The 133268-nt window shown below is 38.6% G+C and overlaps 3 protein-coding genes across 4 annotated transcripts; 1 reads left to right on the top strand and 2 right to left on the bottom strand.

The window, feature by feature from the left end:
• Positions 1–11741: 11741 nt before the first annotated feature.
• Positions 11742–74263, bottom strand: jph2 (junctophilin 2). 2 transcript variants are annotated; one of them, XR_007934227.1, is made up of 7 exons: positions 73462–74263; positions 62522–63329; positions 39661–39779; positions 23343–24340; positions 18228–18323; positions 14147–15383; positions 11742–14058 (listed from the first exon to the last, which is right to left on the bottom strand). XR_007934227.1 is itself a non-coding variant. In XM_028794767.2 (6 exons), exons 1-5 carry the CDS (start codon positions 73853–73855, stop codon positions 18243–18245), a joined length of 2400 nt encoding a protein of 799 aa, XP_028650600.1. In that variant the 5' UTR covers positions 73856–74263; the 3' UTR covers positions 14101–15383; positions 18228–18242. The 2 variants fall into 2 exon arrangements, 1 of the variants encoding a protein (XP_028650600.1); XM_028794767.2 differs by lacking the exon at positions 11742–14058 and having other exon boundaries at positions 14101–15383.
• Positions 74264–82210: 7947 nt separating this feature from the next.
• Positions 82211–103879, top strand: gdap1l1 (ganglioside induced differentiation associated protein 1-like 1). Its single transcript, XM_028794765.2, has 6 exons — positions 82211–82443; positions 86400–86592; positions 87259–87432; positions 87877–87971; positions 88837–88951; positions 100960–103879. Exons 1-6 carry the CDS (start codon positions 82264–82266, stop codon positions 101301–101303), a joined length of 1101 nt encoding a protein of 366 aa, XP_028650598.1. The 5' UTR covers positions 82211–82263; the 3' UTR covers positions 101304–103879.
• A 4534-nt stretch (positions 103880–108413) lies between these two features.
• fitm2 (fat storage inducing transmembrane protein 2) lies at positions 108414–117688 on the bottom strand. Its single transcript, XM_028794764.2, has 2 exons — positions 117483–117688; positions 108414–109631 (listed from the first exon to the last, which is right to left on the bottom strand). Exons 1-2 carry the CDS (start codon positions 117686–117688, stop codon positions 109025–109027), a joined length of 813 nt encoding a protein of 270 aa, XP_028650597.2. The 3' UTR covers positions 108414–109024.
• Between the last annotated feature and the right edge of the window lie 15580 nt (positions 117689–133268).

Genomic DNA, 133268 nt, shown 5'->3' with positions numbered 1-133268 from the left:
CCGTCTATTGAAATATTTTACAGGTCTCTGATCTTTGCACGCAAGGGTACTGATAAAAACAAGAGTCCCGGCGAAGGAAGCCAGGAACGAACAAATTTAGAGCCATAGAGTCATTTACCTGTTCACGTCCTCCGAATACTTTTTTTATTACAGAGGTGTACGGGAGACCTTTTCCTCTCTGATGCAGATAGAAGAGGCAGTGTTGACCGCATTTGTCCGAGAACCAACTTTGAAGCTGTCGGTTATTGTAAATGATTTGTTTACAGTTTTGCTTAAGAAACGGTAAATGTCGTTCGGGAAGTAGATAAAGTCCGGAGGATTTTCCATAGAATCAAAAACTCCCCATTTCCGTCTTCTGTGAGGTAAATCCCCAGCCAGTGTTCTCCGGGTTGGGTTTGACGGTGAGTATTCACTACAAACATGGCCGGTAAAGACGTTATTTTTTCCGGTAGTTGATCACACGCCAGCACACCGCGGAATATCTTTTGGTGTAGGGTCTGGGACAGTAGTTGTGTTAATTGTTTTGTATTCATGGTGCTTATTAGTAGTCATACAGAACATTACGTCTCTGGTTGATTTCGATGATGTTGTCAAAGACCGCATATACTATTAGATTGACGGTCCTAGGGAGAGGGACGCGGAAGCGTAATTCAAATCTCATGTTCCAGTTTTAACTAATGAAAAATGATCACCGCATTCTTGATTGGGGTTAGATCAAAAGCGAAAAGAGTATATCCTTGCGAGAACTCTGAAAGCTGATAGACGAGCTTGATCCTTCAATGTTACCATGGCCAATACCAGATTATAATATTCTCTGGCACTGTTGCCGTTACAAAGTCTGGTTGAAAAGGTTTGGCGGGAATCTGTTCACCGTCCATGTACGAGCCAGGAACTCTACATCGTTGTGTTTGAAATTGAACGGGTTACGTGTATAAGACCCCGAAAAAGGCCTCATTATCCACCATGCCAATCACCACATACTTTGGTAGTTGCCCCAGAAACAGGTTTTCTTGATTGCATACTCGATTCCCGCGTGCATACTGAATACTTTCATATTCACCCCTTTCCACAGGGTATTTAGCATTGGCTGATGTAAGGGCATGAGCGTGTCCTAATTCACGGCCGGTGAAACTTTTACTTTTTTACAAACAGGGAGGCTGATGTTATGATTACTTTGTAACGTTCGGCATCACCGGACCATTAAGCAGAATTCATCTTTGTTCCGAACCATTTTAATCTTCACGTCTAGGCCGTTCAATAGTAGTTTTTCCTGGAAAAAGAGATCTGTATGTATGTGCCCCAGAAGTTTCGACAGTCCTGCTACCGGCTGTTAAGGCACTTCTGTTATTAAAACCGCTGTTTTTCTCCGGCGGGGTCTGTCTCTTCCAATTTGTTAAGTGTATCTTTGTAAAAAAAGTCCTGTAGCAAACTGAGAATGAAGAGTCTCTTGGCTGTAATTTAGCAGACCTTCTAAGACCGCTCCGGTAAGGATAACAATTTGAACTCTGCGATATTAGGCGGTCCCCCAGGGTGACATCAACTTGAGAAAACAAAACTGGCTATAGGTAGTTGACAAATCCGACCTTGCCCCGGCAGGTATGTTAGTCCCGTCAGCGTTCACTATCTTTTCCCCTTAGGTGTAGAAGAGTGTTATTCAAGTCCAGGTAATCTTCCCCATTTCCAGCTATGAGAAATTCTAGCGGAGCTACTTCAGAGAGGGCTGAGAGTGGTGGTACTTCAACGTATATACTTTTATCTACACTCGTTTGAGTGAAAGGCACCGTAAACAGATCCAGTTCAGATTGACACACTCTTCGACATTCTGTGTACGAAAGCCTATCTTCTCTTAAAAAATGTCTCTCCTCTTCTTTTTGCTTGCTTTAGTCTTGTTCCTCTTCTGACGACGTTTAGATAATGCTGTAAAAATAGTGCGCCCGCCTTTTTAGCTGGCGGGGCCTGACGCGACCCCGGTGGTCTCTTGCGTTTTGTCTTCTCATGACCAACAAGCCCGCTCCCTCCTGCTTTTCTAGGACTCCACCCGCAGCACTGGATATAGCACCTGTGATCAATCTTTTACAATATTTTTAGCGCGGGATTTGATATGTGGTTTTGCGATGTCAAAGCCTTTTTAAGGAGAGGTAAAGCTCTTCTAAACAATCCTCGAAATATACCTCCAATCCCCCCACCATACAGTTACAGGGGGATCCAGAGAATCCCGGTAAGCCATTACCCGCTTGGGTCTGATAATATTGATGTAAGGTGTTGGGTCCTGGTAAGTCCTCATTGTTTCAGTCGTGCATACAATGCCTGACGGGTCTGAAATGCAACTTCACTATCACCTTACCAAACATGAAATGGCACGTTTTTGTTCTGGTCCGTCTTTATTTCAATAGTCACTGTGTCAAAATGATTCTTGCGGACTAGGGCATAATGCGGTTTGTCATATGTGATGGTTGTAAATTTTATATAGCCTGATCCTCTATATGAACACACCTCAAAAGGGGGTACGTAGCTGTCTCCGACTCTCTGATGAGATACCATATCCCGTACACGTACAAAGTGTAAAAGCCGGCCCTGATGTCGGCGGGGAAAGGTGCCTTATAAGTTAAACCCCGAGTCTGATCAGGATGCGCTTCCTAATATTCGACCCAGCTGTCCTTTCAAGTGTATAGGTTTCATCCTTTCACCCGGTACCACGTAGACTCTTCTTTCCACAGCATTATAACTGAATTTCGCAGAGCTCTCGGAAGGACAAATCCAGCTGCAACATACTGTCACAAGTGGGCAGGTTTAAGGTTGTCGAATTCATAAAAGACAGTAGGTCGTGAATACCTTCGTAATATCCGCATGGAATGTAGTAATGTTTTTTTACCCCCGAGCTGAAACGTAGAATTCGTTATCCGGTTTGTCTATGTAGTTCCACGTATGTGGGTACTGAATTTCGGATTAGACCGACTTCCCAAGAACCTTCTAATTCTATGGGTTTAGCAAGCTTCGTCGTGAAATTGGATATGTGTTGTTAGGGAAAATGTCTGAGGGACGCGTTGCTTGGTAGAGGTCACAAAAAAAACTTTTGCGCTCCATGGTAATAGTCGCTAGAGAATGAAGAGTCGATTAGGAGCGTTCTGGATTTTATTGAACATCTTGGGCTTGGCTCTCGGTATCCAGCTGTTTAATTTTCTGGCCAGCCGAGCCATTTGACTAAAATGAGTCGTTTTTTATTCTTAACTTTCCTAGCCAGTATTTTTTCAATCCTGTAAACGTCTGTGGATCCGAATTTAATTTTCTGTATTCAGGGTCGTAAAAGGATCCTACAATCTCTTCACCATCGTAGTCTTTCAGGTTTGTACACTGCCGGTTTCCCTAGGTACAAGTTCAGATACGGTAAAGATTTCATCTGAAAATGATTGCTCATAACCTTTCTCAAAAGGATGTCTGGTTTTAGACACCCTAACTGTGTCTCCTACTTTGAACTTAAACAGCGGCGGGACCCGGGGGGCTGGCTACGCCGTATAAGTTTTGAAAACTTTCCAGAATTTAACGCTGTTAACATCGGAAGGAGCCATTTTTATGCTTCGATGATAACTTTTGTTGTAAGAGTATACTAGATCCGGCAATTTATCGATGTAGGCTCTCGTGTTATAGCGCTGAAATATTTCCACATTTTAGATTTTAGTGTGCGGTTAAATCTCTCCACCACAAGGCCTTAATTCGTTTCCTGTGGTGAAATGTTTTATTCCTATCTTCTTTAACAGTTTTTGAAAAATCTCGGTTGAAAAACTCTTTACCCTTATCGGTCTGGAGCTTCTTTGGAGTTCGACCGGCACTCAGAATGTCTTGGAAGGCTCTTGTCACTTCCTTACCCGTTTTGTTCTTCAGGGGGCGTACCCACGCGTACTTAGAAAGTACATCGATACATGTTAACAAATATTTATACCCCAGATTATGCTCGGACACATTTGTCATGTCCGCTAAATCCAGCTGCCATTGCGAGTCTATATCGGATACATAAACCTTATTTCTCCTAAAATGCCTTCTAGCGGGTTTGTGAATTGTATAAGCATATTGACCGGATAACCAATCCGACACCTGTTGGTCATTACTTTTCTGACCCGAAACCTCAAGAGCTCTTTTCAAAGAGTCTTTTTCCCCCAAAGCTACCAGAATTTGCCGGGTTATAATAAACTTTTTTCAAGTAACCCTCCATCGTCGACGGTGAAAGGAAAAATGTCAATGGTTTAAAAATCAAATGAGTCTTTATTGTTAATTTTCAAAACAACATTGTTTAAATTTCATAACAGCATGATTAAAAACATTATTAAAATTTGAAAACAGCATGATTAAAAACATTATTAAAATTTCAAAACGGCAGTATTAAAAAACATGATTAAAACATTTCATAGAACAGGAACATTGAGTGCAGACACTTCGTCTGATTTTTCTAAGTCATACTCCCCGTAAAACCCCAAAGGTGCATCGGTCGGTTCAGAAAAATGTCTTTTAGAAAAGGCATCGGCTATTTCACGTATTTTCGAGTAAGAGGGATCGTCCATGTTGTGAAAGGCTTGTACAATGGCTTCGCTAATAGAATGTTCTTTTTCCAGTTCATCGACGGCATTTTGCACAAATGAATGAACCTTGTGAAAAGGCGGAAAGATGTTGAAGCAACCCAGAGTCTTTATGACCAGGCTCCTGAGCCATGGTTTGCGGAAAACAGTCAGAACCTCTTGAAAGCGGCCAACCCGATAAACAGAGTCAGGCTCAAACAGACACGTATGCTGCGTCTGGCTGGGGTGATCTATGAAACAGCCATGACAGGTGCTTTTTAGGTCCCGATCGACTATTATGTCCAGCAGAGCCGCAATCAAACTCTTCACCAGTTTCAGAGTCTTTCGAAGTGTTTGACCCAGGGGCCCGTCAGTTTGCTCAATGTCCATACTCTCACAATCAGCATGCCGGGACGATGGCTTCCATGCGGACAGAGCATCTACCAGGTTGTCCATGGCCTCTTCTTGCCGCATGGCCTGCACGGCTATCTCCTCAGCTCCCGTTAGGCTCCTCCGAGCATCCTCAGCAGGGACAAAATGGTCAGGTACTGTACGGTTCTCCAGGAGACAGTCCAGCCAATACATATCATCAGGGGCGGGTAACTGAGGTTCAGGCCAATAGATCTGGTCGTTTGAGGCATCAGAAGATCCGGCCAAGACGGTGGGTCTGAAGGAGAGTTGTTAGGGACAGAGTACCCGGAGTTAGGTACGATGTCGTCGGGCCAAAACAGGCCGTCGCAGAGCGCCGTCTGTTCCATAGACCAACAGGTCTGATCAGGAGCGTAGCCGCGGGGGTGTTGGTTGTCACCCGACCAAAACACATCGTCGTCTGTCAGCATCTGGTCAGCAGCCGAGTAGCAGGGCTGCAGGTTAGTGTCGATCATCTCGTCGGGAGTAGAGTAGGCAGTGTTGGCTTGAAGGTTGGCCGGCCAAAAAAGGTAGTCAGCGGCGGACGTATGTTCCATACCTCCGGAGCTTGGTTTCTTCGGAGCGCATCAGAATGTCGAGGACTTCTGCCACCTCAGAGGCCGAGAGAACAGGGAGACGACCGGACCAGCTAGCATCAGCTTCAGTAGGGTAAGTATTTGAAGACATCTCGATAGGTTTTTAGGTTAATGTAGACTGGGGGGAAAAGATCTCTGTATTTATCCCCACTCACTTAGGGGTGGTTGCCTCCCAGTTTTCCTCCTCCTCCGAGCATGAATTATTCAACATGCTAAACTCCTCCTCCAATTTCTTTAATTCTTTTCATCTGGTCAGACAGTTTCCCTTGGTAAATAGCTTCATCAATATTTGGCATAAGAGCTTTAAAAAAAGTCCAGTCTTTTATAGAAAATTAATTTCAGTCACTCGCTCCTTTAGCACATTTTCTTTATCTTCCTCCTCTTCGTGACTGGCCTCGTTATATTCGGGAAGGATAGGCTCCTTCTTGGAAACAGCGATCGTGAGCTGTCCATCAGCATTTCTTTTTCAAACTCATACCCGGCACAAAGCACAGTTAGAGTCGTACCAGACTGAGCTGAAGCGTGGTTCCCGTAACTCCCGTAACGTTCTTCTGGACACCCTGTTTGCTTTCTTAGGAGCGTTCACAAGACCGTCCATTCTGTTTGCTTTTGTGGTGTCGTGGCGTTTTCACTGAATGTCTAGAATTTTATACAACAACTCTTTCGGCTCCTCCCACAGTCGGTGGTGAGAGACACGCCTCACCCCTAACCCTATAGGCGGATTGCGAGATAAAGGCGTACCTCAGGGGCGTGAGTATTGTTAATGGGGCGTGATAGGTGTCCGATTTACGAAAGACCCACCCTAAAAGGTGTGGTTTAGAGATGATCAATTATGACGGTGGTCCAACCCCCGCATGGGCGGGGTATAGTTCATATTTTATAGTTTCATAAATTTTCATATTTTTATATTTTCATAAATTATATTTTTATATTTCATATTTTCATATTTTATATTTTCATATTTTCATATTTGGGGGCGGGGCTTAAAGGTCATAAATCAATCTAACACCTCCTTTGACAGTTGCTTTCTGTATGTACTACTACTGCGGGGCCCCCTTAGGTGCAGTCGCCCCACTTGCCACCACCAAATGTCACTCTTGGGTTGAGGCTCTGCACTTCAAACTCAGAGGCTGTGGGTTCAAGTCCTGCTACTGACACTGTGTGACCATGAGATAGTCACATCACCTGCCTGTGCTCCAATTGGAAAAGCAGAATAATTTAACCAATTGCATCTCAGATTTTGTAAGCCACCTTGTATAAAGGCATTGGCCAAATAAATTAATGATAATAATGTGAAAATTAAAATGGCGTCTGCCAAATAAGTTAATAATGTCACAGTAATGACCCTGTAAGCCTATATGAAAGTGTAATGCCTTACAGGAGATAAGTTTAACTAAGAGTACTAAAAAAGGGCCTTATAGCCTCAACAAACATGGGTCCAACTTTATTGAGGACAAACAACATGTACTGTCCCAAATGAACTTGCAAACAAAGAAGGTGCAATTACTTTTCAGCATGGCATCACAGGGAGATGACCAATAACAACAGGTTATGAACGCCATCTCTGTTTTCATATCCAACAAAGACTTGCTTCCTTGATTGGCTGAAACACTCATAGCTATTTCAGTTTATGTATTTGTCAAAATCATTGCCCGCAATCCCAACTACAATGAAGGACATTTTAATCTCATAGATGGCTATGTGCCACCCTTTTTTCTCATATGGGCTTGTCCACAGCCCTCTGCCCCTCTTTCTATCATTTCTTCTTACTTAACACCTAATGAAACTTCAGCAGCAAAAATGTTCTTCCCTTTTAGCACTGGATTTATTCTTTACACTGCTTTACACTTCACAGAGAAGTGTGTCCCTAAGCACTTAGCAGGACAAACAGGTAACTGAGCACCTTTCAGGACTTCTACAAAACACTCCCCTTGCTGAGTCTCTGATATGCTCACCAGATACTTCACTGAGAGATCCATGTTCGTTTGAAAGGTCTTCTCTGAATCGTCGCTCTTTATTTTATCCATAACATTCTAGTTGTGTTATCCTTTATTAACAGTTTTCATATTATAATACAACCAGTAATGGCGCACTGCACAGAATACACTTGACTTGAGCATTCCTAGTTTCCATCCTCTTTCTCTGTACGTTTAGCATTCGTTTGCTCAGAGGTTGATACGCTTGTTGCTTCTTGCGCAGCTCTTCTTTCCTCCACCCTAGCGGCCCGCTTCTTCTCTACTTTCGTCGGCAACGTTTCACATTAAAACTGGTTAAGTCATTGTTTGTGTTGCAGTTACTTGGTACGTTTTCTTTAATTTTTCACTTAAGCTGGAACTTAAGTCTTCAATCTGCCTCAAGAATGATTTAAGATATGAAGAGGAAGGGGAAGTGATGGTGAAGGTGGTAGGGAATGAGAACGGTGCCCATACACATGTGCCGCACGCCCGACCTGCTGGCTGCTGCCGAGAGTTGATTCTACAATAAAATAAAAGTAAAAAGAGGAATAATCTTGGAGGTCAATCATCACCCTGAAAGCGGACAGTAGAGGTCACGTAGTATATGTGTACCAAATTTCAGGTCAATAGGTCAAATGGTTTGCGAGCTTCAGGTGATTTAAAATCCTGAACAGACAAACGAACAGCCACGGTAGCGGATTATATATAAAGATACAGTATTATTTACCTTTTAACAAGATATAGAACAATGAGCTGTAACTGCATCCACCTTAACAACATGATGAGTGTCTTTGTGTCTGTGTGTTTGTCCTGCTGAGGAATGGACAGGTGATTTTGTTTAACTGAGCTAACTGAGAGAAGCGCATAAAAAATGAAACCAAAACAAATAAAAATAAAGCTAACAAATCCTAACAAAAGACAAGCATTGAATTAAAAGAAAATAAAACAGGTAAAGAGGTCAAAACTGAATGAAAATTGCAAGAAACAAAAAAAGCAAAGAGTTATTTATTTTTTGTTTTAATAGGTTTTATCCACAGATCAGACAATGAAAGGAGTCCCCAGCTGATCTTTTATCCTGTCACAACGATTTACTTGCGTGTCATGATCCATGAAGCCATGCACCTAGAAACGCAGAATGCATCAGTAATAATGGCTCTGAAATTGGTGGTGATGGACCTGAAAAAGTCATTAAGACGTTAGAATTTAAAAAATAAAACCATTGTCACACACGTGCGAGTAGGAGGCAGCTAAAGGGCTTGAGTAATTGTAATTCTACACCAGATCAGGGGGCGGCGAGGTGCACTGACTGTCTCTCTCAGTTCCTTGCAGACCATTCTCAGAAAATCCCACCGGCTTCCGGCGCCTGTGAAGCCGTCACTTCCAGCTCTGGCATCAATAACATCACTTCCTCCACCTGCCTTTAAAGCCGCTATCTTACCTCCTCATAATCAATTCTGTCTTGGTTTAAAACCAGTGAATGTTTCTGTTCAATTTACAACCTATTTTGTAGCCGTGGAATAATATAGGGGTGGCTGCCCCAAATCTTTAAATGTCTGTGTCTCATCATTACCACACCACACAAACTAAATCATGACAGTATCTGTGTGTCTGTCTGGTTGCTGTGTCTCTGTCATTCCAACAGATGGCTCATCACAATCATTTGTCATTATAAAGTGTATTGCATTTGCCATTACAAAAGATGGCGTGTCAAAAATATTAACACTGCGTTAACAAATCCTATACCAAATGGCAAATAGCAAAATCATATATATTGCATTTATCATTCCAACAGATTCAGACATGCTGTTTTTATTACTACAAATGTCTGTGATTCACACGTTTGCAACGTGCAATCTGTTGGAATGACAAATGCAATGCAATTTATTACTAAATGTATTACAAAATACATTCCAATAGACGGTACACTGCAAACGTTAACACTGAGGTCTACATTGATTACTTAGAATTTAACCCATCTTAGTTGGGTAGCACAGCTAGTAGTTAATAAAATGTTTATAATGGACACGGAAATTAAAGCGTGACTATTTCATATAGCACCTTTATAATATCGCTAAACCTTCTGTTTTTAGCACTTGAAATGGATTGGCTTGCCAGCCAAGGCTGCTTCCTGTCTTGGCCTGATGCTGCCAGAATAGAAATGGATGGATGAATGCACTCCATCTTTATTTCATATAGCTTTTCTAAGTGACTGGTTCATTTTTATTTTTTTAAGCTGCCTCATTACAGTATGTGGCTAGTTTCATACCTGACCATAATAGTTAATAAAAAAGCACCCAATGTTAACTTAACACTTTAAACAAGCAGTCCTTTTTTGTTGGATTCTTTAAACAGAGGATAAGATGTTGCTACCCATTGTACGAGTGCTTACAAGAGGTGATCTTGGTGTTAGTGATAGTGAAGACTTGTTGGCACTGAGGGGCTTTCAAGTGGGTATCTTTCTTCCTTGATATTTTGTCAATTAGCCCATTATGTTTCTGGATGGTTCAACAATGACTTCTGGTGTCCCAAAATCCCTCCTTCTGTGTCTATCTAATCTTCAGCACCAATACTTTGCAGGCCACCTGAGGTTGTGCCTCTTCAACCAAAGCCACTGGCTATTTTTATTTCTGCCACATCTGAGGCAGACTTGATTGTTTGCTTCAAAGCCTGGTCTTGGATTTCCAGATCTTTGAGTAACCAGGTGGGAGAGCTTGACATGAAGTCCGTGCATTCCACTTCTACTGGGCAAACTTACCTTTCAAAGTGAGCTTTATCGCGAATGGATTTAGGAAATAGTGTGACTTATGTTTTTGAGAGCACCCATAAACATTGTTGCAAAGCTCAATTCAAAAGTGAGCAACACATCATTTACTATAGTGCCTTTCATAATGAGCACTATCTGAAATAATTTTGCAAAACACCCATCCAATTGCTGCAAATCACTCTATGCTTAATTTATTTTCTGCCATTCACAGTGAAAATGATCATAAAACCTATTTCTAAATGTAGCATAACTTTATCAACCTCCTTGATTCAATTCCCAGTCAGAGAGGCCTATTCTGACAGCACTGGAGCCTTGGATATGTTGTCAGGTCATCATTGGGCCCACTTATGTGGGGACACTTTGGAATTGTGAACTAAAGTAACATTTGTGTAAATTTGAATATACTGTATGAGGGGAAAACCCACAGAGACATGGGGACAACAGTCAGACTCCACACAGACAATAGGAGGTAGCCACACTGACCACTGTGCCACCAGGCTTCCCCTTTTTTCATTATTGACTATGACAATAATTTGTTTCACAAGGCAGCCCATCTTGATTTTTAAAAGCACGTCTTAACTGTTTGTCTTATTTTGGTAGTGGCCACTGTTACCAAATAAAAAGTTTTTATATCAAGCTATTAAATCTTGTGGGCGGAGTGGTGGCTCTGAGGCTAGGGATCTGCACTGTCAATCAGAAGATTGCCGGTTTGAATCCCGTAAACACCACAAGTGACTCTAGTTTGTTGGACCCTTGAGCAAGGCCCTTAACCTGCAATTGCTCCGTCCTGGGTATGACGTTAAACTTGCATCCAGCTCTGCATGTAGGCCCTCCAACCTGCAGGGAAAAATTTGGGGCTTGGTGACAGAATTGGCACTCCAGCCATCATAAAAACCTCACACTGTTCCACTCCATCTGAACTAATGTGGTGCTGAGGTGTCACCCGTCGCATGGCTGCACTTGGGTCCTAATCTGGGATCCTGAGTTGGTTTGTCATGTGGTGGGTGCGGCAATTTGCTGTATCAGCCTCATGCTCCTAAACTCTCTCTCTCTATTAAATCTTATTTCTCTTATTATAAGATTTATTGACTTATCAATAGATTTCCACTTAAGATTAAGGAATCTTGCAAATAAATTTTGCTTACATCATTAATGGATTTTCTTTGCTAAATAAAAGCAAAACAACTTCCATTTCAAGTTTTTTCTAGTTCTTATATCTGCCTTTTGTGCCACCCATAAAAATTAGAATTTGTATGCAATTCTAGCTTTAAATGACCCTAGCAGTGAATGTACTGTAGCAGGGTGGCTTAATTTAATCTTTCCTCTGTCATCCGGGACTACAGTCACCAAACTACACCCAGCGCCTCCACTCTGTGAGCACTCTTTGAGTGACTTATGTGCATATCATTTAGGAATGTATAGCTTGTTAAAAAGATAGGAAAGTTCAGTAAAGCACAACAGAAACTGAAGGAGGGCTTCACAACAGTTTTATTTCAGTGTAATTCTACATTTTGTTTCTTCTTTATTTCCTGTAGTCACACGTTGAACAAGCTGGGTCTTTAAAAAAATATCACAGCAGCAGCACTTTGACTTAACAACACAAAACAAAAGGAAAACTGACCTGTGAGCCAGTAAAAGATCATCCTGCCTCGTCTGTTCCACAAGACTTGACACCCAGCAGCTGATGACACCCCACATACACATAGAGGACAATTTGAATGCTTTACTTAAGCCGTTTGCCTGACTGACTTGCACAGTGAAGGGCAGCAAGCAGCACCTTCATGGCCTTCGCAGCCAAACAAAGACCTTATTTCCTAATATGTGCCTTCTGATGATTTGTTCCTAATTGAGGGAGGTTTGGCTCCTTCCTCGCACTTAATGTTGCCAGATATTCTGAATCAATAAAGTAGGTTTCTAAACCGATGGGAAGGTGGGAAAAAAAACACAGAGTTCAAATATTGAGTTGTTAAAACACAGCAAATTATCCAATCACTCATTTCTGAACTTCCGCTAACAATAATCATGGTGAAATCTCTTCAGGTATAAATTGACTTGAGGGTTTATTTTACATTCCGTTACCTTAAAATTTTACAAGAAATCAGAGGGGTTCATTCCAGAGTATCCAAACTGAAATCATTTTTGATTTTATGAGACTCTTCTTTTTGCTAGGCAGTGTTTCATCTTGTCATTCCAGCTGTTGAATGTAAAATGTATTCCATAAAACCCATCTAGTGAGTCTTGAACTTTCATAGTAAAGCCCCATTGATTGCTAGTACCCGCTTTTACTGATCAAAACTGTTAAAAGCCAGCAGCCATTTTGGGTGCAAGATAGGAATCAGACCTGGACAGGATGCCAATCTAGTATCACTTGTGAAAAAAATAATTGGTGTAAAATTACTAAGCTTGTTATTTTTCCCCATTTTTGGCGAAAAACTGTGGAATGTCATTGACTCTATGAAAGCTACAATGAACCTCAGTGAAGTTATGTTTATTTGTAAAGAAGGGAGATGTGGAGACAAAGTTAGGGAGTGATCTGCTACTGCTGGACATCGAAATTTGGATGAGCAGTATAATGGGAATATACTGAAAAATGTGTTCAGTCCACAGGATGGCACTCATGAGTGTAAGTGCGAAGAGGTGTATGAACCATAACAAAGCCGTGTAAGACAATGACACACACACATATTGATGGAGGTGTTTATATAGTACCATGAGATGTCAGATGTATGAAATTCATGCAAGATTGTTCAAGTGAGCATTTAAAACCAACAGGCGGAATTGTAAAATGTATGCAAAATATTCAAGGCCATGTTTAGATCATAAGATGGCTAATTTATTTAATTTATGTATATATATCTGAGGGAGTGTTTGAGTCATAATGAGGCAGTTTTGTAATCATTATTTATACAAATCATTGAAGGGAGTGTTCAGACCATACGTGGACAGTGTTATGGAATTTAGGCAGATATATATGGAGGTGGGTTTGGAACATAATGAGACATTATGTATACATAACACAGTACAAATTATATAAAAGGTAGAATGCTCCATGAAATCGTAGGCATTCTGTGGGGTCATCAACATGAATACTGAAATCCCAGTTTTTGCTCTATAGTGACTTTTTTTTTAAAGTCTAATGATTTGTTTTTACTAAAACTGATTACATCTGAGAGCGACACACATCTTCTTTTTGTCTGAAAATAGGCATTGGACACAATACATCCCCAAGTTCACATTATTGTTTGTCAGTTATCACCATTCATTTACAAACACTCGTGTGCATAGCAGAACAAAAATTCATAAAAATATACAAAAAATAAATCACACACATGCAGGAAAAAAAATGGGGGGGGGGGGGTGATTGTTGCAGAGAAAAGGGTATAGTGGGTGACCCAATGTGGCAGATCCAGAAGACAGATCAGAACGAAGGCCTCGTCTGGTTTATTTGCCTAATCTTGTGTGATACTTAGGATCATGTCAAAATGTTCACTTCACTAGTGTTCATTAAATGCCATCTTGTGTTTTAGGCTTGAAACTTGGAATCTTTGGCCTCTTCATTCTTAGACCCAGATGCTTAACATGTTAGTGACTGCTAAGCACCAAGGCCTGAGGTCCTGTGATGTTAGTTTTTGAAAGCTGATTCAGTTTCTTAGGGAGCTGGAATGCAGTTTGCATCAGTCCAACTACTACAGTATGTGGGAGGAAAACAAAATGCAGTTTGTTTGGACAATCTCTCCAAGCTTTTCAGTGTATACCTTTTCTTTCTTTCTTTCTTTCTTTCTTTCTTTCTTTCTTTCTTTCTTTCTTTCTTTCTTTCTTTCTTTCTTTCTTTCTTTCTTTCTTTCTGTCTGTTTGTCTGTCTGTCTTCATTTGCACCCAAAGATGAAATTCACTTTTTGCGTAGAGAGATGCCACCCATTTCTCTATCAGAACCATCTTCTCTGCTCTTGCTGCCAACTTCTTGAGGTTTGTCTGTCCCTGCTGCTCAGGAGGTCTTCCATTTACTGTTCTTTGGCAGCTTCAAAGCAAGTGGCCTACCAAAGGCCCAAGACACAAGCTTTGCACAAAACCCTGCTGACCTGTAGTAACATCCCATAGACATACTGGCCCTGCAGGTAATGCATCAGTGTTCATTTTTATGTCACAGATGGTCACTTTGGAATATGCATCGGTGCCCATGTCACATTTCTCTTAGTTTCAGATTCATGTTCTGTATGAGAAATTTCTCCATGGTAAAGTCTAATAAAGGTGAAGTGAAGATACTATTAAATCTAGTTTGAAAGGCAGATTTATAGTCATTTCAACTTTGGATTGTATTTTTGTCAATCAACCAATAACTGTTTTTGACAAAATGTGTTTCAAGCTCTGAAATTAGACAATATAAATGACCTCTAAAAAGTCAAAATGCACACAATCAAAGGGAGATTGTAGGTCTTGTCATGAACATTCCATCCATTCATCCATCCATTTGCAGAACCCGCCTGTCAAGGACAACATTCCAGGCCGATTAAGCCAATCTCTGCACCAATCCTGACTGGCATGCTAGTCCAAGTTAGGTTATGCTTTACATCGTCTCTACCAATAATTTCTTCTGCAAGTGTAGAACGCTGTGCTGGATACTTTGGAACTGAAAATTTCTTTATTAATGTACTCCCACTTGTTTTAATCTCACCCGCTCCACTTAAGAAATAATCAAATGAAACCGGTGATTGTTTGTTCAATTAACCAATATTTCATCAAATCATTTTCACAATTCTATTGAAGGCAATTTTATGTAACTCTATGTAGCTCTTCTGGTAGGAAGTTATTCCTGTTTCAGGATAAAAGAACAGTTGGGTGGTTTCGTCGATAACTGTGCATGTGGTGCAGCGGTGGGCCATATTGCCATTTTAGATTAAAGACATACATATATATACACATAACTGCAGATTCCAAACTTGTCCAAATGTCTACTTTTTGCCTATGCTTGAAAGGCGTAGTGCAAACCGTCACTTCCAAGAAGCTTCTTGTGAGTTCACTTGTTGTGCTTTGGATGCCATCAGATAAAAGGGCAGCTTTGGGAACCATTGACAACCTTTTATTACTTCATCAGCCTTCTTGCAAGTAACAGAACCTCAAAAAAGAAACCAAAAAACAATTTAAAAACACATACAGTAAACAGAATATAACAAAGATTTCAAAGTTTACGCTAATTCCTGGCACATACAGGTAGTCTAATTCCCGGATGCCCTTCAAAAAGTGGGTGAGATAACTGTTGTAATCTTGGCAATCCGTGTTTTTGTGCTTTACGTTTTCTCAACTGATTGATGTGCCTGTACAGGTTTGGCTGTCATTATACCTATTACCAAATCCTAGGTGCAAATTGGCATCAGTCAAGCTCAGTGCCTGGATGTCTGCTAAATCCTTTCCACCCCTGAACCCTTAAAAAATTGAACTACTGTACTTCTAGTGGAATTGAAGATAAAACAAATTTGGATAATTCAGCCTTTTTTGTTGGATCATGGAAGCTTATTTCATGATCCTCTATCAAAATATCTTTTAATCACCATTGTAGCTGTGCAAATTATCTTTTATGCCTACACCATGTCTTGGTTGGTTCTCCTTAACAAAAATGTGAACAGTTTGCCAGAGTGCTGCTTTACACTTGGCACAACAGGCACAACACCAATCAATGGGTTCAGATACCCTGGTATTTGGTGTTATGTACAACTAAACTAACTTACAAAGCTATAAATTACAAATCCCCCAGGATCCCCATTGCCTACTCTTCATTTAGTAAATACATGGTCTTCTCCCTGTTCTAAAGTCATACTGCAGAACTCTTGGCAAACACATTTTTGTGGCTCATTCTCTGTGGAACTCCCATCTCTAGTCTGTCCAGGCGGTTCCAATCCCATCCCCACCACCACTGTTTTATTGACCATTTTAAACGGGCTATTTCTTTCTTTATTTTCTTGCTTCTGCACCTGCAGTCCTGACACTATCAGTCCTTTCTATAATTACTTCTTTTTTGTTTAATCTTTTATCAAATTTTCTAAAACCATGTAACATTCCATATAATCAAGTCAAACTTAACAAAACTAAATTCAATTTAATCCCCACCCATGATACTATAACAACTTCTATGACTATTTTTATTCTCCTTGCAATAGCAAGAAATTGTCACTGAATTTCCTTGTTGTCTTTTATTTTACCAAGTCCCACATTTACATGACCTTTTTTCACACCTTGCTTTTTTGAGTTATTCAAATACAAGATGACTTGTACATTGCACAGTGGTCCCACATCCAGTCACCACCTATGTGGAGTCTTCATGTTCTTCCTGTGTCTGCTTGGGTTTTTCTGTGGTTACTCAGGTTCTCCTCTCAGATCCCAAACTTATGCATGCACAGTGTAAAATCTGGGGGGCCAAAGAAAGCTGAATCCCTCTCAAGACCATTCTTTACAGTAATATATATAGTAATTCTCTTTCTCTTTTACAATTTTTAACTCAACCTGCCATACTTCATCAATTAATTAATAAACAGATATTGTAGGTTTCTATTTATATTTAATCAGTTTCTACCTTGTTCCCTGTGTGTTTTAACAAATCTCCATTTATATGTGCACCCTGCCATGACCCTGAATTGCAATAAGTGGGTTTGAGAATACTATGCCACTGAATGTTATTTTGGTATTTGATGACCACAGCCTAAATCAGATCCTGAATTTGCATATGTATATGTTGGTTGTTTGAATATTTTCTAGTATGCCTCAAAGAAGCCAAATCATCACTTTAGGCAATGCTCATAATCACGTGAATGTGGTAGAAATTCCTTAAAGGCTCACTTAATTTCCTTTGTGGTGACTCAAAATACTTTTACAGTGGATAGTAGATTAAAATTGTAAAGTACATCCTGTAACTAAAACAGAGCTATGGAGTTGCACATTATGAGCTGCCATTTTTTCTCTGCTGAAACATGTTTATACGTCAAACCTACACTCACATCAAATCCTGAATGATCTGAAAGCATAACAAACGCTTCATTCAGCACACAATCCAGTTTGTTTCTGGAAGACTGGAAGCAGAAATGCACATTGCTGGCGAAGAGAAAATTAATTTGCCCTTTCTTTATGTTGCTTTGGGATTTATATAAAAGATGCTAAACTGCTGAATTTATATTTAGCATTTTTTAATTTAATTTGTGAAAGTGAGAAATATCTGCCCAGTAAATATGCAAACAGTGGCCATCAGTGGGCATAACATGGGCACAGTGGGCTTGGGAAAACCCAATTAAACATCACATTGACCCAATGTGGCGGCTGCTACAAGGGGGCCCGTAGCAAAGTTTCTCTAGTGGCCCAAAACGGGTTAATGGCTGGATGTACTCACTCAGTAAGCCCCTCACCAGCCCAGTTGTGGTTTGCACACCATAGTTTCCCACTTTTAATGTTGTCTCAGAGTAAGAACACAGTGAACTAAGATTTTCAGTGGGTTTTAAATTTTCATTGTAGAAGTATAAATAACAATCTGAACAACTTCAAAAAGGTTTGTTTTTTAACATTGGCTAAAATTGCATTATTTTTATGTTTTTATCGGTAACGATTTTGTTTTCCGGGTTGTAATACCAGCTAAAAAAAGACAACACAAGTAGTTAGAGAAGTACCAATAAATGCAAAGGCTTTTTGTGTTTTGTAAGAATAAATAGTTTAAAGTGACATTAGTATTGTGTGTTTTATTCCTTTTCTTATTAATTAACAAATTGTAAATTTTTATAACTACACATAATTTAATTAATAAAAAAAACAATTAAACACTAAAAAACATTCAAAGAAAAGTACCAGTAAGTGGTGGTGCAGCCCTCTTTTGTACGCTTACATTTATGTGATTAGCAGATCCAAAGCAATTTATAGAAGAGATCAGCATAACAGACACAATTTCTAGCCTGAAGCACTGGAGACTTTCACCTGCACTTACCCAAAGCGGGGTGTTTCATGTCAGAATGTGTACAAACAGAATTGCCAAACCAATATTCAGAAGTATAACCATACATATCAGTATAGTGTTAGGTCCCTAAAAAGAAAAACACAAAGGTAAATTATTAAAAAAAAAAAAAAAATAATTTATATTATATATATATATATATATATATATATATATATATATATATATATATATATATATATATATATATATATATATGCAAAAATTATTCAAATTCACCATTTGCAAAATTGCACAAACATTCACTTCATATGATTCTTGACACCTCACAGTTACTATTGCACTGCTTTCTGTGTGGCTTTAATCTCTGTAGCAAGTTGTTCTGATAAGCATTATTTCCGATCCTTGCATTGTTCCCAGTTATTGGTGAAACTGTGTGATGCAAACTATTTCAACAAAATCACTGCTGATTTAACTGAAATAAAAGCATATTGCTTTAAATAACAGCTGTGCTACATGGTTAAAAAATAAATTTGGAGCTAAAGTCTGGAATGTTGTGGCTTCATTGAGGGCAGGAAGAAGGTCACCAGCTGTCCTCAGAGCAACTGGGTAAAAAAGTGGCAACAGAACATCCAGTACCTCAGGATAAGCTTCAGTGACTAGGGGATGATCATTCAAAAATGGTCTAACTGATGAAAAGAGTCAAGTAATTCAGTGAAAGTGAATAGTTGATTTAGGGGAGGGTTTTTAAAATGATACTGAGCTTGTAAGTGGGCCATAATAAGCCATGAGAGATGAAAATGTATAAGTCATTACCAAAATAATGTGTTAAACACAGATAAAAAGGTTTAAGAAATTAAAGACTGTTTAAATGATTTATATTAATCGTGAAACCAGATTCAAACACATTGCTACTCAAAATGTGAAGCAAAGGACCATAACTTAAAAGATATGGCTTTTACACGCTGTGTGCTAAAACGTGAACTGTTTGCATAACAGTTATGGAAATTGTGAGATGTTGCTCAGCTAGAAAAAACACTGGATAGTGCACCACACAATAAATCTTGGTGAGAAAGCAATACTTTTTGTATTACCTGTTAAAGATTTACAGTATAAACACCATATATACTCATATATAAGATTAGATATACAGTGTATACGTATATATATCTTTCTATTTTAAAAGAAAATCTTGAGATGAGACGAGACTATTCCCAAGAGATTTTTTCAAGTCCCGCGAGACAAGACTATTGCCAAGAGCGAATGTACAATTTAAACAGTTATTTTATATATTATATATATTACATATCACACGTATGTGTATGGAAGACGGCTTAGTTTAAGGGGTTTGGTGACAGCAGTTACCCACCAGACCAAAAGTTGGCGCTATGCTATAATGTCTTCCCTTCCCCTCCATCTCCTACTTCACTTCTAACACAATTTCCATTGTTTACCTTGACCCACCCCTTCCTGCTGCATGACCATTTACCCCAGGAACTGGCCATCTTGTTCGAGTTCAATACCAAACTTGCCTTTGAAAAGATGTCTCCACAATTTGTTGCATGCCTTTTGTTATTTTTATTGATTCAATTATACAAGGTAACCAAGATGGTTCTCCAACTCTTTATCTTTGTTGGCCTCACCTATTACTATATATATATATATATATATATATATATATATATATATATATATATATATATATATATATATATATATATATATACTAAAAACTACACATCTTAATTAGGTCTAGACTAAAGTAGAGACAAATAATGTCAGATTTTCTTTCACCTTTAATAACATCATGCAACCAATAATATTTAATGAAAAAAATTGATAATTTAAAGTAGGACCTCTTAAAAACTATTAAAAATCACAAACCTATTCAAATTTTTTTTGTCTAAGTCTCTAATCTTGCAATCTACAAAACAATATTCATAATGCCAAATCAAAATAAACAAACTGAAAACCTTTTGCTGATTGCTAAAAAGAAAATATTAGAGTTGTCATTTTTAAAGGTAGTGACATCCTTTTAAAATACAAGGCCAACTTTGCTCAGATGAAGTGTATTAAGTCAACAACTCACACAGCCTTTTTGATGGTTTCCACCTAAGTATGAAATGGGTGGACTACATATTTTTAATTCATTTATGAGGGTAAATGCCACCCTACCTTGCTGGAGTCTGACAGAATGGCAGAGATTTTCCACAAAACAAACCAAATTGAACACAAAAAACATTCAGAACAACTCAGGGCATTGATTATTGAGAAGCACAGATTTGGGATGGATACAACACCCTTTGAAAGGCACTGAGCATACTTTGGAGTTCAGTGCAGTGCATCATACGGAAGTTGAAAAAAATGAATCTACAGCTTCACTGCCTAGGTCTGGCTGTTCCACTAAACTTAACTTGTCAGAGAGGCTACTGTGATGTCAACTGTCACTTTGACCACGTTCTGGATGTCAGTGACTTTGAATGAAGGGAATATTTACAGTTCAGTGTTATCGCACAAAAAGGGTTTTATAGAAGAGTGGAAAGGAAGAAGCACCGACTGAAAAAATAAAAAAAAGTCCCGGCTTATAGATATAATATATAATTTGCAAACCCTACTCTTAAATGTGTTGGTGGCAGCATCGTGTGGAAAATGAATGAAAAATGTAATGGTTTGTCTTTCAGCGGAACAATAACCCAAAGCACACTGTCAGAGCAGCAATGGAGTGGCTTAAAACTGATGGCCGAGAGTGGCCCATTCAGAGTCTTGACCTTCTCTCCATTGAGCATGGGTGGCTAGGCCTTAACATTGTTGTCCACTGCTCCCCAACTAACATGCCACATTCTGAACAATTTTGTGAGGAGAAACAGGCATAAAAACTACTTCCTGTAATAGCTGTGAGAAGTGGTTCAACCAAGTACTGAAAAATGTTTGGGGGTTATTGGGGTGGATGAATACTTTCAAATTGTTAAAATTTGAACTTCCAGAATTTCATTTTTTTATGGTTTATGATTTTCTTTCTCTTTTAGGCAGCACTGTGAAAAAGAGTACTTGATTTACTGTACAAATTCGAATTTCCAGTCAAATTGTTCAAAATTCCATGTTGTAACAATCATGTATATGAAAGGGCTAGATGCTGAATACTTTCTCAGGTCACAGTAAGAATTCTTGTTGATGTCATCAGTCATCATGTCTGTGCAGATTGACATGGCTTTATGGACAGAACTAGTCATGACTTGTTTATTTTATCTCCTACTTCATTTTTTTCAGAGACTGTATCCCTTACTATTTGGCGTCTATACAATACATAAATACTTTCTGCCGATTAAAATAATTTCCTGGGCAAATGACTTCAAACCCGAGCTCTCAACAACAGAGAGAACGAAGTCTAACAACTAGATGCACTTCAGCACTCTTCACAGCATCTCTATCCCCATGTGAAATATTTGTACAAGGAACCTTTCTCACAAGCTTATCAATCAGCGTTTGCCTTCCACTGGCGGCAGCACATGACTTCATATGATCTGTCATATTTTTTGTCCCATTCTGTTTAATAGATCTGTCGTCTGACCCTGACTTAACAGTATACAGCTCAAACAGTTCACACAGGCCACCTAGCCAAAAATCTGCTCACTGTTTGCGATTTCAACAAATCTGAATGTTTTTCAATACAGTATTTGGCTTTGCCGTTAGCATTTTAGTTTCAGAACAACAGAAACATTTCAAATCACATTACACAAACTGTCCAGTGTCTGTGATTGAGATAGTTTACAGTCATTTTTAGACATATTGACTGATATTTTACTACTTTTATGCAGATAACGTAAAAAGTCTTAATAATATGGTGATCAACAAAGTGATGTCACAACAGTCATGTGCATGTCATATTATGAAAACGTAAAAATAAAGTTAATTGATCGGTCAGTCATCCTAGAGATATGTAAGTAAGTAGGCTTAATAGTTCGTCAGCTATTTTCGTTTTATTACATTATAGAGACATGGCATGAAAAGACAATATTTTTAGCATTATATTTAAATTTCGTAAATTTTAGTGTGGCCCAGTGGACCATGGACACTGACTCATGACCTTCGTGACCCATCCAATATTGATGACCCATTTGACCCATGACCCATGTCCCATTGACTCTTTGTCAGCTCTGTAGTATAGCACTGATATTTTTTCTGTGTAATGTAGTATGAAAGAAGACAAAGACTGTATAAGAACTGAATCCAATAATATTGAAAGAAAAGTTCCTTAAAAAAGTCTGTATTAGGCAGATTGTACTTACATATTTGACAGCCATTTTCCTAAAAACAGGAACCTTGCAGGCACCAACTAATTTGTAAGGCACAACAGAGGCCTCATGTGCACCCTAAAGAAATGCTGACAGGGTGTCTAATGAGAGAACTAGTGGGGCTATGCTGTCAACTTTCAAGGGCTCTTTTAAGGTGTGTTGTTAATTGGGTGCACAAGACACAAGAGGCCATAGGTGTATACAGTACAATCAATGGCATACTGACTTCATTACTTTATTCAGCCAACCCGATCCTCAAAGTGTCTCCAGAATGACTCCAAAACAGAATGCCCATGGTGGTTTTAAAAGTCATCACTCCAACACAGATGAACGACTCTGGAGTTGGATGTGATGCAACTATTTATACAGAAAGAATGAGAATAAGAGGGAGAGTTCAGATTGGGTTTAGTGATGTATTGGACAAGTCACACACTTCACCAGTAAGTCATTCAGACTTTAGCTCTTGCTGATGTTGCTGGATAATGTGTGCTTCTATTCTTTGCTTTGCAGTAAGGAGATTGTGGTTTTGCTTCCCGGGTCCTCCCTGTGTGGAGAGTGCTTTGAGTAGTCAGAAAAGCACTATATAAATGTAAAGAATTATTATTATTATTCTCTGATCATTAATCTCCATTGTTTTTTTTAACCTGACTAAAGCAGTTTTGCATATTTTGAAGAATTTGGCCCATTTTGTAGGATATGGTAGTACACAGAGTTGTGTCTCTTGAAGTACGTTGTATATAATTGACGTGAATTTCAAACTTTCAAAAAGTTAGAACTGTTAAAGCATTTACTGGAAGAAGTGTTAAGTTCTAATGGAAATGAAGTTACAAACGAACATATTGTATGCTTGACTAACCTGTTCAGCATCTGATGGCTCCTTTGCTTCAGCAAGATTCTTAGCAGCAGCTGCAGCCTTAGATTTAAGATCAGATCTTGATGAAGGCTCAGCCTTTGGGACTGGTTTGGCAATTGGCTTGGGTTCTGACCTGGTTATTGGCTTTGGTTCTGGCTTAGTTGCCACTTTAGATTCTCTTTTGACTAGTGGACTTGCTTCTGCTTTTGGGATAACTTTAGGCTCTTGCTTTGGCTTTGGCTCTTCTTTCTGAATAGGCTGCACTTCCAACTTAGGCTCTGGTTCTGCTGCATGCTGTACTGTAGCTGATGTCTCACGAATCTCCACTTTGGTTTCTCGCCCCTTCACTTCTACTTTTGGTTCTGGAGTAGTAGGTTTTGAGGGGACTTTGACAGAAGGGGTTCTCTCATCTTCTTCAGTAGGAAAGATGACCTTGGTCTTCACAGGATAACTATGGAACGCTTGAAGCACATCTCCCATCTTTGGTTCTGGAGTGCCTTCCCTCGAACGGTCCATCTTCTGAAGTGGTTTAATCTCCAGCTCATAATTGCTATTTTGATCTGCCCGATTGCTCTGCCTGCTGGAGGCCCGTGAATGACTGCGGCTGCTGGAACCATGCCTCTCATCTACTACCAAATGACACACATTACTAGGAGTGTTGGGTCGACTGCCAGGCTGGCTGTTAGGGTGGCTGCTTGTGCGACTTCCACTTCTGCTTGCCTGTTCTCCATTCCAGTTGCCAGGACTGAGAAAATTTGGTGTCTCCTTCTTCAGGGACAGTTTAGACCTTTTGGCTTCTGGGGGTGTTGCAGCAGGACTTGGTGATGGTGTATGGGACGGAGAAGAGCTCCTATCCAGACTTTCTTTCTCATGAAGCTGGGGGCTTTCTGGGGGTGTTGGAGGAGGCTCCTCTATAGACGGGGGCTCCTGTTCAGCATTGTCTACATTTTCTTTACTTTCAGCAATTTCCTGAAGCACTTTTCTCTTTATGTATTCTGGACCTGAAATAAAGTCAAAGATATTTCAGAGGCCATACTCCTGATCCTACTGAACAAAAGCTTTTTATACTCTAATATAAAGTCCATTTAAGAACACTTTGATTGTTTTAAGTTTTCCTTTAAATGAAACAGGATTCACAACACAATCAGCCCTGAGCAAGAGACAACAGCCACTAAAGTTCATCTCATCCAATCCATCCCATTCACCACAAAAGGTACTCTGGCACCCCTTTACCATTTTTACACCTTAACTAGATTTTATCACAGCATTTTAATGAAGATACTCTCTTCTTCTTCCTCTTCATATTTTCCCACTTCTCAGTGGAGTCGATGTGCTTGATCCACCTTATCCAAACAGCTCAGTCCTTTACCTTCTTTCCAGCCAAACCCTTTTCCTGGCTCCTCTTTTACTTATCCATCCACCTCCACTTTGGTCTCCCTCAATTTCTACTCCCCTGTAATTCCATACCTTTTACCCTTTTGCCCATTTGTTCATTGTCTCTCCTCATCACATGTCCAGACAGATTTGACCTACTTTCCTGTACTTTCTTTAATATTTCTCCCACTTTTGTTGTACCTCTGATTGTCTCATTTCTTATTCTGTCCTTTTTTGTAACTCCACACATCCATCTCAACAATTCCTGGAATATCTACTGTACCTTTTTCTCCTGTGCTTCCTTTACTGCCCATGTCGCAGCTCCATACATCATTGTTGGTCTTACGACTACCTTAAAAACCTTACCTATAACCTTCACTTTAATTCTTCTATCACACAATACTCATGATCCCTTCTCCTAATTGTTCCATCCACACTGCACTCTGTGGGTTATCTCTGCATCTAATTCTCCATCTTGGGCTACTACTGATCCTAGATATTTAAATTTCTCTACTCTTTTCAATAACTCTCCCTGCAGGTTAACTTCTGAATCCTGATCATCATTAAACCTTTTATATCTGTCTTCTTCCTATTTATCTTCAATCTTCTACCTTTCATAGCCTTTCTCCATTCTTCCAACTTCCTCTCTATTTCCTCTTTTCTGGTGCTACACAACACAATGTCATCAGCAATAAGCATTTACCAGGGGGAATTGGTCTTTTATCCCATAACTCAAAGTAATTTTAGTTAAGATACTAGCCAAGTAAATATTCCAATTCATAGTATAATCCTGTAAACTGTGTTAATCATCTTCCAAAATGATAAAATACACTGTGCAGTTTACAAAAATGTATTAGTGAAGCAGAATGTACAATCATGTTTGATAGTTCTTTAGCTTTATGCAGCAGGTAACTGGAGCTTCACTGAAAAATGAAGCTGTAGAATTAATTGTAAAGAAAAGCCATGATATGTGCTGAAGTTAGACATTTGCCTAGTGTGACTTTGCATATCAAAAGACCTCCTCTTTATAAACTCATATTTTATCATGTGATCTACTGGACTTGGCTTAAGCTATGTCACAATCTGAGTTGCCTGCAGCCCAGGGGCCTCATGTATAAATGGTGCGTACACACAAAAATGTTGCGTACACACGTTTCCACGCTCACATCACGATGTATAAAAACTAAACTTGGCGTAAAGCCACGCACATTTTCATGCCAGCTAAATCCTTGGCGTACGCAAGTTCTCCATTGGGTTTTGCAAACTGGCGGCACCCAGCATCAAAGCAGTGCTTTTGTTCCAGTGTGGTTTTATTTTATCCCTTTATTTTTAGATCCACATCGCTGACACGGCTTTATGAAATACATTGAAATTAACCGCACATCGTTTATTAGTTTAACGCATTTGATTGTAATTAACCTGTAACAATATAATGGTCCATGGAATGGACAAACTATTCCAAATACCATAGCTGCTTTAGCGTTGTTCCTCTCAATGCACCATTCAGTGTATTTATCCCACTGTATCTGAGTGTGGAATCACAGTTCTACAGTAGCTGATCAGAAAGGGAATATCAGTATACAGCATCAAGCACACGCTGCCTCAGCCATGCACACAGTCTATTGAACTGCTCCCATACGACAAACGCTTCAGAGCCTTTCCTGTAGGAACCTCGCGGTTGAGAAACAATTTCATCCCAAGAACTATAAATGCACTCAATCAGTCCATCAAGTGCTCCTTGTAGAACAATTTGTACTTATAAGTACAATTACTTAGATAGATAGATAGATAGATAGATACTTTATTAATCCCAATGGGAAATTCACAAATTCACTTCACTGTAAACATGCGATACAGTTATAATATTGCACAACCTGAACCACTTTATAAAGTGCATATTTACATATGATGACAATATCATTTTTAAGATGAAATGCAGCAAAATGTTTATTACATTATACAGATAAAATGTTAACATCATTTAAATAATCTATATTGTTATGTGAGGACACAATGGACAGCTATAGTGATGAGCTGGCACCCTGTTCAGGGATTGTTCCTGCCTCGCGCTGTATGCTTGCTGGGACTGGAGTGACACTGGATGGATAGATGGATAGAATAATTAAACATGTACTATGAAGATATTTCAGTGTTCCTTAAACGTTCTGAAGAATTGACGTTCTAAGCTTACAGATGGCTTGACATATACAGAGCTTATTGTGTGGTGATTGGGTACTTGGAGAAAGAAAAGGAAGAACAGGAATTGGGATTAGTATGTTTGAGAGAGACAGTACTGCTGCAATTAATTATTTCATCGAAGGTCGCGTGTGGTGCAGCAAGCATCTTGTGGGAGACATGAACAATCTCTGGATGGGGCGCCAGTTCCTCACTATCACTGCGCCATCGTGTTCCCATGTTTAATAACATGCTTTAACTCCTATCATCATAAAAATAATATCAAGTATACATCTCAGTATTTAAATTATTCAGAGAGCTGTAATATCATGAATGTAATGGATTCTGAGTCCTGTTGGAGGAAGAGAAAGCCCGTTTAAGAAGCACGTAGTGATTCACACACATAGAGCACATAGAAGAACACATACAATACAAAGCATTTAACTTGCTACTTTAGTTACGATGGTATTTGAGACACTAGTAAATTAAACTATTTTAAGATGAAGTTTATGACGTTCTACTTTAGTGATAAAATAAACTATGTGATTAAAGTGGAAATTTCAAGATTAAAGTTGACATTTCAAGCTTTTTTTCCCACTGTGTGCCTTTTTTTTCTTTTCTCTGTACCCTAATAAGCTTCCATATGACACTCAGACGGTGGGCTATGACTTGCCTTTTCACGGCAACTTTGATATCTGACTTCTTTTTTATTTCGGGCACTGTGCAACTTTGTGAACTTGAACTTTTGAGTTTCTCTGACACTCTATGTCACTCGATCAACTTCCTTTTGTTGTTTATATCACTGTTTAAACCAACAAATAGTACGTTTTTCCTTGCCTCCACTTGGTATTCGTTGAAATTCTTCTATTTTCGCCCCATGATTTTGCCATTGTCTTTTCACAGAACGCTGAGCTTAAGGGCTATTTATATTGATTTGCATATTCAAAGACGAATAATTCTGGGAGGAGACGGGGCGGGACAGCAGGCGCGTGGAAGTTGGTGTATTCACAGATGTATGCATCTGGATTGTTTTGTGTGTACTCACATTTCCGCTTTTGTCCATACGTCATGTTTTAGTGTGAATTCTATGCACGGCGTTATGCATGAGGCCCCAGGTGTTTTCCAACCCCAGCAATATCTTGGACTAAAAGTACAATGCACCAGCTAGTCCATTCTAATGTGAAAAGTGCTTAGTAACGCTGACCATCCAATCATTGTGTCTAAATGCATGATCTTCAGCCAACAGAAATAATGTGCATTTTTATTGAAACTTTAAGCATTTAGATTGCCCGAAAGGTTTTGTTTGCTTATGATTGTTATGATTTAACAAACTTTAAAATTAATTTTTCTATAAAAATGGTATATTTATGAAAGTGATTCTGTTTTTTTAATGATGGAGATTTCAGTTTCAGAATAAAAATCCTGCTTTGAAATGTTTTTAGCAAAGATAAAAATTATTTACATTTTACTGCATCCCTATCTTGTTTTCCTGTGGACACTGCCATTTTCACAATGTAATCATCCTTTGCTAGGTAGATGACTTTGTTGCATGATGCTGCATCACTAGCATGACAGCCTGCATCAAAACTTCTTGCATCATCATTGATTGTTGGATAAACCCTAAAACCTTGATATTTAAAAGCTCTCATCTTTGCTTCTAGTTTTTTGACTTCAAATTTCCCCTACCTTTTGGTTTTGGTTGCCTGTTTTAAGTCTAAAAGTCCTTCCATTTTCGACCTTCATTCATTTACCTTTGTTTTTCTCCTGGTCATCCTATATAATTTTGCTCTTATGTCCTGTCACAGTTTTGTATTCAAGGCAAAACAATGATGAGAGATTACTTATCTCCACAAACAATACTGGACAAAATGCAATTGCAGTTGAACTACCAACACCAGTTCAGTTGCTGAAGATTAAGTTTAAGCGCCTTACACAGTAAACATAACTAACTGAGGATTATAAAAGAGTCACGTGTAAAATAATGACCTCTAGCAACACAGTTCTTTTGTAAGCTGGGAAACTGGGGGTCATATGCAGTTTTGTCCTTACTAGGCAAAAGACCAAACCAGATAGCTAATCTCCTAACACCCACAAACCCAACCAAGAAAATTAAATGTGAAATCTGCAGGTAAATTTTGAGTCTTTCTTAAATGATAAGTCACGTTTTGGATATTTAGACTGTAATCACATGCTAAACTCTATAGCATGACTATGGTGTTAAAATCCTAAAATCCAGACAACAGTGACCCAAAGAAGAACATTTCAACAAGGAGTGAAATGTTATTATTGTTACATCTATGACAAAGGACTAGAGCATGAATTTAAAAGAGAATTCATGTCAAGAAGCAACAACAAGCAGGCTTCCAACATTTGAAAGGTATTTAGGTGAAGGAATTTTGAGTTTGAGTTTCTTCAACGCTGCATTTTCTGAAAAATTATAATTGAACCGATAATCCCAAACTACAAATGTAACATCTCCCTAACAGAAATTTTTCCAAGCATTATCCTTATTTTCACATATTGCACTCAGAATTAATGGCTCAGTTGGATAGAATGTTGTTGTATGAAAAAGGTAATATATGAATGGGAAATGACTCCAAAACCTGTTGGTCCAGAATGGACCTGCAGAGGCCAGTGGTTCTCAAATTGTGGTCCATGGACTACAAGTGGTCCTCAAGTGTGAGTCAAGTAGTCTGACAGTCATCAGGGCAAAGTGACTTTTAAATCGCTTGAATAAATTAGTCTGTATGTACTTAATGAAGCATTTACTGTATTTGTAACAATCACAACTCGTAGTCAACATCAGCACTACTAAATCAGAATACTTAGATAAATTTGAAAAGGGTCTAAAGTTATCACTACAGAGCATTACTGTCTACCTTTCTTGCAGATGTTAAAAACTACTACTTAAATTCTATGTCTTACAGCTCCATTCCCATTTCCTTGTTGTGGTTGCCCCTCTATGTCTCTCACTCTCTTACATTCAACACCTCTTCAACCTCAGCCTCTCTCCAGTCCAGTCAGTCAGTGTACAGGACTCTCTTCTAAACTCACTTTGATGTCAGCGTGGAGAGCCCACGTCTGATTCTGTCAGTCTTTTCAATCCATGCTGCCAGTGATATGCACATCAGTGCTAAGAGGCTGCCTTCTGTTAATTAATATTCATGGCTAAGGGGTTATTATGAATCACTGGCTGAAATGCATGCTTTTGAAATGTAAACACAGTAATACTGAATTTTAGTCTTTTTCACATAAATACTATACCACCCACCTAATTCTGAGCAGGATTGCAGGGTGCTGGAACTTATCCCAGCTATCACAGGGCACAGGGCAGGTTCAATCCCTGGATAGGGCTCCAGTCCATTGCAGAGTGAACACACACACACACACACACGCACACACAAGGCCCAATTTAGCAACACCAATCCACCTAACCTGCATATCTTTAGACCATGGGAGAAATGCATTTTCCAAATCTATTTTATAGAATTTCGTGTACAACTAACTGTCAGACTCAAGTGGTCTGCTGTTAGATATGGCTTTAACAAAGTCAAACACACTTTGAATACCACTAGTACTGTGGGCACATTTCTATTGAGACAAGCCTACATGGATGGCAATGCAGGTGGTCATGCACCATAGCATGTAGGTTTACAGGTTCAGAAAAATGTTCAGCTAAACACAGTGAAACTGCTCCTCCAGCTCCAAGGAGGCAATGGGTCTAACATTTAGGTGGCCATATGTGGGTGAGGTTACATATTGTGATACAGATTTGCTCACTTAAACTTCTAGCAGGCAAAGCAGAAGACAGATTGGATAGGTTAGGTTAGGTTAGGCAGACTTTTATCATCCCAGAGGGAAATTTTTTGCAGCAGGGGATTACAAAACATAGTACATTGTTACATGGAAACAAGAAAAAAATCCAGCGTATGGCCACCATTATTACAATCAATTCACACACCTATACAGTTTGTACCAATAAGAATAATGGATTCTAACAGTATACCATAATATACTGTATACTGTCAGCAGAATACAGAATTCAAAATGCTCATAGGTCTGGGAACAAAACAGTTCTTAAATCTGTTGCTCTTCATTCTTGGGATCCTAAATCTGCAGAATGATGGCAATATACTGAAACTTTGGAAAGAAGAGGATGGCTAATGTCTGAACTCTTCTTCCCAACTTATTTGTAGCAGAGTGCAGTGAGACAAGGCTGCTGAAAACCAATACTTTTACTGCTAATTTATTTTTTAAAAAGTTGCTCAGACAATTTTGCTTTTTGTAATGCATCCTACACTAACATAAAAACAAATGTAAGAAATAATTCAATAGAAAACGAGTCTTGATTGTTCATAAGCACCATCTGGATTCTTGACCGCTCCACTCCTATCTGCACATTGGATGATTTGAGAAATATTGTAACAAAAATGTAGCCTCATAATATAGCACAATCCACAACAGATAAAAATAGATGAAACAGAGAGACAAGTGGGGGTGGGAAAAGCAGAAGACTCCAGACAGTCTCTTGAGCTTCTTGGAATGTCAGCCAGGCCAGGGTATTTAAAACTCTTATCTGCCTCCATTCCATGTGAGGACATTTGTCTATTATATTTAGGTAACAGTTGGTTTTATGCAATTTAAAACATGTACAAAAATGTATCTGCTTTCATGTCAATCAAAAATATTCCTTATAAAGTCAGTCTAAATGCATCTTACTGAATTATAATATAAGGCAGCTGGCTCCTAAGATGTGGTGTGTAAAACAGTGTTTTAAACATCGTCCATGAAAACAGGGTGTGTTCCTCTACTCCTAACATTAAAAGATCAGCTGGCATTGACTTTATTCATTTCCTAAATAATTTTACACACGTATGTCAAGGTACTTTCAAGACCAGGGGTCCCCAACACTGGTCCTGGAGGGCCCCAGTGGCTGCAGGTTTTCATTCCAACCATTTTCTTAATTAGTGACATGTTTTTGCTCCTAATTAACTTCTTTTGAATAAATTTTATTTGACTTGCTCTTGAAGACTTGGACCCTTAATTGTTTCTTTTCCCTTAAATAGCAGCCAAACAATAATGAGATACAAAATTAGCCAAAACATGACCAGCAAACTGTGTCCATCATACAATATCTGAAAATAAAGAAAGATGAAGGTCTTAGGGATGAGAATCTGCTCAGGTCCCCAAAGCATTTTACCTGTGCTCTTAGAAAAGAGAAAAAACAACAATTTTGGAAATGTATGCCATTGCACAATGAGAGCAGCAACATGCCATGGAATTAAAGAATGGGTTTAATTAACAATAAGAATAGGTGCCTAATTAAGCAACTGGTTGGAGTGAAATTGATTGGAGTTTAAGGCCCTGACTTAGTTGGTCTTCTGTTGGATCACTCACTTCACTCACTGCAATTCAGAGGAATGATGAAGAAATTCAGAGGAACAAATCTTAAAAAACAAGTCAATTAAAAGTAATTCAAAAGAAGTTAATTAGGAGCAAAAAGAGGCTTTCTATTAAGGGCACATGGACACATACCCAGAATGATCTGATGGAAGATCTGCCCTTCCAGTAGGTTAAAAGGAGTAATGGTGCAAAAGAACTCCACTTTTGTCAATCCTTAATTTTAGCCATGCCACCTGCACTTCAGAACATGTAATTTAAGCATGTTTGAACCTGGCCAGTAGTTGGACAGGAGATCAACTAGGGAAGACCTGGGTTGCGGTTGGAAAAGATGTTGGAGAGGCATTCAGTGGGCATTTACCCTGTGGTCTGTGTACAGATACCAATGCCCAAGTATAGTGACAGGGACACTGTGCTGTAAATATGGCACTATCATTTGGCTGAAACATCCTGATCAATAATAATAATAATAATTCATTACATTTATATAGCGCTTTTCTCAGTACTCAAAGCGCTATCCAATATCACTGGACATCTTTTAAAAAGAGTACAGTGTTTTCTGATGCCATGACTAAACTGCTCACCTGTCCCTTACTGGCTAACTGTCTTTCTTATCCCTTCACCATCTAATAGCTAATCTGTTTAGAATATACTGGAACAAAGATGGTTGCTGTCATATCATCCAGGTGGATTCTGCACATTAGTGGTGGATGAAGTGGTAAGGATTCCCCACTGTTTATGTAAAGTGCTTTTAAAAGTGCTCTATCTATCTACCTATCTATCTATCTATCTATCTATCTATCTATCTATCTATCTATCTATCTATCTATCTATCTATCTATCTATCTATCTATCTATCTATCTATCTACAGTGCATCCGGAAAGTATTCACAGCGCATCACTTTTTCCACCTTTTGTTATGCTACAGCCTTATTCCAAAATGGATTAAATGCATTTTTTTCCTCAGAAATCTACACACAACACCCCATAATGACAATGTGAAAAATGTTTACTTGAGGTTTTTGCAAATTTATTAAAAATAAAAAAACTGAGAAATCACATGTACATACAGTAAGTATTCACAGCCTTTGCTCAATACTTTGTTGATGCACCTTTGGCAGCAATTACAGCCTCGAGTCTTTTTGAATATGATGCCACAAGCTTGGTACACCTATCCTTGGCCAGTTTCGCCCATTTCTCTTTGCAGCACCTCTCAAGCTCCATCAGGTTGGATGGGAAGCTTCGGTGCACAGCCATTTTAAGATCTTTCCAGAGATGTTCAATCGGATTCAAGTCTGGGCTCTGGCTGGGCCACTCAAGGACATTCACAGAGTTGTCCTGAAGCCACTCCTTTGATATCTTGGCTGTGTGCTTAGGGTCGTTGTCCTGCTGAAAGATGAACCGTCGCCCCAGTCTGAGGTCAAGAGTGCTCTGGAGCAGGTTTTCATCCAGGATGTCTCTGTACATTGCTGCAGTCATCTTTCCCTTTATCCTGACTAGTCTCCCAGTTCCTGCCGCTGAAAAACATCCCCACAGCATGATACTGCCACCACCATGCTTCACTGTAGGGATGGTATTGGCCTGGTAATGAGCGGTGCCTGGTTACCTCCAAACGTGACGCCTGGCATTCACACCAAAGAGTTCAATCTTTGTCTCATCAGACCAGAGAGAGAAAGGCACCTGAGAGTCCTTCAGGTGCCTTTTGGCAAACTCCAGGCGGGCTGCCATGTGCCTTTCACTAAGGAGTGGCTTCCGTCTGGCCACTCTACCATACAGGCCTGATTGGTAGATTGCTGCAGAGATGGTTGTCCTTCTGGAAGGTTCTCCTCTCTCCACAGAGGATCTCTGGAGCTCTGACAGAGTGAGCTTCATGGCAAAGGCAGTGAATACTTATGTACATGTGCTTTCTCAATTTTTTTATTTTTAATAATTTTGCAAAAATCTCAAGTAAACTTTTTTCATGTTGTCATTATGGGGTGTTGTGTGTAGAATTCTGAGGAAAAAAATGAATTTAATCCATTTTGGAATAAGGCTGTAACATAACAAAATGTGGAAAAAGTGATGCGCTGTGAATACTTTCCGGATGCACTCTATCTATCTATCTATCTATCTATCTATCTATCTATCTATCTATCTATCTATCTATCTATCTATCTATCTATCTATCTATCTATCTATCTATCTATCTATCTATCAGTTAATAAGTTTAATAGGTCCTTTATCTGTCTGCACACAGAGTTCTCAGACTCGTTCAGCTCTCAGGTAAACATTTAATCCTTTAGTGAAATGCCACACAATCAGGTATATCATAGTTGCTTCATCATATAATCCTAACCCCTCTGAACAAAATTCATTCTGTGAAGTTTTTTATTCTTTGTTACATGTACTCTTTGGTTTCATTTTGAACAGTTACATGGGCCTGATTAAAATTATTCCCATCTTTCTCATCTATTTGTTGCACTAATTGAATGTTCTCTAAACAGTGACCAACTTATCTCAATCCATGAATTTAGAAGACATACAATTAATGACATTGCTAATAATTATTAAGCACACAGAGACTGGGGAAACATTGTCTAATAACTGAAAAAATTTTGTTTGACTATCTTTTGCAGTTAAACAGCATGTTGCATTTAATAGTAGGATGGATATGTTATCTTCAGGGATTAAAGGTATCAGTTAAAAATAACTTTAGAAAAAACATCTTGTACAAAATGAACTTGATCCCTGCTGTCATGTTTGTTGATATAACTTTCTTTTTTTGTTAATGATTATGATTCCTTCTACTATGTTACTCTAATTACAGATGTGCCTAAGGTCCATAAATTCATTTGGATACATAAGTAAGTAGAGTCTTCACATCAATGTTACCTTTCCTTTCCTTTTCTTTCCTTCTAACTTTGATATACTGATCGAGTTGTTTATTCACTCTCTTCAGCATGAGTTCTTGATCCTCTCGACCATGCTATCAACATCCCCTCAACTGCCTGCTTCCAAATGTCAGATCCTTTCTAAACCAATGAATGGCTGTGTTTCTCTGAGCCAAAAATACTCTTTGAATCCATGCATTGCCTTGAACAACAACCTGTGGGTTAAGTGTGGGATTGGAAAACAGGATGAACACCAGAGATGAAGAGTACTTTCTTATTTTGGATTGACAAAACAAACAAGACATATACTGTAGCATGAATGGACAGGGCAAGGGGAAGCTCTGGGCTGTAGTTTCTGCTCACTGGTCATAGTCAACCTATATGTGCATAGGCTCATTATTAAGCTGTCTGTATAGAGTATGTAGAATGTGTGAGTAATGCCTGACTGAATATGTTCCTATTTATCCAAATTGACAATGTAGTCTCATCTGTCATGTACTGCTAATAAAATGTGTTGTGGTGGGCGGCCGGGTCCCATGCCCAGCCAGGACGGCCCTTCTACATATGTTTCGGAGGAGCAACCATGGGCTCCTCAGTACCTCCCCCGGGACGCTTGGTGGCAGCCTCCCTGGCCGATGATGGTGCCTCAGTTTCCCACAGAGCTCCATGGGAGATGGAGTTCTCCACAGCCCTGTTGGGATCTGGGGTGGCCGCCAGGGGGTGCTGCATGGGTCCCTGAGCCGGCCGGGACAACTATACAGCCCCACCCAGAAGTGCAATCAGAAACAGGTGATCAAGCACCTGGAGCACTTCTGGGTGAGCTATAAAAAGGGCCAGCAACCACCACTCAGGAGCTAGAGGACGAGGTTGCCAAGGAGGAGTGGTGGTGCCAAACGGGAGTATATTTGTGGTTTTGATTTGTGCTTACTTGGACTGTGTTGTGGCTGGGGAGTTCACGGGGAGGATGTGCCCTCCAGCTGAAGAAAAATAAAAGTCCTTTGTGTTTTTACACATGCCTCAGTGTGAGTCCGTGTTGGGTCGGGCGCTATACAGCGTCCTTATCACAGTGTATTTCAGCTCTTAAGAAACTCTTTAATTCAGCATTGATTAATTAGTACTGATTAGCCGAGGAGATTCTGGAATCCCAACTGTTATCTGTACCCTGCATGAGTTTCTCCTACAATGACAGCATACATTAACATCACACATTTGTTTTGCAATTTCTGCACAATACACATTTAATTATTCACTAATTGATTGATTGTATTATTTGTCCTGTTTGTCTGTATCTTTGTTTTTATGTTTCTGCTGTTGCTGTACACATCTAAATTTCCTATTGGGATTAATAAAGTTTATCTAATCTAATCTAAGTGTATTTTCCCCTAAAAAAATGTAAGAACAATCTTACATTAATTTTGCCATTGATCTTTCACCGTATAATATACAATAAGTTTTGACTTTTAGGGTTTTCCCTTCTTATGAGAAAAATGCAAACTCGGTTATATAATTACATCAGCTATAGGCTGCCATAATACAGAACATCAAGTTCTTCTTTTGTTTGCTCAGAGTGTTCCTCAGGGTACTTTACTTTTACAACCACATCCCTAAGGATCTGCACATTAGATTAAAAGGTAATTCCAAAGTGGCTCCTGTGAGGTATGCGTGAATGGGCTCTGTACCAGACTGGCATCCTGTTCCAGGTTGGTTTCTTGCCTTGTGCCCAGTACTGCCAGGATAGTTTCTGGCCTTCACACAACCCTGAAATGGACTGTGGGTGTGAAAATGTTTTGTCATTGTGTTAACACAACATGCTGCTGCATTAATTACATACATTTTGTAAATTGAGTTACCATTTAATATAGTATCCTTAAAGCACTTACAGTACATCTTAAGAACAATCAAAGAACACATGCATTCTAAATTTAATCACCAACTGGACAACTTTTAGAAGACATTTTCCAAAGAAACCAAATAGAATTAATAAGCTGATGCAGTCTTTCAGATGTAGGAATACTTAGTCAATGCGCTGCACTCAGGTCCCAGCCCAGGTGATTTGTCGTGTTGTGCTCCCAATACTTACATAATGATTAGTCAAAGCTGGTGAATCAAAAGACATCATAAAATTGGTCTTTGAATTACTTGAAGGCCAAAGGAGCATTTTTAGAATCAGTTTTCATACTTTTAGGTAAATAATTGCACTGTTTTAAAAGGTGGAGTGGTTTCATCAGTGAGCCTGTAGCTCCAGCTTTGTATCACTGATCAAATGGTAATAGACCAATGTACATGAATGACCATTTCACTTTCTAATACAGTGTTTAAGCTGATATTTACCCATTGTTTCTCTGATTATTTTTTTCAAATATTGTGAATGCTCTTGTTAATCATGGTTATTTGCTTAATGATACACTAGCTACTCGGCGCACTCACTTCCTTGCCATGTGTCTTTTGGCAAGTGAGCATTCCATTCAGGAAAAATATCATTGTTGTGTTGTGGAAGTGCTCATGATTATGGACTGAAGTGGGGTTCACACCGTTTTGTTTCCCAGCCTTTCAAATACAACTGTAGAAATGGCTGGTCTTGAATGACAAACACCTGTACGGACATTTGTTTTTCAGTCATACTGTTGACCTAACCATTATGGCTGTGATAAAACCACACAAAATATCATACATTTAGAGGAAGCTGAGATGGTGTCTTATCTTACCTGCTCTGTTTTTTGTTAATGATTTTCATTTTGCTGCTCCCTTCACCAAGCTGCAGTGCTAAACCCTCTTAATGCACACGAAATCCACTACTTGTTGACCATTTACACAAGCTGCACTCAGTGCCGGATTAACCAATAGGCACATGTAGCATATGCTACGGGCCCCGCAATTTCGGGGGCCCCCAAATGGTGGACCCAATATTTAATGAAAAAGTGTAGCATTGAAAAACTGGTCTTTAAAAATATTATCTTTACGTTTTTAAACTGTAAATTTCTTACACAACAAAACTTTAGGGGCCCAACACATAAAATTCACATAAATATTATAAGATTCTTATTATAATCGAGAGTAAAATAATTATTTAGTCCGGTTTGAACTGTTCAGAATCTAAACTTCAGATGATGCAGACCAAAAGGGCCCCCAAATTTGAAATGTGCTACGGGCCCCCAAAGCTCTTAATCTGGCCCTGGCTGCACTGTAATGTCTTACTGTTTCTAGCTTGTTCAGTCTTGTCCTGGTTATCTTTTGTGCTTTTTACCTCTCGCTTTCAGGTTCTGAATACTTGCTTTGTCCTGCCCTTTTTTCATTAATTTACGCTGGCTAAGAAGCTAAATGTTTTTCATCCTAAGAGATTACGCTGACATAGAAGGACCTGTATTTATAAATATGAGGCAACCCGAATAGAAGACCTAACTATAACTTCAAAATCAGCACCTGAACTCTGATAAAAATCACATGCAGCACATTGAGTCTTTCTCAAGTGTTCATTTGTTTATTGACTGAGATGTTCACTTGAACCCCCAAGCAAAATTTTATTTGTATCGTAACCCCAAGAAAATAATGGTCAATTAAAGTTATACAGAAACAGTGAACCAACCTGAGACTGAAAAGTTTTCTCTTATTTTGTAAACTTAACACCTACAAAAAACTCACTTTTTCATTTTAACTCTACAATGATGACAAAAGATTTAGACTTTCAGGCTTCGTTCACATTACCAGGCAGAAATGACTCAAATCCAATGTTGTGCCTTGATGTGGCAAAAATCCGATATTTTCATGGCTGTATGGACACAGAAATCCGATATTTTCAGATCAGTCACTTTCACATGTGGTCCTAGATAGGATACATATCCGATTCGTGGCCATGTGATATGAATGAGAACAGCCAAATTGGAATTTATCTGATTTTTTTGCTTGTAGGCATGGGCTGAACGCTTCCATCATCAGCCAGCACTGGCAACAAGGCAAAACAACAATGGAGGAGAGCTAAAGCTGAAGCTGACAACAATCATGGCCCCACCATTGCTGGCTCCTTTCTCATACTCACACATCTCTTGGTTCAGCAGTGTAGGCAACAACTGTGAAAACAACCAAAGCTAGTTGTCTGGCTTTTTTCGCCTTATCAACCTAACCATGTATAGCAGATAAACTGTTTGCTGTCCTCCAGAGCAAAATGTGATGAACACACTAGTTACTAATGCATTCATTTTGTCGGTTTTAATACCACAACTCATTTCACAAATATGGCATTTTTTTGTTGTCGATGATGCAGATGATTCATGCACAAATGTTTCAACGTGTGTAGGTATGACATTTTAGAGGACAGAATTGTTCACATTACAGTTATATACGAGTCACTTGTACTTAGGAATGTGAACCATCAGATCAAATGTGATCTGAGCAATGAGGCTTGTAATGTGAACGTAGCCATAGATCTCACAGAACACAAGGAATTATACTACTACAACTTCAAGACATTTCTTATTCATCCTTGCATTGAATACTGGAGGCAGTACCTGGTTGGTAGAAGGATGGGGAGAGCTCACGTGCGACCACCCTGGCTATGCTTGACTCGTTGTTGGAGGCCAAGGCGGCATGGTCTGCTCCTTCTGCCTTAGCTTTGGCGTGGGTAGTCCTGTGAAAATAACACTTATGTAAAATACAAAGGAAATGTGAGGATTTCTAGAATATAAAGGTTGCACAGTGACCACAGTTCTCTGGAATAAATTACAAGCAAACTGAGCCAGAACTGTGAAAAACTCCCAGATGAATAACCTTTTGTATAGAATCTTCCCTGTTTCATGTGGGTTCCCCCAAAAAACTCTGACTTTCCTCCCACAGTCTAAAGACATTCATCAAATTCTCCTTAAAATTGTTTCAGAGTATGACTGAATGTATGAACGTTCCCTACAATGGAGTGGCATCCAAACTACGGGTGTTGTCTGCCTTGCATCCATAGCTTCCAGAATAGAACTTTGCTCCTCATGACCGTAAAAGGTTTGAATGGATCAGAAAAAAGCATATTTGATAACAACAACTACTACAACAAAAACAATAATAATAATATTAATAATAATAATGATAATATTGTTGATGGCTGTATAACACTTGCACCTATATACACAGACACATAATAAAGTAGCCAGTTATGTACACTGGACTATGTGCAAGAATCTAGGGGTACAAGTGCCAGACAAGTATTACAAACACCAGCCAGAAAAGGTTGTGAACATCAACGATATCACCATCATGTGGGATGCTCCAATAACAACAGATAGAACAATCCTATCGAATTGTCCTGATATCGTGCTGCATAATTTGAAAGAGAGAACCTGCCTGTTGATCAATATAGCGGTCCCAAATGACTTGCACATCATGTTAAAAAAAACTGAGAAGATCAGTAAATACAAGGATTTGGAAACCGAGATTAGCAGGATGTGGAACTTTACAACTAGAACTGTGCTAGTTATAGTTGGAGCATTAGGTACATTAAAGAAAGATCATGATGAAAACTTGAAGATGCTTCCAGGCTATCCATCAGCTAGAGAAGTGCAAAAGATCGCACTTATGAGCACTGCACACATCCTTAGAAAGGTGTTAGGGTAAATCACTTTGGCTTCTTGTTATAGCCTGGATTTACCAGCTAAAACCACAAAGACCTCATGCGAGAGGAAACAAACACTGAATAATAATAATTCAGTCAGCACAGTAGCGCGATGGTTGGTATTGCTTTGGTTTTATTGTAGCACGTTCAAATTTTGGCCCAAGCTCTGCCCATATGAGGTGTGAAGCTCTCTCCCGATTCTGTGTGGATTTTTCTCTGCACTCTCTGTGTTTTCCTCCCCCATGTCCATGGTGATAATAATAGTAATAACTGGTTATTCTTAATTGGTCTAGTGTGTTTGTGTTGGTGTGCATTAATGTACCATGCCATGGACTGGCACTCACTCCATGGCTGGTTCCTGCTTTGCATCCAGTTCTGTTGGATAAGCACTGGCTTCCTATGACCATGTACTTAATAAAGAGGTCAGAAGTTGGATGGATGAATGGATATAAAATTATAATAGAACATTGATAGGTACACTTACTAGGAAGCCATTAAAACATGACAAGAAAGGCAGCATCATTAAGACAATATTTTTTTCAAATATAAAGCATGTGAATTATCTTTTCCAGACTTACTCAAAGTTAATTTCAAGCTGAATTTAACTGAATGTCATAAAGATGGTGAGTTTTACTTGAGAAACAATTTACAGATTTGACACAAATTGCTTTATGCTGCACAATGTGGCATTGGGCGCCATCTACTGGGTTGTCTACCAATTCTGAGAAGTGGCTCATGAGTTCACAGAAAACTACAAAGACTCTTTGAAAGGCTAGTTAATGATCAGGGGTTGGGAGCAGAGAAATTAAAAAAAGGCAAAAAAAAGCAGTAACATAATTTTTGAAACCTTTGCAAAGAAAAAAAGACAATTTTTCATTCATATTGTAATCTAATGTGTACAAAATCAGATTTTAAGCATAAATATACAGTACCAGGAAAGGAAATGATTTAAGTGAGCAGTCTTAAAATGCCTTTTTAATTATTCTATATTAGTTTTTCCCTTAAAAAGACGAATCAAACTCAGAGGTCGCCAGTTTAGGAGAAGAATTAAATAAGTTAAATCTAAAAAAGCAGGCAGTGTGGTGTAGTGGGTAAGACCTTGGACTTCAAGGCCTTAAGTTGTGGGTTAAAATACTACTGCAGATGCTGTGCTGTGAGCAAATTACTTCACCTGTCTGTGCACCAGCTTACAAAAACAAAAGAAATGTAATTGATCGCATCTCAAAGGTTGCCTTGGATAAAGGTGTCACACAATATTGTGAGGGCATCACGGTGGTGCAGTGGTAGATAGATAGATAGATATCCCAGCACTGCTGCCTTGCAGTTAGGAGACCTGGGTTCGCTTCCTGGGTCCTCCCTGTGTGGAGTTTGCATGTTCTCCCCGTGTCTGTGTGGGTTTCCTCCGGGTGCTCCGGTTTCCTCCCACAGACCAAAGACATGCAGGTTAGGTGCATTGGCGATCCTAAATTGTCCCTAGTGTGTGCTTGGTGTGTAGGTGTGTGTATGTGTCCTGCAGTGGGCTTGCGCTTTGCATGGGATTTGTTCCTGCCTTGTGCCCTGTGCTGGCTGGGATTGGCTCCAGCAGACCCCCGTGACCCTGTGTTAGGATATGGCGGGTTGGAATATGACTGACTTACTGACAATATTGTGATTTGAACATGAATTCAACTATATTTAATACAGCTAAGGTATCATTCTACACTAGAATGAACTGTGTTTTTATTTTACTATGGTTCATTTTGTATTTATTCATGGCATGTAGACAAAGAGACTTGAGTTCAAATCTTGTGCCAGTCACACACTGTTTGTCTCTGTCTGGAATTATTCTCACATCATACAAGCATGCAGGTTCAGTTGTATGGTTTGGCATTAGTGACTGTGGAGGAAAAACTGGAATTAGTGGGCACATGGGGTATAGGGGTAATATCGGGCATATCAGGAAACCAGATAAAGGTCAAGTGAAGAACAAGGAGAAGGTTGATGTAATGCATCAAATGTATGATTAAGAGATCAGCAGATGTCCTGTAATCAACAAGACTGGACAGTTGTTCCATACACAGAGATTTCAAGGGTGATGGCTAAACTTAAGGAATATGAAAAGAGCAAGGGTGTGATAAATAATACTTTTATTTCACTAAGTCATTTAGGTGCAAGCCAATGAACCAATCAGAGTAAATGTCAGGGGATGTTTATGCACTAATTCAGCACTGCTTTATAAATTCAGTTATCAATAAGTATGAGTTTCTGCTTTTATTCTGTCGTCATTCTGTAACAGACTGCTGAAATGAACGCTCCTTTTTCAGCATGGTGCTGCCAGGGTAAATAAATGACACAGATGAACAAGCTTTCTCCAGCATGATTACTGACTTCAAAAGGTTTTATCAAACGTGTCCTGGTAAAGGATAAGTTTCTTTCTTCAGTTAACATGTTTGATGTCGACCAAAGGGTGTGTGAGCACTGTGGACAGACTGGTACTCTGTTCATAGCTGGTTCCTGCCTTGGTCCTTATAGTCCTGGAAATTATGTATTGGAATAAGAAGGTTCTGAAAATGAACACATTAAGTACTGTATTGTGGACAGGTTACTCAACAAAACTGGATTTTAACCTTTATTAAATAAAAATAATTACCTATTAGTGTTGCATATTGGGTACCTGTGAAGTATGTTAATATTTGTAAAGCACCTCAAGTGGGCCGGTTGTGCTTTTATAGGGAAGTGTGGTGCTCATGAATGGTATTCTCTTCAAGTACATTCATAAATGATTGTCTACCCTTTCTGAGAAGGTCCCTTTGAGCTTCAAGAACACACCACAGATACTGCTAGATAATGAACCATAAAGCAGAGCTGCTGTTAAAGATAAGGGCCTACATATAAAAAAGGACATTTTTAAAATATATGAAACACTGCTTTTATAATACATATATCAACTCAATAGTCCAACTCTAGAAGAGGGTGTCACTATGAGACTGAACCATTAAAACTGGACATTCTTCAGATCTCCTTGCTGAGTATAAAAAGCAAATAAACATCCCGCTAAGCTGAGGGAACACCTCTAAGATGGCACAGCTCACTGCTGGGGCAATGATATCATTATGATACTTGTAGCTGGATCACTCTGTATGTGTTGGTGATTGTTCTTGATTGTGAAATTCTGTATGGTTCACAAACATGTCAGGATATACAGCATGTTTTAAAATGACATATGTTTTATATTTTAATAGAGGCATTTTATGTATCCTTTTTCGTGAGTTGTTTAATAACATGACATTTGTAAACCTGTGCACATTAATACAGAGTAGCAGGGGACTAAATAAATAATGTTATACTAAAATTTTGGTGATAGTGCATTTAAAATATGGGTGTTTGAACAAAATATATTAAAATCCCTGCATCACTGTTGAGTTTTGCTTGAAATTTTATTGGGTATTCTGTTCATGGTGGAGCCAGTGCCTGAACAAGGCGTTGTGACATAATAGCGAGGAAGGCTTGAATCCTCTGAATATTATGAAGATAGTATCGACAAGATGGAGTTTTTAACAAAATAAGCTTAATGAAAGAAAGTGTGGAGTCCAGAATCACGCCAAAATTCATAAATGTGACTGATGGTGATAATTCTGCAGCAGTGTTTCTTAAACTTTTTTTTTCAGTGACTTCAAGACCCAGCACATAATGACTGTCAGATGTGGGGAATCTTTGCAAACCGTACCATCAGCACCCACCGTCCAATTATGGGTTCTGAGCCTTAGTTTAAGAAAGTATGAGCAGAGTGTTACAGAGTAACAGAGATGGGACTGATAACAGCACGGGGTCTAAAGCAAGAGTTAACCCTTTAGAGGGCACACTCACTTACACCAGGCCAATATGGAGTAACTAAGCACTGTACCTTCATAAACATATAATAATAATAATAAATTTTATTTATGCCTGTTGCAACTGGTTAAGAAGTAGATACATAACCTAACATAACCTAACATAACATATTCTGAATGTGTGTGAATTAAATACCCATGTAGAGCAAAATAATGCTATAACAAAAAGTCTTGTACAGGTAGGAATAAATAAACATTCATCCACGGTATCCACTTTTCCCAATTCAGAATCACCCTGGGACAAATCCTATCTTGGCAGCTTCCAAGACATGGTGGGAAACCACCCTGAATAGGGTGCCATTACATCACATGACAAAGTCGTGCACCATCTACACTTCATACATACTAGGCCAGTTTAGAGCTACCAGTTAATCTGACATGCACAAATAAAGTTCTATCTATCTATCTATCTATCTATCTATCTATCTATCTATCTATCTATCTATCTATCTATCTATCTATCTATCTATCTATCTATCTATCTATCTATCTATCTATCTATCTATCTATGAGATGTGGGAGAAGAGCTGGAGTAAAACCACACAAGCACCAAATGGACATGCATGGCCGTACAGGCCTGGAATTTGAATCCAATCTTTATAGCTGTGATTCGGCACTAAATATTGTGCCCTATATGCAGCTATGCACCTCTGTAACAAATTAATCATTCTTTATGATTTATGACATTCATACAGTATTTTTCAGAGTGACCACTATCAAAAGGTGCTTTGCAATAAAAACAAAAATGTCAGAAGCAAAACAAGCTAACAAGTTTCAGTCAAATACAAGATTATTCAAACCCAAAGGAAAGTGCAGAGACTCAGGGAGTAACCTGATGACCGGATTAATATAGATGCTGATCAACAGCAAGAATGAAGCCTCATGGCCTATTTGTCCAAATCAAGAATGGTTTTAAACCTGCTCTTCCATACAAGCAGCGAGTATGTGTGTGTGTGTGTGTGTGTGTGTGTGTGTGTGTGTGTGTGTGTGTGCGTGTGTGCGTGTGTGTGTGTGTGCATGTGTGGTTACTATCTAAGGTTTTGCCTGCCAGATAGTGGCACTCTAAGAGACTGATGACTCTGTAGATGCCTCAAATGCTGTAACTTTAAACGTTGCCAAGAATAGTTTCAATCTCTTCAGTTAACAAGTGAACACAGATTCCCTGCAGGACAATTACAGTGACAATAATACTGCATCAACCCAAATACCATTTACATCCCTTGAACATGGGATTCAATGTCTTAATCTAACAAAATTTTCAATAATCCAACCATCCATCTTCAAATCCATCTATTCCAACAACAAACATGTAACAAACTTACGCTGATAATAGCCGGCTCAGTGTTCATGGAGAGCAGCAATATGTTTAAAATGATGACTCACCCTAGTAGTGTGGAAGCAGTGCATAAAAGATCAGCAGTGTGCTAAAATTTTTATGAGGCACACAGCACACATATAGGGTAGCACCATTAATCCTTGAATGAATGTGTGTTTCTGTTTTTGACTGGTATATTTATTCTTAGGCTGGTTTCTGTTTATATGACAAATGAAGTCAAACTTTTCCCCACACTGCCTGCTTCACATAAATTGCACTCCACTGCCACAGACAAATGCACAAATTTTGTTCAAATACTGATTGTTCAATCTGTGTATGCTGATTGGAAAATCCTTGAGTCAGTCAGGTTTCAGGGGCCGTTGCTCTTGCTTCAGGGCTTCCCTCATAATGATCACACAGGCAGACTCACTCTAGTGTGTTGAATGTATTACGTGCAAGATGAGATCTTCAGCACACACAAAGGGTGGCTGGTAGGAGAAAGGCGGGGCTGGATCTGATTGGTAGAGGGACAGAATGGGAAACACACAAGGATGAGAAACAGCATAGGAGGCATGGTGAGAGAGTCGCCTTCAAAGAGGAAAGGTATAAAAGCAGACAGGAGGCAAGAAAGACGCCTCAAAAATAATCACAGAGTTTGAGAAACAGGCTTTACAGGAACATCCTCGAGAAAGAATCCCTGGTCAAGGGAGGTTTAGACACATGCAAATACAGATGAAAGGTGCTGAAAGAACAAGTAGGGCAAGAAATAGGAAATATTTTACAATTATTCTTTTACCTGTCTTTGACAGGTATCACGACTAGTATAAATCTAAAACTAAGTAAGTAAACACCATTGTGTTTTTAACGTGTGTCTTAGCTTGTTGAGGAAGCACATTTTTTCTTGGGAAAATTTCTGATTGCCACCAAATAGCTGTCAGAATATAAAGTAATGCTTCCTAAAATGATGATTTACCAATGACATTTGCATTATTTAATGTATCTTGTAATCTAAACAAACCCTGCCCTGGAGGGCTGTACTGCCTGCTGATTTTGTTGCAGTCAATCAGACTGCATAAATTGTGTTCTGTTTCAGTCACATTACATATTTGCTCAAGGACAGAGATCTTACCCTAAGATGAATGACAGAGGCGAACACAGAAATGGCCATGAATCAGAAAGCTGCTTCTTTATAAACGCTTCCTGGAAACATGTGGTCTTACTCAAAATGAGAAGATGAAAAACAGAGGAGTGATCTCAACATCTCCTACACCAGGAGTGTAAAATCAGGGCTATGAGTGGGTGGCTGTAGGTTTTGTTCCACTCACTTTTTAAATTAGTAACCAGTTACTGCTGCTAATGGAAGAGACGTTTGCCTTGATTTTAATTGACTTGCGTTTTTAGGAATCAGAACCTTTATTGGTTACTTAATTAATAATTAGATGCAAAGTGAGCCAACAGATGATTAGCTAACTTGATCCAACTTGGACCAATGTGTTCATACGATATCTGCTTCAATAAAATGTTTGGACAGAAAACAACAAATGTCTTGATCACCAAAACATAGTGCTCTCAGAAAAAAGAAATTTAAAAGTTATGGAAATGTCTGGCATGGCAAAATGAATAAACTAACAAGCCACAGAATTTAAACGACACATTTATTTATCAACAAAAACTGGCTTCTGATTCAAAAATTGGTTCAAACAAAAACAATGGCCTTCTAGGAGACGAGTTAGTTGGCCATCAGTTGTCTTGCTTTGCATCTTGTTATTCTCTGTCTGTAGATTAAGGGAAGAAAAGTAATAATTTTAAGCATTGCTTAAACAGTAAGTTAATTAAAATTGATGCAAAAGATACCTGGTCCATTAGTAGCAGTAACTGGTTACTAATTAAGAAAGTGGCCTGAACAAACTCCTGCAGCCATCATGGTTCTTCAGAATGTGTTTAACATTCGAGGACCAGGTTTGCTCAGCCCTGTTGTATCTTGTTATATTGTGTGGCATTGCTGTTTGTACGTAAAATGTCTTCACATCATGCCGATTAATGTACACTGCTTTGTAATCATCATGTGAGTGCAGAACTGACAGTGATGGCAGACATTGTGCTGGCATAGCCTGTACTAGCAGAGCCACCTTCACTTTCCTTTTGTGTTCATTAGTGTATTACAATGAATTTAATAAACTAATTGATGAATGCAACGTTACAAGCAGGAATCAACTTTCGTCTGATAGGACAGTTAATGAACATCAATTAAACATTATCAAAAAGCTTGTACACTGCAAAAAATGAAATAAAGCAAGTGAAGTATCTAAATTATGAGATTAAATCTTGTGTTCCTTATTGTAAGAATTATTGACTTGTTATAAAAATTGTACTTATGATTTTTTAGCTTACTTTAAGAAATTTTGTCAAGTACAGTACATTTTGCTTATCCTATTGACAGATATGTTTGCTAAATAAAAGCATAACAATTCCCATTTAAAGTTTTTTTGACTAGTTTTAGTATATTAACTTTTCGCAGTGTGGCCACTTTGTGGCAGAAAGATATCATTTAACTGAGTGTTTTGGGGCCAAATAAAATAAAAGGCTGGAAAAGGGATCCTTTGTTCGGGTTTGATGTCGCTTGGTATGTATTACCTGAAGCAGATGTCACAGTGTTGTTCACATCTTTGTTGATGAAATGGATAACACATTGATGTTAAAACTGCTAGAAGAGGCAACATCAGCCCTTTCCTGACTCTCGGTAAGGTCACTGTCATTAGTCTCAACTGCAGCATTCGCGGCTTGTTCAAAGTGCTTCTTCAAATCATCCTTTAGTTTTTTATTTTTATTTTATAGTGGTGAGCAAAGCAATGTCTTTTGCTTCTATGTCGTTTTTGTAAGAATGACTTACGAACACCTTGAAATCACTTTATTTACTTTTTTTGTCCAGTGCGTCTTGACTTACCAGTACTAGAAAACTCCATTATATGTTATACTGTTTGTCTTGTATTGATGTCTAGTTATGCAAGCCATTGAGCTTTATGGGGTTTCCCCCTACTTTTGGCCTTCTGACCCAACAAACCCTTATTGTTAAGCCATATTTTATGCAGGAAATTACATCTTTATGATAAAAAGTAAACCTGTAAGTGTCTTCAGCAAAAATGATCAGATGGGCTTGCAGTTGCCCATGCCACACCAGCCAACCCCAAGGGTTCACCCCCTAATGGGAAAGAGAGATCAAAGTTACTCCTTTTCACAAAACTCCCAAAATAATGGGGATTGGTAATATAGGCATGTGGAGTGTCATTTTATGTTATTTCGAGGATGCTGATCACAAATATGACATTTTTGATATTTGGTTCCTTACTGGTGGTCCTAGCCTTTTAGAGAAGGTTAAAAATGACAAATTTGTTAGACTATTTCAAGGTCAGTGATCATAAATATGATGTTTTTTTCGATTTTTGCTCCTTTACTATGGACTTGAAAAACAACAAGTTTCTATTTAGAATTGAGAATATTTAGACTTTAAACATCAATATTGAATCACACATTTTAATATTTCATATATTTGATGGAACTCTTCTTGTTTATTATGTACGTTTACCTCATGAAGTAAGTCGTTACATTTCTAATGAACACCCTGAAGTAGGGCATCTTTTGCTAATTCGGACTTTATTCACTTTCATTTTTGCTGCACCACTGAGCTTTTGTTTTGAATGACCATCCAAGTTTACTTTTCTTTTTCACTTCTTTGCAGCATGGCCAACATATCACGTATACAATCTCATAAAAGAAACCTGTTAGACTGCTCTGGTTTTGAACTGCCCATATCATCCAGCCAGGAGTCATATCTTAACAATTGTGAGGGTCAAAGTGGGGTAGGAGTACGTGCTGGTTAGCAGACTTCTGTGCATGCTCATACCGTCGATGAAAACATTTTCTGTTATTAGGCATTTTTCTGTCATGTATCACAAGGCCTCATTGCGAGTAGGGCCCTAAGGTGTGCACCCAAGTCACCCTAATGGTACATCCAAGCATGTGGTTTAAGTCTTTTTTTGGCAAATTACAGCTACTCTCTCAGAGTCAATAATGAAGTACTGGTTCAAAAATATTATCACCTGCCTGTGCTCCAAGAAGTGTAACCAATTGTAACTCAAATGTTGCAAGACACCTTGGATAAAGGTGTCAGGTTAGTAGTAATAATGTGGCACATTGATTACAAAGTTATTACACTTTGGACCAAATAGCATCCCTTTAGCCACCCACTTTCTAATCTACTTATCCAGTGCTAAGTGATAGCGAGTTGGTGCCTAACTGTGCACAAGGCAGGAACCAACTCTGAACACACAGGCACACATGCTTCTCCATTTGCCCACACTATTCAACCTTATAGAAAGTAAGTTTATTCAAAACTCAGATCCATCTGAAAGCAGGCATTGGCTGGATATGAAAACACGCAGCCCTGATTAGCTGATCTTCATGACAACCTTACTCGAATGGTCCTGGAAATGACAAACCTGAGCAGCTATTGTCGATACTCAAGGTTGCATTCTCACTGAAGGGATTAGAGGGGACAGGTAAACTAGGAAACATGTGAATGAAGAAGAAATATCCCTATGTCTTTTGTGACATCAGGACCTTCACTTTGTACTAAATAATTGCTCTTATTACATGTAAGAAATGCAGCATTGCCAATTGTAGTCAAATCTTTAAAGAAAATAATCTATCATCTTCCATGCCCGTGTGACTACTCTGGCCCCCAGGCCCAGTTCTGCAGCTACTTTTGGCTCACACGCTGAAGAAAGGCAGATGCCCAAAGGTACTAATGTATCAACTATGCCAGCACACTCTGACTCTTGCTTCAGAAAGAAGGTTCAACAGGTCCAGCAGTAGGCACGAAGGCTTTTAGTTATAAGTGGCTTTCCTTTGTGAGGCCGCGCTCCAGAATGGGAGGTGCGGGGGGGAGGGGCGGGCACAGAGCTCTCAGCTGTTGAATTCCCCAGTGATTGTGATACAGCAACCCTACGCTTTCCCTTATTTAGTCAGGGTTCCAGGCAGGCCCGGTGCCTGTTTGCGTCATTTACACCCTGGCCCTGCCATTTCGGAGCCAATTCTCATTCCTTATTCTGAACAGAGGCACTTGATGTCCGGAGAGTCATACTGGAGTGTTGGGTAACACTGAGCTTAATAATGAATGGACAGATTTTATTTATAATTTCTTACCTCACCAATGCCAGACAAACAAAAGGAACACTACACTACCAATCTTCTTCTTCTTCTTTTTTTTTTCTGCTTATTAAAAATGCCCACATTAAATGCTCTTACCAGTAATCCAAGTCAGTTTGTTTTCACTTATGGCAAGTGCTACAATGACTATGTTTTATTACCATAAACAAAAGGAAAACTTTAAAAATGATATTTTTAGTAATTTACAAAATAAAGAATCAATTATAAGCAGTCTTACTCCAGTACAGGATCAGGAGGCACCTCAGCACAACCTGGCAGCACTGAACCAGCTCAGGACGGATGGTTAGTTTTCACAGAAAACCTTCACACACACACACACACACACGCACACACACACACACACACATACACACGGAGGCAACAATCAAAATACAATATACCCCTGAGACACGGGGGAAACATGCAAACTCCACACAGGCAGTGCTCAGGCTGGAAGTGGCATGTAATGCTCTGGAGTTGTGTCACTGAGCCACCCCTACCTAAAATGTACAGACATTTTTTTATTTTCCACACTATGGAAGTATTTGCTTATTAAAGTCTGTCCCTGAAAATGAAATATGCTTAATAAATATATGAATGCATTTTGATGCAGTAATAAAACATATGAATCATGTGTTTGGACCATGAATGAATATTCTTTTCTGCTTCATTACTGAAGCACAACAGAACTAATTGTTTTACTAAGAAAGTTCTATTATTGTATGTAAATACATTTACTAAACCTCCTATTTACAGGCATGGTGTATTTTTGGTTATTTCCTTTGAACAGAAGAATTATATGATGAACAAAATTACAAACCACGAAGAGCCCCTGAGGACCAATTGCTCTTCTTCTGTTCAAAAACTGATGTAATATAAAATGTATCAATCTATTATTTTCTTCTACTACCTGGCAGTTACCTTCTTTGCCAATAAGTGTCCTTTAGAATGAGGCCACCCATTCTATCCATGCTGAAATTCCCAAAAATGTAAGCACTAACTCCAAAAGAAAATGCACACACTCACACAAGCCCATCTATTTGAGCCTCACTGCGGATTGGAGCCTATTCCAGCAGCATCAGGTACAAGGCAGGATCCATCCCTGGACAAGATGCTAGTCAGCCGCTAATATACAGACACACATTCACACTCACAGGGGGCCAATCCAGAGTCAGAAATGAACCTTCTAGGCACTTGTTTCAGATGAATACATGGACCATGATTATTAATAAGGAGAAGCTTATTTATATTGCTAACCCTTGAGAAGAACATGAATGCTGTTGATTCCATGGCCTGCTTTATGTTCAAAGCTTAAGGATGAGCAGCAGTAAAACTACTTATCTGTGGGCCTAACACATCTAAACTGTGCTTTAACATTAAAGACTATGTTAATATGCATTTTGTGTTATTCTGCATGATTTAAGTACCACACATTTGCTTTGAATATTCAGTTGTTGTAGCTGTATTAATGTTGTCATGTATACAAAGCAGTATGAATTTCTTACTTGAATGTCCACCCTACATGCAAAATGCCATCACACTCCAGTGTCATGAAAACCAGAATGTATTAAAACGCATACTGTAACTTCATTTTAATTAATAGAAAACACAAATCAGCTTACCTGATGTACTCCTTACTCTTGTAATATAAAATGTATTGATCTATTATTTTCTTCTGCTACCTGGCAGTTACCTTCTTTGCCAATAAGTGTCCTTTAGAATGAGGCCACCCATTCTATCCATGACTCTATTTATATGACAGCTAAAGCAACATTTATGTGTCAGACTTGGAGACAGATACACTTTTATGCAGACCTTATTCCATGATGCTTGTAAGATTGGTCTTCCACAGTTCTGCATGCATTGTCCACTCAAATGTTGAGAAGCCCAGGGATATAAAGTAATGCACAAGGGTGACCCTAAAATATTGAACTATGAGCAAAGCACAACCCCAGGGCTTTTGTTTCTATAGTTCAATGCCATAATGTCAAAATGTCTGATACTAAAATATTTTTTTTTAAGTATTTTTTTTCCAAAAGCCAGTACTTCAGCAGGTGATTTTTAATAATTATTCAGAACCTCTAGGATTTCAGTTCTCTAGGTTTTCAAAGTGTAACACTCTCAAAGACAAATTTCATTGTGCACAAAGGAATTAGCCTCATTAATGCCACCCGAAGTGGACATGCTGAGCTACAGTGCCCAATGGGTCTTCCATACAACTTAAAGATCTTACAGCCCATCACTACATTATTGTGCAAGGTTAAAGAATCATTACACCACTGAAATATGCAACATGAAGCATCATTGCTGCAGCAGATATCGGAGTCTTTGTCAACAGTTAACGCCAGGTGACCACCCAAAATCTATCAACCTTCAACAGCCATCCGTGTGAAGCTAAAGGAAGCTGACAAGTAAAGGTGAGCTCAACTGAATTGTGCCAACTTCTCCATCTATATGTTACATTTCTTGATGAATAGACAACTGGCCTGTGATGAAATGAGATGAGTATGGATCCTTAATCCTCCTGTGATACGCTGGTATGCAGTGATGAGCTGACATTTAAGTAATTGGCAATTGCTCACAAGCAATATTAACAGGGGTAAAAATAGACAAGACACTGCAGTGTTAAAAGTAAAAATAATATATACATATTTTGCAAATACTATATGCACATATTGATTATATATAATATAGGAATACATTAAATTCTATGTTTTACTCTACTTAATACTATTATTTCAAATTCTCATCAAAATGAGATATTAGAGTGGTTCAGATGAGCTTTCTGCAGAATATATTCACATGACCGTCTTCACACATGCAACATGCACATGCCATGCATTTATTGTAAAATGGTGCCATTTTCTCCCAAGAATTAGACGCACTAAATTTCACAAGTATCTTGGTCCTTTGCTCCCATTCAGACACTCCTATATCCTGATTCTGAAGGAGACCAGGACCACCTTCAGCCTTGAAACGTTTTGCTTCCCTTCTTAGTTGCCACAGTTGAACTGATTATTTCATTTTGCAGAGTGTCTGAAGAATATCTGATCTGGTTTATAAAGGCCAGCTGACCCTATGCCCACCTTTGATCACAGATGTGACTCAAAGTACAGAAATACCACACCACAGCTTGTGTTAGTACCTACTAACCTATAAGCATGTTTCTTACTTTGATAAGCTAAAGCTGCAGTGACCATAGCTATCTTTTTAAAGTCAAATACCATCATAGAGACCTATTTGACTGAAATAGTCCCCATCACTTCTCCTTATATTTACATTTTAAAGTGTAAGAAATAATGAAATGTCAACGTGCAATTTCCAAAATTGATGTACCATCTAAAAGTGATAAAACTAGTGATCTGCTTCTTACTTACCAACAGCAAAAGACTTTGTTTGATCCTGCCTTTTGTGGATGTTGGGAATGAAAGCAGGCTGTTAAAGAAGAACTGGTTTACTTTGCTGTCAGGAGTTGGATTTTTTCATTAAGCATTATATGGAAATGTAAAGCTTATATTCAGTATACAAGTAACAAGATTGTTAATAAGATTTTAGTGCATTTTATGTCACTTTTGGAGAAAAAGAGGAAATTACTAAAAATCTCAGAAACACATTTAAATGTGCATTGGTAAGTGTTATAGTAATCACATACAGTATGTTAGAGTAGATGAAATTTCATTTTATTAGAAGTTACATGAGTTTTATAAGGAGCCGCATGGGTTTCCTCCATGTGCTTGACAGTCCAAAGATATGTGGGTCAGGTGAATTGCCATTGATAATTGGGCTCTAATGTGTGTGGGTTTGTGTGTGTGTGTTTTATCACCCTGCGATGGGCTGGTATCCTGTCTTAGTGTTGTTCCTGCCTTGCACCCAATGGAGGCTGGGACAGACTCCAGATACCATGCATCCCTGCCCTGGATAAGTGGAAGTAGAAGATGGATAGATGGATGGGTTTTATAGGGTAATGTGAAAGTTAATTCATCAATAGTTACAGAATTTTGTATTATTCCTTCAGCAGTGAATCATAATTGAGTCATGTGAAACATCCATCCATCCATCCATCCATCCATCCATCCATCCATCCATCCATCATCCTATTTATCCAGAGAAGAATTGTGAGGAAGCTGGAGCTTAACCCAGCAATCAACCTGTATTAAAAAAAAACCTAGAAGTTCTATTTCAATTTGATTTTATACATTGCCATTCGGGCCACCTTACTTTACTTACCTTACTTAGTATGTTCTCACTAAATGATGTATATATTGTCACACGTGTTCACTTGGGAGGTAGTTTAAGGACTCTGGTGATGGTAGCTATCCGGAAATTTCAGCTGTACATCAGACTGCCATCTGTAAAGACCTTATCAATATCTTTGTAAACAGATAATTTCTTTTTAATTTATTTTAATTTTACAGGATCATGGATATGCCCCAAACCTTTTTTGTGTCTGCTGCTTGTCTTACAATACATATTCCTACTATACATATAATTATAAATACATATTTTGTCAATCAAATTTGTATAGATAAAACGAAGGGTACAGTAAAAGCAGTACAGTAACTGCAAACCAACACTTTAGGGCTATGTAAGAACAAAAAGAAGCACACTCTCTTCCCGGTAAACCACGTCACCTAACACATTGTACCTAAGACAGTTAACTAAACGCAAATACAATAACAAATCAGTGGGTAAACTGGCACATACACACACCACACAGGAGCATGTGGCACAATAAGGAAACAAAAGAACGAGGAATGGTGGACTGGAGAAACTGCCTCGCAAAGCAAACCCCAGCCAGCTCTTTACTAACTAAACAGCATGAAGCCAGATGTGGATAGTAGAGCTGGAAGACTTGTTGATCTGAGATGCAAAAGGATCAAGAAGGGTAAGATTGTAAAATGAAGAATTCAGATGGCATGAGAGACAAAGGCAGGAGAATTTCAGCAAAAGGCTAAAAGCAACTTAGCTGCAATAACTAGAGAGAAAGGGAAAGAGATTAAATGGAAGAAAGGTCCAAAAGGAGAAGAACTTGAGGGGACAAAGGAATGGGGAGAGAAAGGATCGTGGTGAGCGATTCTTCCACTTAGTGCCAGACAGCCAAAGCCGGAGGACATTCTCAGAACATATGGTGGAAGGTGCCAGGGACTTTGGGATGAATTTGAGAATCTAATCTTTGGAGGGTAGGGTACACTCTATGGACAAATTCTATGTGCTGGTGATTAGTATTTTTAGAACAATTTCTTATTTTTAGAAAGATTGTTATGACTGTATATTTTGATGGGGTACCCAGGCTAAAAGGGGAGCAAATGGGTCCCCAAGGTGGCAAGAGTCATCCTGCAAAAATCTGAGGAGACAGGGCACCTGTCAGACAGTGCACTGGCAGTGCAAGAAGACCAAATTGTCTGGAGTGCCCCAGAAAAGAAACCTGTAGAAGTACCAGACCAAGTCAGAGAGGTACAATTCTAGCACTAGTCATGCCAGGATCAGAATGCATAATAGACTGGTATGGGGCTACTTGTCCTTCATGTCAACAGTACATGAAGCAGAATAGGGTCTGTAGCTAGAGGAGCTAGGACCAGGTTGCCTTTAAGAGAAAGAACTGCTAGGACTACCCCACCTGGCTGATTATTTAGGGTTCAGCAGTGCAGGATCTTTAGCTACATATTTTTTAGGTTTTCCTGCCATTCCTGTAACTAAAGAAGAGCTACTCAAGCATTGAAAGTGGGGGTTATAAGGTGGTCCAGGTCAGAGAGTTATTTAAATTTTAAAGTTAGGAGGAGACCCGGGATGAAGGCACACAAGTGGAAGAAAGAAAAGCCTTGGCCAAATATGAGACAGGATGGACAGTTCCAAAAGACAGAGAGACAGAGAGACAGAGAGAGAGAAAGAGAGAATTGAGGGTTAGCCACTCCAGTTCAGTGCCAACTACTTGTGAACCAGGCCTGGAATGGCAGCATCATTTTTGTTTTTTGTTTGTTCTTTTTTCCTTTGCATTTTGTATTGTCTTGCATTATTCCTCATTTGTGTGCTTTGTTTAATGAACATAAATGGTTTTAGGATCTGAGTAAGATTAGATTCCCACGACGGTAGCGATCTGCCAGTGAGATGTATGCATGGTCTTCAAGTATCTGTGTGGGTTTTCTCTGGGAACTCTGGTTTTCTGCCACATTCCAAAGATATAATTATTAGGTTACCTGGCATTTCTACAGTAAACTGTGGCTTATGTTATGGTTGTGTATGCCAGTGTGATCTACAAAGGACTGGTGGTCATGTTCTGTGCAGGCTCTAGAAGCTGTGTCTCTGTCAACACTAAAATGAGTTAAGTTTGTTACCACTTGTGTGGGGGTAATACATGCACAGTTAGCAGGTGGCCCAGCAATGTAATTTCAGCATGAGAGCCGGTGAATTTCAGACAGCAATTCTTTTGCATCCTGCTAGTTATAGAATTTAGAACACCATCCAAAAACAGTTCTGGATTCCTGGTCCTTCTAATGCAAGGCAGGGTTTATGAGGTTCATTGAAGCCATTATCTGCCAAAGGTCATAGGACACTGACCCTACACAGAATTTTGATGGTTTCTGAAGAATTCAAATCCACATTGGGGTATTAATAGATGTAACTTCATTATATTTGTTGACACAAGACAGGATGGATCCATGGATTTATGCGGTTTCTGGCCTTGGAATCTGCACATAAGAGTACAAACTGAGATACAGCAGAGTAAGCATCAGTTTCCAATCTTTAGTCATTTAGTTTTAGTGATAATGGTCCCAGTGTCATCTCATCTTCCTGTCCTTATCTAAAACTGTAGAACCTGGTCTGGCCTTTGGCTTCCACAGGCCATCCACTTCTGATGCATTGTGAGTTCACAGATGCCCTTCCACACATCACTGGTGTAAGAGAAGATATCTGAGTATTTGTTACCTATATGTTACCTTTAAATGAGTCTGCCCATTCTCCTCTGAGCTCTGTCATTAACAAAGTCCAAAAAAAACTGCTGCTCACTGAAAATTTTTGTTGTCTCGTAATTTTTTGAAGATTTTAATGAATGAAAATCATAAGAGGACAGCTGTTTCTGGGAAGCTAGAACCACCACATCTAGCACCAACAATAATATCACTGTCACAGTCTCATGTTTCTGCATTTTGATGTCAGGCTGAATAACCACCAAACCTCATGACCATATCTGCTATATTTATTAAGTTGCAGCCACACAGTTGCAAAGATGATACACAGTATACACCTATTTAACTAATTATTCTTTGAAGAATACTCAGAAAATAATGAGCATCTTTTATTATCTTTTAAGATCCTAAACATCAAGAGCAAGCTTTTCAGTTTTTATTTGTGTCTCCAGTAGACTGCATTTTATTTATTTATTTATTTTATATTAGAATTGCTAGATTCACTGCACTTCACAGTGAAATAATGTATGATACCTACATTTTTCATCTCTCTGTTTTGCAACAGCTATACATAAATTTAAAAAATCAGGTTATTCTATTAATTACTTTTTTTTCATAACCACTTCATCCACTAAAAATTTGCATGTAGTGAAATTATTGGAATAGTAATAAACAAGAACTTTGTCATTTGCTAGGAATGCAGAAAGAGACGTGCAACAGCCATGTAATTCCACACTAATAAGCCGAGATTTTCACTATTTCAAGCCCCTAACGGCTCTTCTGTAGTCTGGAAGTCCTCCGTGTTTATGCATACCATAAAGGAGCTGCTACTGTACTGCACTTTCATCACTATCTGATCAAATTTCTCCATACAAGGAAAGAGTGTATGAGAGCGCACATTGCTAAAAGAAAGTGGATATTGAGCAGATCCAGAACCTGTTCCTAGAGCATTCAAATGTAAATATTGTCTCTTAAAACATCAACGTGTGCCGCTGGCAAAACTAAATAGCTTGATTGACTCATTCATCATCACGTCAGAGTACTCCGTATTGCCCAGCATTCACCATTCATTTGCAAAAACATTCAATTTAGGATCCTTACATTAAACTCATGGTGGTGCTGTGGTTGCCACTCCTGCCTTACGGACCCAGTGCTTTTGGTTTGAATCTTACACTGAGCTGCTGCGTAGTGTTCTCCATGTGACTGTGGGGGCATTCTTCCAGGTCATCTGGTTAGCCTGCCACATCCCAAAGATATCTGCAGTCAATTAAAGGATAAATGAATTGGCCCAGTTTAGATGTGTACATAAACAGGCTCAGTAATGGACTGGTACCCTCTCCAGGGCTGATTCCTGCCGTTTGCAAATTCCTTTTAGGATAGGTTCCATCCCTTTATAACCCTGAATTAGATTAAAAGGCTTTTAGAATGTTATGTTCCACCCACCATAAAATGTAATATGCATGTAGCTTAAAATCTACTTTACAATGACACATTTGACTTTAAATGTATATACAGTAAATATGTCTTTAAACTGAAATGTGCTCCTGCTTTGTATTCAAGGAATTGCAGAATCTCTGGTGACTGGTTTAGATGCTTTCAGAGCAATTCAATGGGACATAAAGCCTGTTTTTTGAAAACTGATACACACTGACTGAAAAGCTGGCCCAGCTGGACGGTAGGACCCTGAGTCCAGCTCGGTTGGCCTATTTCTTGTCCTTCCTTCTTTGCATGATTTATCGTGTATATGATTACAGAGTGAACAATGTCTTCTGTCCAGCTCACAAACATATCATTCTGTGGTGTTTTTCAGGTCAGCTCCACTCCTAAAATCTGCCTGAAGGTAACAGAGAAGTTAGTGCCAGAGGAGTGCTATATAACATAAATTGTGGAAACAATATGTTTTGTATATTTGTTTACTTTACTGTGGGCAAGTTTAAAAGAAAATTTAAAGAATAATAGAAGAACTATAAGGATAGTAACTGAAAAAGCCTTAATGGTGAAGCAAAAGTAACAGAAAAATAAATTACATATCTACAATTTCTATTTTCACACTAATTTTAACAATTATAATATCGTGTTTCATGCAAGGCCTTACTATGTGCTATATTTTTCATAAATATAGTATATAAAGAGTATTTGAAGCATTACTGGTTTGTCATGTATCTTTTTGTTTAATCCAGCATCTGTAGTTTTACAGTTACAGGTTGCATGCCCAACCTACCTAGAAGAGGGTCTTTCTCTGAATTGCCCTTCTCAAAAATATCTTTCATTTTTTTCCCTACAAGGTATTTTTTTAGAAGTTTATTCTTGTCTTCTTAGAGAGTCAAGGGTGGTAGGGTTAAAGCCTATTGGGGCATTCCTTGTGAGTTTTGGGGCTATACAATAAATAAATTGTTAATGCTGTTGCAGGAATCATTCTTTATGACTTAAGCACCAGATTCATGGAAGTCATACTTAGTAGTAACTTGGGTCAGATAATAATTCATGATTGTTAGTAATCGTGCATGTATCAGATACAACCTCAAAGAGGCAATAGGGCATTAAAGAATATTTGACACAAATAAGACATTTAAATCTACACACTGTTTTTAAGTACTGCAGTGCCCATATAATACCCTTTGTCTTCTCTCTAGGTGGCTGGGAAAATGTATTTTTCATATTGGCCAAATGATAGCTGATTATATTCTTCACACTTGCCTATTTTTATTGTCACCAGTTTGCGAAAGAAACTATATATATTTTAAAAAGTTTAATAAAGATTGCTGCCTTTAATTGGCTTAAATACTATGCAGACTCTTACTGCCTGAAGACTTTTTCTTTTCGCTGCACGCAAAAACTTCAAAATCTGATTCAACAACACAACCCCATTTCTCTGTCTCACAAAGATGCAAAATACACAGCTTTGTACAGTACTGCTATAGAAGCATGATACAATAAAAAAGAAAGAATTTCACAAATGAGAGGAGACTGCTCAGGATCACTTGGTTAATTAATAAGATATTAACAGATATCAAGAATACGTAATCCTTTTAAAGGCTGTGGAGGTCATGGATCAATTCTGAATGGGTACTTCCAAACACACATACATTGACTCACACAGGCCCAGTATGAATGAGTGCAGGCAAGTATTTGAACTGGTCTATGGTGAAAAACATGGTCGTATTAGAAAGATATGCTGTGTTAATGTCCAGCTTAGAAGCAAACAGAAGTGAGCAGTTGAAAACAAGGCTGAAATAGAAAACCTTTCCGTTAGTGACATTTCCTACTGATGAATAACTGTAATGAAATAAACCTGCCTTTCTCCACACAATGTACCACAAAAAGCTGACATATTGTTACTTAAGTATGGAAAGAATCAAAGCAAGTGAAATTCCCAGAAGAAGAAATCTCCACAGTGCAACAGCAAAGCATGTGACACAGCAGAACCAATATTACTGACATCTGATGTTTAAAAACTGATGAACAGGCATCACTGATTAAGGTTGCTTAGATTTAATTGCATTAGCCACATAAGCATACACAAGGCTGACACAAGGAAAGAACGGAGGATTTCCAATTGAAGCCACTTTGACACTAACTGGTTCAAATTGTTCCATAATCTTTGATGTTCAGAACTTTTCCTTTCTTTTTGTGTACCAAAAAAACTTAAAAACAACCAGAACATTTGCAGACCTGTTCAATTAGAGCAGCATAAGGTGCAAGGCAGGTACAGACTCCAGAGAGGAGCACATTTACTACATTTTGAATCGCCAACTAACCTTTTGTGCAAGTCTGTGGTTCATGGGAAGAAAAGTCAGAGTGTGCAGAGAAAAATCCACACAGATGCAGGGCAAATAAGCAAAGTCCACACAGACAACAAACAAGACATGATTGGAAACCAGGATGATGGGTCAGTGAGGTATCAGTGCTAACCCATGTGCCACAAGTGCAAGGAAGTACCAGAACTAAAATGAAAATTCTATGGTCATACTATACCTTGCCTGTCATCATGTGCAAAAGTCTACAAAGGGAGAGCAAAGATTGTACCAATGCGTGCAAACCCAGACTGAATCTATGGTTTATGTCCACCTCACTGCGGTGGGTTGGCACCCTGCCCGGGATTGGTTCCTGCCTTGTGCCCTGTGTTGGCTGGGATTGGCTCCAGCAGACCCCCGTGACCCTGAGTTCGGATTCAGCGGGTTGGACAATGGATGGATGGATGGATGTCGACCTCATGCAGCACACAAACTACCATCAACTTTTCAATTTCCTTTGTTTTTCTGGTGTTGCACAACAACTAGCAGAAAACAACATAATTAGGAGGACACTAGACTTTTCCAATTGGGTTGAACAATTACAGTAGGTTTGTGGATGAGATATGTTTCTGGCAAATGCTTGTTTTGGTAATAAAAATTGAATTAACCTATCCTGAACCATCTGATACTCTGAAGAGTTGGTAATGTACAGTATCTGGAGAAAATATGCCAACAATATACCTACCGGGAGGCCGCAATCTCTGCCTTCTGCTTAGCAATAGCAGCTGCTCGCTGGGCACCCTCCACACTTCTGTCAACTTTCTGTCTTATCTTAGTACTCTTCAATGGTATCACTCTTTTCTTCATTCCTTTCACTAGCATATTGTTCATGTACTTTCCTTCTTCCTTCCTCCCATCTGGAAATGTTGTGCACCCATAACCATGGCGCTGATTATCCAGCCACTCGCCTTCATACTTCAGCCCACTTGATCTCTCACTAATCCCGTAGCCAAAACGATGGTCATTCTTCCATTCCCCCATGTAGACCTCAGTTGTAGTAGCATCAATGTCTGCCTCAACGGGTGGAAAGTCTTCACCCCCTTCAGTTCCCTCTCCTAGACTAATGGTGGAGTTTGCGTCACTTGCTGCAGAGCTAAGACCAGATTCACTCTTAAGAAAGCTAATTTTACTCTTCTGACTGGAAAGGGAGGTTCTTGACTCTGATTTCTTGAGCTTCCCCAGTAAGGAGCCCCTTCGGAAGAGACCCTTCTTTTTAGGTTTCACCACCTCTGGGTTTACATACAGGGTAAGAGCAAATCCACCTCGGGAAGGGCTGGCAGGAACAAAGGAACTCTCCAGACCTGGAGTTGCATTTCCAGGGTTAAGGTTTGGGGCATCCTGTTGTACAAGAGTGCCATTGCTATGCTCACTACGAAGGGAAGTGAGGGACGTTCGCAGCGGGGAACGAACCACAGCAGCCATTCCATATGGAACACTTTGCCGAACCCCATAGCCATGACGCATTCCTCCAGTAAACTGACCCTGGTACGTGCCTACAAAACAAAGAGAAAAAAATGTAAATTCTAAGAAGTATCGAGCGTGAATTATTTGGTTGCTTATTTTTGGCCAAAATTTAAAAAATGGTGTTGCACATTTCCAATGACACCTTGGCATGCCATTAGAAATGTATGCCAGACAGAAGAAAAGCTTTGTATACTCACTGTGGAGCCTTTCATCCTCTCTTGTAAATATGTTTGACAAAGATGGTGGCTCCTGCAAGGTGTTTAATGAAACTTTTCCAGCTCCCTGAGGAGCTATGTATGATTCTGACAACAGTTAAAACTGAACATTTTCTATTTTTACCCACTGTCCCTTGACCAAGATACAAATTATTCCAGTAACTCCATCTCCATGACAGAACAGGGGAATAGGTCTTTCACCCATGTCTGGAGCTAGACAGAATGAAATCAAGTAACTAACAGAGTGAATTTCTCTCTTAAGTCCTTAACAGTGATATTACCAGAAACAAAATGTATTAATTTCCACTTCCTGACTGGTACATGAAAAGCAGCAATTTAACCTGGATGCCAACATGAGCCAGTGTGAATATGTAGGTATATGAGTGTGCTCTGCAATAGAATTACATTCTACTTAGGGACCACGCCCGTGTTGTGCCAATTCCTACCTGGGTCATCTCTAGCTCCCCATGAACCTGTAATCAAAATATTTCTGAAAATGTACAGTTGACTGAATAGCTGGTGTTTTTTCTTCATGCCATCTCAAAGATGTGCAGATTAACCTTTTTTGAGTGCCAACAAAGACTTCAGAAAAGCCAGACATTAATCTAATCCAAACCACATTGTCTAGGCCTCTCCTTTTAAATGATGAAGCAATTGATTATCTAATGCAATCTGATCAGAAGCCATACTGGTATAACATAATACATTTAAAAGCTGAAGTCATAAATTTGAGATGCCTATGCCTAACAGCTGATCACCTGGTTTTGCTGGTTGACCTTTGGCCTGCCCCAACATGTAACCTTCTCACAGTCCAAAAAAGATCAGCAGTGAGATATTTTAGAGTGATATCTTCCTCCACAGATGTCTCCAAGGGCTATCCCAGTAGAGCTAAAAAAGGAGCCACCAAATTTACTATATGCAGGCCACTGCATGCCAAGGTGCGGATCAATGTCACATTCCAGATAGACACCGACAAGGAAGGGGCTATAATTAATTACCAAGTTAAGTGTGCTATTTCTATGCTGAAATGAGTAGTACAGAGTATTTTTAAATTATTTAATTTGAATGTTTCTAAGATGTGTACAAGCTTTAAATCAAAAACATTTTTAACATGAACACTGTATACACCCATAGCATTAATTATCCTGTCACTAAGATTGTGAAGTCATTTTCTTTTCAGATATCGTAATAGATCAATGTCCCAACTCTGAGGTTACAGAAGCAAATTTTGTGCTGTCCTGCAGCAACCTATCACATTAATATTAGAGCATATTGTCTAGGATTAGTCTTAACAGTACTAGATAATATAAAAGTCTGCCTCTATTAGTGTTACTTGGCATGGATGTGAGAAGGAGGAATTTGGCACCCTCAATTGGCTAACATATTTTTATCCACATTTCACAGTGTAGTACATATCTACATATCTGCTGTGTTCCACATGTAGTGCTGGAAATAGTGTCTTATGAAGGTGAAATACTCCTTTAATCCCAATGAAAATGACACACTGGTGTGAAGGTGAATCAGAATTTCTGTGACTCCTTATGTTTAGGCTTGGTAGGACCAAGCAACTTATTTTCTTAAGTTTTGTAAAAAGACGATTTTGCAATGTCCGATGACCATATTTATTGAGATAAGAAAAGCTGATACAATAAAATACTATTTGGCTCCTACATGACAAATTCATTGCTTTTCATATAACTTTTTCAAAATATCTTCAGTTGGAGATTTACGATCCCCAAAGTCATACTTTCTATAACACTCCTTGGTAACTTATTCCATGTGTGTATGGTTATGGTGTGAAAAAAGAATTGTTAGTTTGAAATTTACTCTTAATCCACCATCCTATCTGTAACCCAGTGTTCTTGCTTATTTTCTCATTTTAACATAACAGTTGGCATCAACCCTCCTGACTTCTTTTACATTTTCAATTTTACTTAAGTCCCCTCTTAACCCTTGTTTGCTAATCTCTTCATAGCTCCTACCTCATCTTCTTAGACTCTTCTCTTGATTTCTCTAGCACTGCTATTTTCGTTCTGTACTCTAAACACCAAAACGGCCTAACTAAGAAGTTATTTATACAGCTTGACATAACATCCCTTGACTTATATTCAAACAAGGATGCTACATAACCCATCATTTTCTGAGCCTTCTTAATTCATTCTGAACACTTGTGTATACAAATTTGAAATCTGTAAAGTGGTATCAGTTAAAGTAACTGGGCTAATGGGATGGTACTCATACTCTTTTAAGTTGTGTTCCTCAAAACAGTTTCCCTTGAGCTAGTAGACTCTTTCTCTCTTTCCATGAATCTTAAACTATGCTTGGAAAGGATCTTAAAACTTTCAAATGAAGTATTAAATATGACTGACATACTGGATATTGCAACTGCCTTATAACTCCAAAGGCTTGGGTTGGATATGTTGCTGCTCACCTGCCTATCTGTTCTCTCCTTGTGTTTCTTCTGGTTAATCCAGGCTACTCCCACATTCCAAAGATGATACATAAACTGGGAACTTTAAAATGACCTGGTACGACTGAGAATGGGTAAACAATCCGTAATAGAACTTACTCACATACATACCCACAGTGGGGTAATTCCTAGTTGCGAAAGAAATCTAATACATATGTTTTTTTCATATATAGAGACAAAATGTATTAATTTCCACTTCCTGACTGGTACATGAAAAGCAGCAATTTAACCTGGACGCCAACATCAGCCAGTGTGAATATGTATATGAGTGTCCTCTGCAATAGAACTGCATCCTACTTAGGGACCACGCCCGTGTTGTGCCAATTCCTACCTGGGTCATCTCTAGCTCCCCATGAACCTGTAATCAAAATGTTTCTGAAAATGTAGAGTTGACTGAATAACTGGTGTTTTTTCTTCATGCCATCTCAAAGATGTGCAGATTAACCTTGTTTGAGTGACAACAAAGACTTCAAAAAGGCCAGACATTAATCTAATCCAAACCACATTGTCTAGGCCTCTCTTTTTAAATGATGAAGCAATTGATTATCTAATGCAATCTGATCAGAAGCCAAACTGATATAACATAATACATTTAAAAGCTGAAGTCATAAATTTGAGCTGCCATGCCTAACAGCTGACCACCTGGTTTAAAATGACCTGGTATGACTGAGAATGGGTAAGCAATCCGTAACAGAGCTTACTCACATACATACCCACAATGGGCTAATTCCTAGTTGAGAAAGAAATTTAATACATATGTTTTTTTCATATACAGAGCAAGAAAAAAACAAAAAATGTGTTGGGAATGGACTAACTCCACATGGACAGCAATTTAATGTGGAATTCAGACCCAGAACTCGGAATTCATGAGGCAGCAGTACTAGCCACTGCACCACCCCCTGAGGTGTGATAATGTCCAATTTTAAGTAACATTTACAAAAGAAACTAATTGCATGTGTGACATTAAAATGTTGAAATAACCAGCTCAATGCAATTTGGCACCCTCATCTAAAATAATAAAGGTAGAGTTCCCACTGTAAAACATCTTTTTTTGTCATTGTTAGATTCCAAAATGTCAATAAATGGAACAGAAAAATAGAAAGACGCTGCAGTTTAGAGCTAGTTATTTGTATTATATTTAAAACCAATGCTATTAAGCAGAATTGGACAAGTTAGTATATATTTATTTTTATATCAATATTACTTTATGCCTCTGAAAGAATTAAAGGTTAATAATTGTTATTTTGGAGTAATGGAAAATGGCATAGAGGGAATACATTTTTCTAAAACTCTTAAATAGCAGAGCTGTAAGTTGTGGAGGAAAAGCAAGTGCTTCATTTACAGCCTGATAAGCCAAGACGCTTGACCTCCATTACTGATTACTAATCTATGATGTTGCTCATCATATTTTCCCTCTGTAGCAATTCAATTACACCGTCTTTGTATAGCACCTTTCATAGCTTCCACCATACCAAGCCATTTTACAGCATCTATCTATCTATCTATCTATCTATCTATCTATCTATCTATCTATCTATCTATCTATCTATCTATCTATCTATCTATCTATCTATCTATCTATCTATCTATCTATCTATCTATCTATCTATCTATCTATCTATCTATCTATCTATCTATCTATCTATCTATCTATCTATCTATCTATCTAAAAATAATAATAACAACCTGCGGAGTGTCCTAGCATCACAAATGAGAACATACCCTGAATGCCCCATAATGTTTGTGTGTCTTATACTGCAGTGGTGACTGAAACTGGATGTTTTTTTAATTTTTTAATTTTGTTTCATTCACACCTAGACCTAAATAAATTTTCAGATTATTACTCACAAAATATGCTATTTACCAACTACCATCATCCAAAGTTAATCTCAAATGAAACCCTCTTAAACAAACTTCATTTTATAAGACACGTGTTATATGAATACCATCAGAAAATCATTTATTGGTACAGTATCAAGCAAGTGTAAGACACTGATAAAATGTAGGCATTGGCAGGTTAAGCGGCTAGCAACCCACTAGTTCACAATTCATGGCCTTTATTACTGGGAAACTCTCATTAAGAATAAAGTGTTGTGAACCAGAGGCCTTGTCACATTACTTGACTTTACCAACGATCATCAATATATTAGTAGATTGGGGGCAATTGTGGTATGGTCCTGTGATGACCAGTTGTGAAGTTTCACATACCCAGAGGCTCAGTTCAACCAGTCTGTGACCCACCTGACAAAGTCTAACTGGTCTGATTTTGTCTTAAGTTCTGTGCGTGTGAGAGCTGACAAGTAATGAATGCTTACCCGGAGGTACAATGTACATACTGTAATGTAGCAACAAATAATAAGAAACAACAGTATTTTGGACTTCACAAACAAAAGAGAGAATTGTGTATCCGATGACATGTATCTTACATATTATGGAAGAATGGGCAAAAGAGAAGGGCGGGGATTGCAGCAGACCTTGCTGTACCTATAAAACCTTCACATACATTAGAATTCTGCCAGGCAGCACATTACTGGCTGTTAGAATAAGAGTTGAGATTGTGATACTTTGGAAACGTGAAACTGCTGGAAAGGTGTCATACAATCATCTAATTTGACATACCCTGACATTTCTTGTAGTGTAATACGTCATACTCACGTGACGAGATTAGCAAGTGTAATTGTCAAGAATGACACCTCCTCCAACCAGAAGTCATGTAATGTGACATTGACTTAAACAGGCTAGCAGCATGATAAGTGCAATATTATCAGCACCCAGATAACCAGCCTTTAATTGACTAAGTCAAGGCATACAGATCTCAATGAATTTAACAGGTGCCCAGTTAATTTCACATGAACACAGTTTAAGGCAAATTATGTTGTAAAATATGAGAAACTCCAAATGTCAAAAGTGATTAGCTTAGAAGAAATTCGATGGAGAGATAAGAGGTAATTTGGCTACTGAAAGTGTCACAACAAAAGAATTTATGTTACTGAGAAATGAGAGAGCATAAGGATAAGGAGGCTCTGATTCACTGGAGTAATTTTCACAGAAAAGAATGAACAGAGAAAGTGACAGACTGATATCCAGAGACAAAAAGACAGGGGGCAGCGCCAGAACATGTGTAGGAAGGAAGCAGACAAAAGGAAAGAACAAAGGTGACAAAATGGGTCAGAAGTAGAGACCCATTAAAAACTGTTTTCAAGAAGAGTGATAAAGTCTATAAAGGATTTTAAGTTGTGTGAATTGATATGTGGAATAAAATCTAACCAGCATGAATATACTGTGCAAGGAAAGATGGGAAGTCATTGCAGAGAGATCACTGGACATGAGACAAATTAGGTAGGTTTATAGGATGATTTAAGATGACAGTGGAAAAAGTGGAAACAGTCTTCTTCTTGGGTGAAAATTAATGAAATAGTGAATAAGGAGAGTGCAAAGAAAGAGCATCTGGTAAAGAGATGTCACATGTCCTGAACACTGACCAGACTTGCAAGAAGACCAATAAAATATGAGCTAGGAGGATTAAAATGAGTCTGTAAATACCGGAACATTGTAAGACCCAAGTTGTCAAACAAGTTGTCAAGTAGGCCAACCTTGAAGTGCTGCCAAGGAGGAAAAATGCATGTCCTACCACCAATTCAAAGATTGGAGTGCAATTATGCCATCTCATGGAGGAAGCAGTAAGTTTCTCAATATGGTCCCTTAAATCAATCGTGTAGGATAAGAGAGGCCCTATAAACAGCCTGGATAATTTTAATGAGAATAATAACAAACCTTTCAAATATAGCAGGGAGATCAAAATGAATTTCATGAGAAGACATAATGGAAGATGGCAGATGGGATGAACAACCAATGCGATGTTCACATGCTATCAGTAAATATGAGTTTCCAGGTGGGAAATTAAACATCAACAGAGTCAAGCAATTCAGAGAAAACAAAACTACCTAAATAATATTATTTCTGTTACATTATTCTTTCATTTCATTTTAAATATTGCCAGAGAGTAAATGACAGATTTTGGTTTGCAGTGCATGTTTGATTATATATTTATTTTACTTTAAGGCTTTTGAAAATATTTTCATATTTTTCAGATGCTCAGGAAGTCCATGCTTGCTATGAAACTGTTAGAAATGTTAAATTCAGTGGACCAATTACTGGATACACATGACAAGAAGAAGCTCTTCTACGTGCTAAAGTTGTAATGTAAGCCAAAAAATAACATGTTTGTATGTAAAATAGCATATAATTCAATGTTATTAAATAGGTATATCAATGCAGATGAATATATTTACTTTAAAATAATATGTAGCAAGCTGTATAATAATGCTCACATTAGCCAATTGTATAAAATATACACTTAACATTTTACTAAACAGTCCAGCCAGAAATTCACATGATTGCACTGAAGTAGGAAGCTGAAATGTCCCAAGATTGAACTCTGTAAACTACAAGAGCATGTGAATGCAACATTATCAGCCATTTAAATGAGTGATACTCAGTACTGTATTCCATCCAGTGGAGCCACTAGTGGGCTGCAGTATCCAAAGACCGAAGTCAGCAAGGGGACAGCTTAATGCAATGGTCGAGTCTCTGCTCTCCATAAACAGTGGGAATTACCATGCTGCAATAAATAGCTAGGTGTCCACACACTGCATTAAATAAAGTGATAAACTATGAGAAGGATCCTAATCTGGCTTTGTTTACTGCACAGTGTGACGCCACTGATATCAAGAACACCAAAAATCTAGAAGCACCAAACTGAAATTGCTTCCACCACTGTTCTACTCACCAGAGATGAAGAATGCCATATGTTCTGAGGTCAGTCCTTGGCAGCAACAGACTGAGACATTTGGTGGACATTTGCATGTGAGACTATAACCCCAAAGTAGTGAATTACTTTAACTATTTGTACATGTGCTATTACAACTGAAATCAGTCTGTGGTTACAAAGTAAACAATGTTGCATTATATGACTAGTTACCTAAAAGATAAGCAGACCAAATTGCAGCTTGAGAAAAAAAATCCTCATTGAGATCCTGAGTTCAAAAAGAAGTGTATGGAATGAGAAGAAGGTCTGTTGGGTTGTGATGAATGGTGGTGGACATCATCATAGAATTTTTTTTCTTCATCCACTGATGCCATCTATGCCATGAATTAAATGGCTCTGCATAATCATCCTGCCATTCCAGAAGTGATTTTGCTTCCATCCACTTCCAGCCTCATGGTGGTTCCTATTCATGTCTTAAATAGCCCCTTCTTTTTAGCTGGCTGTTTTTGTAAAAATGCAGCCAGATGATTGAATTAACAACACCTTCAGTCCATGATCTTTGTACATGACAGGAATTAAAGTGTAGCTTCTACATGCATGACTACAACATGCAATGGGCTTGTCATCACTTGCTTTACTGATGTAAATATTTAAATTTCTATCACTAAATGTAAATGTAAATACTGCTTCAGTATGGAAGGCTACTATGAAATGACACATATAGAGTATACCAAGAATACAAGGCAAATATCTGCTTTAAGAATGAAAGAAGCAAATGTACTTCATTACAACCACTATTTCTTTTTATCCTTGTCCTTCGCTATGATAATATGCCAAGTACTACATCTATGTTGAAGTGATCTCAGCATTTTTTGGAATGATCCTTTTTACAGGTTTGTCCTGTATTGAGAGATGCCAATTAATTAAAGCTGAGAAGTGGGATGGATTTGAGAATTGTCCTTTTGCATATGTCTCCTTGTTGTTACTTTGGCTGTGACAGGCCCAGTGATGTCTGCACTAGAATATAACTTCACAGATGGCACCAGAGGAAGACTTTACTATCAAGCCAAGAACCAAAGAAGCGGTAAAATTGCACTTGTGGCTGCGTTCCTTGTACAGTTGCTGCAATCTGCTATGTCTGAATTTACTAAAAGGTTAAATAAGAAATGATGGCTGCTTTGAAATGATTTCAATTTGAAGCCTCTTTTAAAAGGCAAACTAATTCAATTTAAAGCCTTATGCAAAGGACATTAAATGATCTAGCTTATATTGTTTTTTCACGGCATACTCCATCACAACATGATTGAAATGATATGCCAAGTATTGCAAGCTAAGCTCATGCAGCCACTGGAGAGTTGGTCTCCTCTTGCTCATTAAATACCTCAAATTTTTGCTCTAATAAAATGTACAGATAAAAACATTTAAGCCTGTGTGCTATCTCTATTTACCTTTCAATCTCAATTCAGCCCTGGATTCAGGCTTCCTGTACTTACTTTGATGGTTCCAACAAAAACTACAATTTACAAAGTGTACAGTTCATCAGCTCTAAATTTGCAAAACATTAAGCACATTATCCTTTAAATTTTTCATCATGGAAAATTTTTTTTATGTGTTTTTGCATTATACTGTATATATATATATATATATATATATATATATATATATATATATATATATATATATATATATATATATATATAATTTATATAATACATAGTTCTATGCTTATAAAATAAAAAGACTGTTAGAAATACAATGTTGCAACGGATCTTAAGCTTTCAAGTAACACTTTGTGTAACACTTTTTAATTGTTTGAGCATGGTGTCATGTTTTTCTTGGGATGCATATACAAAATGTAATATTCTTAAACCCACCCATCATTATTAAACAACTGCCCAATGCAGAAAGCCTTTTAACACACAATCACATCCACACATTCAGTCACTCTCAGTCAGGGCCAATTTAGAATTGCCATTTAACCCAAATTGCATGACTTTGGAATGTGGATGGGGTGGTCAGAGTCTGAGTGATATGGTGAATAACCCACACAGGCATGCAGTGCACATGCAAACTTGTCACAAAAAGTGACTGGGATAATTAATAAACATTACATGTATACATATGTTTTGCATAGCCATTTGTATATATCCTTTTAAAATATACTGCAAATTAAATGCTAATATACTGTATGCAATCAAAATGCAGTAAAATGCATTGAATGCAGTAATTTATTTTCAAGACGTTACATTCATTTAATATTAAAACAAGATTAAACCCTGCACATGTGCTATTGTGCCACGTAAATCTGAACTCTATGCCACAGGGTACTCAGAGACCACTAATGTACAGCAAGTGCGCATACACAAAACGAGCTTTCTCTTAAATCTGGAAAAATAATCTTAAGAAAAGCAAAGAGGATCTTTTCGTGTATTAGGTGATAACAATGCGATATCTTAGTACTAGAAGGCCATCTGGTCAGCTGTGTAATACGTAGTCCAAGAGTGACGTCACAACTACTTGCCTTTCTATACCACACGTCAATATTGCTACATGGTAGAGTACTTTGATCGCTGTCATACCAGGGCGATAACCACGCACTGAGACAATCGTTGAATCGGGCATGACGTGGAATCCAATGACTTCAAAGCAAGCAAGCAGGTCACTTACACTTAAGCTAAGTAAGCCTATCTTATAATGTTCACACATACCTCCATCTGCGTAAGTCTCTGTGCCGTAGCCGTCCTGCAGCCCGTTACTCCAGGTGCCTTCGTACTTGGCCCCGCTGCCCTGACTCAGCCGGGTCCCATACCTTCCTTTAAACCCATGCGTCCACTCGCCTTTATAGACCCAACGCCCTTTGGTTTCGACGCCAAGCCCGTGGCGTTTGCCTTGAGACCAGTACCCTTCGTAGGTGTTTCCACTTGGCCAGGTATACACCCCGACCACCTCGAAGCCGTAATTCCAGGAACCTGAGTATTCCCCTTGACCTTTGGGGCCAGTACAGATGCCATGTCCATGTGCCTTGCCACCCTCCCAGCCTCCGCAGTAGGCACCGCCGTCATCAAACTCGAAGCGCCCCCCGCTCATGGCGCCTTGGGACATGGGCTGTCCAGGGTACGAAGAGGGTCCTTTCTAAAGGGTAGGAGGAGGTGGAGTGGTAAGTCTGGGGGGCGGTGGGTTTGGCATGTGCAGTAGCCCTAATTCGTGACGGCTAGATCCGTTTAGACCTAGTGGAACACTCTGCCAAACAGGAGTTTGAAATTGCAGCTACACATTGTCACGCACTCCTTGCCGCTTTCTTCTTATATTCATTGCTGTGGCTGGAAACAGTTTCAGAAAGTTTCGCCTAACTCCAGAGAGGCAACAGTTGTAGGAGCTCCAACTCGCCCAGCTCCTTCTGCGGTGGTCTGCATGGCACGCGGCTGAGGGCTCCTTCCAGGCTTTCAAATGTTTTAAGTTTTCCTTCCTTCCTTCCTTCCTCCTCTCCCTCCGTCTCTTTCCCAGACAAGGATGTTGGGAATATTATATGCGACCTAACAAGGCTATCAGATCCCATTCCGCTCCAAAAATAAAGCCCAATCCCAGCCTCTCATCACTGCCATGGGGGCCGGCGGACTGGGCACAGAGCCACGAGAAGCGAGGCTCATCTGTTTGTCAAAATGAGCGTCAGGTTGGCTGGCCCGGGTAGGACAGCTTGCGTTATGACCCGCCACGCTCTTTGGGAACATTAGAAAGGAAGATCCTCGCAGATGGACCTCAGAACAAACAAACAAACAAAGTACAAGTTCCGCAGTTTGATTTATTTGTATTTATTTTATCAACTATCTACTAGGCCACTTGCGGTCGTTATACTCAAATGAATCTGCATAAGTTCAGATGGAAGAGTTTTTTTTTTTTTTTTTATCTTTTTCTTTGTCCATAGTTTCAGAAACAGAAGTGGCAAACTGCTAAATAATCGCTCATCTTCGAGCATAAACTTCTGGTTTAGCATTACCATATCATACATTGTGGATTGTCATTGCTATATATATATATGTGTGTGTGTGTGTGCGTGTTTGCGTGTGTGTGCGTGTGTGTGTGCGCTGTGTTTTATTTCCTTAAAAGCATTCCACAGTAAATAAGATTGCACCAACTGCTGCCTGCCTTTGGCAGCATAGTGCAAAAGCATAGTTAGTTTAAACAAATTTAACATCCTTTAATTAATATAAAGCAAGAATTCACAGTCACTTAACCTACATATCACTCATAAGTAAAACAAAACAGAACCTTTCACTCAAAACGGCCCCAGGTGTTTATTTCATATGCACATATCCATCCATCCATTTTCCAACCCGCTGAATCCGAACACAGGGTCACGGGGGTCTGCTGGAGCCAATCCCAGCCAATACAGGGCAGAAGGCAGGAACCAATCCCGGGCAGGGTGCCAACCCACCGCAGTATGCACATATTAATTCTTTTAATCTTATAATTAGTTTTAACATCCATGGGACAAGGGTTGCACGGTGGCGCAGTGGGTAGCGCTGCTGCCTTGCAGTTAGGAGACCTGGGTTCGCTTCCCAGATCCTCCCTGCGTGGAGTTTGCATGTTCTCCCTGTGTCTGTGTGGGTTTCCTCCCACAGTCCAAAGACATGCAGGTTAGGTGCATTGGTGATCCCAAATTGTCTCTAGTGTGTGTACGCCCTGCGGTGGGCTGGCGCCCTGACTGGGGTTTGTTTCCTGCCTTGCACTCTGTGTTGGCTGGGATTGGCTCCAGCAGACCCCTACAACCCTGTAGTTAGGATATAGCGGGTTGGATAATGGGTGGATGGATCCATGGGACATATAGTATCTGGAAATTAATGTATTTATATTTATGATGTTTATTAGTTATTTTCAAAACAATCATGATTAGAAATATTTGAAGTGCAATTTACCATATGCACCGATTTTAAATCGAGGGTGTCACTGTGGCACATCGATTAGAGCTGCTGCTCCACAAGTCCATTTCTTTTCTATTTGATGTTTGCAAATACTCTCCATGTTGGAGTTGACTTTCTCTGAATACTCGGATTTTCTGTGATGTGCATTTGGTCAAACTGCTACTCTAAATTGATTAGCCATGAGTTAGTATGCCCTGCAGCAGACTTGCATCCTGCTCAGATCTGCATCTAGTGCTGCTGAAAATAAGCGATCCTGAAATGGACAAAAAATAATTGAGAAAATGTTTGTATGGATGATATAAATTAAAGCTGATCATAAATAGAGCTTCACATGTCTGTGGATATGGGTTTGTTGCTTTTTATGTGATGTTTGATTATTCTCTCTGTCTTGAAGCTGACTTTCTCCAGCCTCACTGAGTTTGTTTCATATACGAAAGACATGCACTTTAGAATAATCTACAGCTCTAAATGAACCCACTAGGAGTTAGTATGCCCTGCAAAGGAATTGTATCCAGTTCAGGTTTGGCTGTTTCAATGCTGCTAGAATAAGTATGTCAGAAATGGACAAAACAGAATAAGAAAATGGAAAGAAAGATGAATACATAATATTAATTAGGGTGTTAACAAAGTGCTGCTTCCTTACATTCTTGACTTGGAATTTGCCCTTGCTGTCTTTGCCCAAGTGGACGTTCTATGGGTACTCTGGATTCTTCCACATCCCAGTATGTGTCAAGTTAATATGTGACTGTAAACTAGCTTTGTATTTTCCAGTGTATCCATATAATGAATATAAATCAGTGTCTTGTCTGGGGTTGATTCCTGCCTTACACTAAGACATGGTTTAGTTTTCTGTGACCTCATACTAGAAAAAAGGGGTTTTGAAAATAGAAGGATTGATGATACTAATTTAGATTTACTTTTTATTTTTTAATTCGTATATGATGATACTAATTTAGGTTTACGTTTTATTTTTTTTTTAGTTTGTATATTCTTGTAGTATAATAAAGTATATGTGCCTTCATTAAGGAAATGCTGTGCCTGCACTCTTAAAAATAAAGATGCCACAGTGGTTCTCCAGAGTAACGCCACAGGGAAATCATTTTTGGTTCCCAAAAGACCCATCCACATGAAGGTTACAGAAAGAACCTTTATTTACTTAGATCCAGGCATCAAAAACAATCATGAATAGATGATAACAGATTTGTGAAATATCAAGGGGTCTGTGGTGTAGCGAGTCCACAGCTCATGTCAAAAAGACCACTTTTTAAATAAATAATTGCCACACTCGTGGCTTAGCGAGGGGGCATGGTATGTGTGGCCAGAGCAGTTCCCGGGTGATGCGGATGGTCCTCACTTAAGTGCACAGGTGAGGAGTTGTCCACATCCGTAATTGGTGCTGGGAGCTGCTAACTGTCACATCTGATCCATCCATCCATCCATCCATTTTCCAACCCGCTAAATCCGAACACAGGGTCACGGGGGTCCGCTGGAGCCAATCCCAGCCAACACAGGGCACAAGGCAGGAACCAATCCTGGGCAGGGTGCCAACCCACTGCAGGACACACACAAACACACCAAGCACACACTAGGGCCAATTTAGAATCGCCAATTCACCTAACCTGCATGTCTTTGGACTGTGGGAGGAAACCGGAGCGCCCGGAGGAAACCCACACAGACACGGGGAGAACATGCAAACTCCACGCAGGGAGGACCTGGGAAGCAAACCCAGGACCCCAGATCTCCCAACTGCGAGGCAGCACTGCTACCCACTGTGCCACCGTGCTGCCCACATCTGATCCACATCCCCATAATAAAAAGAAGCGTGAGGCAGCTAGGAGGGGAGAAAAGGAAAAGACGAATGGAGGTTGCATGAGAAGAAGGCTGGAAGCAGGTAGTGGAAAGCCAGTGTAGGAGAGCGAAAGCAAGCGCAGGCTTGCGCTTATTGTGGGCAGCTGAGCAGTGAGCTTAGGTGTTTGGCCGGCACCCCGGGAGCAGTCGATTGTGGTTGCTCCCGCTGAGCATGTAGTGAGGAGCGGGAGTGACCAGACGGAGGATGGCTCACCGCACAAGGCCAAGAAGGCTGCAGAAGTCAAGACTTGGGACATGAAAGCCTCAGTGTGAGCGCCCTGGCTGCTGGGGAGCCCAAGTCACGGTTTGGTGAAGCCTACCGGTGCCAGGGATCGGCCAGGCAAACAGACCAGTAGGAGAAGGCAGAAAGTATATCAGCTACAGGTAGGATGGCTCTCCTGGTGCATAACCTGGATGGGAGAAGCAGAGGAGTCACCAATAAAAGAAAGGCACTGGGATTTGTTTAAAAGGATAGCTTCCAGCCATTGTTTTAACCTCATTTTTTAAAGGGATTTTTTTTTATTGTATTTTAACCTCCACCTATCACTCATTTTTATGGATTATTTATTGAGTTGTTTGTGAAGCACTGCACTTTATTTTGGACATTTTGATTTTGTTGATTTTAAATAAAAGCACTTGGCACTTTTTGTACCATCCCCTTGCTTCATTGTTGTGCCTCACTGCCTAGCTCATTGGTGACATTACCGACAGTGTCAGGTTCAAGAGCTCCCAGAAGTCAGATGGGAGCATGGAGCAAACCTGCATCATCACAGGGTCATGATTTTAAAGACTTTGGCTTCATACAATAATAAAGGCTAAGTTTGGGTTTTCCTAATCTGGTAACCTACCATACATTAAACATTTCATTTTTTTCTACATATTAGGAAGTTTTCAAAGCACAATGAACCAACTTCATATGCAGACACCTCTTCCCAGAATGAAATGATTGCTTGTCAAGCGATGGCTCTATGTGGAACCATCATTTTAAAGAGTGTAGACACTTGTGTATGTTCTACCTTTGTTTATGAGGTTTCTTTCATAGAGTCAAGCATCATTCTACAAATCAAAGACATGTACCCAGGTCAACTAGTAACTATAATCCTGTTTTGGGTGCATGTATGGGGTTTTTGGGCCATACTATATGTTGTAGCTTCCTGAAACACTGTATTAGAAAAGCTGGGCTGTGAGTACTATTACTTTTGATTATCATTTTCAAACATGTTCTAATAAGAACTTCACGTTTGTTATTTCACAGCTTGATTGGCTCAAAATATGCTGGAAACATACTGACACACTTGGTTCAGGACCCACAGGTCTACTAGTCACTGACTGCGCAGAGCTTGTACTGCACATTCTCTCATGTCTGTGTGGCCATCTCTCTAAGCTTTCTCTCTCACAACCCTAACATACGTTTAACAGACATCCTTAAACTGGAATGCAGTACAGGGTGTGTGTGCGATGATGGAAAGGCTCTCTGTCCATCATTTACCTCAGACTGTCCTAAGAATGAATTATGAAGATAATTTAATAAACATGTTATAAAATACTGTTTTTATGAATATTTTGCACTGTATGTACATTATTGAAAAACTTTTCAAAACAAAAAGGGAGCTTAGTTTTTAAATTGTAACTGGTTTTCGATAGGCTTACACAGTTCACCACTTTTGTGCTAAGTTACTATATTTGAAAGTTAACTCCTATTTTGGATCAGATGCATTTTTTAATTAAAAGTTTAGAAAAGAGAACCAAATAATTAATAATTTTTCCAACATCTGCCAATGCAGTGGGTGAGAACTGATCTAGATGATTCAGATAAAGCTGAAAGAACACGACAGATTTGCTAATAAAACACAAAATCGGAAAACAGCACCAACAATAACTGTATTATTTAAATTGTACTGAAGTAAAACTCACTAACATCATGACATGGCCATGAACTCTTTTAATCAATCGATCAACCAATCAATTAAAAAATAAATCAACCTTTTTTTTTTTACATAAAACAAACTTTTTAACTATATAATTATTGTTTTCTGAAGCTGTATTATATTTTTGATTTTAAAAAGATAGCAAAATATCTAATGTTTACAAATAATTATTTAAACAAGGAAACGCTAGAATTTCCTCCAAGCACTAAAGCAGAATACACAAAGGAAATGATAGAAATCCTCTTCAGATATCGTAAACTCCACATTTTAGATGAATATGTTGCTTTCAGCACAAAAATAGATTCAATAAATTAACCTGTTGTATTATTTATAAAATATCCATCATCAGTTGCCAGTTTCATATATAAACAAACTAACAATACTGATAACAGAAATATTTATTTAGTTCAAAGTATTAATAAAAAAATTACTGACTTGTTAGTCATGTATGGTTTAAATTTCTTTATTCATCCATCATTCAATCTTCAGTTCTATTTATTTCAAATTGTGGGTGCCAGTACAAGTCAGAATTCATTTACTCATATATATATATAAACAATTTCCTTGTTAAAAAAATCAAAGCATCCGGTTGCATTTTTACCAAATCTGCTCGGTAAATAAGTAAACAAACAAAGTATTCATTTGCATTTTGCCAAATCTAGTAAAGTGTAATACACACAGTGTGCTTAAATTTTTAAGGGCTAAGCTAGTCAATAGAAAAAAAAACTACCCTTCAAATCTTACAATGTTTCCAATCGGTGTTAATGAGTGTATTGAATAAAACGAACAGCAAATGTGATCAAGGTTGCCCTCTACCGCTTTGTGATATATTCAGTACAACATACGCAACAATTCTTCAATGAACAGTCACAAATAAGCTAACAAAGTATATATAAACATATAATTTAATATTGATTATAGGATGTTTCTTCAAAACGTTTCCACAATGTATTTAAAATTATTTAGAGGAATTTCAAATGCAGTACCTTTCAGTATAGTCTTCCCAGCGGTCTATGTGGGGAAGAATGCCTCTAGAAAATACATACAAACATACACTGCATATCTTTTGGTCGGGTGAGTAGTCAGGAATGCACACTTCTTTCACGTCAGAGTAACGTTCAAATTAAGGACCTCTCCTAGCTGCATTTTCCTCTATTGTTACTCTGTTTTTAGTAAGAACCACGGACTGTGCTCCCTCCATCCTGCCATTGGTGACTGATACTAATAGGAGTTACGAGAGCTCTGTATCTGTTACACTTCTTCAGATCTTTTGAACACCAGTGAACGCTCAGCCATGTTCACAAGTCGGTAGCATGTTGCTCTCTGGCGCGATCTACTTTATAAGATTAGACTGGAAATAAACAAGTCAGGAAACATTTGAAATGAGTATTTTGCATTGATCGATCTGAACATACGGCCCACGTGATGAAACGCAGTAAAAAAAAAATCAGAATTCGTTTTTTATCCTAGATTCCTACATGGCAATTTATTACAATGTCTCGTTGGAATGTTGTGCTTTATTCAAACCAAATACTGCTTCATATCTATATTGTAAAATTGGCACGCACTGTAGTCGGTAAAAAATATATTATTACACATTTATTTGAGTAATGAATTCTTTTAAGGATTTTAAACTGGTGCTCGCCAAATTGCAATTGGAATAAGAATATGTTTTACTATTTTTGGCAAAAGATGTTTCATTAACCTATACAAAATAAAATCCTCTAATGAAAAAAGACAACATTTTCCTAAAAACCTTCATTATTTTTCCATTCACTTTCAAACCCGATTATTTCCAATTCAAACTGTGTACAAAAACTAACCCTGGATGGGGAGCCAGTCAGTCACAAGATAAATGGATCAACTGTTACACACTTACTCACACCAAGTCAATATAGATTATTGCATTACTGTACATGCATATGTTGAAAGAACACTAAAGTGCCCACGCAAATATGGGGAGTTTGCGCAAATTCCATAAGCACACACAGTGACCGCGCCAGGATTTAACTCAGTATTTTGGGAGTGTGAGGCAGCAGCATTAATCAAAATACCATCATGCAGCCCTGTAAATGTTCAATATTGCATTATTACATTTATGATTGTGTAATTATAATACTATATTCGTTAGTGACCGAGTTGTGGTCTTCATCGAAACAATGATGCAGTTGTAGCAATATGCAAAAAATAAACGTACACTTGTGATTTGTTAAACGTCATTTTGATAAAAGGGGTGTAGATGTTAAAATGTGGTTTGCTTCAGAAATTAAACTGTCCAATCTTAAAAGCTGGCACTACTGGTAGAGCAGAGATGTATTTTTAGTCACGACCATAAAAGTTGCCCGAACTAAAACTTAGTAACTTCTCACTGCCGTATTTGGCAGCCTCACGCTATTGCTGCACGAAGCGTGGGCGGTGTTGCGTTGGGTTAACGGAAGCTTCTTCTCTGCCCCTTTTCTCCTCCCCTTAACATTTACACTGCGGGGTTTTAGTTCACCTCAAGCGTCATTCGGTTGTGGCTCAAAAAGGCGCATGCGTCTAACTTTGGCTCTGCCTTGTTTACGACTTGCACACCCCGCCTCACTATTCTCGGTTTGAGATCAGCCAATTACATTTCTTGGCGTCATCTTTCCCCGCCCATTGTGAGTCCCAGGTGGCCCGCTGCTGCGTGATGGGGAGCAGCACTGATGCTGAGGATGCTGCTATTGCTCTGTTCGTGGTGCTGAATGTTCCTCTTCTCTCTCTCTCTCTCTCTCTTTCTCTCTCTCTCTCTCTCTCACCCCCCACCTCCCCACTGTTACTCTAACATTCTGTCATGGCGTCCTCCAATAACGTTACCCCCACCAATTGTAGCTGGTGGCCCATTTCTGCCTTGAACGAAGACGGTAAAATTGCAGACGGTGTGGAAAATACAGAGCCGGCTGCAGACGTAGACTCCGCACCGAGGGGCAGCCTCGTTCTTTATCACTGGACACAGTCTTTCATCTCGCAGAAGGTAACGTTTACATTTGCTGTATACAGCCCTGTTCTTCTTAAGGCCTTCTTCCCGGCATATTGGATGGCATGGAAATGGTTCCGATTGGAGGGGAAGCGGATTAGGACAAAGGGAATAACGAGTCCAATGCCAGCCCAAGGTTTAAAACGCCTTCGTGCGGACGAAATCATTTTACACGCCTGTTCACTCCGCTGAGGCAATCCTGTTTCCTAACCTGCATTTTAATCAGTCTTGAATCAACGAGGCAGAACAAGCGAAGCATGTATAATCTCTAAAAATAAAGCATTTCATACACTGTGAATGGTTTCATGAGATGCTGAATATCTTGTGTAAACATGCATTTTGAACTGACAATAAAGATTGCTACGGTTTTCACAGTTTAGTGCTGAGAGGTACGTTGGACACAACCTTAAAACCGCTTAGTACACGGTGTCAGTAAAGGATAGATGACTAGGTCAGATGTTTGAGATTTCGAATTCAGTGAATGTACGATGACATATTTGAGCAAGTTACAGACCTACAAGTTCAAGTGCACTATAAGTGCGGGTATTGATTTAATCATTCCACATTTTAATTAAAAATCGTGGTCATTATAGTTGAGTTGGGCTAGGCATAGCCTTGTAGGTGAGGGTAAAGGTGGGGGTGTGGGTGCAATATAGGATATTTATTCAGGACTGCACATTTTGAGGCCTGCAGCAATTTTGCTTTTCATTCTACCTGATATCATTGTTGTTTTTATTACAAACATACACACAATCTTCCAATACAGCACAGTCTTCATATTAGCAGGAATAGGGTCTGTCTTATATTTTTGTTTTTGTGCTGTTTTCCAATGACAGTAAACACACACACACTCTTCCAATGACGCAAAGTTTTTATATTAGGAGAATTAGTTTCTGCTTTGCTCTTAATGCTGTCTTGAGAGGCTCCCGTCATGTTGCAGTCTTGAATTAAGTACATTTGAATATGTCATGTTTATTGTAAATGACTGAGAATTGAAAGGACATTTTAAAATATTAAATTCAACCTGAGGATAAAACATGTTCCACCCCTTTCTAACAGAAAATTACACATTTACAAGTATGTCTTGTTTTGCAAATTATAAAGTTCTGAATTGCAAAGTTGTCACTGATGTCCATGCCTGTTTAACATGCTCATGAAAAATGCTTTGATTTTAAGTGATTTAATAATCTACACTCAAGAGTAAGTAATTCCTTTTCTACCTAGTAGCCTTGCATTATTAGCTATGTAAAAGTTAAATCAGAACACAGGCATCTGTTGAATCATAAAATATGCATAAAATAAGGATTACAATTAGGGTGCTAAAATAATTTTGTATCTTGAATCTTTATATGTAAATTTTCTATGTGTTGTCCTGAAGTTAACTCCAAGAGAATTATACAAACAGATTCTAACCAGAACTCACTGAATCTGAAATTAGGAAGTGAGTTTGTCAAATATTCACTGACAGAATGTTTTGCAGGCCACAGACTTGGAAAATGACAATGACAGAGGATAGGTTAGTTTAGGTAGGCCTTATTATGTTTCATGGAAAATTTTTTTCACCGAGAAAGAACAAAAGCATAAGTCATTGTTACACAGACTCAAGAAAACAAGCCAAGACACAACAGGTGACAACTAGTGTCATCATAAGCACACACGTTCAAGATTTGTATAAAGATTAATAAATACCTTTAAAAGGATACAAAACAATAACTCAGGATTTCACATTTAGCAGCATCCCTGCAACTAACAGAACTCACAATGCTTATACCTCTGATATTAAAAGAGTTTTTAAATCTGTTGTTCCTCCTGCTGTCCAAAGACATTCAAGTTAGGTGGATTAGCGATGCTAAATTGGCCTGCGTATGTGTTTGATGTGTGTGTGTTTGCCCTGGGTTTGTTCCTGCCGTCTGTCCTGTGCTAACTGGGATTGGCTGTGGCACCAACCCCACGAACCTGTGCAGAACTGAGCAAGGTAGAAAATGACTGACGGTTTGTAATACAGCTCAGTGACAGAGGTCTGCTGTAAACCAGTAAGTTTTCAGCTAGTTCTTACAGCGTTGTTAAGATGGTCTATTTTCTTAATTTTGAGATTGACAAGCCAACATATAAAAAGCAAGTGTAACAACAGATTCAATAAAGAACTTATAAAAAAGTGCCTTTATGATTTGGTCCACTTTAAAAGGATTCACGTTCCTAAGGAAAAAAGCTGTGTCTGCACCGTCTCACATCTTTGTTCTGTGTTAATAACATGAAAGAGTTTCATGGTGTTTTTTTTGATATTGGTAAAATCAGCCAAATAGTGAGAGATTGACTCAGTATTAGCCAGGCCTCGTGGGTCAAGAAAACTTTGTATTGTTAATTGGTAAGCATTTATTCTCCTTTTTGGTTTACTTTTGATGTCTTTTGAGCTCTTCTTGAGTTTTATCCAGTTTTGGATTAGATTCAGTATATCATGCACATGCATACAAAACCTCTGAACCTGCTCGGTTGTGGTTTATATACAGTATGTGTTCAGGTTTAGAGTCTAATATCATGAGTAAAGGTTTGGCAGTAGGTACTGTATTTAAGATTTACTTAAAGTAGAGCCTGCTTGCCAAGATGGAAACAAGTGTTACCTTCACTTTGTTTTTTTTTTTCATCCTTCTTCAGTTTGCAGCCGAGGACAGGCTATCAGAACCAACAAAATAACGCAGTTAACCGAACCGTGCTGTTAAAAACCTAAAGCCACATGGTGTCAATATTTTGGCCTTTGCATTGGTGAAAGCAGGCATGGTGTGTCTGTTGAATTAAACTATCACTAAACTATAAATAACTGCATTCATTCAGTCAGTTAGACTTTAATTTCTAAATTATTTAAATGATTTTGTTTTCTGATGTATCTTTTTAGTTCATGTTTCACTCTTTGAATTTTTACAGGGGATGCTATTTTTACATCATACCTGCAAGAATGCATCAAGTTGCCCATTTATTTGTACATATTTACCTAAATAGATAAATAAGACCCCCTGTTTTCAACATTATACTGTATGTGGAGTACCCACCAGCCATGTTGGGCAGAAAATAACAGATTGTTTTGTTAGGCTGGCTTTGCTCCACCTTTCTTAAAAGGATGGAAACTGGCTATACATGGATAAAGGGATATTTTACCTGATATAATTTTTTTGAAAGCTCTGTTGTCTATGTTTAGTATCCATCAACAGCTTTTCACTGTTAGTTGATCTGGGTTGCAATAAGTGAGTTTGTTAATCTGGTATTTGAAAAATATCATTCAAATATTGCATACCAATAGGTTTGCATTAGCAATTCAATTTTGCAAATGTTACTTGTTCTGTTTAATGCATATTTTATGTTTATATTTGATACCTGCAGTATTTATGTACTCATTTTAATTTAGAATTGCCATATGCATTTATTTATAATTGTAATTGCTCTTTTTTGCAGTTTTTGCCTTGTGTTATTTTCCCATATAATTCATTGTCACTGCATGTTTTTATACCTGTGGTGTAGGAACCAAAGCTTTTCATTGCTCAGTAAGGTATAATGACAGGAAATTGAATTGAATTGAACTCATTTTTGATTTTCTGCCAAGGGACTGCACATTAAGAGGATCAGGGAAAATAGCTACTGATGCTTATAATAAATGTGCACATGCATGCAAAAGATGAGGTTTGTGTAAAAGTCTAAGCATGATATTAGTACAAAAAGACAGCCATTGTAGATCTGTGTACTGTAAGAAAAACAGTGCACAAGGAAAAATGCATTTTAGTTATTTAAAAATATCATTAACAGCATTGAACAAAGGTTGTATAATACAAGATGTGCCCATTTTGCACAGTAAATGGTTAGCTATCACTCCTTGAGGTCATTTCTGAGTGAGCAGTTAAGCTGATTTTAGAAACATCTTCTGAATTGGCTGTACATTTACATTTTTCATATTTTTGTTATTACAGGTTCGCTTGGTTATAAATGAAAAAGGCCTCATTTGTGATGAGAGAGATGTGAGCCTTCCACTGACAGAGCACAAAGAGCCCTGGTTTATGAGACTAAACCTGGGAGAAGAGGTCCCAGTTGTCATTCATGGTGACACAATTGTCAGTGACTACAACCAGATTATCGATTACTTAGAGAAAAACTTTGTAGGAGGTATTTCATTAAAAAAATACATGGGTTTACTGCATTTAATTCATAATTGGCTATACATCCAATAGTTAGGGTTTGACATCTTTGCAGTTTTACAGTTTCATCCATTATGTTGTCCCATGACTTTATACAGGGTAGTATAATTGTGTATCTTTATGTATTTTGAGCAGTTAATATCCCTACAGTCATACTGTATTGTGAAAATCCAAACAAGGCACTTACACAGAGTCACACAGAGAACTTTATGAAGATCTAAAATCACATTGTATGTTCCTAAGCTTATTTACAAAAGGAGAGCAAATTCAACTTTGAACTTCAAGCTGCTAAACATTAGAAAACAAAAATGACATCAGGAGCAAGGAAGCAGAAAATAAAGAAAAAGATACGGGTATATTTAAAAGTAAAGCCAATTTGAAAATGACTCTGTAACCACAATAGATAGAAGCTGACACAATGCAACACGTTCACTATGGCTTATGAGTAGTTCTGCAGGGTCACTGACTTGCTCATGGTTAAATAACTAAACAAACGCATGCACCTGTTTTGAGAAAAAGTAAACTGACTTCTCTGCAACTCAAACATGGCTGTTCAGCTTTAAGCTTGTTAAAAGTTATTTATAAGCAAAACATCTTTAGATGATATTTCTCTTATTTTTCTACTCTGATACAGAGAATATTCCTCAGCTTATTCCTGATTTGGGGACACCACTTCATGCCAGGGTACAGCAGTACAGAGAACTCCTGGACTCTTTGCCAATGGATGCCTATACACATGGGTGCATTCTTCACCCAGAACTCACCACAGATTCCATGATTCCAAAATATGCCACAGCTGAAATCCGACGTAAGTTGTAATGCCTTTAAAAGGGTCCTTTTCTGAATCTTTTATGCAGTTTTGTTAACTGACTGACATGTATAAAAAACAACCAAATGATAGCCTGCACAAGATAGGAAAAGGATATCACATCTGGAGTATTGGGACTATCTGTAGATTAAACCACCTGTTAGTCTCTCTAATGGCAATAGGGTATAAGGTCAATGATGAGTTGTGATAATATCTTCATCAATAATATTTATATTGATACCTGAGGGATAGCCTAGGTAAAGGGTTCATGCTGTTTTCCATCTATGTAAGTATTGGTCTGGGTCTAATATATACCATCTTCCATGGTGAAAACCTGTACATTACTAGATCCAGACAGTTTATTTGACCAATGAACCAGAGGTTATATCTGAACTGTTGCTTCCTGCCTTACCTGCTGATAAGCTGCTTCTATTCTTACTCTAGGACACCTAGCCAATGCTGCCTCAGAACTGATGAAGCTTGATCATGAGGAACCTCAGCTGACAGAGCCATATTTATCAAAACAGAAGAAGCTCATGGTAACACAACAGCGTCATTGTTTTTAAGAAAGAGGTCATATGTGTCCATGTGTGTACTCAGGGGATCTGGTTTATTACGGAAATAAAGCATGTAGGCTAGGTAGATACACAGAGGCAGATTTTAATTTCCCATTTGTACAATGAGAGTCAGATCTGAGTTTCACAAACATCTGTAACACTACATTGAGCCATTTAACTGTGTGGGGACATTATGCAGATGGGATATTGAGATTCTTTTTCTTATTATCAATAAAACAAACTTTATAGAATTAATGGTGGTTTTTCTCAAATTTCTTATGTTTTCATGTTCATGTACCACTTTAATTACTTTGCTGAAATATACTAAATATTGTACCAAGGATGTAGGAGTCTTGCACATTAAAGCTGTGTGCAGCATGACTGTCAATCACATAACTAAACTGCACTACTGATGTGTTTCGATTTTAAATAAAAAAATAATCTGAACAAAAGGAAAATGGGCATTTTTAATAATTCAAGTTTATGTGTTTATTTTCAAACCTTCTAGAGCCAATCTAGTCAGTAACAGACTGAAATATAATGCAGTCTAATACCAGTCCTACACAGGGTTCAAAAATAGTCATGCTTTGCAGCTTGTATCCAGTGAAAATTAACAGGCAGTAGCTTTGCATTATCTTAATAAAAGAGAAATGGTATTATAAGATGAAGGAACAGAAATATAATAATTAATTTTTTTTTATTAATCTAAACAAAACATGCTACGGAATGTTTGCTTTCATCAACCACAAACCTCCTGGAACTCTGTTATATGAGATTATTGTTGATACACATTATATTTAGGAATCTGGATTCTCTGTGATTTCTTTTGTCTTTATTCCAAACGTAGGCCAAGATTCTTGACCATGATAACGTAAGCTACCTGAAGAAAATCCTCAGTGAACTAGGAATGGTTTTAGATCAAGTGGAGGCTGAACTGGAAAAAAGGAAACTTGAATATGAAGGTGAGCAGATAAACAGATACATTGATAGATACTGTGGTTGGGTGGTAGAAAAACCTGGGTTCAAAAGAAATGCTGGGACATCAACAGGTTGTCCCATTTAATTCTATTAACAAAAGCAACAAAAGGAAATGCACAGTCTTAAACAGGACTATAGCCTCCTTTTAACTCCAAATTGCTACTCAGTTGAGCGGGTTTCATCTGTACAGAGAGTTCTTTCCTTTGGTCTGGCTTGACTCAAAGTGAGACATCATCCGGGGTGCCTGGCTTTATAGGACTTCACCTAGAAGGGGCAGGGCAGTTACCCTCATTGGACATTTTCTTGGAGCTGTGAAGGTAGAAACAAGTGACAAAGTTAGCGGCAGTGCCCCCAAATTTTTCAGAGTGGTATTAAATACCTCAGCTGAGCCTGGAAGGTGATACTCTGATGCACATGATAGATAGATAGATAGATAGATAGATAGATAGATAGATAGATAGATAGATAGATAGATAGATAGATAGATAGATAGATAGATAGATAGATAGATAGATAGATAGATAGATAGATAGATAGATAGATAGATAGATAGATAGATAGATAGATAGAGGTGAGTGAATTTGGATTTGCAATTGCATTGTTTAATTCTATACAATAAATTAGTAAGTTATTTCTCACTATGGATAAGTTTAGTCTACAGTTTTCATGCTACACAAGTCTAGTGCTTTGCATATGATATGCAGTTTGACACAAAAAATCTAATACAATGCCTTGAAAAAGTATTCATTCTTCATTCCTTTTTCACATTTAAGAGTCTTGTAACAAGGGATTTGGAAGATTATATTTCTGAGTTACACATTGTTCTTGGCAAAGCCCCATTTCAAAAAAGACAGCATTAAAAAGTAAAATTATAAAATAAAACTGAAATACTTTAAATTTGTTGAACCACTATAACAGTCTATAATTTTTGAATACTACTCTTTTAACTTTGCACATGGTGGTACCAGAGTTGGGGAACAGTAATGAACATCAGTTTAGATGTGCCATAGATTTTCAACAGGATTAAGGCTAGGCAACTCAGGCAACCCATTACCTTCACTTTAAGATACTGCATTGTCTTAATTAAATATTTCCTGTAATAAAAACAGAAAAGAGGATTTACAGAACTCACATTTCTCTGTTTTATATAATTTATTTTGTAGAAGTCATTTTAAGACCTCACACATAGAATTAGCATGACTGGCCATATAATAAGAGTAAATTGAAATGTTGACAATATGAATCAAGGCACATATTACCATAAGTATTCATAATGGTCTATTAAAGTATGGTATTAGAAAGTATACTCCAACTATCACATTCAGAAATAAAATGAAATTATAGGCTCCTGTAATTTAGCAAATATGGTGGATTCACTGGTTTCATTTCACTTTAGTGAAATTAAACAAAGACAACAGTTTTTTACTTATTTGAACTTTGTTCAAATTCCTGTAGTCAGTGCAGGGACTATGTGATTCACTCCTAAGAAATCGGTTGTTGGACTGTTAGATGCCATAATAAATCCATTAGCAAGATTTTGCTTAATATAATTTTCCATAATTTTCATTATTTTGTAATATAGTAAGAACAAGTAGTCTAACATTGGGTAGTGGAACCCTTGGAGAGAAATCAAATGCACAATCATGATTTCATTATGGATTAAATTCAAAAGCTTTTTATTATTAAAAGCATCTTGAAAGTCCAAATCATGAACAGGTAAAAAAGTTAAACTACAAGCAAGACAAACTTGATTTTTACATTTTTTGGCAAGTATTAAAACAGTTTGATTACCATATTATACTGTAACTTTATTCCAGTCGAACATTGGGTTATGAAGATTCCCTTTGGCTTAACTATAAACAATATGATGAACAGTTTTTCTACAATGATGAAATTTGTTCAATATACAGCACCATCATTTTGATTAGTTTTATGTAATTGTAATCAGAACTAACATGACGTTTACATTGTATTGCATTAATCTCAGAAGCAGATTTAGGAATTAATGTGAAACTTTTAAAATTCACAGTTTGCCTCCTACTAAACAAACCCTCAAGTTTTATATTTTTGTTTACAGTATGTGACTGATTTACATCTGTAAACTTCCTACAATAATTATAAAAGCCAAAGGTAATGTCTGCTATCAGTGCCAGTGCTATAGGGGCATTAATTTCTGTTTTTGTTTATACTTTTGAGTCTAACTTTTTATCTTCCACATTTACATTGTGTATTCTTTCTGGCTTCTACATTTACAGTATCTTTTATACTGTGGATATTCTTTTCTTAAACTCATATTCCTTTTTCTCACCCAATAATTTCACCTTACTGACATTATAACTCTGATTTCCTTATAGAATATAAATACCATTATTCTGTACCTTTTCCCCTTCCTTGTTTTTCTTATGATTCTTGCAGTCTCACTAAGTATGTCTTATGTTATTATACTGCCCATGAAAATCACGTCTGAGCAATTATCCACTAGAGTTTACAGTCTTCACATCATTCATTACACTAATTTGGATTGCTCTTTTTGTGTAGTTTTCGTTCATCATTTATATTCTCAGTGCACTGCCCTGCTACCTCATTCATAGTCCCATGGAGTACATCACCATACATTTCTTGGTTGCTCTCTGTTTTAAATCAATTTTTCAACTTTCCTCCATCCATATAAGGCACTTTTAAAGCTGTTAAAGCTGTTATGTATGGAGAAAACCCTTATTAGTAGTTGTATTTTTTGCAGTAGGTTGAAGGAATTACAAGTGCATGAGTTGAAAACTGCATTTAAGTAACATTTATCATACGACTGTTTACTATAAGTACTGACCTTTGTTTCAGATATATCACTGTTGCTTCAGATGAATTTGCTGCACAAATTGATGTTCGTAGAGTGGTCTGATGGACTGGATTTAAGATTGCAGCCAGAAAGGCTACATTTAAACCTGATTAGGTGTCATTGGTATAGCTGATCTTGATACAATCTTAGCTATTAACCAACTTCTAAGAAGATTACATGAGATGTAGAACCTGCTTGTTTGGGTTTTGTACTAGCCCACTGGAGCTGTTTATAACTGTTTATAATCCAGCTTCAATTTTTAAAGGTGGTGCCAATGGCATAAACTTTTTGAGTTAGTGTTAGCTGTGGGTCTGTATGAAGGGCTTTTTGAAATTCTGCATAATCTGCTTTTACTTGTTTTCACATGCAACACCAGTTGCCTATTCAAGGAAGACCAACTTATTTGTTTATCATTATTTTCTCTTTCTAAACCCATGCTAAATATAATTTGGAATGCTTCTTTAATACAGTAATCTTCAAGCAAGTTCTCAACACATGTACCACCCCAAGAATTAAAGTACTTTGAAGTACTACCATTTCTTGGTCATATCTTGTTAATACTGAGCTCTTATTAGGGAAAACTGTTGGTCATGCTTCCTTTCCTCATCCAATATTGTATTTGATGTTTCTAGGATGGTATCCCAGGTAGTTTTTGGCATTTGTGCATGTGTATGTGTCAATTCATTTTTCTTACGTATGCCTAATTTTTTAATGTTTGAACAAAAGTGTGATATGATATGGAATAAAAATGACAAAGCCTAATATGAATTCACAAACTACAAAAGACTTAAGTTAAAAAAGAGGAAATACATTTTTTGTAAATGATGGCTCAGCCCATTTTGCTTGTAGTGATGACTGAAAAGATTTTTAAACTTTTACTTTCATGGAGAACAAAGATAGTAAAATTTCTGATACAGGGGGCTTAAATGGAAACAAAATTGAATGACAGCAAACAATAGCAAAATGCACACAACTTCCTAAACTCATTTTTTATGGTAAAATTTTGTTAAATAAACAATTTCTGGAAAATCCTCTCCTGCACAACAATCAAACACACTCAAAAGACATTAAGCTTTTAAAATGAGGACCCTCTCCCTACCACCAGTCATTTGGTTTGGATCCCTGCCTAGTAAATTAGTAGCTCATTCATTGGCTACTGTGGCATCCTTCTCAGTGTGCTAAGTGGAAATCCTAATGTCCCTCTAAGCAAAAGCGCTTCTTTGATGTGTACCTGCCTCTCTCTCTCTGCCTTCATTTACTCTTGCCTCTCCCAATTTATTAATTTGTGTGTGTTCCCTCACGTACCACCCCGTAACTGTTTGCGTACCAGTAGGGGTACATGTACCACACTTTGAGAACTGCTGTTGTAGTGTATTTGTGCTTATAGTTTCCATTGTTTAACATGGATTTTGGGAAAGGAGTATTGTTTTATAATCCTTAGATTTTTGTCCGTCTTGTCTACTTCCATTATATTTGCAAATGTCCATTTATCATCTCATGCTTCCATCTAAAATAATTAGTACAATGGTTTGCTAGCAGTTTTTGTACGTGACATATTTATTTTCTTTTAGCATGACTGGCAAACAGCCATTAAGTTCGGTTTTTCTTTTTCATTCTTCAAGGCACATAGGCCCTGAAGCACATCTGATGTTCTTATTTTAAAATCCTTAAAGAAATAGTTTATTTTTAGTTCTTCTTGAAGCCTTCCATTTATTTTTTCATTTGCAAAAATTAGGCAAAATATTTATTTAGTTTTAGTTTAGACTTGTTCCTGTCTTGCATACATTTCTGCTGTGATAGAGTCTAGCCCCTGCAAATAAATTAAGTAGGTTTGAGGATGTAATGTCATTTATTTAGTTTATAGCTCTAAAAGGAGTATTCTGTACTAAAATAATGCATCTTTAATCTTGATATACAATAAATGGTGGGACATGTTGGAAATCTCTGATATTGACAAGTAGATCATTCCATAATTTGTGGCCCTACAACTGAAGGCTCTAACTCCAGGCTAGTTTAATTTTCCTTGCAAAGGCCCTCATCTAATTAAAGCAGTGTGGTTTTTAACATATACACATTAATAAGTTTGCTATGGTATTCTTTCTTATCTGTCAACAGAAAGATTTGGAAATTAACTTGAAGACAATTATTGGACAAAGTAGACAGATAACAATTTGATCTATGGTAGATTTACTTATGATCCCAGCTGCAGTACTTTAATTAACTGTACTGTAGCAGTAGAATGATGTGAACAACGACAGGAAATCATTACAGTGGTCAATTCTGTCTATCCATCCATCCATTTTCTGACCCACTTAATCCAGTTTCAGAATCACAAGGGCAGTCAGTCATGGTGGAGAAGATTAAATGAACCAACTTCTCTATAGCCTTTTTATTGAAAAACTGACCTTAAATGGCAATATTTTCTAAACTGAAGAAAACAGACATTATATACATTGGAAATGTTAAAAGATTAAACTCTAAGATATCAAGTACATTTCTGCACTATCAAATCAAATTAAATTCAAGATTTTTGAAATTATAGTTGTCAATGCTGCTGTTTGCAGAACTTCCAATCTAAATCACTTAATCAATGACGTGATAAGAGAAATACCATTTTGTTTAAATTAATGAAGTTGAATTAATATTATGTTTATGAGTCATTTCAAGTTCAAGTGTATTGTTATAGGTACATTGCGTCATGGAATTGTTACATGTCTTCTACATACTGGTGACAACAGTATGACGGGCCAGGTAAGAAATAAATGTAAAAGCAACAATCAATACAGCACCTATTAGGAAACAGGTAAACATAACTGGAAATACAATGGTATAAAAAAAAAAGGAAGTAGCAAAGTTACCTGTAGATGCAGGTACAAATTAAGTGATGGCTGTTAGAAAGTCTTATTGTTGTGATTTGGAATCACTTAAAAACTTTTTACAATTGTAATAATTTTTTTCACTAAACATCAGAATCAGTTTTCTAGAGGTTTTGAACCTAAAGAATCTTTGATTTTCATGATGAATGGTCTTAGGACTAAAGTTATTTTTTTTTTAATCTTATGTTTTATATTTACCATGTTGCCATTTTATGGTTCTGTGATCTAGATTGGAGAGTTGGTTGTTGGGGATGTGGTTTCCAGAAGCCACACATCGTGACGTCACACATGTGATGCTTTATAAGCCTGCACCACTTTGTTGGTGGACATCGAAGATTGGAGATATTTCCTGAAAAAAGACTTGTGTGCTGTGTAGTTTGGAAACACTTTCTGGTTATGGACTTCTGGCTAGGTATTTTTTTTTGATTTAAATGGTTTTTGGCACAGTTCATTTGTCCTTCTGTTTCTGACCTTTGTCTGCCAAGGTGGTTTGTGTTCATCTCTTGATCCACTTCTACAGCCCTAGTGGCCTGCCTTTTTCCATCCTCAGACACATAATGGCAACATACAGAATAAAAACAGTGCTGGTTACAGAAAATACACTCTTAGGGAGTTAATATTTAATTACAGACAGGAAATCGGTAGTATTACAATCAAGTCTGTAAATGAATAAAAATGATGTGACAAACATAAAACAAACCTCCTCACTGTGTGGATTCATTCTTACGCATCTCTCAATGCTTTGAACTTCTTTTCCAGTAAATATACGCTAACTGCATCCAGTACAGTATAAACCCATGTCAAATACTCTTAATTTATGTGCTAAAATGTGATGCTAGGATTTAAAAAAGCTAAAATACAATACATCAATGGGACCAGATAACACTTACGTTGGAGCGCTTAAAAAGGTAATGATTCTATATACACAACCGGTTAAAAGTTTTAGAACACTTTGGTTTTTCCAATTTTTCTTCTTCTTCAGTTGGAATGCAGTGAATGACTTAACATGGTGAAAAGGTACGCAGTAAACTGCCAGAGGTTTACATTTAAAGTTTAGGTTAGTAAAAACTGAAAAAAAGAAAAGTTTCAGAATATTACAAATGGGCCTTCTGCAGGGAACAACTAATGGATTACAACCTACAGATGTCCTGCAGCAATTAAAGTAAATTAAGCCTTGTAAGTTGAAGCAAATGATTTCTATAGGTGTCCTAACTTCTGTTGATTACTTAGAAAACCTGTCTTAAAGCAGAGTTGGAACGGACTGTGTTACTACACCCTCTGAAGTACTTCTTGGAACATGTCACACTGTAGAAAGTTGTGATAGTGATAATGACAAGAAAACAGCAATTAACAAATGAGATGAGGCTGAGCATTATTACCCTTAGAAGTGTAGATGTTTCATTTAGAGAAACTGCATAAAAAAAAAATCAAAGTGTCAGTGAGTACAGTGTCCTACACAATCCAAAGGCAATTGGAAATTGGAAGAAACTGGCAGACCCAAAGTCACAACCCAAATAGAAGACAAGTTTCAGAGGGTCACCAACTTGCGTGACAGGCGTCTCAGAGCACAACAGCTTTAAGCTCAGTTTAACAGTGGTCAAAAAAGAGCAAGTCTCAGTTTTTACTGTGAAGAGTAGACTTTGTGCGGCAGGTTTGACAGGGTGAGTGGCAGTAAGGAAGCTATTCCTTAAAGGACAAAATAGGGCCTTGAAATACTGAATAATGACTACTGGAGACTGAAAGAAAGGCTTTGGCATAGCTGCTACACTGGGGGCCCATGGGAAAAATATTGAAGTGGTTCCCCGTATAATATTAAGGAAAACAAATATAAAATTTTCAAGAGAAACACTTTAATAAAACGTCAGACTATTCAGTTAAACGTAAAATTACTTTGAAATAATTTTTTGTCAAATATTGAATTTTTGTGTAAGAGGATGACACTGTAAGTACATTATTTTAGAAACATGAATAGGCCATTTAAAATAAATATACTGGGAAAATATTTGTAGGTTATTTATTTACATAATTGAATGGACATTTAATGCAAAGTAATTTAAATCTACTGCTGAATGGATTTTTTGTTGAGTGGGCATCTCAGTAGAAGTGCTTTATTGTTTTATATGCTACTTTCATTAATCTGTACGGTAATATTAATGATAGAAAGCATACATAGAGTTTATTAAAAAGTTACTGTAATATCACACAAACTAAAAAATCCTGTTTAACCATACCCTCATGTTAACATTCACAACTGATAACTTGAATATCACAACCAAAGCCAGAAATTTGTTCTTATAAATGGCAGTCATATAAGACAACTAATTATCACGTTAAATATGATTTCTTTTTGGCAAATTCTTGTCACTCACAGCACTTGGGTCCCAATCCAATTGGTTCGTCGCATGGTTGGGTGTGGCACCATGCAATCTGCGCATGCTCCCAACCTCTCTCTCTCTCTCAAAGAAGAAGAAGAAACTTCTTATATTTTTGTTTTTGGCTTTTTTTTCAGTAGAGAGATTTTCTAGGTCTCATTTATAACATAGCTGATCTCAGTCTCAGTTTACTGAAAGATCATTCAGCTGTTGCTACTGTTACATGTATTGTCAAAAACACAATATATGCAGTACAAACATCAGGCAAGCTTGAAGATGGTGCAGATACACACACAGAATTTATCTTACTGGGCAGCACAGTGGTAGGGCTACTGTCTCGATATAAGGAGAACAGGGTTCGTGTTCTGTGTTCTTCCTGCATGGAGTTTGAATGTTCTGCCCACTGTCCAAACACAAGCAGGTTATGAGAACTAATGCCGCTAATTTGGCCTTAGTGTGTGTTTGTGTTTGCCCTGCGGTGAACTGCCGTCCTGTCCGGGGTTTGTTCCTGCCTTGTGCCCTATGCTAGCTAGGATAGGCCCTTGCCCACCCTGCATCCGTGGACTGGGTTAGAAAATGACATGACAATTTATCTTACCTTTCATATACAGTTTCAATTACTGAAAGCAATATATACATACAAAACCTACCTATATACAGCAGAGAAAATAAGTATTGAATGCGTCGTTTTTCTTGTTAAATATATTTCTAATTGGGCTATTGACAAGAAATTTACACCAGATGTCGGTAGCAACCCAAAGTAATCCACACATAGAAAGAAATCAAAACAAACAATTCCATAAATTAAGTTATGTGTAACAAAGTGGAATGACACAGGGTATAAGAATTGAACACGCTTACTGAAATTTATTTAATACTTAGTAGAAAAGCCTTTGTTGGTAATGACAGCTTCAAGATTCCTCCTGTATGGAGAAACTAGTCGCAGGCATTGCTCAGGTGTGATTTTGGCCCATTCTTCCACACAAACTATCTTCAGACCTTGAAGGTTCCAGGTCTCTTCTATGAACTCTGATCTTTAGTTCTTTCCACAGATTTTCAATTGGGTTCAAGTCGAGTGATTGACTGGGCCATTCTAGTAGCTTTATTTTCTTTCTTTGAAACCAAATGAGAGTTTCCTTGGCTGTGTGTTTGGGATCTTTGTCCTACTGAAATGTCCACCCTCATTTCATCTTCAACATCCTGGTAGATGGCAGCAGATTCTTATCAAGAATGTCCCGGTACATTTCTCCATTCATCCTTCCTTCATCTATATGAAGTCTGCTAGTACCACACCATGATGTTCCTACCTCCAAACTTCACTGTTGGTATAATGTTTTTGGAGTGATGTGCAGTGCCATTTCTCCTCCAAATATGGTGTGTGCAATGACATCCAAAGAGTTCAATTTTGGTCTCATCTGACCAGACTATATTCTTCCAGTATTTCACTGGCTTGTCCAAATGTTGTGCAGCAAACTTTAAACGATCTTCAACATGCTTTTTCTTCAGCAGTGGAGTCTTGCACGGTGAGCGTGCATAGAGGCCATGGCGGTTGAGTGCATTACTTATTGTTTTCTTTGAAACAACTTGGACAACTCTTCCGATTATTCTTTTGACTCCTCTGTCAGATATTTTGTGAAATGATGATCTTTCCATTTCCAGATTATGGCCCCAACTGTGCTCACTGAAACATTCAGAAGTTTAGAAATACATCTGTAACCAATGCCATCAGTATGTTTTGCAAACATAAGGTTGCGAAGGTCTTGAGAGAGCTCTTTGCTTTTACCCATCATGAGATACTTCTTGTGTGACACCTTGGTAATGAGAAACCTTTTTATAGGCCATCAATTAGGACTAAACCACATGATATTCATTTGTACCGATAGGGGACAAAATTCTAAATCTTGTGCCAGTCGACTTGCTCCTGTTTTTACAGATTCTGTTAGAATGAACAGTTGACTGATGATGAAATTTTCATAGGACTCATCACAAATTATAATTTAACAGGTTAGACATTTTAGCTTTAATTGTATATAACTGTTAGTAAAAAATAAAATTAGATGCTGGACTTTATAAACAATACAAAAGGGTACTCATACCTTTACATCAGTGGCTTCATTGTGGAGAACGTCAGGTTACAACATACTAGCATGAGAAACCAAAACATCTCTTTTTTTTAAAAAAGGTTAATCAGATATTGTTTGTTGTTTTTGACACAATTAAAGTATTTTGGAGTATCATGGTATCTGGATCTAGATATGTCTGAAACCATTCTGGGACTCCTGCAATATTTATTTTTAATTGTAGATTTTTATTAAATTATTTTTTATGATATTTTTCCTTTTTTTATAGCATTTCTTCCGTGGCAAGGTAGATTTTAAAGAAAGGACTCTTTTTTGCTCAAGCAGTTTATGATAATATCTTAAGAATTTAATGTTTCAGGCTTTTCAATTCTTCAATTCTTGTTTTATTGCAGTAAGAAAATTTGCACAATCAATTGTCATCTAATTGTTGTTTCTAATTCAGTCTAGCATTTACAACCTTTGCCATTTTTGGCATGCATTTTTGTTTTTTTGGGATGGACAGACATTCTTGTTGGCCATGCAAGTAGCAATTCATTTTCTATAAATCTTTTTTTTGAAAGTAGAAACTGGTAAAAAACCTTCTTCCATATTCAGCTAATACTGGAATCAAGTCTGAAATAAAGGCAGCATATAGTGTTTATCTGCAATCAGCACTTTAGAATACAACTAAACACTCCACCTTACAATCAGATGCAAACCATAATACGCCAGTGTGAGGACTGCTTATACCCTTGCTGCAGAATTTAATATTAATATAAAAAAACTTTAATTTATGTTGTAACATATTTTACTTAGTTCTGCATCCTTTGAACTACAATATAACTTCATACATGAGTAAAACAAGGATACCTGCAAGTTTGTAATCCTAACATACTGTATGTGTTAGGCTTGTGACTTGAAATGGTCAACAGTTTCTATTCCTTTCATTATTCAGTGCCTTTTAAAACTCTAGAGTTGGTCTCTGCAGCAACCAGCAATATGTCCTTTTATCACTGTTGTCACTCCAGACATAACTCCAGTTATTAGTGTTTCTCTGAGGGAGCTCACGGTTTGGCTACACTAACATCTACACTAAACTATTGAATTGTGACTCATGGCTGTGGAGTGTAACATTATTCAAAAAGTTATGTTAAGGTTATATTAACTTCCTTCCTTAATTACATTAATATTTAACACAGTGCCAGCAAATGTTCAGTCTGACCACATTTTAGCCTCAGCATGTACCTTGTTCAGTTATGTATTGCTTTGCAGTGCCATCTGTATTGTTATGAATAAGGTATGAAGCTTTTCAGCTCCAAATGGGACAGGTTAATGCTCCTTTATATCTGATAACATAGCTTTTAAATATTGTATTTAATTCCGTATCACCAATCTACAGTAACCTTTTAGAGTCATTCTTTATTCAACCTTTGGTTTCCTATGCTTTTTTGTGTGGCCTTTTCCTTGCTCTGATCAGTGATACCCAAGGTTACAAAAGAGCCATTCTCTCACTACAATATACTATAATATCTGCATGCAGATATTATACCAGGTATGTAAAAGGTCTGCTTATCAATTTTATATGGCTGTAGTGTCTGTACAATTACATATTTACCAGTTGTACAGTATTCTGTAAATGTTGTACACCTAAGTCTAAGAGTTTCTATCTCAGGTGAGGGAAGGTTTGAGGTTTTCTATTCACCAGCAAAATCCCAAACCATGAGGACACTAATTGGTGCATTGAAAAAATGTTTTTTTTTTGTTTTTCTTCATTTTAACATGTTTTAATGTACCAAGATCACAGTCTTTTAAAATGTAATTTATGCATTTATTTTTTTCCCCCACCCCAAGGGCAAAGATGTGACCTATGGCTTTGTGGACCAGAATTTACCATAGCTGACATCTCACTAGGAGCCACATTACACCGCCTCAAATTTCTGGGACTATCAAAGAAATACTGGGAGGATGGAAGCAGACCCAACTTGCAATCCTTCTTTGAACGTGTACAGAAACGGCATGCATTCCGGAAAGTGTTGGGAGACATCCATACCACACTTCTCTCTGCAGTTTTACCTAATGCATTTCGAATGGTAAAAAGAAAACCTCCATCATTTTTTGGAGCATCATTTTTAATGGGATCACTTGGTGGAATGGGCTACTTTGCCTATTGGTATTTAAAAAAGAAATACATGTAGTGAATAACTAAACCACTTTTCGGTGTTAATGTATTATTGTGCAATGTTTCAGCCACCTGTAATAATGTTTGAAAAAATGGAAAAAATAAAATGTTAAAAAAGTATCTTGAGAATAAATACATTCCATGACACTGAATAATCTACAGCACATAATTTAGAAGAAAAAAAAAAAAGTATTTTCTCTTTTACAGCTTTTAGCATTGTAAATAACAATCTTTTAATTTGACATCTTGTGATATGTTTGAACTACAAAACATACAAAAAGCTGAAATTAATTTAAAAAGTATTTTTTTGTTAAAATTAATGACCTTGATGGAAACAAAACAGTGTTAGTGGACCTCTAAGCAATTAAACCAGTAAAATGTTTAAAAATACAATCTCAAAAAATTGAACTGGATGTTATCTTCCTACCTGAGTATCTTTTCACAAAATCAGAAGGCATTGCACAAGCAATATGTCAGTCATGCAGTCTTGATTTTATGACTCCTAGCCCTACCCAATAAAAAACTCTAAAACATAAAAATTGAAAGCCTATAATAAATAAATATGCTTTATATTTTAGGTTCTAGTTTTAACTTTAGGGTTTTTTACAACTCCTGTTGTTCAAAAGATGCTATATCTGCCTGAACATTTTTCCATAAAACATGTAAAATGATAGTGAATCTGTCTTTGATGTGATGCACTTCAGAAGATAACAGAGTTTAGAAATTAAATGAAAGTATTTCAACTCTATATTTAAAATTTCCAGTCACTAAAATAAAGTATTCCAATTTCATATGTGTTAACATTCGCAGGACCGGCTATCTGAGGCTAACTGTGGAGTACACTAGAGAAGCAGTTTAGTTGTTGTTTCAAATGTGAAAGGTTAGGAATTGTCAAACAAAATCAACAAAATGTTACAGCCAAATGACTGTTTTCCCTGAATTTCTTGATTCGCAGTCACACAACGACTCTGTCTTCCAGTACATTACATTCGTTATTTTGTCATTAACATTCTACTACCTACACACTTTCTACTTAATCAAGTTGCTGCAGCAAAACTGTAATAAAACTAATGTTTAATGTAGAGTGGTGAAAATGTAAGATATCCAGTAAGCACGGGAAACTGAAATTCAGCTGTAAATGTCTAGCTTCCAACTAATCACCTGATTGAGAATCTGATAAATGGCCTTCACTAATTCATACTATTCAGATAAGCAACATACTAAAACATTCATGGCTATAGTTAAAATATATTATTCTGATTAATCTGCTTGGGAAACTTAAACTACTGTGAAGCACTAATAGTTCATCATGCAATTGCAACATAGTAGTAAACATGTAAAAAGTGGGCCTATGTCACAGGAAGAATTAGAGGAACATCAAAACCAGTGACGACAAGGAGATTCCATCCGATTTAGAAGATACTTATTTTTTTTTTTTTTAGTTGTATTTCTTTTACTTTGCTGCATTAGTCAGTAAAATATATAAAACCAAACAGAATTCCAAAAATAGAGGATGCTTTGTTTAATTTATTAAGACTCATAGAATAATAAAATGTCCCCATGGATACATAAAAGGTTAAACGTTTTTCTCCATTGCTGTTATAACTGTTTAACTAAACAAATTCCCTTTGGCCCAAGTTTAGAAAACTAAATAATAAATGACCCCTGTTTTAGATCATGTTGTAAACATAGCATACGATACTCGCATTTCAACCAGTGTGGGTAAGCCAGAGCACTGCTGATCAGCTATCTTCTTTAAGATTGCTGATTATGTAAAGCAGAAAGTTAAAGCAGGGTTTACTTCTCAGGATCAGAATTTTTAACATTATTTTCAGCTATATATTTGGAACCCACATACAGTAATGCTTCAGATAACATGTTTATTTTTATAACATGTACTCACTGAGCACACTCAGTTAAGCATTTTGAAATTTGACACTATATTGTTTCTGTGCCATAGCTGTGGAATAAAACATAGTGTTTAAAATTTAGCACTAATCTCTGCATTCCAAAAATTGACTACCTTTAAATACGACTCCTCCACTCTTTTCATTATTAATTGTTAAAACATAACGGTGCAAGAATTTCAGAAACATTCTTCTTTTGTTTATGTTCTAGTTATTAAAAATAGCAAGGCCTGTACACAAAAAGAAACAAAAAAAAGTGATGGAAACCATCAAGCAAGAAACAAACAAGATAAAAAAAAATGATGAGCATTATTTTTTGTAATATTTCATTGCCTAGAAATGCTAAAAAGCAGGAGAAATAGGGGTTCTCACACAAAGAGTGCTGCACCACATATCTGACAGGTGTTTATTTAATAATTTTGGTAACCATAGATTGACAGCCCACCAAACACGACTACAGAATATGCCAAAAGAAAATCCTTTTGCAGCCTGTAAACAGAAAAAGGCAAAGAATTTTCAATGTTTTGGTAAAGTGCTACAATATATTATGTATGATGTATTTTTTTATTTGTATTTTCTTATTTTTATATTATAAATTTGCATTTGTTTATTATGCTTTTTTAATGATGTTGGTTCACAAGCCTTAATTTGTTAAGTTGCCATCAATAAAATAATAATAATAGGATAGTGATTGTGATGCCTGTTATTCCACTTACAGCTATTAAAAAGGCAACACTGAGTTTATTTCGGGCTTTTATTATTAATGTCTGATTAAATAGTCTAGTGCACACAGCTTATTGACAGCTGGATGATACAAACACACAGAGTTTCTGGGTGAACAACATCCAAGAAAACTCACCTGAAATGTGTTTTTATGACACAAAATGCATCTAATCCATTTGTTCCAATTTTAAGCGTACGGTATTTCTATACACATTTGAAATATTAGGTAGGTCACATACAACTGCATTTGCCGTTAATTTGGATACCAATGTATTCCTCATCTTAAAAGGAAAACATTTCACAATATTACCGACACCTATTTTATTTTAAAATTAAATTTGTATGAACAGGCTTTTATTATACCAAAGACACTGTCAAAATATGCTTCCTGAAACAGTTAAGTCAATTCAGTTCAGTTTATTTTTTATATAATACACTTTACTGTGTGCAGGCTCCAGATGGCTTCCACAGATTTAAAAATATTAAACAGCAACATAGTGTAAGATTTACATACATAAACACATATCAAGTTAAATACACATTAACGACGATGGTTAAAACGTAAGCACAGTCAGTGCATAAAGAGAACTAGACAGCTGTCCTACCCCTAGCACAAATTCTTAGAAAACATACGGTTATATAAGTGTATATGGTCTTTAATGTATGTATTTTAATCATTTGGCAAAAAAAATGCAAAATGTGAACATTTTCCTGGACAGCAATGCACGGTAATTCCAATCACATGGCTGCTTCAGTTTCCAGACTCGTCAAAGTTCAACTCTTCTAACGATCACTTCAGTGATTTAACATTTTGCCTTTGTAAATATGAATTTTAATCTAGCAGCATCACAGGTCAGCCGTGGTGAGCTGTTTTGATAGTTCAAAGCACCATAGGCTTAACATTGAAGGCATTATTTTAGGAGCTCCGTTAGCTGCATGCAGTGGTGGTAGGCTAAGCTACAGAAGAGTTATTTTTTGTTTGAGTTTTTTTATTCTCAGTGTATGGTTTTTCCATTGCACCGAATGGTGCATTCAGTGCTGTGTGAGCCCATGTGCATATGGGTGCCACCTTACATGTACTTGACAGATACAGCCTCTGCTTGGCTTTGGGCTTGTTGAGCAACAGCGCTAACCTGAAGTGCTGCGTTTGCTCAGGTCTGTTGTGCATGCACTCGCAGACATTCTGTATTTGTTGTGAATTAAAACTAGTTTGGGTTTTATTTGTATTATAATCACTCATCACCCAAAAAACAATGGTGTAAAGTCAACACCCCTCTGGTAAATTTGTCCAGGTGCAGATTCATGCTAACACAAGATCCACCTTGAAAAAAAAAGTTGAAAACAGAGGAAAGGAGAACAAATCTCTTGAAAAGTAGACCACTTCAGTTCCCCTAAGTCCTTGAGTAGAAATGAAGTATGGTTCTTGAGACTTAGGCCTACAGGCTACATCCTCCTTCTGGATATTCTACTGCTTCCTACAAGACATGCTGAATTTCAAAACTGTACTAAATATATGAATATACCAAAGTAAGATGGTTTGGTATTGTGTCAGTGACCATTTTATTACATGGTTTCTAATTACTGTGATGTCTGACTTCATGTACAGCAACAGTACCACAGCAAGATACTGATAAGAAAGACAAAAGAAGAGTCAGTAACAGCTGGTAATGATGGCCATAGTCACACTGAAAATACGTGTAACAAACAGAACTAATCTGCAGCTCTAGTTTTAGACTCCACAAATTAAAATGCGGCAGTATGTTTTTGTCGTCTGCAGCAATCCTACCAGCTAATATAATTTCTCTCCCTTTACAAATTTAAAGAGATTTACTTTTCATCCCCAGCTTGACCCTGAATCGGAGTATGCGAATTTAAGGATGTAACATAGTTAGCGCTTACCCACTGTTTTAACTCACTGAAGTAGTCTATTAAAGATTCAGTAGGAGGAACAGCATTACATCTGATTGAAATATATGCATGAAACTGAATATTAGGATTTTAAACAGCATCTCCCAAAGGTAGCATGCAAATTGAAAGCAGTAATAGCCCCACTGCGGAGCGCCGAGGACTGTATCTGACTGCGGAATGTAATCATGGAATAGTATCATCACACTTCTGGATATACTGAAAATGCCTTAATAAATAAATATGGGCCAACACAGCAGGATTGCCGAGTGTCATTTTCAAATTTGTGTAATAACATAGTATAGGAAGAGATTCCAATGGTGCACTTCAATATACCTCTGGCGTTTTCTCCATCAGAATGTTGTTGACAATACGAGTAAACTCTGCTTCTGTGCGGTGACCTGGGTTAGGGTTAGGATGAGCTGCAGTTATTAAAGTAGGACTGAGGCGTCAGTGCTACTAATGCTTCAGGTACTTTCACAGAAGAAAATAAATAAATTGATGTAAAAGTTTGAATTTTGAGTGTACATCTTTTTTTTTTTAATAACATCTTTAGCACTAGCTAATATTAATGTATCATAAACTCTGCTGGTCAGAAAGGAAGTGTGGATGAGGTAAAAATTGGAGCCGCAAGTACAGTAGCTGTGTTTTTTATTTTCTTTTTGTCACAACTGGATCTCACAGATTAGATTCATTTTAGAAATTAAAGGTAGAATTTCCTCAGTTAAAAACAACTATGTTTGCTTTGTAAGCTTTTATTTAGTAGGCTGCTATGGCTCCCTGTAACCCTGAACTCCGGCTGGACTCCACTCCTTCTTTGCAAAGATCACAAAGATGGAATAAAATCTCTGCCTGAGTTCTGCAAAAGACAAATTAAAAAGTGTTTTAAATACACTGAGAATCTGTACAGAATACCTTGCTCTAAAGCAGGGGTTCTTAACCGGAGGTATACATACCCTTTGGGGGTATGGGAACCAAATGCTGGGGGTATGGGACTCGATCTCCAAGTACTGGTATTTGTTTTATTTAATGTATTAATTTATACTTGGGTAGTACGTGAATGGAACGCGATAGAATCTTCGAGAACATTCAACATTTCCTGCAAATGCTTGTATTTAATTTTACACGTGTGTATTTACTACAACTTTAAATTTTAAATTTAATAGGTCTTAATTTTAATATTTAAATTTAATAAATGTATATTTACTGAACAAGCGTGTATTTACTCGTTTATTGGCAATGTACGTATCTCGAAGACTCTAGAAGCACGTTTTGCATTGAATATAAAAGGCAGCGACTGCATGCCGCCATTCATTTTGGCAACTAATATAAGGAATGGTGATGATTATTTCAACAGCCAAGTAAAGGGGGTATGGGACCATATTGGACAATCCATTGGGGGTCTGGAGTCATCAAAAGGTTAAGAACCCCCGCTCTAAAGGAAATGTAATTGTGTTTGCACATTTATAAAGTATAGTGAGTTCGTGTTCAAGTCAGGGACGAGGCTTAATGATTTTCTTAAGTTTGAGTAAAATGAAATAAAAAATAAAAAGAACAACAAAGAACTTCAGATTCCAATTACACATTCAGACAGAAATCATTTCATATATAAATATATTTTTTTTAATTTTGTACAAGCAAGCTACATTAAGTTAAAAATCTGCAAGAATATCCCAAAAACTAATAAAAGTCTAACAGAAACCACCCCAATGGCAGAATCTCTAAATAGGCATTGGCACATTCTGTTTGTTTGCTTCTTATGTCCAGCATTCATTTGAACAGACAAAAGCAGAACATTAGTGTCCTTCTATGTTGCTATAACTCAGAGTTACTATTGCACATGTGAAAAGACTAGAGTGATGGATAATGGTCCACACATGATAAAAGTTCAACCTTATGTCAAGCATCAAAATGGCACCATTAAGCTTTTTGGTTTTTTTTTTAATTAAAGCGTCAATCAGCAACAATTTTCTAGGTGCTGCTATGCAGTTACAGTAAAGAAATTACCAGCCGTGTAGTTTGACTCAGCTATATGGACTCAATTAATAATTCCTATAAACAAAGAAAATCTGGCGGACAGGTCTAAGAATCATTAACAGCACCAGAATTGTGCATCAAGGTGGCAACGAGAAATCAAGTAAAGGATCAGAGTTAAAAGATGAGCACTCCAGGCAGCATCAGCCCCCAACACATTCACTCCTGAAAATCACCGAGTGGTTGTTCGGACAGTTTCTGGCCAAATGCAAACTATCTGCACCAGCTTTAGCATTTTCAGAAATTGTTTACCTGCTCCCAAAACAGTTAGGGAGCTACATTAAATTAAATAAAAACATGCTTAATGAAAACCTCTGATCTGGCAGGCACTGCATTCTGGTCACGCATTATGCTCAATAGGCAAAAGAATTAATAAGCAGGAGGAAAGGGTGAATGAAATGCTAAGGAATGTGAAAATGCTGCATATCAAGAAGTAGCTTATTAATAAAAAATATGTATATACAGTACATGCTATGCGTGTGCATATATAAAAATATTATATATAAACACACTGCTTGTTCAGGATAACCATAAAAAGGCTCTTTACCACTTTTTAGTTTGTAGGCCCCATCCTCAAAATGACTGGTTTTAAGAGCATATCCATTATATGCACACATATGTAGACCTAATGGCTAAAAGATAAAAAGCTACATCCTTTCTTAATATGCAAATTATTACACTTGTATAAAATCTGTTACGTTTAGCCATCTATGCATTCCAGGAGCAAATTCATGACAAGACACGTGAAACCAAAGCATTAAAAGAGAAGCCTGGAAATGAAGCAGACTTCTGAACACTTAGCAGATGTGGATGTAAAAAAAGTGCAAACATACCTGTCCACAAACATTTGTACTAGCATAATGAGTGAAATAATACTGCATAGATCATATTTCCAATAAATGAGACAATAAAAACTGATGTTCATTTATAACATAGTGTACTGTATATAATATAACATTCTGAAATCCAACGTATCCAGGTTAGGTTCATGAGGAAAACAGTTCCATGGTGCAACTGGGACAGCACCGAGCTGGACCCATAAAGTTTCTGGGGAAAATGTATGCAAAAAAAAAAAAAAAAAAATCAAACTTCTTATGGACTTCATAATTGTGTACATTATTCTTCATATTAGAATACATCCTAGAGTGCCTTTCTGGTTAATAGAAAGTTAATTCAGATTAGTTCTTTGAATTTTAGGAGGAATTCCTGGTGAAAACTGTGCTTGATACCACAGTTGATAAGTCACATACCATGCTAGAATTCCAAAAGCTGTACCAAACATTTTGTGTGAAATGGTATGAAAATACACAGAGGTGAAAAAGAACATACAAACCCAAATTAGAACTAAAACATTGAGTGCAATGTAAAAAACATTAATAAGGCTTTTGGCCCAGTCCACTGGCTTAGGGTTCATTTTTTTCAGATCAGACATGATGGCTGTCTCTTCCAATATAATTAATGCTGAATATGACAGTAGAAAGGAGTGACCAGAAATATCATATCCAAACCAGACCAGGCCATGCTTTTTACATTCTACCCTGGAGGCGTGTTCACTTTTGAGAATTTCCTTGGATTCCGATTCATAACAATTCCCAGTCACATCCTCAATATAGAAAAACAATGAAGTGCACAAATACCAGATCGTAGTTCCAACCACAAGTGAGCATAAACGCTGAAGGACAAGCTTTCGGTCTCGTTTCATATAATAGTGGGAAATTAATATAAAGGGCAGCAGCAAAATGAAAGTCCAGCCCCAGGCATACTTGACAAAGTATCTGGAAAGGAGAAAAATAAAACAGTTAGCAGACGCAAACATTTAGGTTGTTAAAACGCAAGTGCATTAGAGTACACTCTGCACATTCAGTGGGACACTCTAACCTTGCTGGCAGCAAACAGTTATAAAGACAATATACTCCTTTCAACTTAAATGAGAGGAGCACCCAGAATATTTGCCTTTCCTCTATTCCAAGACCTTCCTACATATCAAATAAATTGCACAGCTTCATGGTGTTCCCATTTTCTGTTTGTGAAACTTGTATGGTTCTAATAATGAGGCTGAATTTCAGGACTGGACTCTTTTGTATAACCTTGTAAAAATTCACAATTATAGAATTGAACTAGCTAACCCATGAATTGAACCAGCTAACCTAGAAAAGCAGCAAACACTGCCACTAACCAGGACTGAACAGGCTTTTCTAGTGACAGTTTCTGGTGCTCCCCTCTCCAGCTTACTTTCCTTTGATTTTGAGAAAAGAAAATCACCCCCTTCGAAATATTCCCATTTTTTTTGCTTAAATAAAAACACACAAACCGATATTTTTTCCAGCTTTACTTACTCAATACAATCTATAACATCACAGTGAAAGATATCACAGCTATAGTTCAGAAGAATTTTAAAAAATATCAAATAAGAAATACTGAGATTAATAAAGGATCAACCCCCCCAATACCCCAAAACCCAATCAGGTGTAAGTAACCACCATTTCCATTGCAGACCATGGTTACTGGCTTCCACCTGTGATCAACTGTAAGCAGTGTGGTTAGTGAAGCATAAAAACAGCTGTTCCTGGAGCATTCCCTTGCTTGGTAGTGCAACTGACAGCAAACATCTGACTATGAGAGGCAAGCCACTTTCAAAAGATCTCAGGGATAGAGTTGTGGACAGACATAAGGCAGGAGATGGATACAAAAAAAATCTCTAAGGCTTTATCAATCCCAAGGAGCACAGTAAAGTCCATAATAAAGAAGTAGCAAGTGTTTGGTACTACTAGGACCCTCCCTGGATCCGGCCATCTCTCCAAACTGGATGGAAGAGCAAGGAGGAAACTAGTAAGAGAGGCTACCAAGAGGCCAATGGCCACCTTGAAGGAGTTACAGGATTTTCTGGCAAAGAGTGGAGAGCATTCCCTTGCTTGGTAGTGCAACTGACAGCAAACAACTGACTAAGGGTGGCAAGCCACTTTCAAAAGATCTCAGGGATAGAGTTGTGGACATTATTCACTGATTGCACAATATAATTCGGTACGCTTTATTAATCTCCAAAGGGAATAATGGATCCACTATAGCTACAGTCTTCGTTTCTACCCAGGGAATAATTTCTTCTCATCTCATCTTCCCACCCACTTTTCCTGGTGAGGGTTTCAGTCAAATAATTTCTTCATTTAGTTACACATTTGCCGGTTTGTAATGACATTTCTCTTATCTGAACATTAAGTCTACTCAAAAGGACATATGACATAATTGGCATTGGAAATTGTCTAGGAAAATTTAAAAACTAATGCAGTTTGGCCATTAGCCACACAAAAGAATTTCTTTACTCAGGAATGTTCATAGACTTTTAAGCTTGACCGATTTTGAGAAACAACACTAAAACAAAACCAGTTTTATTTTTAGTATAAACCTCCTGAATGCAAATACGTTTGTTATAATGGCCCTAAAGCTTTTCTATGTCATGTATCCATCGTGTGCTTAGTGTGTCCTGCGATAGTAGTCTGTTGTATTGAGGAATGTGTGACAGTCAAACACAGCCAGATTTTATACTACATGCTGTGAAAAACATGAAATGAAACATCTGAACTTTAGAATGTTGTACACGAATATGAGGAATTTCTAAACGTGCTCTGCTGTACTTGTTGGTTGGATATTCTAGATTTGTGCTTATGGCTTGTTGTTATCAAGTTTACCCAATCAAATTTCATACAACATCATTGTTACGACAATAATGGTTTATTTATACATAATATATAAAAGACAACAGAGCACCACCAGACATGGTTCTATCAAGACCCACTACCATCCCAATAAATCTAGGATGGGGCCAGCATCTTCCCGGAGATACTTTAAGATAGATAGATAGATAGATAGATAGATAGATAGATAAGCAAGGTGAACGGCAATGTGTACTGTTAGAAAACAGCAAGCAAGATGGCTTAAGGATTTCTGTTCTCAGGATCTGCAAGTTTTTATTCCAACAACAAAAAAAAAATAAAACTAGAATTAGAAATCCAATATTCTGGTTTGCAGAAAATGCTATTTAAAGACACATTCCACTCATTGTGCCAGTTCTACAATGGATCAAAAAACTCTTCCTGGCTCTACTTTAACTTACTGAGGACAGTGAGCAAAATGGATTGGTTAGGATGATGAACACTCTTCAGCATTTTCTGTTTTTAAAGTACTTTTATTAAAATAGAAACTTTATGAAGCACACTACAAGTGAATATGGCACCAATGTAACTAATTAGCTTGGGTGTATGTGTGCTTTTTTTTGTTGCACTTATTGCCGTTTGGTTAATAAAAACACAAATAAATAAATAAATAAATAAATAAAAAAAGACCACAACAACTACAATTCCTGACTATAAATTTAAAAAGGCAGAAAATTCCCCATGTAATAAAAGTCACAGCAGCAGTAAATGGAGACATCAAACTCATATTTCTTACTAACATTTCAGACAGAAAGGTAGAACAAGTCAACTGAGTGAATGAGGAGTTTAAAAAGATTACCAAGAAGAAGAACAGGAATGAAAACCTGTAGGCACTGTGACCATGCAGAATTAGACCTGGGCCCCCACATTCTGGGGTGTCTACAGTGACTTATGTGTTGTGATTTTGGTAGGAAAGTGGGTTCACCAATTAACTTGTGTGACAGAAATAATTGCCAAAGTATTTACTTAAACTTCACCAAAAGGCTTAGTACACACTCTCTTTTCTCAATTATTTTTTGTCAACCTCCGGGTCAATTTTTTTTTTTTTTTTTAAAAACACACATTATATTAGATATTTATATTTTTGCTCTGATTTTGTGAAGTAAACTGTTTACTTATCTCTACAAATGAAGCGCTATTACCCATATAGCTCATAGGGAACAGCAGTTATGGTCACGTCATGAAAGTCAGAAGTAAAGACAACGTCAGCTAAGGGCAACAGTGGACAAAAGCGCAACCTTCTTGACCATTTAGCATGGGCACTGATTTGAGAGACAAGAAAGTATAGGCAAGTAACTTGAGATCATGCTGAATGACTATAAAAAGAGAAGCAGGAAGTTTCATCAGGAACAGTGCCTAGGCAGGGACAGTATGCCAGGGTTGAAGGAGTCACCCTTCTTGTTCTCAACAAGTGGATGATTACATTTGTTGCCAACACCAAATGAAGTCTACCGGCCAGAATGTAAGATTCCTCACTGCTACCTCTGTATGTGACAAGGTTTAGCTCAACAAATTCCTATGTTAAATGGCATATAATGCAAGCCAATTACTACTGATCACATTCACCCTGTGATAAAAGTACTTCTGTGAATAACAGTGGAAACTTGCAGGATGACACTGACCCCCAACCACATGGCATGTGAATGGTTTGAGGACAATTTGAAATCAGCCGTGCACTTTAAGAAAATTTAAGAAGTTACCCGAGACCATGTTTCCCCACCCCCCACCATCATCATCATCATCAGACCTCCTACTTGTCTTATGGAAGACTGGTGTTGCATCCCTACAATAAAGTTATAGACCCTTGCAGAATCTATGACAAGACATGCTTAAGGTGGTGTGGTCACTTATGGTGGCCCAACAGCCCATTAATATAGTGAATGTAGACCCCTTCTGTCACCTTTACATGTACATTTATACACATACACTCTTAATCAAGCTGCTCAGGGTTAATGTTGTTTTTTTAACAATTTTCTTACAACATTTTTTTTTATCTAAATTCTAGTTTTTTTTCATCACGTTGTGTTGCTTTGTTTAATCCACAATCAATATATTCAAGTACTTTATAGAAGTCTAACCCATGTTTACATATATTTCAGTATATGTGGTTAAGAGTGGGATAGCTTCGCCTAAACTCTGAAATGTTCATTTATTATGTGTAAAGAATTTCTTACTGGTTTCCATCTTCAATTAAAATTATCTTTATGTCCACCATCACCATGCAGATTTCTCAACTATACCTGGAAGAAATCGGAATAGCTCTGCCAATGCCAAAAAGCTTGGATTTCAATTTCTTTAAACACTTCCTGCTCGCTCGATATTATACCTGCTTGCTTTTTAAAAGAGGTATATGAAGAAACTGTGCATAGTGTTTTGTCTATTATAAACAGTTCTTTAACAACAAGTTCTGTTCCGTTTTGTTGTAAAATTGAATAATTCAAATACTGCTCTAAAAGATTAATCTTGACCATGCAGCTGTCAAATTCCATCCCCCTCTCTCTATATCCATTTCTTTCTAAAATACTTGGAAAAATTGATTTGTCTCAGTTGCAGCCCTTTCTAGCTCAAAATGATTGTTAAGTTTCAGTCTGGATCTGGAGACCATTTCACAGCACTGGATCTGCCCTATTGAGAGTGACAAATGATTATGTGCTGTGTTAATTCTGAGTTGATCATGAAATTCTTACTCATCAACTTGAACACTGGGTCGGCATTCAGCACACTAACCTTGAATGGTTCGTAGATTACCTTATACTCCACTCACAAATATATAGTTTTTATACATTACTAGTAAAAGGGAAGGTCTACAGGGCAGTAGTGAGACCAGCTATGTTACAGTATATGGGTTGAAGACGGTGGCACTGACCAGAAAGCAGGAGACAGAGCTGGAGGTAGCAGAGTTAAAGATGCTAAGATTTGCATTGGGTGTGACAAGGATGGACAGGATTAGAAATGAGTACATTAGAGGGTCAGCTGAAGTTGGATGGTTAGGAGACAAAGTTAGAGAGGCGAGATTGTGTTGGTTTGGACATGTGCAGAGGAGAGATGCTGGGTATATTGGGAGAAGGATGCTAAGGATAGAGCTGCCAGGGAAGAGGAAAAGAGGAAGGCCTAAGAGGAGGTTTATGGATGTGGTGAGAGAGGACATGCAGGTGATGGGTGTAACAGAACAAGATGCAGAGGACAGAAAGATATGGAAGAAGATGATCCACTGTGGCAACCCCTAATGGAAGCAGCCAAAAAGAAGAAAAAGATATATTACTTACTCCATGCAATTTGTAGTGGTAGCCAAGAAAAAAATTGAATCTCTGTTTTCATGCAGAATGGAGAGAAAGAATGACCTAACGTAAGTCAAGAGTGACTAGTGCTGTACAAGGGCAAATAATATGAAAAACGTCCATAGAAAAAAGTAAAAAAATCTCATGTTACTTGTTTCGCATAATCCACATTTCTGCTAACCAGCTGTTTTCTCAAAACATGCAAAACAATTGTTTTGCTGCTAAAATATTGTACTTGTAAAATATCAGTGCCTGTACAAAGAGAAAACCTAAAGGCTCATGGGATTGACTTTTTTGACCTGAAGATCTGCCTGTCCCGGACATTCGCTGTTTAGGAGCCCTGTTTTCAATTCAGAAAATTCTTCCCATGAATCTTTAGGTTTCTTGTTTAAGTACACGCTGATAATTCTGGAAGTAACTATTTAACAATATTTTAGCAAAAAGGCAATCCATTTGTACAATACGTTGTGAGTAAACCTCTGCATAAGAGACATGTGGATTATGCAAAATGAGTAACGTGTGATCCTCCCCCCCCCATTTTTCCATGAATGTTTTTCACATCACTTACAGATGTTCAGCACTATTCACTATTGACTTCAGTTACGTCATAAACTTGTTTTCATGCAGAATGCAGAGAAATGTGAGAAAAAAAAAAATTTTCTCAGCCACCACTATAAAGTATGTGGAATAAGTAAGATATGTTGGGTGGCATCAAACTTCAACTCAACAAATCAAAACACGGATAATCTTTTTTGGCCTTTCATCCTCTATTAACTGTATTAATAGCAATTCCAAACATCAGGTCTTTGTTAGAAACCCTGGTATCATTTATGACTCTGATTTCAAACTTGATACAACGAGAAAAATGTTGAGGTCAAAAGTAACTTCTTCAGCTTAGAAACTATTTAAGTTTAGTCATGGCACTATCTTTTAATAACCTGCAGAAGTGCAGTCATACTTTTGCTTCATTCCATTTTGTCTATTGTTGCCTCTCTACTGATAGTCTTCTCTGTCCAGACTACAACTACTGTAATTTAAAATGCTGCTGTCATAATCTTGACTGTCACTAAAAGAAGACATCACATTTCACTCATCCAGGCTCCTCTTCCTTGGCTCCTTATAAAGTACAGGGTGGATTTTAAGATTCCAAGCCTTACATCGGTCTGCTCCATCTCATCTTGCTGATCTCCTCTGTCCCAGCCCATCCACCAGGTCTCTCGGACCCTCTAATCAGTTATTACTGTCTGTTCCACAGACTCACGTGAAGCTGTAAGGCGATTGTGCCTTTGTTGTAGGGGTCCTCAGCTATGAAACAGCCTGCCTTTCTCAATAAGATCATTGATTATTTTAAATCACAATTAAAAATGTACTGATATTCACTTGCGTTTAGGTCACATTGACAATCTAGCCTTAACTTTGCAGTTTTAATTGTGTTGCTTTATTTTCAAAACATATATGTACTTTTACGGCAATTAACTGTCCATCATTGCTCTTAGCTGTGTGTTACTTTTGCCTTTCTTTTTTATCATTTAATTAAATGTATTTTAACTAATTTTAATTAGTTGTTGTTGATTTTATTCTTGTAAAGCACTTTGTCAACTTTTAGTTGTTTTAAAAGTGTTATATAAAAAAAATTGACTTAATGTTCACTCCAATAATTTGATAGTCTCCTGTCTTCTGTTTTAGTGCAGATTTTTTTTTCTTTAATTGAGAATTTAAATTCCACAATTACAGTGTACAAGTGAGGTATACAATATCTTGTCCAGTATTGGTTACAGCCCAGTACCTCAATGCTTGTGGGACAGCGTCTGGCTTCCTGTGACCTTGAAATGGATCCAGGAAATGGATGGATGTACGCTACTATTTTGACTGTTCCAAAGCCAATTGCTCTAAATGGAATAACAATCCATCACAGGTAAACTTATAAAAAATTCACATTACAACAAAATTTAAAGTAGAATGTTATTTCTAATGCATGGGATATTTTGACATGTTAAACCAGTATTCACATTTACAACATCATCCAGTTAGGTTAAGATTATTAAATAAAGCCTAAAGAAGTGGACCACCGCTAGAAAGGCAATGGGAAGTACTGACATGGACAAGGATGAACATCACTCAAATGAAGTACTGTAATCTAAAAAGGTGCTGTGCAGAGGCACAAATGGAGAAACCCGATTTAAACGAGGTCTGGCAGCCCTGCCGTTAGCACCTATCTCAGGAGAACAGCGCGACTCCATTAGCATTACAATGCAATCCTTCGGATTCACTGTGCCTTATAAGGACCTGTCCTTTGGATACACACTAGAGGACGCATCTATTTATACCTGCAGCCCTGCGAATGCCCTGTCCCAAACAGACAATGCCTATTTTCACAGCCGTCGGCCTGACGCTCAGATTGTAATTATTTGATCTTTTTCATGGTCAGAAGTCCAGATTATTTTTATGGTAACCGTTTGCCCATCTTCCACCCCGCTTGCTGAAAGATCAAAATCAAGTGCTGAAGACTTAACATGCATTTCGAAATCTACATGCCCCATCTTACTGATTTATACACAAAGCAGATGAACTGAATGGGAACTATGAAGTGCTCAAATAAACCCATGGAATCACGACAGGCCACGCCGCTTGTTGTACTCACACATTGAAAATGTTCTTCTTGTTGTTAAAATAGGAATCGGGAAGGATTTGCATCTCCTTTGTAAATGACCCTACAGTCGTGACGAAAATAAAAAACCAATGCATGTTTTTCCGAAGCATTCTGTTGTTCCAAAGATCTTCAGCTGCCAACACGCATTGCTCCAACGCCGCCATTCTGTCTATTTGCCTAATTTCCACGCACACCATTGGCTCCTGGCCGGCAACACAAGGTCTTAGAGCCAATCAAGAACAAACATTTCTTCACGTGATATCGGTTGTCAGGATATACATTATGGTGTCAAGAAGCGTCATTAGGAAGTAGCGCTGTACGGATTCCTTTGAGGAGGTTGTCCTTGGCCCGCGAACAGTGCGATCTCTGCCGATGTCATCGAGTAAGACAAAAGCAGGCCAGCTATGGTATGGTGCCACTTAGCGGCGCTTTAAGTGACATGCTGAAGAAAACCGAATAACTGGAATGTGTAGCTGAAATGAATGACGTGTGTCCTTGTGTTCATATTAACCTAGTTATAATACACTTCTTATTGAAGTTAAACAGAAATCGTATGTTGGAATGATACAGCGAAATTTACTACCATCCCTCTAATTTTGGGTATGCGGAAAAAAACCTTCCATACTAAATCCTGGAATGGAAAGCAAATGCTAATAAATGTATAAAAATAAACGTTAACATTATTCAAAGTTATTGTCTGTTTTTACCTACATTTTATTACTCTTTAATTTAATATTGTTTTTTTTTTTTGTATCAGTATGCTGCTGCTGGAGTATGTGAATTTCCATCCATCCATCCATTTTCCAACCCGCTGAATCCGAACACAGGGTCACGGGGGTCTGCTGGAGCCAATCCCAGCCAACACAGGGCACAAGGCAGGGAACCAATCCTGGGCAGGGTGCCAATCCACTGCAGGACACACACAAACACACCCACACACCAAGCACACACTAGGACCAATTTAGAATCACCAATCCACCTAACCTGCATGTCTTTGGACTGTGGGAGGAAACCGGAGCGCCCGGAGGAAACCCACGCAGACACGGGGAGAACATGCAAACTCCACGCAGGGAGGAAGCGAACCCAGGTCCCCAGATCTCCCAATTGCGAGGCAGCAGCGCTACCCACTGCGCCACCCTGCAGCCCATGTGAATTTCCCCTTGGGGTTAATAAAGTATCTATCTATCTATCTATCTATCTATGCAAGGCTACTATACGTGATCATCTCGAAAGACATTTTAAAGACCCGCGAAACCAAGGATACTCGCCATGGTGCGTCTCGTGAAAACATGAGACTTGGTGCCAAGAGATTGTCGCGGGGCCGTAGCAAAAAGGACAGCGGCTGTACAGGCTTTAAAAAGATCGAAGGGCAGACCCCGCCCCCGAACGCGAGCAGCATTATACATCCTGCAAGAAAGAATTCAACCACGCCCGGGGCCAGAAATAAAAGACAGGTATTGCTCTTACAACGTCACGCGAGACCAGGCAGTGAGCCATCATTTAAAACAAGTCAACAGACCTCTAAGCTAGCAGTTGTTGGATTGCTTTTGGCAGGCAAGCATCATGTGCTCCGAGCTCTTAAAACAACGACATGCTACAGGCAGAAAAGGCAGCTAAGCAAGCAGCAAAAAGACAGCAAATGATCCAAAGGCATATCCTTAGCGTACATTCAGCCGCAACACCCTTCACAACACGAGCAGTATTATACGTCTGGAAAGAAAGAGATGTAACCACGCGCAGGGCAGGAAATAAAGAAACAAGTATTGTTTTTACAAAAGTTTTTAAAGTAAAAGTGAAAATAATGCATATGTAACAATTCCCAAAACAATAACAATCTCTTTAAATTGTAGATTGCCTGCCTAAGGTAAAGTCATCCCTGATGAATGGGGATATGGGAATGAGGGGTCCTTTCATCACATTAGCGCTATTTCAGATATTGAATGGCAAAATGGGGGAGGCAGCTTGATGAATGAGGTCTCCAGGACTTAAAACAAATCCAAATCATATTATGTGATATCATCTAATGTGAAATTCTACTCCGTACTTCTAGAATTTTTATTTTATACTGTATTGAGGATTTATTCTGTTCTATGTATTGTACTGTATTGTATTGACCCCCTTCTTTTTGACACCCACTGCACGCCCAACCTACCTGGAAAGGGGTCTCTCTTTGAACTGCTTTTCCCTAGGTTTTCCCTAGGTTTCTTCCATTTTTTTTTTGGGAGTTTTTTCTGGTCTTCTTAGAGGGTCAAGGCTGGGGGGCTGTCAAGAGGCAGGACCTGTTAAAGCCCATTGCGGCACTTCTTGTGTGATTTTGGGCTATACAAAAAATAAATTGTATTGTATATCCGGTAAACCAAACACGGGGGTTGGCAAGCGAAGCGAGCAGGGGGCGGAGCCCTCTAGTATATATGTATATATATATATATATATATATATATATATATATATTCATAGCATTCGTAGTCTGAATCACGATATATACAGTATATATATATATATATATATATATATCCTCTTTAATAAAATCCCTGTGTGCGTCCATGTGTCCGTGTGTGTGTGTGTCTGCTGGTGAAGTGCACATGCGCGGGGCACGGTGTGCTGCTTCAAAGGCCGCCTGACCCGTCACACAAGACAGAGAGGGCGGGACCTATAAAATATCGCGCGGCCAATCCATTTGGATTTCGGTAAATAAGGTAAGACCTAAAACATAACGCACAAAAAATCCAATCGGGTACTGAGACGCGGAGACCAGTTTCCCCAAAGAGGCGGGATTTCTGTCTGTTGTTCACTCTGAGGATGTCAGATTTGCAATTAACAAACTTGGCCCGGTAAAGTGTAAAGTATTTTCCTAAATATACGAATTTTCATAATATTACAATAGGATGACTTTTAAAAGTAGATTTATTTTCGCGGACATAAAATCCGTTGCTGGGGAGACGCCATACATACAATAATTAGCTGCACACCAGCACAGATTAAAATACTTGCTGGAGAGACGTATTACTGTGAGAGAAAATTAATGGCACACAGTACAGTGTTGCATATTACAGCCACATACAAGCCAGTATTACTGTAACAGAGCCAGTACTGTATTACTGTAACAGAAAATAGACGGTCCTTTGCCATTTAATATAGACTGTTCCTACTAATGTTTATGCACTACTATTCTAGCGCCCGTTATTGTAACGGGCTTAATGTCTAGTATATATATATAAAACAAAGGAACACTGTGAAAACACAGCAGATCTCAATGGGAAAAAGAAACATGCTGGATAACTGTACTGATATGGCCTGGGTAATGTGTTGGGATCAAAAGGACGCCACATCGTTTGAGGGAAATAAAAATTATCAACCTACAGAGGGCTGAATTCAAAGACACCCTGAAAATCAAAGTGAAAAAATGATGCAGCAGACTAGTCCGTTTTGCCGAAATTTCATTGCAGCAACTTCTAATCGTACTCAGTAATTTGCATGGCCTCCACATATTTGTATGCATGCCTGACAACGTTGCCGCATGCTCCTAATGAGACGATGGATGGTGTCCTAGAGGATCACCACCCAGATCTGGACCAGGGTATCACTGAGCTCCTGGACAGTGTGAGGTGCAACCTGGCGGCATTGGATGGACTGAAACATAATGTCCCAGAGGTGTTCTATTGGATTTAGGTCAGGCAAGCGTGGGGGCCAGTCAATGGTATCAATTCCTTCATCCTCCAGTAACTGCCTGCATACTCTCACCACATGAGGCTGAGCATTGTTGTGCACCAGGAGGATCCCAGGAACCACTGCAACAGCATAGGGTCTGACAATGAGTCCAAAGATTTCATCCTGATACCTAAAGGCAGTCAAGATGCCATTGTCTAACCTGTAGAGGTCTGTGCGTCCCTCCATGGATATGCCTCCCCAGACCTTCACTGACCCTGTATCAAACCGGTCATGCTGTACGATGTTACAGGCAGCATAATATTCTCCACGGTTCCTCCAGACCCTTTTACATCTGTCACATGTGCTCAGGGTGTACCAGCGCTCATCTGTGAAAAGCACAGGGCGCCAGTGGTGGACCTGCCAATTCTGTTATTCTATGGCAAATGCCAATCGAGCTCCACAGTGTCGAGCAGTGAGCACAGGGCCCACTAGAGTACGTCGGGCCCTCAGGCCACCCTCATGAAGTCTGTTTCTGATTGTTTGGTCAGAGACATTCATACCAATGGCCTGCTGGAGGTCGTTTTGTAGGGATTTGGCAGTGCTCATCCAGTTCCTTCTTGCCCAAAGCAGCAGATACCGGTTCTGCTGATGGGTTAAGGACCTTCTATGGCCCTGTCCAGCTCTCCTAGAGTAACAGCCTATCTCCCGGAATCTCCTCCATGCCCCTGAGACTGTGCTGGGAGACACAGAAAACCTTCTGGCAATGGCACATATTGATGTGCCATCCTGGAGAAGTTCTCTGTAGACTCTCTGTAGGGTCCAGGTATCGCCTCATGCTACCAGTAGTGACACTGACCATAGCCAAATGCAAAACTAGTGAAAAAAAAGCCAGAAAAGATGAGGAGGGAAAAATGTCAGTGGCCTCCACCTGTTAAACCATTCCTGTTTTGGAGGTCATCTCATTGTTGCCCCTCTAGTGCTCTTATTGTTAATTTCATTAACACCAAAGCAGCTGAAACTGATTAACAACCCCCTCTGCTACTTAACTGACCAGATCAAAATCCCAGAAATTTCATTGACTTGATGCTATACTCTGATTAAAAATGTCCCTTTCATTTTTTTGAGCAGTATATATATTTATATATATATATATTGTGGCACCCGGCGGGGTTTGTCGCCCGGCTGGGATGCCCAGGAGGAGCGGAGGAGGGCTTGTGCCTCCTCCAGGACATGAGGGGGCATCCTCCCTGGTAGCCTTGGGGACCACGGGTACAGAGCTTTGAAGCTCTACCCTGTAGGGGCGCATGGTCACCGCCAGGGGGCGCCCTGATGCCTTGGGAGCCCTGGACCTCAGTACTTCCGCCACACCCGGAAGTGCTGGGGGGAAGAGGATTGGGGACACCCGGAGGACTTCCGGATGTACCGTCAGAGCTTCCGCCACACAGGGGTGTGGCTACGGAGCCCCTCAGGATGCACCTGGAGGCCTTCCGGGGTGAATAAAAGGGGCCGCCTCCCTCCAGTCATGGGCAAGAGTCGGGTGGAAGTGGACCAAGCTTGGTGGAGAGGAGTGGAGGCGGACCAGAGACTGAGAGAAGGCATTGTGCGTGTGGCCAAGGACTTGAGGGGTGATTGGTGCTGCGGCATTGGGTTTGTGCTCACGATAAGTGTAAATAGTAGTTGTGAATAAACGTGTGTGGTTTAAACATCATGTCTATCTGTCTGTGTCTGGGCTGTTCCTCACTATATATATATATATATATATATATATATATATATATATATATATATATATATATATATATATATACACACTAGGGGATTTGGCCACCTGCTCGCTTTGTTCGCCAAACCCTGGGCCTGCGCTACACGCTAGCCTCTTTGCGGTTCTGCCGCTCGTGTATGGAGATGCGAATGTACAATTTAAACAGATTGTTATTTTCATGGGAATTGTTACATATGCATAATAGAACTAACTATTTTAATTAACCATATTAAAAAATACTAAAACGTAATAATTTGAAAGTAAATTACTGTATGTTTCATGTTGCGTTAAAGTTATTCATTGAGTAATACGATTTTGTTCTGTTTGGCTTTGAAATTAACATGCAAATACTTTTTAAACATACACTTTTACTGTAAAACTTCAGTAAAAACAATTTTTTGAATTAAATTTTCATCAATATCGCATTGAATTTTGATTATGTGTTTCGACTTTCATCGTGACAATGCAACGTATAACTGCCCGTGAGAAATTTCTTTCTCTCTATTAAATAAAACGACTTTTTCGAATGTTTGGCTCTGAGATTTGTTAATTGTCTTTGCAAAAGCTATTCTAAAGGGAAACTGTTAACATTTTAATACGAATGGCATATCAACATCTCCTTTGTTGTCTAATGTTATCCCCTGAAGATGTACTACATTACCTTTTTTGGATAAATCCTTCTTTCTACAGTAATTCGTGCGGTGGAAGACCAGATAGTGTTAACGGTTGTAGATATTCTTCATGATATTGTAAGTTAATGTTTTCATGTCCCGCATGATCACCACCAACTGTTTCAGTATGGTAGATATGCATTTAACCAATTTGCCGTGTAACCGATCAACATTTTTGGCATTAATTTGATCGCTTGTGTACTCATTTCTTCTGTTGATAAACCTTTGGGATGAAATTCTTCAATAAGATTTGGACATAATAAGTCTTCTTTTGTGAGGAAAATGTTAAAATTTATAAGAGCTGAGAGAACAGGATCTGTCTCTGACAAAAGCATTCACACGAACGAGAGGTGAGAGTACCATGTGCATGGTTGAGTATGGTTGAGAGGAGGGCATGACTTGAAAAAATCTCATGGCCAAAGTCTCACGGGACTTGAAAAAATCTCTTCAAGAAAGTCTCGTCTCATTTCAGGATTTTTTTTATATAATAGAGAGATGTATACATGTATAAAGTAGACTGTTTAGTGAGTTTGTGCAGTAATAACTGCCTTTCTATGAATGTCATAAAGACTACAGAAATGATATTGGACTTTAGGAGGTTGAAACGAGTTTCTTTACCTCTTACATTTTGCAACATGCTGTAATCAGCGCATGGTTCCAACCTTACAGTTCTGGAAGTGGAGTTGGTGACTGTATGTAGTATTTAAAGAACTCACATTAATAACAAGTTAAGTAGGAATAAAAATACAAGAATTTCCATTTGTTAGGGCAATCAGCGGTTATTTCTCCTCCATAAACTTAGAATATTCAGTGAGGAAAGGGACTGGCTGCTGTTCTTTTATCACAGCATGCTTCAGTCTCGTCACATTTCATCTGCATTTTCTGGTTTGGTACTTTGACATATCACAATTTATTATTATTTACTCATTCGGCTGTTGCCTTTATCCAAGGTAACGTACATTTACAATACAATTTTTTACTTTTGTTTTGTTTCTCTATTTGGAGCACATGCAGGTGAAGTGACTTGCTCATGGTCACACGATGTCAGTAGCAGGATCTGAAGCCCAAAGCCTTATCCACTTAACCACACTGCCAATTTTAAAAGGCTTCCACAGCCCAAAGAGGCAACGTGGGTCCCCTGTCCCATGGGCTCACCACCTATGGGAGGGGCCAAGGAGATCGGGTGCAGTGTGAGTTGGGTGGTGGCTGAAGGTGGGGACCTTGGCAGTCTGATCCTCGGCTACAGAAGCTGGCTCTTGGGATGTGGAATGCCACCTCTCTGAAGGGGAAGGAGCCTGAGCTAGTACGCGAGGTTGAGAGGTTCTGGCTAGATATAGTTGGGCTCACCTTGATGCACAGCTTGGACTCTGGAACCAATCTCCTTGAGAGGGGCTGGACTCTATATCACTCTGGAGTTGCCCCCGGTGAGAGGCGCAGAGCGGGTGTGGGCATACTTACTGCCCCCCGACTTGGAGCCTGTACATTGGGGTTTACCCCGGTGGACGAGAGGGTAGCCTCCCTCCGCCTTTGGGTGGGGGGACGGGTCCTAACTGTTGTTTGTGCTTATGCACCAAACAGCAGTTTGGAGTACCCACCCTATTTGGAGTCCCTGGAGGGGGTGCTAGAGGGCATACCTTCTGGGGACTCCCTCGTACTGCTGGGAGACTTCAATGCTCACGTGGGCAATGACAGTGAGACCTGGAAGGGTGTGATTGGGAGGAATGGCCCCCCCGATCTAAACCCGACTGGTGTTTTGTTATTGGACTTCTGTGCTCATCACGGATTGTCTATAACAGACACCATGTTCAAGCATAGGGGTGTTCATATGTGCACTTGGCACCAGGACACCCTAGGCCTCAGTTTGATGATCGACTTTGTGGATGTGTCGTCAGACTTGCGGCCACATGTCTTGGACACTCGGGTGAAGAGAGGGGCGGAGCTGTCAACTAATCACCACCTGGTGGTGAGTTGGCTTTGATGGTCGGGGAGGATGCCGGTCAGGCCTGGTAGGCCCAAACGTGTTGTGAGGGTCTGCTGGGAACGTCTGGCAGAGTTCCCTGTCAGAAGTAGCTTCAACTCCCACCTCCGGCAGAACTTTGACCATGTCCCGAGGTAGGTGGGGGACATTGAGTCCGAATGGGCCATGTTCCGTGTCTCTATTGTTGAGGCGGCTGACCAGAGCTGTGGCCGTAAGGTGGTCGGTGCCTGTCGTGGTGGCAATCCCCGAACCCATTGATAGACACCGGCGGTGAGGGATGCTGTCAAGCTGAAGAAGTAGTCCTACTGGTCCCTGTTGTCCTGTGCAACTCTGAAGGCAGCTAATAGGTACCGGCAGGCCAAGCGGAATGCGGCTTCGGTGGTTGCTGAGGCAAAAACTCATGGGAGGAGTTTGGGGAGGCCATGGAGAACGACTTTCAGACGGATGGATGAGATACGCCCGGAGTTCCTCAAGGCTCTGGATGTTGTAGGACATCGGGGACAGTGCCTCTGGATTGGCAGACCGGGGTGGTGGTCCCCCTATTTAAGAAGGGGGACCGGAGGGTGTGTTCCAACTACAGAGGGATCACACTCCTCAGCCTCCCTAGAAAAGTCTATTCGGGGGTTCTGGAGAGGAGGGTCCGTTGGGTAGTCGAACCTCGGATTCAGGAAGAACAGTGTGGTTTTCGTCCTGGTCGCGTAGCAGTGGACCAGCTCTACACCCTTAGCAGAGTCCTGGACGGTGCATGGGAGTTTGTCCAACCAGTCTACATGTGTTTTGTGGACTTGGAAAAGGCACTCGACTGTGTCCCTAGGGAAATCCTGTGGAGGTGCTCCGGGAGTATGGGGGACCGGACCCCCTGATAAGGGCTGTTCGGTCCCTGTACAACAGGTGTCAGAGCTTGGTCCGCATAACTTTTATGGACAGAATTTCTAGTAGCAGCCAGGGTGTTGAGGGGGTCCGGTTTGGTGGACTCAGGATTGGGTCACTGCTTTTTGCAGATGATGTTGTCGTGTTTGCTTCATCAGGCCGTGATCTTCAGCTCTCTCTGGATCGGTTCGCAGCTGAGTGTGAAGCGGCTGGGATGGGAATCAGCACTTCCAAATCCGAGACCATTGTCCTCAGCCGGAAAAGGGTGGAGTGTCCTCTCAGGGATGGGAGCGAGATCCTGCCCCAAGTGGAGGAGTTCAAGTATCTCAGGGTCTTGTTCACGAGTGAGGGAAGAATGGAGCATGAGATCAACAGGCAGATCGGTGCGGCGTCCCCAGTGATGCGGGATCTGCATCGGTTTGTCGTGGTGAAAAAGGAGCTGAGCCGTAAGGCAAAGCTCTCAATTACCCAGTTGATATATGTTTCTACCCTCACCTATGGTCATGAGCTATGGGTAGTGACTGAAAGAACGAGATTGCGAATACAAGCGGCTGAAATGAGTGTCCTCCGCAGGGTGTCTGGGCTCTCCCTTAAAGATAGGGTGAGAAGCTCAGTCATCCGGGAGGGGCTCAGAATAGCGCTGCTGCTCCTCCGCATCGAGAGGAGTCAGATGAGGTGGCTCGGGCATCTGATCAGGATGCCTCCTGGACGCCTCCCTGGTGAGGTGTTCCGGGCACATCCAACCAGGAGGAGGCCCCGGAGAAGACCCAGGACACGCTGGAGGGACTATGTCTCCCGGCTGGCCTGGGAACGCCTCGGGTTTCTCCTGGAAGGGCTGGAAGAAGTGGCCGGGGAGAGGGAAGTCTGGGCATCTCTGCTCAAGCTGCTGCCCCCGCGACCCGACCTCGGATAAGCGGAAGAGGATGGATGGATGGATGGATTCCTCCCTCTACAAATGGGGACTCAAGATTGGAAATGACTCACTCTGTCATAAACATGCTATTGATGAATCATTCTGACCCTGCAGTAATAATATGTTGTGACTTCAAAGTCCTTCTAAAGTTCATGTGACACAAGAATAATAAAATGTATAAATATGAAAGAGGCAGCAGACATCCTCTGTATAGCATGAATTAACCTAGATATTGCAAACAAGTACATCATTTGTGAATGTGTACGGAAATAGATGGTGCATCAAAGATCTCATTAAGGAGCACCTAAATTAATGAGGCATATCCAAACTGACAGTCATCTAGTCCTTAGGTTTCAAATGACAAACAGCACACTTTTTCTTGTTAGTAATTAGTCAACATTAAACAAACCATCAAAGATTATTTTTAATAAAGATCAATTATGTTACATGCCAATCTTTCCAGTAGTGTGCTCCCCTGCAAATTCACCCAAATTTCAGACTTTATGAATCTCTGTGAAAGCAATGTGCTAAAAGTATTATTAAAAAAAGAGTTTAAATTAGCACCGTGCAGATTTCAAATGGTAAATCGCCAATAGTTTTGGAAGCATTAGGTGAACTGATGAAAATAAGCATTGTTGAGCTTGGCAGAATGGCCCATTCTTGCCAAAACTCTCCTTATCTCCTTACAAGTGATAGAAAGCAAACCAGACACAGCATCATTAACTTAACATTCTCAAACCCATCTAATACATTTCAGGTTGTGGGGAGCTGGAGCCTACACCAGTAGCACATGACACAAGACAGGACACAGCCTTGAATGGAACACCAGTCCATTTTGGAGTCTACTTCTGCCAAAGGTCAATTTTCGAATCACCAAATGATCAATGGCTGCATGTTTTTGGAGATTTAGGAATACACCCACACTACCTGGAGGTGATGTGGGCTGAATGTGCAAACTTCACAATGTCAACATCTGCGTAAAAGACTAACACCCAAGATGCTAGATCTGTGAGTCTGAAGTGTTCCCTGCTGTGCCACTCTAGCCAGCACTTTGTTCAATTCAACTCTATTCAATTCAGTTCAATTTTTATTGTACCAAGAGGGAAATCTGGTTTGTTAGCAGGTTTTAAAAAGAGACATCAATGTGTCATTAAAAACACATCAGCAAAGAACACAGCCATCAAAACATAAACAAATGCAAATGCAAGTGCAAATAAATAAAATACAGCAGTGAGCATATACTTATGATGAAACATTAGATCAGACATATTAGACATAACAATTAAACCAACATTGAGACTTGACTGATGATTGATGTAAATGCTAACTGTTCATCCTGATTTAAGCCTGTGGAGGTTTATTAAAATTGAACTTATTTCGAAGATTAATAGCAGTTGGAATGAAAGAACCGATGGCTTTTTATCCTTTTAACCTTGAACCTCTGACCTGTTGGTAACAGCTGGAATTGGAAGCGTAGCGGGTGAGTCCAGTCGGGCAGAATACACTCTGCTTTCTGTAATGCTTGCTTGATTTTGCTGTTGAGATCTTGTTATTTTTTTTTGTTTGTTTTGTTTTTTTCTCCATTTTACATTTTGGTTTATTCTGCTTTTGTTGCTGATGTTAAGATTTCAAACAAGGCCAGTAGAACATAAGTAAAGACAGGTTTATGTGTGCGGTGGGCTGGCGCCCTGCCCAGGGTTTGTTCCTGCCTTGCACCCTGTGCTGGCTGGGATTGACTCCAGCAGACCCCCGTGACCCTGTGTTAGGATATAGCGGGTTGGAAAATGACTGACTGACTGACAGATTCATGTTTATGGTAGTTGATCGGAATTAAAACAAAATACTGGGATAACCTCTCTAGAATGTAAAAAGAAAAAAAAAGTGGCTTTATTTGTGATATAATTTGTAACCATGAAGGAGTCTCATGGACTGAGATCGCAGTGCATCAACCACTGTGATCGCCAAGAATTTAACCTCATTACTCTGAGGCTCCGCTATCTCTGGCTAAGATTTGAATTCTTTTAATACATTTAATCTATAAGAAATGAATGAAATGTGTGCATATTTTGGACAGTTATGTCGCATAAAATAGACCTGTTCACTACTAAATACTTAAATACAGAAGTATGCAAGAAGCCAAGAGCTGGTGTTCCAAAGCATGCTAAAACTAAGCGCTGTTCCTAATACTTCCACTAGATGGCAACCAAGATCAGTCCACTTTCTGTTTATCTCATTTATTAATGTAGTACAGTACTAGGGTGTTGTACCATGTTATCCATTATGAATGTAGTGAGAAGTCAAGAAAAATTACACCTTTTATTGGTTAACTAAAAAGATTACAATATGCAAGCTTTCGATGCAACTCAGGCCCCTTCTTCAGGCAAGATGTACCTGAGTTGCATTGAAAGCTTGCATATTGTAATCTTTTTAGTTAGCCAATAAAAGGTCTCATTTATTAAGAAAACAAGCTCCAAAATTATCATTTTTGTCTTATTAAAGATGAGCCAATCCTACATATCACCACTTGTGTATTTCTTCTTGTACACCTGGCAAGTATTTGTAATGGAAGAATTACCTTGAGCATGGCATTCGCATTTTGCTATTACAGAGTAATTCACTCTAGTTATCATAAAGGGGTAAAAGAAGACTTGGGTAATCCCCCTATCTTTTTACTGAACCCACTTAACATATTTTAGAGTCTGAGCCCATTCCTGAAGTGTCTGGCTCAAGAAAGTCTACTTCTGATCTGTTAGTGAGTGAGGCCGTGCCTTGGTAGAACAGCTGGATATTATAAAATATACAGGCATTGTGTGTAAATATATATGTATTATATACAGTACGCTGGATATATTCTGGGTCATGAGATGCCAGAGGCTGTCTGAGCAACAGTGGGCACAAGATAGCACACACACACTCCAGGCCTATCTGGAGTTGCCTACTAAACTAACTGCTTTTATATTTGTATTTGGAGCTAACCTCTTCCTAAATACTTAGTTTGGTTTATATATACATTTTTTATGAAGGAAAAAAACATATTTTATCAATTTATTTAACATAAACACATCTGTAATTAATTTAAAAATACTGTTAAGTTGTAAGTGCCATGGAAGACAGACAGGCATTCTGGCTGGACGAAAGACTTCTTGCCTGGCCGAAAGAATATAAGGGATGGACCAACAGAAACTTGGGATGGCAGTGGTCCTCTTGAGGCATCCCAGTTTGGACACCCACGGGGGTGCATGGGAGTTGAAGTCAAGAAGTGTCTATCTGTTGCGTTTCCTGGTGCCATTAGAGGATGCTCTCAGTGTAGGACCCCCCTGGTTATATGCTTGCAGTAGGACACACCATGGTATCAGAAGCATTCCCCAGGACCTGCTTAAAAGAGGCCTAAAGCCTCACCTCTGGGAGTCGGAGTTTGGAGGAAGTAAATGAAAACTCACCAGGAGGGCGGAAGGAGAGAAAAGAGTAAACCTATCGTGTAATCGTGGCTGTGTGCACTTTGGCGCCCCCTACTAGTTACACTGTATAAAACAATTATCAGCAAATGGGTACAGCCCAGAAGAAGAACAAAACTTAGTGGTGCTCCACAGAGAGAGTACTCCCTTAGTAGACTTCAGGGATGTTGTCAGGAATTTTCAGTAGCAGCATCCTGAAAAAGAGAAATCAGACAAAATGATTGCTCCTCATGAGCACAGCAGTAAGGGGCAAACCAAAATATGAGAGAACATCTAAAACTTTCAGTGGGGTCACTATATAATCTGTACTCCAGCTGAATTTGCACACCACGTGGATTATAAATAAATAAATAAAATAAAGACTTGCAGTATTTTCATTTGAGGAATACATTAGCTGACCATAATGAGAATATTATGAGTGCTGCTATTGAATATATAACACTGATCCTTCTGCGCTCACTCACTTGCCGCCACATCTTATGACTAATTCTATATCCCAGCCGCATGCCTGCATAAATAGCCACACAGCTTACACAACAGTCAAAACACACCTTAAAGGAGCCTTCCACCTCACCATCCCTGAGTGAGAAAACACAGTGACCCTGTGAAATAATGATAATAACGAAAGATTAATTACTATTATTAATTACTAAGGCATTTCTGTCTTATTGATAGAAGAAAGAAGGTGTAAAAAAAATTGCCAGCTGCTCCTGGAGTCTCAGCTTTTAGCAATTGAATAAGTCAGTCCCATACTGTCGCGTCGTGGCGAAGATTGGAACTCTGTGGGCACAATGATATACAGTATATATTTTTTAATTATTGCTAGTTTTTAGTGTGACCTCCAGGAGGCATAGCAGCACCCCAGAACCCTTGATACAACTGACACAACAACAGTCACAGATTCAAATACAATAATTTGTATTCTTTGCAGTACTTTTACAGGCCTTGCTAGAATATCCTGCACAGCATCCCATAACAGAGTAAAACTCGTCCTCCTTTTCTGCCATACTCCTTTTACTACAAGCAAGTGTTGCCCAACTTCAACTGCCTGAGATGACTCCTTTTATCTAGGACTCAGTAGCACTTCCGGTCTTGGGGCATGGTCCATTAGGAGAACTTCTGGGTCATGCAGAAGTCCCACAAAGTAGGTTTGCAGATCTCTGTGGCTCCCCATGGAACCCAACAAAGCCAACCTGGCATAATGGATTTCCGCTGGGTAAGTGTCCTCGACTGAGCCCTTCTGGGACATCAGCATCTCCTCTGCTTCACTGGCACCTTCTGCTCATCTCTTGGTCTTCATACCTGTCCCAATATTGTTTGGCTCATGCTTGCCATCCTTTACAGTGGACATGTTTTTTGTATTTTATTTGCAGTTATTGTTTCCTCTGTGTCACAGTGGTGTAATGGTTAGCAGCCCAGGTTCCAGCTCAGGTAACACTTTTGGCCACATAGCTGCCAGACACTTCCCTAGCCCTCAGGAAATAGACGTCTGCACCATTATAAACTACTTGAAACTAGTCCAGTTCACCCTTCTCTACTGACTTCAATTCATTTCTCTGAGTTTGGCAAAGTTCCCAAACATTTCTGTGATTTCCTGAACTCATAGCAAAAGCAAACTCCGCAGGGTTCACTCATCACTAGTTTTCATGTGGATGAGTCCAGAAAGAAGCAAACAAAGTAGCCCTTCAATTTTTAAATGACACTCTCATCTGTAACAAAACTACCATAACACCTGCTCAGTTTAGCAGCTCCTTGTGGTGTTCTGGTGTTAACAGTCATTGCTAAAGTATACTAATGAAAGCCACCATTTTCAAGCAGAATAAGTCCAGATTTCTGACTGTCTTAACTAAATCCCAAGTTGTGTGGTGCTTTGGATATGATGCTGATGATACGTGCTGGACTGTGATATTCGGTTCAGGCCATGGAGGGCTGCGTGGGTTACAAGTTTAAACCAATACTAGGGGGATCCCCACTGCTCGCTTCGCTTGCCAAACCACCAAGCCTGCACTATGCTCCAGCCACTTCATGTCTCTGCCCCTCTCGTTGTGAAGAGGGGGGCCGAACACACCTCAAGGAGACGCGGTCGCTCCTCCAAAACCCCCTCTTAAACTGTGATACAATGGGAAACAAATACAGTTTTTTTACCTCCTCTTTGCTTGAAGCTGCTGGCTTGCTGCTGCTGCTGCCGTGCCGTGTGATCTGCATCTTGCACAGAGCTTCAAACATTTAAAAACCTGTACAGCAGCTGTCCTACTCTTTGTCTTTTATTTCCAGCCCTGGGCATGGTTAAATCTTTTGGCACAAACTCTTGTCTCGTGGGATGTGAGTTCTTGATATTTTTTAGCTTATAAATTGAAAACAGAATAAGAATCTGAAAATCTAACAACATTACATTAAGGTTCGATAAATTCTGAAAAGAATGATACTAAACATATATATGTAGGTTTTAAAATAAACTCTATTTAAAGCGTGACAAATAC

The sequence above is a fragment of the Erpetoichthys calabaricus genome, chromosome 2 (assembly GCF_900747795.2).
Source record: "Erpetoichthys calabaricus chromosome 2, fErpCal1.3, whole genome shotgun sequence".
Lineage (NCBI taxonomy): Eukaryota > Metazoa > Chordata > Cladistia > Polypteriformes > Polypteridae > Erpetoichthys > Erpetoichthys calabaricus.
The sequence above is the reverse complement of the archived record's forward strand: the minus strand, read 5'-3'. Positions and strand labels throughout refer to the sequence as shown.

What these genes read in the sequence shown, in the direction of transcription:
- gdap1l1 (XM_028794765.2), top strand. Translation starts at nt 82,264, where the DNA reads ATGGCGTCCTCCAATAACGTTACCCCCACCAATTGTAGCTGGTGGCCC. An exon ending in AGAGAAAAACTTTGTAGGAG is followed by an intron (nt 86,593 to 87,258) that starts GTATTTCATTAA and finishes ACTCTGATACAG; the next exon opens with AGAATATTCCTCAGCTTATT. An exon ending in TGCCACAGCTGAAATCCGAC is followed by an intron (nt 87,433 to 87,876) that starts GTAAGTTGTAAT and finishes TTCTTACTCTAG; the next exon opens with GACACCTAGCCAATGCTGCC.
- jph2 (XM_028794767.2), bottom strand. Translation starts at nt 73,855, where the DNA reads ATGTCCCAAGGCGCCATGAGCGGGGGGCGCTTCGAGTTTGATGACGGC. An exon ending in GCAGAGATTGCGGCCTCCCG is followed by an intron (nt 39,780 to 62,521) that starts GTAGGTATATTG and finishes TTATTTTCACAG; the next exon opens with GACTACCCACGCCAAAGCTA. An exon ending in CCCATCCTTCTACCAACCAG is followed by an intron (nt 24,341 to 39,660) that starts GTACTGCCTCCA and finishes ACTTTATTTCAG; the next exon opens with GTCCAGAATACATAAAGAGA.
- fitm2 (XM_028794764.2), bottom strand. Translation starts at nt 117,688, where the DNA reads ATGGTGTGCGTGGAAATTAGGCAAATAGACAGAATGGCGGCGTTGGAG. An exon ending in AAGAAGAACATTTTCAATGT is followed by an intron (nt 109,632 to 117,482) that starts GTGAGTACAACA and finishes TCTCCTTTCCAG; the next exon opens with ATACTTTGTCAAGTATGCCT.